This window comes from Macaca nemestrina, chromosome 16 (genome assembly GCF_043159975.1).
Source record: "Macaca nemestrina isolate mMacNem1 chromosome 16, mMacNem.hap1, whole genome shotgun sequence".
NCBI lineage: Eukaryota > Metazoa > Chordata > Mammalia > Primates > Cercopithecidae > Macaca > Macaca nemestrina.
The window spans coordinates 31,362,790-31,506,968 of NC_092140.1; the positions used below are offsets into that span (position 1 = coordinate 31,362,790).

Sequence of the window (144,179 nt, forward strand, 5' to 3'; positions counted from 1 at the left end):
AAGTAGATAGAATCGTTGAACTTAAACAATTGGGGCCAAGTGAAACAAGCAGGTAATTCATAACAAATTATATTTCAGAGGCAGTAAGAGATTTCATGTTCATTCAAGTATCCAGTTTTCCCATTTCCCTACATTTCACTGTCACAAAGTTACCTAAACTTCAACTTCATTCCTGATTCTGTTTTGGAGAGGAATGAGGAGAGATGGTAAGTCACTGAAGAACCATATTTTAGCTCCGTCACCCAAGTAGAGACTGTTACCTGAAAAGACCTACTGGATCATTGAAACTTTTCTAATTTAGATGAATTATTCTTCTATACAGTGGATTTGGATTCCTTAGGAAGAGGGTATCAGTTAGAAAGAAATATAGTCACTTCATAATAATGAAAGGAACTTTTAATCTTATGGTCCGGCAACATTTTTTTAAAGTTTTGTTTAATTTTGCAACACATCACTGTATATAGTTCATCCTCACACTGCCAATAAAGACATACCGAAGACTGAGTAATTTATAAAGGAAAGAGGTTTAATTAACTCACAGTTCAGCATGGCTAGGGAGGCCTTAGGAAACTTGCAATCATGGCAGAGGAGGAAGCAAACATATTCTTCTTCACATGGCTGCAGAAAGGAGAAGTGAGTGTGCAGTTAAAACGGAAGCCCCCTATAAAACCATCAGATCACATGAGAACCAACTTAGCATCATGAGAACAGGATGGGGGAAAGTGCCCCATGACCCACTTATTTCCATCTGGTCCCTCTTACAACACCTGGGGATTCAGGGAACTACAATTCAAGATGAGATTTGGGTAGGGACACAGCCAAACGATATCAGTTGCATATAAAACCAAAAGCTGTAACCTTCTAAATAATTTTAAGCTTTAGATTAACAATCAATTACTCTGAACATTGATATTATAAAACAGTACTTTCAGTAAACTTTAGTTTCATATTATATTTTAAAATTCATATCTATAGGGGTTAAATATTGATAAATTTATTAAAGCCTGAAGATTATTACATCATGTGAACTTTTATTTTCATAGTTTTTATGAAACTCTGCTTTTTTGACATTATTTTAATTAATTACTATGCAAATTTACTTTATTCAATGAAATGTTTGTTAAAATACATTTAAACACATTTTTATTACCTAAAATGTCTAGATATATGACTTTAATTTTGCTACATTTCTTCTTCACTATATAGTTTGATATCAACTTGAATTAAACTACTCCCCAAAGTGTATAAGAATATTTTATATAGCAAAACAAAATAATTGCTAACCCATTTATTTTTCTCTATAAGTTTGATATTTTTTCTGAAATTATTCTTTATTACCCAACCAACCTGTATTACACATTGTGCAATCAGTGACACTTATTTAATTCCTTCTCTCCAACTTCTTTTAAAGCTTTTTCCAAGCCTCTTGTTTTTAACATTTCAGGGTCTGAGGCTGCAAAGCTTATGTGATTCTGGGTAATTATAATATATTTCTCTATGTCTTATTATCTGAAAAATGAGAAAATTAATAGACTCCACAACATAAAGTTGAAATAAAAAATAAATTAAGTAAAATTATATACTTTGAAAAATGCATGAAACAAGTAAGTACTTAATACATTTTGTTATCATTATCATTTTCTACCATAATTTAGCATTCCAACTAAAAGATTAAAATATGTTTTTGTAAAATTTTGTAAAGCTAAGTAAATGCAATAAATATATCACATGGTTAATACTAGTAAACATAATGCTAAATTTAGATGAAAATGAGTTTCACTAAAAGCACCAGTGTTTAAACAATTTCAGACAAAAAAAGATTATTATCAATGAAGCTTCATTGAAAATTTCCACAATTATCTAACTAAAGCTGATTTCTAGATTTTGAAAAACAGGTACCACTAGAAATAATTTAACTAATTCAGCGTCTTCATTGAGGTATGAGGGAAATAAAATATATGCACTCTTGCTAGAATATATTACATTGCCCAGACCTGAATAAAGAAGTAACACAAATTTTAGAGTACACTGAACACAACCTTTATGAAAGGATCAATATACTTTTGCTTACCACCTTAGGTTAAAATTTGTAAATGGTCTTTAATAATAGCATCTGAATATGGAATATTACCAAGAATCTGGCAAAGTTATAAGGAAAGCAGAGAGGTTATATTTTTGTGTGTACCCTGCTGGTTGTTTTTTTCTTTTTTTCTTTTTTTTTTTGAGATGGAGTCTTGCTCTGTCACCCAGGCTGGAGTGCAGTGGCGCAATCTCAGGTCACTGCACCCTCTGCCTCCTGGGTTCAAACAATGCTCCTGCCTCAGCCACCCAAGTAGCTGGGACTACAGGCACGCAACACCATGCCTGACACATTTTTTGTACTTTTAGTAGAGACAAGGTTTCACTATGTTAGCCAGGCTGGTCTTGAACTCCTAACCTCGTAATCCGCCTTCCTCAGCCTCCTGAAGTGCTGGGATTACAGGCATGAGCTACCATGCCTGAACACCCTCCTGGTTCTTTAGTGGCACTAAGTTGGCCATGATGAAATGATGCATGAAAAATATACCCTAAAATAAAGTTAATCCAAGCTAAACATTTTCATAAAGTGTAGGACAAATGTGCAAATATTTATGGACCCCCTCCCTCCACTGCTCCTTTGTATTTGCCTTCTCCTTAAGGCCCCTTATATACCAGCAATAGCCTCTAAGATTTATTTGATGTCTTCTTTCTCTCCAGACTATCTGTGCTATGTTTTTGCACGGCTTCTGAGCATCTCTTCTGTGGCTGAAGAGTTAGATGTCTTTCATTTTATAATAAATATATCAGCTTTATATAACATTGTGGAAACTAGCATATGGCATATTGACCATTTGTCAAGCATGTTGCTAATTCTATTTTATATATTTTTTATTTGGTTATTACAAGAGTGTAAAGCATATAAAATTGCTATTTCCTAAGCAAAAAGAAAACATTGGCAATTTGTCTGTTTCAACTTAAAATTCTTATGATGATTTCAAAGATATGAAAGCAGATGTTGATGAATTCTAAGTTACTCACCCACAGCCATTCAGCTGGGGTAGCTGGGTTTCCTTTCTTCCTAAATATGGATTTAAAAGCTTTGGTCTCTAGATCATTATGACTGGTGCTCAACTATTCCTAGTTTAATCCTATGAAATATTTTATTATCCAGAATATTTAAGTGTTTAGTAAACTTATATAGGGATATTTATTGAAGCAGAGTATCTGTGAGTGATAGAATAATGGCCCTGATAAGATAACTAATTCCTAAGCCCCAGAACCTCTGAATATGTCACTTTACATGGCCAAGGGCACAATGGAAATGTGACTAAGCTAAGGATTTTGAGATGAGTAGATACCTGGATTATTTGAGTCAGCCCAAGGTGAATACAAGGATGTTTGTAAGAGGGAGGTAAGAGCATGAGAGTTAGTGAAAATGCAACACAGCAATGAAAACCACACACACACACACACACAAACACACATGGAAGGAAAGATGCTACACTGCTGTCTTCAAAAATGGAGGATGTGACCACCAGCCAAGGAATGCAGGTATCCATCTAGAAGTAGAAAGAGCATGGAAACTAATTCTATTTACAGCCTCCAGAAGGAAGAGTTCTGACTTCCAGAATTATAAGAGACTACATTTGTGTATGTTTAAGCCACTAAATTTACTGTCATTTATTACAGCTGCAATAGAAAATATATATATATATAAACACCTTCTTAGCATAAATTTATGTGATGCTTTGTAGGTACACAAGATATTACATTTCATCACTTGAATTAAATAGCTCATTACTGATACCATGATGCAGGTTTCTGTAAATGTATGTGACAAATTTTAAAGTTAAGCTAAATTTTCAAATTAATAATATGATTACTGTTAGTTTAGCTTATTCTTTTGATATATTTATAATTAAAGGAAGCAAACACATCTTTCATTTTTAAACCACCATCTTCAGGCTTCAATGTAAACCAGCTTTCTTCTTTCTATGTATTATTTTATTCAATATTTATAATTAGCTTCAAAAATTAATAGTAATTTTTCCTTTTTAATATTTCTTATATTATTTGAGTTTTTTTTTCCTCTCACCAGGGGAGAATGCAGGTGTCCTAAATTCTCTTTTCCTTGCTATTTTATTAAAACCACACAGGCCTTTTGGATTATGCCAGTCCTTTCCCTAGCTTCCTCCTCGCTTTTTTTCTTTCTTTCTCATTTTTAGAGTATAGTGGCTTAAAACACACAAATATACTGTAAAAGTAGCAAGAACCATAAAATATAAATTTTACTACTGGTATTTTTTGTTGTTGTTTCTCAATAAATATTTTTTGAATAATTTCTATGTACCAGGGAATTTTCTAGGTACTAGGTCAATTTTCTCTCAAGGCTCATACTCTCTAATGAAAAATAGAGATACTCAAAGTTTTTTGGAACTGGGATTGCTGATGAAGTTATCACAAGAAAATTAGAAGAAAAATGTTGCATATATTAGATGACTAATAACTACCTAAGGGAGTATATTTAATGAATATATGATTATAATTAAAACAGAATCAAGGCATGATAGAGAACAGGGGTTTTAATGTAATACATTTAGTCTTCACATGCACACACCAAACATGTGGTTATATAATTTTATATTTTGCTTTTTGCACAATTAATTTTATAACATGAAGATAAATTTTGAGCTAAGGTTCTTCAAAGAAATAAAAGAAAAATGAAATGAGTAAATTTAGAAATTTTTTATAGCAATATGGAGTTTTTATACCACCTACTACAAAAGCGACCACGGAATATTTACTGATGAATGTATAATGAACCACTTTAAAACTTGGTATCTAAAAACAACAGTTATTTTAATTGCTCGTGACTTTTTCTGGGTCAACACGTGGGCCTATGCTCAGATGTGGAATTACTCTTCTAGCCTCACCTGACGTATCTATGTGGCTGTGGTCATTTAATGGTCAATAAAGCTGGGTGTGCTGGTTTGTGCCCAGAGTACTAACTGCTTGGGAGGAGCCTGAGGTGGGAGGATTGCTTAAGCCCAGAAGTTTGAGGGTGCAGAGAGCTGGGATCATGCCGCTGCACTCCAGCCTTGGCAAGAAGTGAGACCCCATCTCTTAAAAAAAAAAAGAGGGTGGATGGTCTAAGACAGGGTCTCCCGCTGGGCCTTGTGCCTCTAGCAGGCTAGTCTTGCCTTTATCACACAGTGGCAGAAAAGTCTGTTTTTTAAAATGTTTTTCTCTTTAGCATATCTTCCCATCAGCCAAAGCAAGCCAAATGGTGAAGTCCAAAATTAATAAAAGAGGGACCTCCACAAACACTTGAAATCAGAAAGGCATGATTATTTGAGACATATTATGTAACAATCTACTACAGAGCCTGAAGTAGTTATGGAGACATTATTAAGGCCTACATTCCTATTAATGGTCTTTAATGTAGTTTGCAGTGAAATAAATTATGAGACTAAAAAGTAGAAAAATTGAATCATGATAACTATCTATTGCTATCCAAATGAGTTCTATAATTACAAATTTGAGATGTTTTAAAATATATAGTGCAAAGAAACATTTTCTTTTTGATGGTACCTATTGAACATCCTTTAAAGAAATGTCAAAAACCAGCATCAGAGAGATTGGTGCAACTCTAGATAAGTTAGAAATATTATGTGGGAAAAAGTTGAAGTGGGAAGATGACAAGTTACATTGTTCCATATTGCCAAATTTACCATTTTGAATAATAGTGATTTATCTTTTGTTTCTCTTAATTTAAAACATTCTTATTTCCTAATTTAAAACCTACATATGACAGTAATGGAATTAGGATTTTAATAAGACTGAAATAAAGTTTTATTACCATGCTTATTTAATTTAGTAAAACACAGATACACTCCATCTCAATGTTAACTGCAGGATTTGTTCAATTCTCATTGAATGACAATACATTTTAATATGAAAAAATATGGAGCCCAATTTGTAAAAAGGAAACATGTATTCTTTCTTGTTTTCCTTTCCTTTGTCTTTTATTAACACTGTAAAATTAATCTACTGAGACAAAACATACTTGGAGATAGAACCAGAAATTCTAAGAAATGAGTTTTGTAAGCATTACAATTTTATAATTGTATACACCTTAAATTACTAATTTGAAATGACTGCTACTAATAATGATATATTAGTTTATGTGAATCCAAACCAGAGTTAATAGAATCATCTATCTTTTATTTAGGGTAAACATAGTATTTTAAAAATTGAAATAAATAAAGCAGTCATTGTTAAGGCCATAACTGGGGTCACATGACATAAAAGTCTCAGAAAAAAAGATTATATTAAGATATATTTTAAACAGTGTGGCTTTTCTTAAATTTTTATTTAATATTTGTCTACAAATCTATTTTATAAGCCTTTAGTATTTTAAAATACCTTTTTTATAGATATTTTACTAAATAGACCTTCTTGAAAGAGAAACATATTTCTTAGTGATGCTATTTCATTGAATTGTATATTTTTACATAAGACCTCAGTAAAATAGTACTGTGCCTATGGTAAGAAATTCTAACACATAGAACAACAATCCAAAACCTGATTGGAAATAATCTTATTGGCCAATTACTAAAACTGTGAAGTTACTAAAACAAAGGGTTCCCTGCACCTTTGTTTATGCTTTGTTCCATTCAGGAGTCTTCATCAGTCATCCCTCCGCTCTTACTCTCAGAATCAACTCCTTGTACACCATGTACTTTTCATGACTGATCTCTGAAAGCAAAGAAATGAAGAATTAATGTACCAGCAACAGTCAGTAAACAGATGACCAGAAGAAAACACACACAAACTTTTTTTTTCCAGCAGCAAAAGGCTGTGTGGTCCATGCATAGTATCAAAGAGGGCAGTACCATTCCCAGGTTCTAGACCTTGCCAGCAAGAGTTGTCTACCTATCTCACACAGCAGGTGGAAATCCTTGCTGTTGGGAGAATTGAGAATATGGCAAAAGTCTGCATAAATAGACAGACATTTTTATGTATGATAGACTTTAATAAACCTGAGTAATGGGGAAGCGTTGCAGTCCTAAGGAAGTGGGTTGGCAAGAAATAGTAAAATTTGCAGACACCAGCTAACATGTTGGTCTCATGATTGTGTGTGTGTGTGTGTGTGTGTGTGTGTGTGCGTGCATGCATGTGTGTGTGTGTTTGTGTGTGTGTTTTATGTGGGGGGAGGGAGATGACGTGGGGAATACTTGGAGCTCAGAATTTTAAAAATAGGCAAGTCATGATAGGAATTATTACAAATTTATGCTTACACAGTCACCTCTGTTTATTATGGGTTACTGTTATTATCAGTGATTGGTACTGAAAGATTCAGAAAGGAAGAGAGCACAGGATAAATCATTCATTCACTTTTATTTTTAATTTTTATCATTGCATAATATTTTTACATATTTATGGGGTATGTGTGATTTCTTTGATATGAGCATACAATGTGTAATGATCAAATCTGGGTAATCAAATATCCATCACTGCAAACATTTATCATTTATTTGTATTGGAAACATTTCAAATCCTCTCTTCCAGCTCTTTTGAAATATACAATAAATTGTTTTTAATTACAGTCACCCTATTGTGCTACCAAACACTACATCTTATTCTTACTAACTGTATTTTTGTTCCTATTAACTAAAACTCCTCCCTACTACTTTTCTCAGCCTCTGTAACCATTCTGTTTACTAGCTCCAGAGATCATAAATTAAGTGAGAATATGTGATATTTGTCTTTCTGTGCCTTTATTTTACTTAACATAATATCCTCCAGTTCTATCCATGTTGCTGCAAATGGTAGCATTTTATTTTCTTTTATGGCTGAAAATATTCCGTGTGTATATGTATCATGTTTTTTTTATCCATTCATCTGTTGATAAGCACTTAGTTTCATTCCACGTGTTTCCTATTTTGAATAGTGCTGCGGTAAACATGGAGATATAGATATCTCTTTGATACACTGATTTCCCTTCTTTTGGATGTACACTCAGCAATAGGGTCGCTGGATCACATGGTAGTCCTATTTTTGCTTTTGTGAGGAATCACCGTACTATTTTTCATAGTGGCTGTTGGTCCTCTTACCGGCTGGAGAAGTATAAAGCCACTAGTGTATTTACTGCCCATTCGGTAGTGGGCTAGGAATTTAATTTGGCCTGTTCTTACAGGCCAAGGTCATCACTGGATTCAAATTTCAGGTGAAAAGACTGAGGGAAAAGGCGTGGAGTTCATGTGAACACACACACGCACATATACATAGTTGATTTTCTAATCTTCGGTGACTTAAAATACCATCATTTGTGTAAGTGAATAGATAAATTACACTTGATTTACTTTAGGTTATGAAGCTATATTTTGTCAGTTACAAATGAAACTATATTTAAACAATGTAGGCTGATTTTTAATGTGTGAAATTGTCTTTATGGAATGTAAAAAATATTCCATACGAGGCATTGTAATAAGAATCATGTGTTTTACGGATTAGAATTCAAGATGGCATTTTCCCTCATCTGGTAATACTGGGAAATAAAAAGCTATATTATAAAACAACTATTTTTCATGATTGTTATGATCAAGAACTATGTGGATATACTGCTCAACAAGTTTAGGAAGGGATTTGAATAAAAGTAAGCAAGAGAATATCCATGCAACATAAGTGGGGTGGTACAGTTCATGTTTTTGTATTTGAAGGCTTATACTGGAAAGTGGAATATCCGGGCCTGATAAATGGCTTGAGTACGTCATGGAAACAAATTCCGGTGAGAAAGAATTAATCTCCTACAGATTGACATAACCTTAGATGCTGGTGTTAATTCCCTTATTATATGCAAATTAAATATTTCACTTGATTTTTATTTATTCATTTATTTGTCTTTAATTAGAAAAAATATATTAGATATTTCTTAGATATCAAATTGGTATTTCTTCTGTTATAAGTTGATATTTGAATAAGAGAAGAGAAACATATTCCATGTATTGATTTTAATACTGATCTATAGGTATCTCTAATGTAGAAATTTTCTCAGAACAAAAGTTTTACTGTTTAATAAATTATCTCAAATTCTTCTTGGACATCTCAAAATCCTGGCACTGTATTAGTCAAACTCAGTCTTCTGTTACATACTCTTTGTATCATCAAATGCATTTTCTTCCTCTACTGTATTTCTCACTTTAACGCCCTTGACATATGGTGAAATTGTGAGATGTTTTTAGATTTTTTTCATAGATATCTGTTCATCTGCCTTTTTAGGCATTTTCTGAATAAAAAGCATTTCCGTGGCACATATGCTCATGATGAATTTAGAAAACCACTAAAGCTCTAATAGGAAATACAATGGAAACAGTGTAAATATTCTTGAGAGAAAATATATGGATTACAGATACCACGAACCTAATATAAAGCAGAATTCAAAACCTTGCTAATGAGAAAGTATAGGTTTCTGGGAGCATAATTTATTTGAAAAGTTGTAAATCCTGGTGAGGTTTGGATTCAAAATAAACTAATTATTGGAATGCAAAAGAAAAATCAGAGAATATCCCCATGGGAACCCTGAATCCATATTGTTGCATTTGAAAGACTTAGCTTTGATCCATAACTGTATACATATTTGGAACAAGATTATCTCACCCGCATCCTCTCCAGTATGTTCAGAAAAGTCAATTCTGAAATAATTCCCATGAATTATATCCGTGAAGTGTTGCTTTAAAACATACACACACACACACACACATTGAAGATGCTGCTAATGTAAAGGAAGTTCTTACTCCAGGTGCATCTTCATATTCATGGCACATATTTTCCTCAGGCTCACTTTGTATATAAAAATACATCGATGTGTCCATGTACTTGAAGATTATGCATATAAATGTGTTCTGTTACTTTTTCTGTGAACTTTATCCAAGTTAATATTTCCCAGATATGATATGCTCACCAATTCTACTCCAGACTGCCACACTGCCTTACTGCTTTTAATTCCTGTTAAGTTTTCCCAGGTGTTTGTTTTTGTTTGTTTTTGTTTTTGTTTTCATGAAACCATTAAAAAGCCAGAGAAATCTACCTAGTTTTTTAAAAATATTTTTTTCAGCACTCAGTTCCCAAACAACTTAAAATCAGTTAATCAAAAATAAAACACAGGAAAGTAAAACCACACAATTCAAATATATTATAAGGCAACTATCACTAGGTCAAGGAAAAGAGTTTTGTGAGCCACTTATGAGGTCCTTTCCTAAAAGCCACACAAATCACAGATTTCTCCCTTTTCCAGCAAGTGACAATTATCTGGACTTTTTAGCACTCTCTAGTATTTTTCTTGTCGCATAAATTTGCTTCTTTAGACATTAGAGTTTAGTCATGCTCATTAAAAATATTAATATAACTTTATATCACTTTCAATCTATAGGCTTTCCTTTTATCCTTCCTATATTCTTAAAATGTATATCTGGAAAAGTGTGGCAATTTTGTTCAACCTGTAAAGTTTGCCAAACTCTGGGCTTTGCTGATTTTATAATATTTGTGTAATTCTACATGTATTTCTACACTCTGAATTTCTTGCAACTTGGCAGATGTATACAAAGATTAGATCAGACTCTGATTTGATCCTTTTGGCGAGACTATGGATGGTGTTGGCAAGCATATATAGGGAACATAATGGCTGGTTTCCTCTCATTTTGATTTTAGCAGTCATTGATGCTTAATGCCTATAAGCTATCCATTTCTGGGATTTGCAAAAGTGGTAATACTCTAATCCCATCATTATTTTTCATTTATTGTTTGGATTGCCTTTATAAAAGGACACATCCTCATCTACTATTTGCTAATTCAGTGGTGTAGTACAACTAGAAAAACAAGCATAATGCTTGATTATTTTGCTTTACCACATAATGAATTTACCACATAATGAATGACTTCTTGTTATCCTCTAAAAAAGACAATTTATTTTGTTTCATCATAACAAAATCATAAATACAACCATTATTGATTGGTTTCATTGAAATAAATAATTTTTTTTTTTGAAGCTGAAATCATTCTATCTTATGCCAGTAGGAGCCTCTAGGTTGAATCCTGAGCCCATGACTCTTATAATGTTTGACAGTTTTATGCTATCTATTTTTACAAGATATTCCAGGTCAATCTCATATATTTCCTGTCTCTGATATACAGTCACTGAAAGTCATAAATGGTATTATTTTAAGTATATAACTTTAGGGTTAGGGATCATTATTGCTACTGAATTGATCATTGTTTTTAAATCTTTTCAGAGGAAAAAGCTATGAAATATTTTATATGTATAAGTATATATTGTATAGAAATATATATATAATTCATAGTACAGATACACTTGTATTTATTATGCTAATAGATAAGAAAAAATATCTCAAATATCATATTAATGCCTCCACCAATGTAATTATCATAAATATTAAAATGTTGGCATATGATGACCTAATTTCTTCTTTCATTTTTGAATAGCGACACTATACTTGTATTGGCAACACATATAGCTATTATATTATATACTGTCTCCCTCTTAGTACACTGTGTTGTTCCTACAGAAAGCTAAATTTTATTGTCACCTATAGTCCTTATACAGATATCTTTCCCATCATTTTGATTGTCTGGAGCTCATTCCTTGCAATTTTGGTAGAAATGGAAAATGAAGAAGTATTTGCTGAGCTTCTTTATGCTGATATCATTTTGTTTATACCTATTATATATTGATATTTAGTTTTGCTGTCTACAAAATACTCGACTCACACTGTTTTCCTTGAGCATCTTAAATGTGTTACCCTACTTTTGTGATAAAGCAAGGCTGTAAAAAGATCTGATAAACTAATTCATCCTCCTTATAAACAATACATTTTTTCTTTAGCTGTTAATTATATTTTCTTTCTTTGACACATAGCATGGATTTTCAAAATGCAATTATAACTTTTTTTTAACTTTAGCAAGCTGTTCTTAAATTATAGATTTTAGAGTTTTTTCACCCTTTACTCAGTTTACTTTCTTTAGTTTTCTTTTTCGGGAACTCTTATTATTCATGTGTATTACTTTTGTCTCTGATTAATGTTTGCCACTTTGTACTCAATCCTCATTTTATCTATTTCTTCATTTATTTTTACGTTTATTTTTAATTATTCTTTTTATCTCATATTTAAAGTGTTAACTTTAAGGCATTATTATATTTTCTCTCAGTACTTACAATCTAGTTTATATTTTAAAATATTATATTTTGTTGCTTCTATTTATATTTTCATTTATCACCTCATTTCAATGCTTCTCTAATTCTTATTAATATTTGTTTTTGCATTTATTAATAATTTTATTATAATATTATTTTAACTTTTTTCTTCTTTTTGCTATAAAGCATTTATATGGAAATGGACTTTGCTATTTTCCTTTTTTTATTTGATAATAACCATGAATGATATTTGACTTGTTCTTTTCTTTTTCTTTCTGTTATGTGAAATCATCTTTAATGAACTTTTAATGAGGGACAGAGTTCAGAAATATTAATATTACAGTTTTCTCATTGTCAAATCTAAAATAATAGACTTACATGGACATTTAAAAGTTAAACGAATGGTAATATGAAACATTTTGAAAACTATGGAATATATGTCTATAAATTATGCCCACCATGTGAGTATAAACCTTGTTTCTTTTTTCATTGTTGTATATCCAGTGTCTAAAATATAATTTATTTATAAATGGACTGACACTCACAGAAAAGGCTGTAAAGCAAGGGGAATACTTTTTACTTTTTCTTTGTTATTGATCATACTAAAACGCCTATTAGTATATAAATGATAATTCACAAAATGTGTGAATAATTGAATAATAGCAAAATAGTGTTATTTCTAATAATGATGTGTAATTTTCAGATAAATCACATAAGCTTTATACTACTCTACTTTTCAGAAATAAATTAGTTAGATTACCTGGATAATTCAAATGAATGTTGTGGCTTAACTGTGCTAGTAAAGCATTGCAAGAACAACATTGTAACATTTGAAGAGTTATGTAAAATCAAAGTCTGGTCACATTTGACTAAATTTTGGGGGAAAATGTTTACTAAAACGTTTAAATTGTCTTAAACACATGAGTCATACAATGCTTAATAAGTTTTGCTTTAAGAATCTGTTTCCTTTGTAATTAACATTACATCATAATAATATCCACCTCATTAATAGTCTATCCTTTATCTTTTCAATGTATTTAGAAATGTGTCAAGTTTTCCGCAGTTACATATAATTAGAGATAGAAACTTCAAATATAACAACTTAAACATGGGCCAAGTGACAGCTTGTTACAGAAACAAAATGTATCTGAAAATTCAAAGGAATAAGAGAGCCAAAGGAGTGGGAAAAAAAAGCTAACATAGAACTCATTAGGAAATATTCCAGAAATGTGGATGTTGAACAAAATGAAATATAAGATGCAATTAATGAAAAGTAAACTGTTTTTTCTCTCTCTCTATCTCTCTCTGTCTCTGTCTCTCTTTCTCTCTCTGTATAATTAAACAGCTTTATTGAAGTTTAATTGCCACACAATTGGCACGTACTTACAGTATAAAATTGGAAAAATGTGAATGAATAAGATCTATTGTTGGCTAGCACAACAGGGTGACGATAGCCAAAATGATTTAATTGTATGTTTAAAAATAAGTGTGTAATTGCTTGTAACACAAAGGATAAATGCTTGAGGTGATGGATAAAAAAATTGCAAAGTCTCAACCTTAACACGTATGAATTGTTAATACAATCCCGATAATAAACCTATGCCTCTATCTCAGAAGTTTACAACTCCTTTGTAATCGCCCTTCCATCTCCTCCCTTTAGCTTGAGCTTTGACCTAGTGACTTGTTTCTAATGAATAGAGTGCAGCAACAGTAATGATCATCTAACTTTTAACATCTATGCTCAATAGTTGTAGTCTCCAAATATGAGTTGGGTTGTATCTACCTATTTAGGGTATTTATTATATACTATAGGTAATTTTTCTCTTATCTCCCCTTTCATTTCTTCATTGACTCAAATTATTCTTTGGTTATAAAATACTTTCCTGAGGTTAGAAATTTTCTGGAATTACAAAATATAATAAAACTGATTACTTTATTGATATTTGATTTAAAAACTGTGCTTGCAGAAAAATATTTGTGGCCAGTGTGTAAGCTCATATTCTACACGTGATTCTAGAAAAGATGATATGTGAATACAGAGAATGAAGAATTTCTAATAATAAGTTTGAAATGAAAACTATTTCAGCCTCGGTTTCAATACTGGTATCTTTTTAACAATATTGGGTTAAGTAAAATAACCTATGTATACATATATAGAGAAATTTTATTACCTCAGTTAGTCTTCAGTAAAGAATACTTTTTTCCTTATAAATTTCTTTATAAATTAAATATTGTTTTAAGAATGTAGCCATTATAGGGGCTGTGAGCAAGGTGGCTGAATAGGAACAGCTCCAGCCTCCAGCTCCCAGTGCGAGTGAAACAGAAGACACGTGATTTCTGCATTTTCAACGGAGGTACTGGTTCATCTCACTGGGGAGTGCTGGACAAGCGGTGCTGGTCAGCTGGTGCAGCCCGATCAGTGATAGCTGAAGCACAGTGAGGCATCACCTCACCAGGGTAGTGCAAGGGGGAAGGGAATCCCTTTAGAAACTGAGACACACAACACCTGGAAAATCGGGTAACTCCCACCCTAATACTGCGCTTTACCAAGGGTCTTAGCAAACAGCACACCAAGAGATTATATCCCACACCTGGCCTGGAGGGTCCCACGCCCACGGAGTCTCCCTCATCGCTAGCACAGCAGTCTGAGATCTAAATGCAAGACAGCAGTGAGGCTGGGGGAAGGGCGCCTGCCATTGCTGAGACTTAAGTAGGTAAAGAAAGTCTCTGGGAAGCTCGAACTGGGTGGAGCCCAACACAGCTCAAGGAGGCCTGCCTGTCTCTGTAGACTCCACCTCTGGGGACAGAGCATAGCAAAAAAAAAAAAAAGGAGCAGAAACCTCTGCAGATGTTAATGACCCTGTCTGACAGCTTTGAAGAGAGCAGTGGATCTCCCAGCATGGAGGCTGAGATCTGAGAACGGACAGTCTGCCTGCTCAAGCGGGTCCCTGACCCCTGAGTAGCCTAACTGGGGGACATCCCCCACTAGGTGCAGATCGACGCCTCACACCTCACACGGCAGGGTACACCCCTGAGACGAAGCTTCCAGAGCAAGAATCAGACAGCAGCACTCGCTGTTCAGCAATATTCTATCCTCTGCAGCCTCCGCAGCAGATACCCAGGCAAACAGGGTCTGGAGTGGACCTCAAGAAATCTCCAACAGACCTACAGCTGAGGGTCCTGACTGTTAGAAGGAAAACTAACAAACAGAAAGGACACCCACACCAAAACCCCATCAGTACATCACCATCATCAAAGACCAAAGGCAGATAAAACCACAAAGATGGTGAAAAAGCAGGGCAGAAAAGCTGGAAATTCAAAAAATTCAAAAAATCAGAGCGCATCTCCCGCTCCAAAGGAACGCAGCTCATCACCAGCAACGGATCAAAGCTGGATGGAGAATGACTTTGAAGAGTTGAGAGAAGAAGGCGTCAGTCAATCCAACTTCTCAGAGCTAAAGGAGGAACTACGCACCCAGCGCAAAGAAACTATAAATCTTGAAAAGAGAATGGAAGAATGGATAACTAGAATAATCAATGCAGAGAAGGCCATAAACGAACTGACAGAGATAAAAACCATGACACGAGAAATACATGACAAATGCACAAGCTTCAGTAACTGACTCGATCAACTGGAAGAAAGAGTATCAATGATTGAAGATCAAATGAATGAAATGAAGTGAGAAGAGAAGTCTAGAGGAAAAAAAAAGGAAAAAGAAATGAACAAAGCCTCCAAGAAATATGGGATTATGTGAAAAGACCAAATCTACGTCTGATTGGGGTGCCTGAAAGTGAGGGGGAAGATGGAACCAAATTGGAAAACACTCTTCAGGATATCATCCAGGAGAACTTCCCCAACCTAGTAGGGCAGGCCAACATTCAAATCCAGGAAATACAGAGAATGCCACAAAGATACTCCTCGAGAAGAGCAACTCCGAGACACATAGTTGTCAGATTCACCAAAGTTGAAATGAAGGAAAAAATGTTAAGGTCAGCTAGAGAGAAAGGTTGGGTTACCCACAAAGGGAAGCCCATCAGACTAACAGCATATCTCTCCGCAGAAACTCTACAAGCCTGAAGAGAGTGGGGGCCAATATTCAACATTCTGAAAGAAAAGAATTTGCAACCCAGAATTTCATATCCAGCCAAACTAAGTTTCATCAGTGAAGGAGAAATAAAATCCTTTAGAGACAAGCAAATGCTTAGAGATATTGTCACCACCAGGCCTGCCCTACAAGAGATCCTGAAGGAAGCACTAAACATGGAAAGGAACAACCGGTACCAGCCTTTGCAAAAACATGCCAAAATGTAAACACCGTTGATGCTAGGAAGAAACTGCATCGACTAATGAACAAAATAACCACCTAATATCACAATGACAGGATCAGATTCACACATAACAATATTAACCTTAAATGTAAATGGACTAAATGGTCCAATTAAAAGATACAGACTGGCAAACTGGATAAAGAGTCAAGACCCATCAGTTTGCTGTATTCAGGAGACCCATCTCACATGCAGAGACACACATAGGCTCAAAATAAAGGGATGGAGGAAGATCTACCAAGCAAATGGAGAACAACAAAAAAAGCAGGAGTTGCAATACTAGTCTCTGTATAAATAGTGTATGTGTGTGTGTATATATATATTCACACACACATATAGTGTATTTTCCAATACTTTAAATATAATTATGTTCCATTATTGCATTATATATATTTCTGCTAAAATATTTGTTTATATGAAGTTCAAATTTAACTGAGCATCTAGTATTTTTATTTGCTAAATCTGGCAGCCTTATATTTGAGGGACAATGATATATACAACTTTTATGCCATTTCCTTCAAGGGAACAGAGTATCTTTTCTCTCTTTATTTAATTCAGATGCCTGGAAAATGATCAGTGTAGCTGCATTTTGCAAAATTCATCGGTGGACATCACACTAAAATGATGCAGCAACAAGACAGAAGGAGCCAAAGTATTAGATTACATTTTGGAACAGAACTTGCTGACAAACCTTAAAAAGGCTATTACAGGTTAAATTTAGGCTACTACATTGGAGTAAATAAATTTCACGTAACTAAAATAAATTATGTTTACGTTTTAAGTCACTGTCAAAGTTTGGTCTCTATTATGTATTGCAGTTATATCCTATTACAAGAATGTACTATAGGAAAAGTCATCCAGATCACAAATAATTAGTCCTACATAATTTTTTCCCTATCTCACTGTTTCTCTTTCATCTGATAATTTGAGGTAAATTGTACTGTTTGTCTCAACTGCTAATTGCCTAATTATGATTAATTTCTTGCCTTCTATGTTCATTAATTGTCCTTAATAAACTGAAAGCAATTTAAACTGTGTCTTGCCCTGAAGACCCACTATCATAATTATTTAGGTACACAAAGACTGAATATTTGGTAAGGATATTTCAGAATAATAAAATAGATTTTATACTAGGAGAGTTTTCATTAACATAGGTGTACTCCTGATATTCTCAAACTGTATCTTTCAATTTCAATTGTTTGGATACATCTTTACATGGTACAATAAAAAGGATTTATTTTAAAAGTATCCTTCCATTTAGAATAGCTAGAGCCTAGTAACAAATTATTTTTAAAATCCGAGGGTGTCATATTAATAGCCAGTGGTCTTAGAAAGCACTCATCTTGGGTTTGAAGGGATGAGATATAGGCTGCAAACAGGAAGTAATTTACTCCATGTGAGGATCATTATAACATGATTTATCTAAGCTGTACCCCTGTCTAGTTAATTTCTACCTGTAGTTTATACCTTATGGTATTCACAGAGACTCAAGTTAGGACAGGTTTCTAGTATTCTGGTCATGCACTAGGGAAGTCTGATTTACTTCTCCACATTTCCCAGCTGTGGGAACTTGAGATCATTGCTTTTCTTCCTCCCTTTTTTTAAATATTTAACTAAGATGGAATCACATATTCTAGTCCCAGGATCCATGTCTCAATATCATTGGCCCTTTGGGTTTGGGGATAATAAAGGTTAAAGAAAATTATTTGATTTGTCAAATTTTAGATTTAATTGTCACATGCAATAACCTATGGCATAAAAGAAAAATAATGTCTAGTTAAGCTTAGGGAACAGTACTGAATATCGCACAGATTTAAAAGCAATATAACAATACAAATCTTCTCATATTTCCTTCCAGTTATTTCTCCTCCCAACAGAACATGTTAACTTCTAATATGTAAACCCCCTAAATGCATGTGATAGGAGAAAAAGAATATTTATGGCCTATGAAAGGAAAGGCAGGATAATTTAGCTTAGTGTAGCCTCTTTCTTCAATTGTTCTAGAAAGTCCTTCAGAATGTTCTATTCTGAAATTCCAGGATCTTATTTATGCAGCATTTACCTATACATATGGATTATCTGTGCTTGAGGATGTAAATTTTTTTCTTGTGATATGCCAGCAGGTCAAATGTCTTAAATAGAGCAAGTAAAGAAAGAAAACAAAATCTTACATCATTTGAAGGTTGTAATCTCTAGGTGGTGTTATCTGGATAACTGTGATCAACAGATAGAGAAATATCTACCAGTCAGTTCTTAGACTGCTGAGTGCATAAGAAGTTTAATCTTGGAGGAAGATAAATTACATGGACGTGTGTGTATGCACACACATACACCTACACAAACACACACACATATATAACTTATACATATATATTTCTTACGTCCTGCAGAACAAATGACTGGCTTATCTCATATTTTTTCTATCCCAACTTTGAAGTCATCTATTTCACAAAAGTCCCCCTATTTCTTTTCATGAGAAATATTACTTAGAAATTAAGACCTGAGTTCTATAGCTGTTCATCGCTAATGGAATATCATTGTTTCTAGGTTATTTCGGCAGACAGAACAGGAACAATGGCAATTTCACATGCTTCAACTTTTAAAATCTTTTAAATCATAAATTTATATAAATTGTTGTAATCCTACTGCAAGGCAGTAGGGTTCTTCCTTGCTCTTCCTCATGGAACATTTTCTCAACACAAAAAAATTCTGGAACCTCACACTATAAATACATATTTTTTTCTATTAGCCTAATCCTATAATACACACAAATAGTTTCAGAATTTCTAAAACCCTCTAAATAGTAGTGTGTGTGTGTGTGTGTGTGTGTGTGTGTGTGTGTCTCACACTGCCAATTTGAGATAAATGAAACAAAAATTGTGAGTGGCAAGAAATGTTGTGTTATCAAATGACTGCATGACATTTCTGGCTGTTCTTTCCTCATCCTTAAGTTCACTTTTCAGAATTCTTTTAGAGGTCTAAATATTTATTTTATTTTCCTGCTTCTAATTATCAAATTGAAAGAAATCAGGCACATTCCTCAGCCCCGGGCTCAACACAAACAGGCCCAGTACAAACACATCCCACCATATATCTCTCAATTTCCTGAGCCCAGTACAAACACCATATATCTCTCAATTTCCTGAGCCCAGTACAAACACCATATATCTCTCAACTTCCTGAGCCCAGTACAAACACATCCCACCATATATCTCTCAACTTCCTGAGCCCAGTACAAACACCACCTGGAAAATCCCCGATAAGGACACAGTCGTTTGTAGTTTTACTGAAAGCGCGGGAACCAATAGAAAAACTAGTAAATGTATAACTTAAAATGTAAACCAATTGTAATGCTGTAACCAAAAGAATTCCCTTGTTCCTCTGTAACTTTACTATCCTATTTACCTCAGGCTATAAAAGGCAAGCACTCGCATTGTTCGGGGCCCTCTTGTATGCTGTGGAATGGAGGGACCAAGTTCGAACTTGCAGTAAAAGATCCTTGCCGCTTGGCTTTGACTCTGGACTCTGGTGGTCTTCTTTGGGGAACAAACGGTCTGGGCATTACAAAATAATTTTAATAGACAAAAAAATAAATATTAAAAGTACATAAACTGGCATGTGATTTCTGTATTAGTCCATTCTCACACTGCTATAAAGAACTAACTGAGACTGGGTAATTTATGAAGAAAAGAGGTTTAATTGACTCACAGTTCCACAGGCTGTACAGGAAGGATGGCTAGGAGGCCTCGGGAAACTATCATGACACAAGGTTAAGGTGAAGCAAGTCTATCCTACCATGGCAGAGAAGGAGGGAGGTAGCGGGGAGGTGCCACACACTTAAATGATCAAATTTCATGAGAACTTACTATCACAAGAACAGAAAGGGGAAAATCCACCCCATGATCCAATCACCTTCCACCAGGCCCCTCCTCCAATCAGACGTGAGATCTGGGTGGGGACACAAATCCAAACCAAATCAATTTTAATCTTACATTTCATATCTACTTTGATACACTTTCCCATTTCATCTTACCATTTAGCTATGTCACATTTGCCACTGTTTTTTACAAAGGCCCTATTTCTCACTTGAGTTTTTATTTAGAATACGTATTTTTAAAAAATTATATTTGACTTCAGAATTAAAAGCTACTCAATATTTAAACATTAATCCAATCTTTTCAAGACTATTTTCTTTTCCAACAACTTCCTTTTCCAAATAATTTTCCAAAATATTTTAGAACACTTACAAAACCATCTATCCAGTTTTGGAACAATATTTCAAGCTAGTATTTATTGGGGTCCTAAAATGGACCATTATGAATGCTCCTTTGAGGCAACACATAACACAGGTTTGTGCATTAATATTGTTTTTGCACATGGAATATGTTTTAACTTCACAGGACTGAGACTGGCTTGATCAACACTGAATAATAAGATTGATGTGCTATAAAAGCTTTCACTGAAAATTTCTCAGCAAGTGGCAGTTAAAAATACCAGAACAACTTATTTGCATTGTTATATAATTGACATTGTTACACATAATTTTATATAAAATGTGATTTGGTCATAATGACATCTTGATTCACACTTGTTTGTAAGTCCATACCATGCATAATTTCCAAAACTAACAAATTTTAAAAGATCATATTTTAACACGTTTTAATTCATTGGGAATAAGAAATAATAGTCATTTTACAAAGCCACCATACTGGGGTGGATGGATTAGCAGTCAAACCAGTAAAATCAACATTGTATAGCCACTTGAAAAAAACATTGGCCTTGTTGATAAATACCATTATCTTAGTGATTGAAGGTAAATAGTGAATTAAGTATAATTCATTATTTGACAAAACTATTATTACAATTGGTTATTTAATTTAATTTAAATGAGCCTTCTCATAACACAACCAAGTAGTTACAGTTTGCTTACTTAGCTTTCCAATCTTCTTTTTGATTATTATTATTTTTAACTTGTGACTTGTTTATTTCTGAAATTTTCCATTTGATCTTTTTGGACTGCAGTTGACATCAAATAACAAACAACAAAAAGCAAAACCAAGCATAAGGGAGTACCCCTGTATACGAATGGGTACACAGTTTAATACCAGTTACTAAATAGATTGGATTAGAAGCAGGTGAAAAAACTTAGGTTATCTACTGGGAAGAAAAAAAAAAAAAACTTCATACCTCTGTATTAACCACAAAGCTATTTTGTCAACCTTCTTCATCTAACACGGTGTAAATTTCTTTGTAAGTAACTCAGACCCCCCTCTCTCACTGAAACTTTTTGCTATTTTCAGCTCCCAATCATTGTTCCCTTTCTTCTGTCTGTTTTTCTTTCAACACGCCTTCTTCATTGAACTTAATAATTTCTAGCTTTTTATTTAAAGGGAGAAAAGTATGATTATTTCTTTCACTTAAAAACAGTTGTAGCATTATAAACTGGCCAATTTTCAATATTTTTGTATCTCAGGAAATAGGGAGGACCAAGAAGAGAGACAAAGATGAGGAAAAGTGGGTTGATGGAACAGTCAGAATACACACATTTATCAATTAAGTTAGCCATCTTATTGGGAGAGGTTTGTGTCACTCTTAGACAATTACAATGGTAACATCAAAGATTACCAATCACAGATATAATATTATATAACAAAAATATAATAATAATGAAAAAGTTTGAAACATTGCAAGAATAACCAAAATGTTTCAATGATTCATGAAATAAGCACATGCTATTGCAAAAATCCTGCCCACAGATTTGCTTGACAGGGTTTTCACAAACCTGCAATTTGTAAAAAACACAATGTGTGTGAAGCATACCAAACCAAAGCAAAATAAAGTAAGGTAAACTTTTATTTGATTTTTTTGCCCAAAACATATACGGGAAAAATCAAGATAACTATGATTGCAGGATTTTTCTTTGCATGAGAAAGAACTTATCAGCTTTGCTTTCAAAATAATTCTATTATTGTCACAGAATCCTTGGAATATCACTGTGCCAGCCAGAAACCTCTGTGGCCAGTGGTGCCTTTGCCTGAGTTTCACTCAGGTTTGCTGGGCTCATTCTACTCACTCATCCTGGTAGCCTGCCCTTGGCTTGCATTAGCAGCCGGGATCCCATGCCTGCCAAGGGTGAGCCAGGCATGGAGGGTCGAGGGGACCACAAGCATCTTCCACAGCTGGTGCTAGGGAAGGCAGTAGTGCCCGGAAGCTTGGAGATGCCAGGAACCACAGAGCCCCAAAAAGGGTGTCACAGCACTGACTTGAGAAACTCCTAGGTCTGGGGTCCCTGAAGAGGCAAAGTTCTTCTGTCCTCCTTTTTTACCTCCTTCTAGTTGCCTGCAATGTGATGAGCAAGGGGTGTGTTTCAGCCCTGTTTGTGTTACAGCTCTTTTAACCCCAGCATTTGGTGGGCCCCAAGTTCTTGTCCTGCATACAGGAAGAATGAGGTACATGGATAAGTGGATGGTAAGCAAGGCAAAGAGGAGCTTTATTGTGTGATAGAACAATTCAGAGGAGACCCACATTGGCTAGCTCCTCTGTGCAGGCAGGGTGTCCTGACAAATGTTCAGTTTTCAGCAGAGAGGAGACTCTGGAATGGGTGGCTTCTCTCCTTAGGCAGGTCATCCCATCAAGTGTTCGGCTCTCTGCAGAGAGGAGATCCTGGAGTGGGTAGCTCCTCTCCGCAGCTGGATATCCCATCATCTCAAGTCTGGCTGAGTCCAGGGCTTTTATGAGCCTCACAGTGTAGGAGGTGAGCACTGATTGGTCTATGAGCAGCCATGGGTGGGCCTGAGAAAAGAACCACAGGTCCCCATTCTGGTCTGTGGGACTGACAGCCCAGGCCAAAGGCTTCAGGCCCTCCCCAGCTTGAAGGTTGAACTTCACCAGGGACCCAACCCTGTCCACCCAGAAGCCCGTCTGCATCCCGCTGCTATTCATGGTGCCCAGGCTATTCATGCCAAGGGGCACCTGTAGGCCAGTGCTGAGCTGCCTTCAGGTTCCCCTCATCCTCCCTCCTGTGCTCATTGAAACCCAAAGTCTGGAGAGAGCAGAGATGGCAGGGGCCTAATGTGTCAGTACTGCTTGAGCATGTGCAGACTGGGCTCAGCCCCAACCTTGCTCCAAGATCAGAGTGGGCTCTGCAAGCTGGAAGAGCAGACACCTCCAAGCCTGAACAGAAAGGCAGTGGGACCAGATACCTCCAAGCCTGCACAGGAAGGTGGGGCCTATCCAGAACCCCGAGAGTGCAGAAATGCCTGTGTTTGCAGCTGCAGCCTGGACGGCTGCAGCTGTGCCTGGGCAGGCAGGTCTCCTGCCTGCTCCTGGACCCCAAGAGCACAGGAAGGCCTGGATCCACAGCCATGACATGGGTGGTTACAGCTGTGCCCAGGAAGGCAGGGCTCCTCTCTGTTCCTGGCTCCTGCTGGCTCCATGAGGTGTGGAGCCCAGCCTGAGCCTGCCCCACTGCAACTGGCATCTTGGCAGTGGCTGATCCAGGTGGGCCACTGTTGCCATCACTATTTCACTTACATTAAATACTATAGCCATAAATAGGAATAAACACTTCAATTTTCTCTACTTTCAGTTTCTTAGATCACACTCTTACTATCTTTTACTAAATAATACTGTTAACTCCTCAGAGCTAGCTTATGTACTCCCCTCCACTTCAAATCATCTCCTAATTCTTTTAATTTTTGGTTGAATACTTATCATCATTTTCCACAGTTCCTATATTTTTAAACTAATGGCCCAATTATGCTTTGATTGTTCACACACATATTGTGGATACTATTACTATCTATGAGATATCAGAGTTTATTACCTTTGGTAGCAAAGTTACACGCTGCATACAAAGCTGTCTCTTTCTAAGGATACATGCAAAAGTAAAGAGTAATTAATATATAATTTACATGATTGAATCAAGCCATGTCTACATAATGCTATGTATATTGTATGAGTAAAATTTTAGCAGATATTTGGATAAAGAGAAATGTTAGCAGAATTGTGGATTTTAGCTTTTTAGGAGCTTGACATAACTTTTTAAATAAACATCGGTAATATTTGTGCTGGGATGCAATTGAGAGTTTGACTTTTTCAGGTTTATTATGATTTTATAATTTTTTAGGTGAGTGTAGATTAGAGCTCAGTATGGGGGGCCAACAATGGAGGCAAGACATTCCTGAATATTCTATCTAATACTGTCTTATTCTGATCAGGCTTCTATAAAAAAAAATACCATAAACTGGGTATTTTATAAACAACAGGAATTTATTTCTCACAGTTCTGGAGGCAGGGATTTCCAAGGTGAAGATGTCTTCAGATTCAGGGTCTAGTGAGGGCACAATTTCAGTTTACATACACTGTCTTCTTGCTGTGTCGTTGCACGGTTAAAAGGGCAAAGCAGTTCTCTAGGATCCCTTTTTATCAGAGTCACTAATTTCATTGAGGGTTCCACCCTCATGACCTAATCACTTCCCAAAGTCATCATTTCCTTACACCATCACCTCGGGGGTTAGAATTTAACATTTGATTTTTCAGGAGACACAGTCATTCAAACCAGCAAATATTATACAAATCATTAGGTTTTAATAGTTTGACTGATAGAAATAGGCATTTTCTCCAGTTTGTATGAACACTGGTTTTGTTTGTTAATATTTTTAGATTTGTTTGTTTGTTCATTGTTTTTACTTAGTCGTGGGCAACTACCAAGAAACTCTTCAAATAGTTGTGTCGATCAGTATTCAAACCCCTTTTAGATATGCCAGGTTATCTCTTTGTGAAGCCTCTCCAGTATTCTGTGTTGTAATTTTTAACTTTTTCTCACTGAACTTTCAGCTCTGTCTCCTCAATTTATTTTTACTCAAAGAAGCAATGTTTATCAAGAAAACATTTCTTCTGCTAGAATAAATAAATGGTAATTCAAATATTGGCATCAGATTTTCAGCTATGCATTTAAGTCAATTCGTGTTTGCTTTGAGATTGAAAAACTTTTATCATGAATAGTAAACAGTATTAAAACTTTTTCAGGGGAAATAAAGATGTAAGTGTTTATGCATAACCATTCAATGATAAAACTTTTATTGAATGTCTTCAATCAAAAACATACTAAAAATGAATAGGTCAGCTTTTTAAAAGTTAAATAATTACAGCTGGAAAACATTTAAAACTATTTCCAAACCTCATATTTTTAACTTGCTGTGTAGGCATTGTTTGTTCAATTGTTGTTTTGTTTTTATAAATTCCATAGTTAATGCAGGCAGCAAATGTAACAAGGAATTCCATTTTATAAACAAAGAAAGTAGGTTTATTTTATCTTCTCTGACCAACCTAAATGTTTGTGAGTGGATATTTAGCTAACAATAGATTCATATCCAGGAAAACAGTTTTCAAACTTTTAGAAAAACATAAAAATGCCTTTTGCTGTGTTTTATTTCATATTGTATTTTAACCATACACTCTATCTAATGGAATAATAACTAGAAGTGTATATATATATATATATGTGCGTGTGTGATTTTGGTTACATACACATACATGCATTTGAGTAATTTATGTTTTATAATGTTATAAAGATGTCGGTAAATAGGCAAGAATTGTGGGAATTTCCTATTTCTTCAACTTCCCATATCTTTATAACAAAGAGAGTCTGCCCATTGATGTGTATTTTGTGAAGACTAATGAGTAATTATATGCTGAGCATTATAAAAGATGATAAAGACTTTAAGGCTATAACTGATATATCCCAATAGATCATTTTCAAACTGGCATACACAGTTCCACGATAACTTTCACTATATGGCATTGTATGTGTTTGCTGATGTGTCTATCTCCTATACATTTTCTCCTCAAGGCAAGAGTCTATTTCTCTATTTAGGCTTGTATCCATAGCAACCAATTCAGAATCTGTCTTAGGGCTTATGCTGAATAAATGCTTATTTCATGTGGAATTATAATTAAATGATTAGATATTTCACTCAAAAAATTAGAGTTTAGTTGGGAAGATAAGACTTACCTGTTTGAATCGATCTAAGGCAGTATAGATAAAGTGCTTAATAAACAACACATAATATAAAGAGTTCAGTAAATGGAATGATTTTGTTAAATTTATAGATATAATTTGTGAATTGCACAAAATGTAATTATGTAAAATTGATGTTTTAGCAGTCCTCTTCCTAAAATAATCAAATATTAAATCCATTAAAAATTTAAAATAACTTCCTATAATGATGAAAATAAGTCAATTACAAATAGAAAGCAGGCATCTGCAGTTTCTACAGTTTAGCACACAGCACTATTAATTTCAAAGGTACATTTACCTGTCTTCATTTGAGATTGGCTCCAATTGACTAAAAATGCAGCATCCTTTTTATAGTTCAATATTTGAGGTTTAAAGGAAATTCTCCATTTTAAAAACTGGGTTAAGTCATACCTGATTTAAAATTCTGTAATTTGTAATGCACTCAGACATGAACATGCTTCTGTAATAGCATGGCTACAAGAGGCACTTTGAAAAATTCCATTCTGATATCATAATGTGGACTTATTTTTTAAAGTAGAATTTATTTAGTTTAGTGTTGAGTGTGTGTGTATATATATATATATGTTCATAAGAATTATCATGATCACAATGTTTAGAAATAAATTGCATCAATATTTATATGCATTAATTTACATAATGCAATATAGTAAGATTTTTCAACTTGTAGTTTCTGCTTAACACGTAAATGTTTTGTATACTAAGTTATATAAAAAATAATACTCTTTCCTTTTACCATTTGAATTCATCTTCCCCTTGTGTTGAATACTAATAGTATCAATCATTCTAAGGTGCTCATACATTATTTTTTAAGATTAATGACCCTGTTAACTTTATTGTCTCTGCATATTCAAAAGCCTGAAAATCTTTTTGGTGAACAGGCTTGTCTGGTTGCTTTTAGTCAAGATTTTTCTTTCTTCTGATGCACTCTGTTACTGCTGACTCCTTGCTTTATGTATTATTCTAGAAAGTAGCACACTCCTATTTGAAAATGTGGACTCATTGTACAGCAGCTATATCTGCCATAATTAATGATACTCAACGAGGTAAATTTGTCTGTGTTGTCAATACATAGACAATATAACATCCCACTGAAGAAAGGCCTGAAAGTAGTTTGAATAGAGAACACAATGGATTTTTACATTCACGTAGTCTGAATACAATGAATGATATCTTTAATACGTTATTAAATACCTTTGCTAATCATGGGAAAACATCCTAAATGTGCTTGTGGAAATGTAAATGCTTTTAAAATTATTTTATTGAAAATCTTTCTATGAGTTGGCAGTTAAAATTTTTGTCATTAATTCTGAAAATAAAGTCCCTTTTCCTCAACAAAATATAAAGAGATTATCACTTAATCTCTTGATTTTTCACTTCCTTATATTTCCAAATTCAAACAAATATGTATTTGAGGAAGTTAAAGCAGCCAACACAAGTATTCCTTTGCTGACTGGTGCCTGGATAGTCTATTATGCACTATGTCATTGTATGGAGGTCCTTTTACATAGGGGTATTTATTACCCAACCACAGATTCTGAATATTTGAAATGTGTACTACAAATATCTAATGTACTTTAATATGCTTCACAGTTGCTAGTAAGTCTGATATATACCTAAGTTTTGATACCACTGATATATAATGCATTTTTAAAGAAAATAGAAGTCAAATTTAAAATATTTCATGTTTGTCTTGTTTTCTTATAATTATTTCTTCTAATTGTTGATTTTTCTATCTGTGCTGCTTGCATTTGAATTATACTTCTGTGACTTTCCTTCTATAATAGTATATGACTAGCAGTATTTATCAGTATCTCCAACTTCCCACAAAAATATTAATAAAGGTTCATCTAAAAGCGAAAGTAGCTGACTAAAAGTCAACTTATATTATGAAGAGAAAAATCAATTGCCAGATTTGTAGGATGATAACTGAAATAACAATAGTCAGATAATCTACTCATTCCTTGATAGAGAGCAAATCAATCAGCCTCTGGGTTACAAAGGGGCTGAACTGCCTCTGTTGTAATCATTGTCCCTGATTCAGAAGACCAGAGCCAGATTGGGAAACTATATCCCTCCTCCACCAGGGAGTCTGTTATAAACTGTAAAGTATACCTCTCTCTGAATAGGATAGACTTTCTTCAACTCAAGTTCATTTTGTCATTTATGAACACTGGTTCTGTTACATATTTTTATTTTATTTTATTTTTTTATTTTTTTGAGTCAGAGTCTCACACTGTCCCTCAGGCTGGAGTGCAGTGGCGCAATCTTGACTCACTCTGCCTTCCTGATTCAACTGATTCTCCTGCCTCAGCCTCCTGAGTAGCTGGGATTACAGGTGCCTGCCACCACACCTGGCTAATTGTTTGTACTTTTAGTAGAGACAGGTTTCACTATGTTGGTCAGGCTGGTCTTCAACTCCTGACCTTGTGACCCTCCTGCCTCGGCCTCTCAAAGTGCTGGGATTACAGGCATGAGCCACCACGCCCAGTCACATATTTTTATTTAAAAAAAAAAAAAAAATCCCAAATTGAGATTGCTAAATAAAAATAGTAACAACTATTAATATTTCAAGCCCCACTTCACTCAACTCTGGTTTTTCCATTTGTGATTTTGTTCAGGACAATTGTATACACAAATTTCTGCTTTGAGCACAATGAGATAATGCAGGGCGGGGTTGTACTGGGATAGGAGATAGTGAAGCAGTAGGTTAAGAGAACTATTTTAACGTTTTTGCTGAAAATTGGAACAGAGAAATAACGTAGTAGTTATATAAAGGTACATCATCAAGGTAAATGTTTGTTACTTTTTAAATGTGATATATTAGGGCACCTGTTTAAGCTTAAAAAAATGATCCAGTAAAGGGTATAAAGTATAATCCAGAAAACTGAAAAATAAATCACAACATAGGACAGAGAGAGAATAAATGCAGCACAAAATTCCCTGAGTAGTGCATGAAAGTAAAAAGTTTTACTGAGGAAAGAATTGGATGTAGATGGGTGGAACAGTTTTAAAAATTAGCACCATAGAAGACACATGATGTGAAAGTAGACAGATTATATAGATTGTATACATTGGAAAACATGACTTTGATCTCACATGATTACATCTGTTTTCTTGGTGAAATGAATAGCAAGTAAATGGCTGAAATTGAGAAGACAATGAATATTATAGAAAAAAAAGAGTAGAATCTGAAAACTGTGAGTGAATTAACTGACAAATATATTTTTAATGGAGAAATTAGAGATTAGAATATCCAGTTTGAGAAAATGTTGCTTGTGTTTCTCTTTGGGTTCACTGTTAACTGACACAAGTTATTTAACACCAACCTCATTTTTCTCTCTGTAAATTTGTGGCAATAGTAGTAATACAGCATAACATTTTTGTAATGAGTAAATTTGTTTATATATTTAAAGTGCTTAGAAAAGTTTCTGTTCTATAAATTCGTGGTGATATTTAAAATTTTTTAAAACTTTCAATGTTCCTTGTTGCTGTTGTTCAATAAAAAATGCAGCTCCTCTTTTGCAGAAATAACATAGGTGAGGTTTTCTAGGAGAGTTCAGTGGAGAGGCTGAGTGGTACAATAATTGAATGATACTTTTGGTTTGCTTCATGGAATGCAAGTTGGGTAAGAGGTTACAGTGAATGATCTGGACATTTAGATGGGATAAATGATTGCTGAGATGTCTGCTAGATATGTAAGCTTTAAGAGAGGAGATTGAGGTATGAGTAAAGAACACTTAAAATCAAGATTGTAGAAGTGATGCAATTATTAGAAATAAAAAAGATCTTCCATATTTACCCATTAGGGGTGTGGCTAAGTTAGGATGAAATGATTATGAGGAATTAGAAGATAAAGAAAGTAAGAGACTAGAGTCTAGCCTCAAAGGTGTCAAGCAATTTTATTCAGTAAAGTTGCTCATGGATCAACTGTTTATTATAATTTTGGTTTACATAGTAAGATTTCATTGCTGGCTTCTGTGAAAATTTGAGTAGCCATGAAAGCTGCTTTGTTCAATAAAGAAGCAAAAAATAACATTTTATTTCAAAGTGAAAGTTTTGTAATCAATATACAGTTTACCATCCTCCATCTTCTATTATAATAACCTAATATCCCAAGCAAATATATTCTCTTTTGGCCTGGGCCCCTGAATGATTAACATGAGAAAAACCCTCTAATAAGACATTCTGGATACATGTCACAAATAAGAAACATATTTTTATTACTTAAGCCACTGAGATTTAAGGCACATTGTTGGTTTAACAGAAACCAGCTTGAGTGACACAAATGGATTACTAATGTAGCTGGTGAAATAATGCCTGTATTAGTAATGAAGAGAAAAATGTATCCTTAATGAATGGGTCCAAAAAAAAATCTGGACATTAGTATAGGAAGTGAATACAATGGTTCATCTCGAAGATCCTTCCTTTTCAGGCCTGAAACATTTTTTTTTTTTTTTTTTCCAGGTTCTGGACTCTCAGATATGTCCCTTTCTGGGAATTACATTTAGCGTAAGAAAGCTGCCTCTTCCATAGTCGAAGTCTCTAATAACCGATATTCCTGTGGGTGTAAATGCCAGGTTTTTTTGCCTTTAGGAAGGACAATTCAGAAGTATTATTCCAGCTCCAAAGCTTCTTGTGGGATTGGTTGTGTTTTTTGCTGTAACTGCATTGCAGTTCAACACATTTGGCCCTATTCTGCTTTTTTTCTACTCATATACATGTATTGATCCTGAGGGCACTCTTCAGTAAAATTCCTGCTCACAAATCTCTATGCCAGCATCTGTTTCCTATGGAATTGGCCTATTATAATTGTTTCCAGGTGTGGCTCAAAACAGCCGACTCTCAGATGGAAATTTGGAGTTGGATTGCCCACCAGCATGCTGACAATGTAGACTTCATTAATTGTAGCCAGTAAATCAGTAAAAGTTTCTAATGCAGAAGAGCAATATGATTGTTAAAAATTTTGCAGATGGTAACCTGGTATAGTGTGCTAATGGAAGATGGAAGAAAATACATGGTGGTAGGTGCACTGTGCATGAGGCCAATGACATAAAATGGCTGTTGCTGAGTGCCATGAACGCATTGAAGAAAAAATAGTGAAAGATTGAGAATGAGTATTAACCAATTGAAATTAATATTAAATTTAGAAAGTTACCGTGGCATCTTATAAAGATAGTTATCTCCTGTGGCTGTGGCATAGAAAAACCTGAGTTTCTCAGGCACAATACTTATTTATAAGATTAGCACAACTCCAGAGAATGATACATTCTTACCACTCAAGCCAGTTATATCAGGTCTTGGCACTGTAGGTCTTGACCCTAGTTAGGAAGGAGTGGGTCCATAGGACTTAGAGTTGAGAAATATTGGTTGAATATATTTAAAAATCTTAAGATCTTTCTAAACCATACACTCTCACAGAAGTAACCCACTCTTCCCTACTAAAGCCTATTTCTCCTATCTTACAAATGCCTATGCCGCTGGGCGCGGTGGCTCACATCTGTAATCCCAGCACTTCGGAAGGCCGAGGCAGGCGGATCACGAGGTCAGGCAATCGAGACCATCCTGGGTAACACGGTGAAACCCTGTCTCTACTAAAAATACAAAAATTAGCCAGGCGTGGTGGTGGTGGGCACCTGTAGTCCCAGCTACTCTGGAGGCTGAGGCAGGAGAATGCTGGGAACCCGGGAGGCGGAGCTTGCAATGAGCCGAGATCGCGCCACTGTACTCCAGCCTGGGCTACAGAGCAAGACTCCCTCTCACCAAAAAAAAAAAAAAAAAAAAAAAAAACCCAAATGCCTAGGCCTTGACAGGTGATAGAAACTTCTTCCAGATCTATTTCCACATCCCTTTCTGACAGATAACTGTGGTAAGGTCATACTAAAAGACTGCAGAAGTATTGTGGCTAGCAAAAGAGAAAAAGGACTATAAACTGATGAAGCTGCAAGGCATAGGCAGCATATTGTCAGGAACTGGGGAATCATGTGCAGAACTTGATTCTGAAAGTCAGTCGAGGTGGACCATAAGGTTAGATGATTAAGTATTTATGTGGCAGAATTCTTCCCTAAAACGGTTATCAACATTCTGTAAAGGATAAGGAATCAATCCATAGTAATAACAGTACCTAAAACCTTTTTTAAAGAGATGACTGGCACCAAATGAAGTAGAAATACCAGTACTGTCGTGGCAAATGGTGCAAGAAGTAAACACATTGTTCAGAGAAGTGGAAAAGCTGTATTATTAGAAAGAGCATATTTTGTCTCAGCAGAATCCTAGCATTCATTCCTTGATCTATAGGTTAACAGCTATTTTAATGACAAATGCTATGTAGAACACTTTGAAATTACTTTTGACCCCAGCCAAGGATTTAATTTGAAATAATAATATATCTCAAAGGGAATGGCAGAAAGTTGTGTCATCCTAAAAGATGGATAGCGCCATATATCACATCCTTAGTTAATTCACTAGTTTTACCCCTATGAAAACTAGATGGATCCAGTTTATGTATATATTATATATCCAGTTATAGCTCACTTGCATCTCTTGCAGATTAACATAATATTAGAAACATGGTATGTGGCCACTGATCAGGGCATTGTGTTATCAAATACTATACATTATTCTTTCAATACAACTATGTTTTTGTACTCACATACCATTCCCACTTCCCTGCATCCCAATACCCTTCCCAGACTCAGTTAACCATCATTCTACTCTCTATTTCAATGAGTTCAATTGTTTCAATGTTTAGCTCCCACAAATACGTGAGAACATGTGAAGATGGTCTTTCTGTGCCTGGCTGATTTCACTTAACATAATGACCTTCAGTTCCATGTATGTTGTTGCAAATGACAGGATCTCATTCTGTTTTACGGTTGAATAGTTCTCAGGAGAAGGAAACAGGAAATCCAATGAGGATCTAGAGAATGTTAGACTTTGCTCCACACTGGGGCATTTGTGGGCCACTGATCCACCTGCAGTAACAGTAGCAGCAGCAAGAGCAGGCATAAGAAAAGGAGCATAGCTCCCTATGCTCCACACAGTGGCATTAGGCCACACTCTGCAACCTCACCTGCACCCCTTGGCCACAACATGCATATTTATGGCAGTAGGTGGGCAGTGACACCACATTTATTTAATCCATTTGTTGCATTATCTATGTGTCTGTTTTTGTGCCAGTACCATTTGTTAATGGACACTTAAAGATTGCTTCTGAATCTTGGCTATTGTGATGGTCTGAATAAACATGGGAGTTCAGATAGCTCTTTCATATACTGATTTCCTTTCTTTTGTGTATATACCTAGTAGCAATGAGATTGCTGGATCATATGGTAGTTCTATTTTTAGTATTTGGTGGAATCTCCAACCTGTTCTTCAGAGTGGCTGAACTAATTGACATTCCCACTAATAGTGTACAAGTATTCCCTTTTCTTCACATTCTTTCTAGCATTTGTTATTGCCCGTCTTTTGGATAAAGGACATTTTAACTGGGATGAGATGATATCTCATTGTAGTTTTGATTTGCCTTTCTCTGATGATCAATGATGTTGAGCACTGTTTCATATGCCTGTTTGCCATTTGTATGTCTTCTTCAAGAAATGTCTATTCAGGTAGTTTGCCAATTTTTAATAACATTATTAGATTTTTTTTACAGACTTGTTTGTTACTTATATATTCTGGTTATTAATCCCTTGTCAGATGGAGAGTTTGCAAATATTTTATCCCATTGTATGGGTTGGCTCTTCAAAGAGTTGATTGTTTCTTTGCTGTGCAAAAACTTTTTAACTTTATGTCATCTTATTCATTTTTTCTTTTAATGCCCATGCTTGTGCAGTACTACTCAAGAAATCTTTGCATAGTCCAATGTTCTGGAGAGTTTGCCCAAAGTTTTATTTTAGTACTTTTAGAGTTTGAGGTCTTAGATTTTGCTGAGACCAGCTCAGTCGGGCTTCCCTAACTCAGCGGCACTAGTGGAATTAAAGACACACACACAGAAATATAGAGGTGTGAAGCGGGAAATCAGGGGTCTCACAGCCTTCAGATCTGAGAATCCCGAACAGAGATTTACCCAAGTATTTATTAACAGCAAACCAGTCAAGCATTGTTTCTATAGATATTAAATTAACTAAAAGTATCCCTTATGGGAAAAGAAGGGATGGGCCAAATTAAAGCAATAGGTTGGGCTAGTTAACTGCAGCAGGAACATGCCCTTAAGGCATAAATCGCTTATGCTATTGTTTGTGGCTTAAGAATGCCTTTAAGTGTTTTTCCGCCCTGAGTGGGCCAGGTGTTCCTTACCCTCATTCCAGTAAACCCACAACCTTCCAGCACAGGAGTTAGAGCCATTATGAACATGTCACAGTGCTGCAGGGATTTTGTTTATGGCCAGTCTTGGGGCCAGTTTATGGCCAGATTTTGGGGGGCTTGCTCGCAACCTGTATCCCTTCTTTGATTTTCAAAGAGATAAAAGCAAGGTCAGCTTTGTCACTGTGAGCTACTTCTCACAGGAGCCAGGATCCTCATTTTCAGACTATGCAAAGACAAACAACATAGATTCAAAGCACAATCATCATTGAAATCACAATGCTTCCAAATGTTGTTATCCATTTTAATGGGTTACTAGCTGCTAATTTGTCCACAGCTCCTTTAAGAACTCTAGTTCCTGGCATTAAGGTCAGGTGTGCCTGGGATGCTTTAAATATTTGTTCTTTTAATTTTGCTATGTCCAAAAACAAGTTTGTAGAGTGTCCTTCTAGATGCTTTTTTTATTCTTTCCTAAATTTTGATCTTATTAAGAGCATTAAATAGTTTCCACAAATCCTTATGTTTAGCTCCTAGAGCAGGCTATATCATTTGAGGTTGAGGTGCCACTATACCGCCATGGTTCCAGATAATAGGAACTTTTGCCGTACTTCTTAACATTTCTACCATCTGACCATTTGTTCAGATCATCTGAACATAGTGTGGCCATGGCATGCAGACTGAGAGATATTATGGCAAATGCTGTGATCAGAAAGCATGTGTAAATGTGTCATAGAGTGATTGCATCCAGACATTATTACCAGCCCTTATTGAAGGAATACTCACTGCAGTGGTGATAACTGCTATCATAGCTACCATTAAATTATCCATTGTGGCTGGTTGTCCCGTTTTCATTAGGTTTTCTTCTGCCATCTGTGACAGCTTCTTGATCTGTCCCCTGTGGCTGTGTTCAACAGGTGTTGCTCGTGACCCTTGGGGTCCTTCTCAGGGTCAGTCTCAACATGGCTGCAACCGGGGGGTCCTCAAGATCCTCCCTGAGTCTCTTCCTCAGCATCCGGCTCATGATAAGTTTTCAGGTGTCTTGATGGTATCCAAATAGGCTGTTGATTTTGGTCTAGAGAAATACAAGCATAACCTCTACCCCAAGTTATTATTTTACCTATTTCCCAACTTTTTGTTATTGGATCTTTTCACCAAATAATGCTAGACTCAATTGTGTATGGGCTGTCCTGTAATCCCTATTTTTCCTCCTTTTTTGTTTTTGTCAGCAGTTGTTCATCTGTATGAAATTGTAACTGAGCATTTTCAATTAACTGTGTGGAATGAACCACGTATAAAGAATCAGAAATCACATTAATAGGCATATCAAAAGCGGTCAACACCTCAATTACAGCTACAAGCTCCGCTTTTTGAGCTGAAGTATAGGACATCTGGAAAACTTTACTTTTTGATCCAGAATAAGAAGCTTTACCATTACTAGACCCATCTGCAAAACAATGAAAACGCTTAGCAGGCTGCAGGTTGTTTACTGCAGGAATTGTAAATGCAAAACGTTCACAGTCTTGCTCAGCTAAACAGATAGTAAAGAAACAGTCTTTTAAATCTGTGACTTTTAAAGGCCAATTTTTTGGAATCATAGCAGGAGAAGGCAATCCTGGCTGTAATGCTCCCATAGGTTGTGTAACTGAATTGATGGCTCTTAAGTCAGTCAACATTCTCCATTTACCAGATTTTTTCTTAATTATGAAAAATGGAGAATTCCAAGGAGAAAATGTTGGAGGTATGTGCCCATTTTCTAATTGGTCAGTAGCTAATTTCTCTAAAGCCTCCAGTTTCTCTTTACTTAGAGGCCATTGTTCTATCCAAATTGGCTTATCTGTTAACCATTTTAATGGTATAGGTTCTGGAGGCTTAACAATGGCGCCATCAAAAATTTTTTCCTAATCTTTGGTGGGAACTTTGTTTTTCCACTTGAAGCGGTTCTTTCAAACCTTGCAAACTTTTTTCTAGTCCTGTACCAGCAACATACCCCATTTCATGCATTGTATATTGACTTTCAGGGCTATATATTTCTTTTGGAATTAGAACTTGTGCTCCCCATTGTTGTAATAAATCTCTTCCCCATAAATTTATAGGTACAGAAGTTATAATTGGTTGAATAGTCCCAGGTTGTCCATCGGGCCCTTCACAGTGCAAAATGTGACTACTTTGATATACTTCAGCAGCTTTACCAACTCCAGCTATGTTAAATTGAGCAGTTGAATTGGCCACGAGGACGGCCAGTGCTGTAGAGAAATGATTGAAATGTCTGCTCCTGTATCTACCAAACCTTTAAATTTCTTTCCTTGAATAGTTATTTCACACATAGGATGTTTATCAGTAATTTGATTTACCCATTAAACTGCTTTGCCTTGTTTATTTGTGCCTCCATATCCTCCTGTTCATTTTATTTCACTTTTTCCCATTCCCACATATGGCACAATCAGGAGCTGTGCTGTGCTCTGCTCGCCAGGGAACAGAAGTAGATATAACAATGTGAATTTCCCCGTTGTAATCTGAATCAATGACTCCTGTATGTATTTGTATGCCTTTTAAATTTACACTAGACCTTACTAAAAGTAATCCTATTGTCCCTGCTGGCAAAGGTCCACAGACTCCTGTTGGGACCTTTTGCCGGGGTTCCCCAAGCAGAAGGCTCACAGCTTTTGTGCAGCATAAATCTACTGTGGCACTACCAGCTGTGGTGGGGGACAGACATTGTACAGGGGTGAAGGAATGGCCTGAGCTGGAAACGCCCCGGTTTAGAACAGGGCCCAGCACGGGCCCTTCATGGCATTTCCCAAAATCAGTTTCCCTTCTTTATCAAACTTAGAGTGATACTGACTAGCCCAGTGTTTTCCTTTTTTACATTTTGTACATATTTCAGGCTCAACAGTTTTCCTTTTTCCCCTATCTGGCGGCCTGACTTGGTAATTTTTTTCTACATTATTTTTTAGTATGACCATGCTTCCCATAGTTAAAACAAGCTGCAGGAAATGGAGTATTTCCTTTATCCACTCTCAGTCCTGCCATTGCCTGTGCCAACAAGGTAGCTTTATGCAGATTACCTCTGATACCATCACAGGCCTTGATATAATCAACTAAATGTGCTTTCCCTCTGATAGGTTGCAGAGCAGCCTGACAATCAGGATTAGCATTGTCAAAAGCTAATAACCACAATACTGTATCCTGAGCAGCCGAATCTGCAATCATCTTTTTAAGAGACTCCCGTAACTGAGCTATTAAATCAATGTATGGTTCTCTGGGTCCCTGTTTTATAGCACTAAAGGAAGGATATTATTCCCCACCTGAAGTGATTTTTTCCCAAGCTCTGATGCACACTCCTCTAAGCTGTTCCATGGCATCATCCTGAATGTCCACTTGTGCATCTAAAACAGCCCAGCCGCCAACCCCCAAAAGTTGGTCTGCAGTTATATTAAATTGAGGTTGGGCCTGGGCATCGCGAGCAGCCTGAATGGAAGCTTCATCTGCCCATGAAGTTTTAAATTGTAGGAACTGAGCAGGAGTTAGACAAGCTCAAGTAAGAGCGTCCCAGTAAGTAAGTAGGAATCATCTGACTAGAAACAGTAACATTCTTTAACAGTCTCATTACAAAAGGAGAACCTGATCCATACTGACTTATTGCTTGTTTTAATTCTTTGAGTAATATAAAAGGAAATGCTCAAATGTAGCTGTAATATTTCCCTGTTGATCTGGGGGGTTGTATTCTAACAGGGAACTGCCAAGCCTCTAAATCACCCTCTTGTCTATCTTGCTGAATTCCTGTCTAAATAGAACTAAGAGCCGTTGCTTGAGGCGCTGCTCAAACAGTCACTGGGGCAACTACTTTTTGCCCAGTGTCCTCCAGAAAAGAAAGATCTGCAGGGTCATTTTCTTCAAAATAATATGGAGGGGGTGCAGAAGGGTAGGGATGAACCTCTCCTTCCTTTGCCACTTTAGCTTTAGCTGGCACATAAACATGCTCTGTAACCTCTTCTGTAACTTCGCTATACTCTTGTTCCTCCTTGTCATCAGTGTGAAAAAGTTCCAAGGTGAAATGAACCAGACCCCAAACCTGTCCCATTGCTACCCTGATGCTTCCGAGCTCCCCTTCTTACTCATCACGGGGATTCCTTTAAGAGTACTCAGGTGTCCTCCAGCTAGTTTTCCATTCCAACTGTCCCTCCCGCGACCCTTCGATCTGGATTCGAGCCCCCACGAATGGACACCACTTGCTGAGACCAGCTCGGTCGGAGAGATCCTAACCCAGCGGCACTAGAGGAATTATAGATACACACACAGAAATATAGAGGTGTGAAGTGGGAAATCAGGGGTCTCACAGTCTTCAGAGCTGAGAGCCCCGAACAGGGACTTACCCATATATTTATTAACAGCAAACCAGTTATTAGCATTGTTTCTATAGATATTAAATTAACTAAAAGTATCCCTTATGGAAAACGAAAGGATGGGCCTAATTAAAGCAATAGGTTGGGCTAGTTAACTGTAGCAGGAACCTGCCCTTAAGGCATAAATCCTCATGCTATTGTTGTTTGTGGCTTAAGAATGCCTTTAAGCGGTTTTCCGGTTTTCCGCCCTGGTTGGGCCAGATGTTCCTTGCCCTCATTTCCATTAACCCACAACCTTCCAGCGTGGGCATTAGGGCCATTATGAACTTGTTACAGTGCTGCAGAGATTTTGTTTATGGCCAGTCTTGGGGCCAGTTTATGACCAGATTTTGGGGAGCTTGCTCCCAACAAGATTTAAGTCTTTAGTCCATTTTTGAATTAATTATTGCAAATGGCAAGAGATAGGGGCCTAGTTTCATTCTTCTGCTTATAGATATTTACTTTCCCCAGCACCATTTATTGAAGAAACAGTCTTTTCCCAAATGTATGTTGTTGGCACCTTTGTCAAAAATGACTTTACAGGAGATATATAGATTTGTTACTTATTCTGTTCCATTTGTCCATGTGTCTATTTTTATGCCAGCACTATGCTGTTTTGGTTATTACAGCTTTGTAGCATAATTTGAAGTCATATAATATGATTGCAAGTTTTGTTTTGTTTACTCAGGATAGCTTTGGCTATTTTGGTATTTTGTAGTTCCCTATTTTGGTATTTTGTAGTTCCATATACGTTGTAGGATTTTTTTTTTTCATTTATGTAAAGAATATCATTGGTAGTTTGATAGGGATTGCACTGAATCTGTAGATTACTTTAGGTAGTATGAACATTTCTTCCAACCCATGAACATGGAATATCTTAGTTTTTTTTGTCCTGTTCAATTTCTTTCATCAGTGTTTTATAATTTTCATTGTAGAGATTGTTCACATCTTTGGTTAATTCCTAGGTATTCTATTTTATTTGTAGTTATTGTAAATGAGATTACAATGTGTTATTTTCCTAGACTTGACAACAATATCATGATTCATAAAGTAAATAAGCTAGATCTTATGAAAATAGAAACATTTCTTCCACAAAAGAGACTCTGCAAAAGATGAAAATACAAGTCACAGAATAAAAATGTAATTTGAAAACCACATACATGACAAAGGACTGGTATTTAAATTGTATAAAGAGATCTCACATCTTAACATTAGATGAATAACAGTTAAATCAGAAAATGGGCTGAAGACAAACACAGCATTTTGCAGAAGAGTGTATGCGTTTGGCTAACGTGCACATAAAACGTATTCAACAATATTAGCCATTTTTTCAAACTCAATTTTAAAACCTTGAAGTTATCCTTTATTTTTTTCTCACCTCACAATTCACATCTCATTAGCTAGTGATCAGCTCTATTAAATATATTTCTTTAACTGCTGCATCACCCCCTCCAATACCAAACCCATTCCCAAGACATCAACATCCCTGACCCTAACCAATCTCTTTACCTTTTATCTACATTTCTGTTAACACTCATTACCTGTTGTGACTTTACCTTTGTTATAGTCTATTCTCCAAAACAACTTGTGTGATGTTATGTTGTGCATATCATGTCAGTGTCTTGCTCTAGATCCTTCAATGGCTCCTTATAACATTAGATTAATGCTTTGTAAAACCACACACACACACACACACACACACACACACAAATATACCATTAAAAAAACCTGCCAGGCTGGGTGCAGTGGCTCACACCTGTAATCCCAGCACTTTGGGAGGCTGAGGCGGGAGGATCATGAGGTCAGGAGATCGAGACCATCTTGGCTAACATGGTAAAACCCTGTCTCTACCAAAAATACAAAAAATTAGCCGGGCGTGGTGGCACGTGCCTGTAGTCCCAGCTACTTGGGAAGCTGAGGCAGGAGAATCCCTTGAACCCAGGAGGTAGAGGTTGCAATGAGCCAAGATTGTGCCACTGCACTCCAGCCTGGGTGACAGAGCGAGACTCCGTCTCCAAAAAAAAAAAAAAAAAAGAAACCTGCCAAAGTTATTGCTAGAGTCTTCCTCTTCATAAGGATCTCTTCTCTATGCTAGTCACCATAGGTGTGCTACTTCTATTTCTTCCTTGAAATTGCCTATATAAACCAAGGTCAGTAGGTACTTTAAAGACTTTAGCAAGGTAATTATATGTTATAAATGTGAACGCACTAATTTTTTCTCCTCTTCGTACAGTAAAGGTTGTTGATTCTCTCTACCTGTTACCTTCAATGTTTTCGGTTCTCAATATTAGTTTATTGGTGCCTTAGGCCAGTCCACTATGTTTGGTGACTGGTTTACTTTAATAAATACATATACACACAAACACACACACACATGCACACACATGCACACACACAAAGAAAATGCCAAATTTACTTTCACCTCAAAGTTTTTGAGCTTGCTGCCAATTATCATGAAGTGCTTTCCCCATAGATATGCACAGATTAATTTTTAAACATCACTTTCTCAAAAAACATAGTATGTTTTATTAGAAACACATGGCCTTCTGCAGACATTCCTTACTGGCTCTTTATTCTGATTGTTTTTCTCCACAGCACCGACTGTTACTTGAAATTGCACTGTTTACTTTTCCCTCTCTCTTTTTTTTTTTTTTTTTTTTTGAGATAGGGCCCTGCCCTGTCATCAAGGCTGGAATGCAGTGGTTCAATTACAGCTCACTGCAACCTTGAACTCCTCGACTAAAGCAATCCTCCCAACTCAGTCCCTCAAGTAGCTGGGACTACAAGCGTGGGCCACCATGCTCACCTAATGTTTTTATTTTTTATAGAGATATGGTGTCAGTATGTTGCCCAGGATGGTCTCAAATTCCTGGCCCCAAGTCAGCCTTCTATCTCAGCTGCCCAAAGTACTGGGATTACAGGCGTGAGCCACCATGACCAGCCCCTATTTTTTCCCTTTTATTTTATTCTCTTAGTCCAAGAATTTAAGCTACAAAAGTCAAACCCATGTAACTCTAAAATAAAAACTGTGACTGATATAGCAGGTAATCAGCAAACATATTTGAATTAATATATAAATCCATAATCTAGTTTAATAAAAATATTAATATTCAAATATATAATACATATGATCAAAAATAAACCACACACAAAAGACTAAAATGTAAACATGAATTTTTAAAATATAAAACATCATGTGATAATACTATATACCAATGTAAGCTGAATTTTTAAAAACACAGTTTTATATTGGACAAACTGCATTGCAGCAACTGCCTATTCTCTTTTGAAATAATGTAATTAAATTATTAGTCTCTACATCATGCCATAAATTATTAGTCTCTACATCGTGCCATAGACAATATCAAATTTAAGTTCAATAATTTTTCAGAAACAGTGGAAATAAAATTGGAAAATCTTTTTTAGTCACATATGTACTACATTCTGAAGATGTTGCTTTACTCTAAAAGAGCAATCTTCTAAAAGAGCAGTCAGCATTAGAGACTCTACTTGATTAAGTTACTATAATCTGGAGTCATTTTTTTAAAACCTATCAGTTTTTCACACTTGCCAAAGTGGTAATTGAAAGGAGATGGAGTAGAAATCAACCCACACAATTCTCACTTATGTACTTATTTTTTTATGATGACACCGATTAATCAGATTTTTCTGGAGAGTCAGTATTGCTTTTGAATACTCCAAACTAATGTGAGAATTAGATCCATTGTTAAAGTGTGTATGACAAATATAAAACCAAAATTTTTCTAAATAACTTTGGATCATTTCAGGGATTTATTTAATATAAGCTAAAGTTAAATTTGATCCAAATTCATGTTTTCATATGATTCTATATATTCTCTAGTCTCAATGAGAGACTGTAGTTTTAACTGTCCAGAAATCATTAGCTTGATTGAACTGCACAGTACTCCATGATGTTTTTCCATTTCCATTTGCCTGGACACAGTGTAGCAACAAAATATTTCTGTATACACCTTAGTTGAATACTAGGGGAAGGTTCAGAGGGTTTCCATGTATTTCAATGATATACAATTTTTGTGCCCGGCGAGATTATCCACAGGTGTTTTAATTTTAAGGATAATTTTATTTTTATTTTTATTTTATTTTTTGAGATGGAGTCTCTCTCTTTGGTCCAGGTTGCAGTGCAGTGGTGCAATCTCGGCTCACTGCAACCTCCACCTCCCAAGTTCAAGTGATTCTCCTGCCTCAGCCTCCCAAATAGCTGGGCTTACAGGTGTGCACCATCACGCCCAACTAATATTTGTACTTTTAGTAGAGACAGGGTTTTGCCATATTGGCCAGGCTGGTCTCAAACTCCTGATCTCAGGTGATCCTCCTACCTCGGCCTTCCAAAGTGCTGGGATTACAGGCATGAGCCACTGCAACCGGCCAAAAGATAATTTTATTCAATTAAAAAATCTGTTAAAGTGTTTAAATATTTCAGTGTTGACCCAAATTTGATAAAATTTTCTTAACTTACATTAAAACTAAATAATATTAATCTATACATTTGAATATTTCTAAAGTTTTGTCTTGCAATATAAATGTGACAAAAATATTAACACTTCAAAATTATTACTATGGCTACACCTCAAATAGTTATAAAAATACCAAGTATATCTGCATTTATTTTTAATATTTACCTGGAGTTATTTCTTTACTCCTATCTGGCTTAATGAAAGTAAGTTAAAAAGAAAAATAAATTACCATCTCATGCGTAGGCAACACTGCTAACGTAATCTAACTGAGACCTGATTATGCTAGAGGGCTTGGTGACTGCTCTCAGGTTATTTTAAGTCTTGATCACTGCATGTAAGTACGAACATCAACTAATAAGGTAAAAAGAACTTGTTATATAAGTAAACATTTTCAGTCTACCGCTGATAATTATTCTGATTTATTTTTGCTTATGCAATTCAAGTAAGACATTGTCAGACTGTCTACAAATTTTGTTTCTTGGAACTACATGATTAGTTATTTACAGTGGAAAAGATCTGTGTTTTAAGGCTACTCTCTAAAATCAAATTACATTCCATGGTTGCTGTCTATTTTAATGACTTTATTTCTTGCCATAAGTACTAGCACTATTTATCTAAACTTGACCCCTTTCAACCCCATTGAGAATATGGATATTATTTCCATTTTTAGTTCTTTATGTCATAATTCTCCCTGTACCAAAAATAAGTGGTTGGTTTGTTTGTCTGTTTGTTTGAAGATTCCCGTGCCATTATAATCAATTAATTTCATAGTCATTAACTTTGGACCTTGTTTAGTAAAGCAAGGTAGAGGTAAAGTAGCATTTTTTTTTTTCATTTTTATTTCAAGTTTCAGGGTACATATGCAGCATGTGCAGGTTTGTTACATAGGTAAATTGCCATGGTGGTTTGCTGCACCTATTATCCCATCAACTAGGTATTAAGCCCAGCATGCATTAGCTATTTTTCTTAATGTTCTCTCTCCCCTGTCTTCACCCCTGCAACAGGCCCCAGTGTGTTTCATTTCCTTCCCTGTGTCCATGTGTACTCATTGTTCAACTCCCACTTATAAGTGAGAACATGTGTTTGATTTTCTATTCTTGCGTCAGTTTGCTAAGGATAAGGGCTTCCAGTTTCATCAATGTCACCGCAAAAGACATGATCTCATTCATTTTTATGGCTGCATAGTATTCCATGGTGTATAAGGTAGCATTTTCATCTCATGGTGTCTTTGAATTAATTCCACTACATTATGTCAAGATTTTCCTATTATTTTTATATTTTCCATCAGAAACTAGCACTTGATGCATGGTTTTACTAGCCACATCATTAAAGAATTAAAACCAAAATTAGATGTCAATATAGTACAATGCACTTCAAATGCAGTTCAAGATTATATTCTGATATTCTGTACTCTTAGTTTGAGAATCCCCTCAAAAGCCATGCATATATATTTCCAAAAAATATTAATTATTTTAGTTTTTCTCTTCATTACTTTTTCCCTGGAATGTATTTGCCACATACTTAGTTACTAAGATGAAAAAAAGTAGTCTGGAGAAAAGAGTTTACTGCATTCCGCTTCAAATTTACCTCAGATTTCTCAAGAAAGGTACCTCAGATTTCTCAAGAATGGAAATCACAACAGAAAACATTCTGTTGTGATTTATATGTTTTCATGTATTTCAAATCCTTCCAAATATCATTATTCCAAATGTTGAAATTTCACCTTTATTGTTGATTTTTTTTTTTTTTTTTTTTTTTTTTTTGAGACAGGGTCTTGCTCTGTTGCTCAGGATGGAGTGCAGTGGCATGATCATAGCTCTCTGCAGCCTCAACCTTCCAGGCTCAAGACGTCCTCCCACTTTAGCCTTCCGAGTAGCGGGTCTACAGGCTTATGCCACACATGCAGCTAATTCCTTTTTTAATTTTCTGTAGAGATGAGGTCTGACCATGTTGCCCATGCTGGTCTCAAATTCCTGGGCTCAAGCAATCCTCCTGCCTAGGCCTCTCAAAGTGATGGGATCACAAGTATGAGCCACCACTCCCAGCCTAGTGTTGAATGTCTTAACCTTCACATATAAATCCAGAAACAATGATAATCCAAATAGTGTGGCAATTATGAAACAGAATTATTTTCCCATTTTGCTTTCCAAACTTATATCCAATTGTTTTCTTCCCCCCCTTTTTTTTTGTTTTCAAAAAAGTGACGCATATAGGCCCAGTTTTAAGTATACGCTTCAGTAAAAAATTCTGCAATATAAATGTGTTTTTAAATATTTGTGAGGTACACAAAGCTAGAAATATCAATATGCCAAAATAATCAAACGAATATTTGGACCCTCATCTCTGCAGCTATGTTTAAGGTCATTTTCATACTGTGAAAGGAATTGTCTTGCAGAAAATTTATATTTTACTTTATTTGATAATGTGGAAAGAGTCTTTAATATTTTACCTCAATTACTATTCTTCTCTCATTAAGTTATGGCATGGAATGCAACTATCTCAAAAAACTGAAAGGAAATGTAACACATTCATAGGTAGCTACAGCGTTTGCTTGAAGAATTGAAGCAATTGATAAATGGCTACAATAGTTTAAAAAAATAAGATTGGGCTATAAAATATTGTAATCAGACTGTGAACATTAAAGTCTGGAAAACCTGTAGGTTGAATCATAATTAATGTACTAATCTCTATGTAAATGTATTATTTATACATCATGAATTAACTTAAACATAGGTTAGTGAGGCATTTGGATTGGCATATGATTCAGGAAGTCAAAGGCAAATAAGGATCAGTGTCCTTAAAGAAGACCAGAGACAGATTTGTGAAGCAGAACATTTGAACTTTAACTTTACACCAGTAATTTAAAACAATGTTTTACTTAGAATTTGGATTACCTATGCTTTGATATATTCATCAATCTAAACAACAGTTTAGTAAATTGAATATCTATTTATCAGTGCAGGTTTAAATCTTATTATCTAAATCCATTTGTTAAAATAGCCTTTCTAGTGACATTAAAGAAAGGCATCTGAATAAATTGAACCTGAATGTCAGTAATTGTCCACATATTGATGAAACATATTATTCGTATTAGGTAAACATTTTCTTTACACAATTTTATCTGGCAAAATAATATCACAATGAGAAACAATTAACTTTTTTTTCCTTTAACTTACTTGAATCATGAAAAATGGTTATTTACATTACAATTTCAACCTTTCAAAATATACAGGTTATAAATGTCAACTTCATATAGATAATTATTTCTCCTGTGGATGTGAGTGAATGATTGTTTCCATTTTTGATGTCTTGATATTTCAGTTTTGAGGCATGTGTGACTGATAATCATCTTCAATATAGGGGACAGTGATTTAATGTATGCATGCAATAACGATATGATCTAAAACCAAAGTAAAATGCTTGAAACACGGTAGCAGTTAGGAAAAACATTTATTGAGTACAGAGGGCAACATAGAAATTCTGTTAGAAAAGGCTCTCTTTATGAAGAGTAGAGGTTTTTCTTACCAGAATAGCAGATGGGTTTATTGTTAAAGTGTATCAAAATGTGAGACCTGGGACAGGAGAAACAAGTATTACAGTGATGATGAACTAGAAAACACGTACTATTTGGAATTTAGACACTAAGTGTTTTCTTTATAATATTCTTGATTGTTGTTAAAATCAGCTCAAAAATATGTAATCATGATTAAGTTTTATTACATATTTTAGCAGGTTTAACAAGCACTACTATATGTGTTTTGTCAAGAGCCACATCAATAATTTTTAATCAATGCATAACAACTTGACATTTTCTAAAGCTCTCAGAGTTCCTATCCAATTTTGTAATATATTTTAATTCAACATCTCTAGTATCTCTTTAGATTGTTAAATACAAGAGTTTTTATTTTACATATGCACCGTTTCAACATAACTAAGTTAAAATGCACATGCTGCATCAACACGAACGTACAAATTGTAAATTCAGTGTTGATTACAGTATGTGTTTAATAGTTAATTACATCTGAAATTAGAGCCTTCACTATCTCTGTCCTACTGAAGGACAGATTGATAATGTTTCCATTAAATATATAAATGCATATGTGTATATGATAATCACAGCAACATTATAACAGGTAGCATAGATGCTCTCCCAATAATTTTACTTAAAATAAACTATTTAGTCCTATGATGTTGGTAATTATTTCCACTTTAAGGATAAGACACCTGAGGTACTGACAGCTTGCATAACATACTTGTATTTTGTTGAATTGTGTCCACCAAAAAGATATGTTGAAGCCCTCACACCCAGTACCTCAGAATGTAAACTTATTTGGAAATAGAGTCATTGCAAATGTAATTCACTCAGTTCTAATGAGGTCACGTTGAAGTAGGTGGGCCTTTAATTCAATATGACTGATATCCTTATATGAAGAGGGGGATTTGAACAGAGCCACATGGGGAAAATGCAATTTGATGCAGAGACAAAAATTGGATTGATGCTGCTGCAAACCAAGAAATGCCAAAGATTCATGGCCATCACCAGAAGCTAGGAAGAGCCAAGGAAAGATTCTGCTCAGAATCTCAGAGCAAGTATTTCCTTATGGAAACCTTGGTTTCAGAATTCTAGCCTCCAGAACAATGAGAAAATAAATTTCTATTTTTTTAAGCAACTCCATTTATGGTACTTTGTTATAGTAGTCCTAGGAAATAAATAGTGTCCCATGTCACAGAGCTAGTGCATGTCAAGAAATGTGAAAGGTCTGATACTTTAGCCCACTTGCAAGCTAATAAGTTAGTCTAACAGTTTTATAATGTCAATAAAAAACATTACACTTCTGGGTCAGAGACAAAGAAGTTTACTTATGGCAAAGTATACCATGTGAAACTCAGTGGGTGTTTTAAAATTCCTCTTTCCTGTGAGTCCAGTGGGGGAAACATGTATGGGCCGACATGGATGCTGCACATGCATAGTTTGTATAACAGGAGATGATCCCTATGCTTAGGCAACCCAAATATTACAGGGAGTAAGTATGTTTGCCCTTTGCTCCTGCAGGAGACAATATCTCCAATGTTTCAAGGCAGTTTGCAAATCTGCCCTTTATTTTGAAAGAAGACAAGAACTGGGGTTTTAACCTAGAGTATCTGGTTCTTGAATATATGCTTTAGTTATTATGATTACTGTATATTCATATGTTTTACTTATATGAGAAAATACAAGCAGTGAGAAGTCTCTCTGTCCCTCTCTCTCTTTTTCTATCTCCCAATCACATGCACAGACATATGTATAGTATACCTATATATATACACATGTGATATATACATATACATTATATATGAATGTGTTTTTACATACACATACATGTATAATATATACATTATGTAACTGTATGTATATATGTATGTGTATGCTCATGTGTGTATGTATTTATCAGCTTTGAACATACATAAAATAAGAGGTGACAGTATAAAATTCTCTGGAGCATCTTTAAATGGCTATTTTGGGGTCTCTCTCTCTCTTTCTCTCTTCCATACTCCATGGGTGTATGTGTTTCTGTTTGTGTTTACATGTGTGTATGTATATGCATAAATCAATAGTCATGGCATATTTAAGACATAAATTTAAAACAGCACAATGTATGTGTGTGTATTGCTTTTTTCTCTCAAAACAATGCACTTCAAAGGGTTAACCTGTTAAAAAGCAAAACAAACAAACAAACAAAAACTCATGAAAATACTAGTCATTGTTTTCCAAAGTGTCTGCACTACTTAACACCCTCACCAGCAATGTATAAGAAATCTAGTGGTTCCACATCCTCTGCAACATTTAGCATTGTCAATCTTTGAACGTTAGTGGCCTCACTTGTGAAGTTAAATTTTAAAAGATTGACAATGCTAGCAATATGTATATGTATGTAACCTATAATCACAGACTTTGAAAACTATTTAAACATGTTATTTTCCTGAAAACCACTTTTCAGTATTCCTCTTTATGACTGGAACTTCCCATCATAGTCCAGATGTTTTGCATTTTCATATTGGTTCTCAACAGGGTTTTTGGGGAGGGTTTGTTACTTTAGGAGACATTAAACAATATCTGGAGATAGTATGGCCTGTAACAAAGTGGGGGTTATGCTTCTGGCATCTACTACTTAGAAGCTAAGAATGATTTTTCTCTAACATATAGTCAAAAATACTACTTGAATGATTATTTGTATTGAATGTTAAATTATTGAATTTAATGTTAAGTTGTCGTGCAAAACAGAAACGCTGTTAAAGAAAAATATTGTCTCCATTTTTCATTTTATGTCTCCTGTACTTACCCTTATGCTGAGACCTAAGAGTGGTGCATAGCTGACAATGCCTATATATCAAATTAATTAATCCATTATAAATATACTCTGCAGTTCAACTGCTAATACAGAACAAGAAATTATCAGAAGTTTTATTTAAGGGAGTTAATTTGTGCTGACTAGATGTAAAGCCTTAAAGAATTCATTGTGAAGGTGAAGGAAAAGACATACGATTTTCTTATTTTAAAAATCAGGTTGTTTGTTTTATTATTCTTGAGTTATTTGGGTTGACTGATTATTAACCCCTTATCAGATGTATAGCTTCCAGGTATTTCTGCTCATTTTATAGATTGTCTCTTCACTCTGTTAGTTGTTTCTTTTTCTGTGCAGAAGCTTTTTGGTTTGAAGTAATCCCATTTGTCTATTTTTTGCTTATCCAGAAAATCCTTGCTCAAACAAATGTCATGGAGCCTTTCTCCTATCTTTTCTTCTTGTAGTTTTATAGTTTCTGGTCTTATATTTAAGTCTTTGATTCATTTTGAGTTAAGTTTTAGATATAAGTATGGTAAGTATAAGGGACTTATTTCACTATTCTGAATGTGAATGTCTATTTTTCTCTACAACCAGTTTGAAGAGGATGTTCTTTCCTCAGTGTGTTCTTAACATACTTGTTGAAATTCAGTTGGCTGTGAAAAGACATTAATATATATTTTTTCAAAAGAAGACTTACAAATACATACAAATGGTTAACAGGTATATGAAAACATGCTCAATGTCACTAACGTCAGGAAAATGCAAATCAAAACCACGGTGGGATATCACCTCATTCCAGTTATAATGGCTATTACCAGAGACAAAAGATAGCAAGTGTAAACGAGAAGGATGTCGGGAAAAGGTAACACACAGTGCTCGTAGGAATGTACATTAGTGCAGCTACTACAGAAAACAGTATGGAAGTTCCTCAAAATATTAGAGATAGAACTAACCTATGATCCATATCATATCTCACTCCTGGGTATATATCCAAAGGAAATAAAACCAGTATTTCAAAGAGATATCTGTACTCCCATGTTTATTGCAGAAATTTTTGCAATATCCAAGATATGGAATCAACCTAAATATTTATCAGCTAAAATGTAGGATAAATAGAAAATGAAATACTATATAGCCATTTAAAAAGAATAAGATTCTGTCTTTTGCAACAACATGGATGAATCTGGAGGACATTATGTTAGATGAAATAAACCGGGCCAATAAAATAAAACAAAACAAAAAGACAAATGTCGTATGATTTCATTCACATGTGGAATCTATAAAAGTCGATCTCCTAGAAATAGAAAGCAGAATAGTGGTTGCCAGGAGCACATGAAGAGAAAGTGGCCAATGAAAACATAATTTCAGTTAGGAGAAATAAGTTCAAGAGAGCTATTGCTCAGTAGGGTGACAATAGTTAATAGGTATATATCGTATTCTCTAAAAATGCAAAATGGATGCTGAGTGCTCTCACTACAAAAATATTAACTGTGGGTAATGCATTTGTTATTTAGTTAGAGGTAACCATTCCACAATGTGCATGTACTTGGAAACATAATGCTTTACTTAATAAGCATATGAAATGTTATTTGTCAAATTTTTTAAAAAGAGAAAGGTGAAGAAAAACAATGCTCAGTATACTATTAATATAAATGTTATGCTAGTGCCTTCACTTACATTATCACTTATATTTTGAAAATTATTTCTTGTTCTCTGTGAAAGCCATTATAACCAGAAACTTTCAGATGACAAAACTGGAGTTTAGAGATATTAAATAATTTTTAAAAGCTAATAACTTATATAACTTAGTTAAATATAAATGAAACTAATAACTTTTGTAACTTATTAGTTATACATGTTATTAGTTATTAACTTGTAGTGAACAACTAACTTGTAATAACTAAAGTTATGGCGCTAGAGGCAGTGCAGCGACAATTTAACAAAAGATAATGTAAACTAAAATATAGTATTAATATTTAAGAATATCATGTTTGATGTAGGAGACACAAAGTATAAATTTGAAAGGGAGTAATTTTTCCATAGTTAATAATGAAAATTTATATATTCACCAACTTCTGTCAAATAATTTTGAATTTACATAATAAAAATATATAATAACATTTAGTAAGAAAAAGACAAATAGTATTAAATATTTAGCAGACTTGTATAGCTGGGATAGTTTATACTCAGTAATGATAAAAATAAAAATGACTAGTTTCTATAATTTGAATAACTTTATTAAAAATTTTGTATAGGTCTCTAAACCTCATTAACAAAGAAGAAAAATAGATTCAGAAACATATTTGAGCCACAGTTTGTTTATACATAGACATAATTTTGCCATAAGTGGCAAACATTAATATTTTCACTTAATAATTTAATGAATTTGTGACATGACAGTATTAAAACTTTAATAGAGTAATGTAAGTAGGTAAAATAAAAATTAACAAAAGATGTTGTCTACTAGGTAGATAAAAAAACTCTTAAAAATGTAAATGTATATTATAAAATGTATGTTTGTCATGTTATGAATAATAAATACAGATTTTTAAACTAGAATATTAATTGCCAAATTTGAGACAATATCGTTTGTCCTTGTTTTGCAAAAAAAATTATCAAAATATTTGGACACATTTTCAAGATATTAATATAAATACATATTCTAAAAAAGATAAAAAATAAAAAGCTCTTTGAAGTTAGATTCATCCCATACTCTGACAATTCCCTATTTGACAATGGCATTCTAAGTAAGTGTAATCTTTGATTTGATAAGCACTGACATTTACCATTAATAAGTTTTGAGCAAAGGCAGAATAAGCTATAATTTCTGTCACTCTATTTGTCTGTCTGCCTCTCTCAGGCCCACTATATTGCTTTTAGCAATTTATTAATTTATTTTTATTTATTTGTTTATTATCTATTTATTTATTTATTTTGAGACAGAATCTCACTTTATTGTTCAGGCTGGAGTGTAGTGGTGTGATCTTGGCTCACTGCAACATCTGCCTCCCAGTTTCAAGGGATTCTCCTGACTCAGCCTCCTGAGTAGCTGGGATTACAGGTGCCCACCACCATACCTGGCTAATTTTTGTGTTTTTAGTAGAGGTGGGGTTTTACCATGTTGGCCAGGATTGTCTTGAACTCCTGACCTAAAGTGATTCACCCAACTCAGCCTCCTGAAGTGCTGGGATTACAGGCATAAGCCACCACACCTGGCCTATTTTTAGCAATTAACTTTTTAATGCCATATGGAAGATACCTTTAAATCACTCAAAAATTATATTAGTGTCATCCCTCCTCCGCTCCCCCCACTGTAACAAACCTGCACATTGTGCACATGTACCCTAGAACATAAAGTATAATACAAAAAAATTATATTAGTGTCTTAGACTCTGAGCTTATTTATGTAAAGTTTTCACAACTTTTACTGAACAGAACAAAGCTGGAATAACAGACCTGTCTGACTTCCAAGCTTGCATTCTTGGGAAGTGTGATAATGTCTTCCTAACAGATAAATTGTATATGTCAATGATGAAACACAGAGATAATTTAAATATTAGCTATAGGAAGATGAACCAAAGCAAAATCTTATACACCTTGTGGAACTTCTAGGGAGATGTGGATCATCTTTTTGTGCAATTTCATAAATGTAACTATAGACTGCATAGTTGATATCTACTCTCATTTTTCTATCTATCTCTCTTTCATAATTAACTCTTGAACACGTTTGACCATGATCAAGCAATCACAGTTGCCAACCACTTACCCACTCAGTGGGCTTGAACAAATACAGTCAGGCTTCTATCCTTAGAGGAAATAGGCTTTGGATTTCAACAAGTTTAGAAAAGCACTAGGGTCTTTGCTGTTTTGTCTTATGGTGTTGAACATATTAATGCTTCTATTACATTGACTGGTATTGTTTTTAACAAAGCATCAGTGGGCTCAAAATCTTACATTTTAATTTCTAATTATAAAAATCCAGATTAATCCAGAAAACATAAACCACATGTAACTGAGGTAGGTTTTTTAACCTTAAGAATACATTGTTTCTACCATAATTTTAAAAACTTAAAAATTATTAAGGCAGGCCAGGTGTGGTGGCTCACACCTGTTATCCTAGCATTTTGGGAGGCCAAGGCGGGTGGATCACCTGTGATCAGGAATTCGAGACCAGCCTGGTCAACATGGTGAAACCCCATCTCTACTAAAAATACAAAAATTAGCCGGGCGTGGTGGTGGGTGCCTGTAATCCCAGCTACTCAGGAGGCTGAGGCAAGAGAATCGCTTGAACCCAGGGGGCGGAGGCTGCAGTGAGCAGAGATGGCACCACTGCACTCCAGCCTGGGCAACATGGCGAGACTGTGTCTCAAAAAATAAAAATTATTAAGGCAAAAGAAAGATTATATAGTTTCATGTACCTGCCTAATACTTAATTTTCTACCCTAATACTTAATTTTCTACATTTTAAGCTATTGGAACAAATGTGACACTGTTCATCTACTATGTTTAGTAAATCCCTTGGGTTATTTAGAAATACATATGTCAAAGCCTTTCCCTTCCTCTGTAATGGTAACATTTGTTGTTCTATTAAACTAAAAGCATAATACGAATAATCATTTAAAATGCACTAAGGTGTAAAACATTCCCAGTTAACAGCTTATTCTGAGAATAAGCCATTATGGAGAAATACATTTCCTGTTGAAAAGACCTGATTTTGCCACTGCCCAGGCCACCTGCTTTTCCTGCATTCCGCAATATACCTGCTAGTCTGGCTCTCTTCTCCCTGTTTAAAACAAATCTTTTTATTTTTGATTTAAAGATTCCTGCAGATCGTGAGGTTAGAGCATTCTCCCTATTGCAATGATCTTTTGTTAAAACATATTTTTATATTTATTTTATTTTTACTTGATGAATAATAATTGCATATATTCATACTGTGATGCTTGATGTATGCCTGCATTGTGGGATGATTAAATCAAGCCAATTAACATATGCATCTATATATTGCAATGGTCTTTTTGAAAAATTCTGTTTATATTAAGTCCAGATTTGTTTATATTTGACAAAAATTTGGACTTTTCATAAATGTCAAGCATTTTTCCAAGCATTATCCTCTTTCTTTTTACACTTTACAGAGAACCATAAAATGCAGGTCTTTATAAATTGCAGAAAAAATATTTTTATAGATGAATGTATTTATAGATGTATATGTGGGTATGTTTGTGTATAGATAGCAATAGAGATAGAGATATAGAGATAAAGATAGTTTCTGAAAATACCTAACTAAAAGATGAAGTCAATATCCCTTATTTTATTCATCTATTTATTTTACCTTGCAAAGCATCAGTGACTTTCTCAAGCTCCAAAGCAGTGTAGGAAATACAAAAACACTAGTCTAGTGAGAAATACATTACTTCAAAACAACTTGACATTTTCCAAAGCTCTCAATACTCTTAGCTTCATTTTAACTCAAGATTCCTGTACTTTTTCAGAGTGGATAATGGGATAGTCATATAACAGAAATTTAAAGATGTAGAAACACACATTTTTTATGTCAGTCATGTATATAACTATTAGAATATTACAGCAAATGGCAATTTCTGGGAAGAAACATAACTTGCTCAAATAAAAATATAAAGTAAAAATAATCCTTATACATCAAAAACAAATTTTCTAAATATAAACATATTCAAATGCATAGTTAGATAACAGCAAGTGCAAATTTAAGACTGAAAAGTATTTAAGTTTAAAGCATTACTTTTCTATGAAAATAGCTTGATATATTTGTGTATAATACATTATATCATTCACAAAATTGTCTTATTAAGAGCATACTTACTGAGATATAATTCACATGTCATAGAAGTCAATATTTACAGTTTACTCTTCAGTTGTTTTTAGTATCTTCATAGAGTTGTACAATCATTACCACTTCCTAATTTTAGAATATCTTCCTGGACCCAAATAGAAATTCTATAATTTAGTAATCACTTCCTTGCCCCGCTTCTTTACAACCACTTTCAGTTATTATGGATTTGCCTATCAGTTGCATTTATGTAAATTTCATTTAGCATTTTTGTTGTTGTTGTAACTTACTTTCAATTATTATAGTTTTAAAATTTATTTGTGTTTTAACAACTGATTTTTGTACATTCATCTTGTACACTGCAAACTTTTTAACTCATTTATTACTTGTAATAATATATTTTAATAGGCTTCATAATATTTTCTCTATCCAAAACATGTCATCTACAAATAGAGACTGATTTACTTCTTTCTTTTTCATCTGCATGCCTTTATCTCTTTCTCTTCCCTAACTGTCGTTACTGCCAGTACAATGTTGATTAGAAATAGTGGAAGTCAACCTTCTTACCTTGTTTCTAGTTTATGGGGAAAGTTTTAAGTCTTTCACCATTAAGTATGACGTTAGTTAATAGATTTTTCAAACATGCTCTTTCTTGCGTTGAAAAATTTCTCTTCCATTCCTAGCTTGTTATTGTTCTTATGATTAAAATAATAAGATGTGCTTTGTCAAGTGTTGTTCTTGGTCTATTGTGACAATCGTGTGTTTTTTAAATTTAATTATATATATGCATTATGTGACATCAATTAATTTTCATAGGTTGAACCAGCCTTGAATTGAAAAGATAAATCCCAATTAATCATAATGTATGTTTTTCTTTTTGTATTACTTTAGTTTGTTGATATTGTCTTGATGACTTTTTGTCTCCATATTCATTAGAGATTTCAATCTGTAGTTTTTCTTCTTGTGATATCTTAGTTTAGGTTTGTACCAGGGTAATGTGTCCTCATAAGGTGAGAAGTGTTCCCTCCATTTCCATCTTTTGAAAATTTTTGAGAATGATGCTAATATTTCTTTCAATATTTGGTAGGACTCACAAGCAAATCCATCTGGACCTGAACTTTTCTTTCTGATAATTTATTATCATTACTACTATTTCAACATCTTTACTATAATAAATCTATTGTGGTTTTCTATTTCTTCTTTTTTATTTTTTGATACATAATATCTGTACATATTTATGGGGTACATGCAATATTTTGTTGCATTCAGAGTGTGTAATTATCAAGTCAGATTACTTAGAATAAACATTACCTCGAGTATTTATCATTTCTATATGTTGGGAATATTTCAAGTCCTCTCTTCTAAGTATTTTGAAATATTCAATGTAGTGTTGTTAAATATAATTACCCTACTTTGCTATCAAACATTGGAACTTATTCCTCCCATCTATATTGTACCCATTAACCAACCTCTCTTTATCCCTCATCCCCATTCCCACACCCTTCTCTGTCTCTGCTATCCATCATTCTACTCTACATCTCCATGAGATTAACTTTTTAAACTTCCAACCATGAATAAAAAGATAAAACGTTTGTCTTATGTGCCTGGCTTAATTCAATGAACATAATGGCCTCAAGTTTCATTCATATTGCAGCAAAATGCATTATTACATTCTTTTTATGGCTAAATAGTTTTCCTTGCATGCATATACTTCATCTTCTCTATCCATCTGTCCACTGGCAGACACTTGGGTTGATTCCAAATCATTTCTGCTATGAATAGTGCTGCATTAAACATAGAAATCAAGTCTCTTTTGATATACTAATTTATTTTACTTTGAGTAAATATCTAGCAGTAGGATTGCTGAATCATAATAGCTCTAGTTGTAGTTTTTTTACAAATCTCCATACTATTTTCCATAGTGGCTGTACTAATTCACGTTCTCACCAACAGTATGAGAGTTTAAGAATTCCCCTTTCTCTGTATCTTGCCAGTATCTGTTACTTTTTGTCTTTCAATGAGAGTTATTCTAACCGGAGTACAATGATATGTCATTGTGATTTTGATTTATTTGCAATTTGCTGATGATTAGTAATGTCAAACTTTTTTTTCATATGTTGGCCATTTGTGTGTATCCTTTTGATAAATGACTATTCATAATTTTTCCCACTTTATAATGGTATTATATATTTTATTCTGCTGAGTTGAGTTCCTTGTATATTCTAGATATTTGCCTTTGTCAGATGAATAGTTTGCAAATAGTTTATCCTATTCACTAGGTTGTCTCTTCACTCTGTTGATTGTTTCCTTTGCTGTGCGGCTTTTTAGTTTAATACAGTCCTATTTGTCTACTTTTGTTTTTTTGCATATACTTGAGAGGTCTTAGTCATAAAAATCTTTGCTCAGACCAGTGTTCTGAAGTGTTTTCCCTAGGTTTTCTTCTAATAGTTTTACAGTTTCAGGTTTTATATTGAAGTATTTAATTCATTCTGAGATGATTTTTTGTATATAGTGAGAAGGTATATAGGGGTTTGTTTACTATATAGGGGTTTGGTTTTATTCTTCTGCCTATTCATATTCAATTTTTTCAGCAGCATTTATTGAAGAAATTTAGCGAAGTATGTTCTTGGAACCATTGTCAAAAATAGGTTGGCTGTAAATATGTAGATTTACTTCTGGTTTCTTCATTTTATTTTCCAGGTCGATGTGACTGTTTCTATATTAATGTTATGATTACTATAGAGTTTTAATATAGTTTTAAGTCTGGTAATGTGATGCCTCTAGCTTTGCTCTTTTTCCTCAGTATTTCTTTGGCTATTCAATCTCACTATACTAAATAGAAGTGGTGAAAGTTGACATCTTTGTCTTGACCCAATTCCTAGATGAAAAGCTTTTAGCTTTTCTCCATTCAGTATGATGTTAGTTGTTGGTTTATCATAAGTGGTCTTTATTATGTTGAAGTGTATTCCTTCTATGCCTAGCTATTGATAGTTTTTTTCTCATGAAGGAATGTTGAATTTTATTTTGCTTTATTATTTGTTTTCTTCAAAGTTTTATTTTAAGTTCAGAGAGTAAATTTGCCGGTTTGTTGCATGGGTAAATTGTGTGTTGCTGGAGTTTGATGTCCAAATGATTTAATCATCCAGGTAGTAAGCATAGAATCTGATGGTAGTTTTTCCATCCTCATCTTCCTCCCTCCACCCTCAAGTAGGCCTCAGTGTCTATTGTTCCCCTCCTTGTGTCCATGTGAATTCAAAGTTTAGCACCCACCTATAAGTGAGAACATTCCATATTTGGTGGTGTGTTCCACTATCAATTCATTTAGGATAACGCCCTCCAGCTGTACCCATGTTGCTGCATAGGGCTTGATTTCATTTTTTTATGGTTGCGTAGTATTCCATGGTGTATATGTATCACATTTACTTTATCTAGTCCACCACTGATGGGGATGTAGGTTCATTACATGTCTTTACTATTGTGAAAAGTGCTGCAATGAACATACACATGCATGTGTCTTTATGGTAGAATAATTTATTTATTTTGAGTATATACCTAGTAATAGGATAGCAGGGATGAATGGTAGTTCTGTTTTAAGGTATCTGACAAATCTTCAAACTGCTTCCAACGGTAGCTGAACTAATTTACATTCCCACCAACAGTGTATAAGCCTTCCCTTTTCTCTGCAACTTCACCAACATCTGTTTTTTTTTTTTTTTTACTCTTTAATAATAGCCATTCTGACTCGTTTAAGATGGTATCTCATTGTGGTTTCAATTTGCATTTCTCTGATGATTAGTGATGTGGAGCATCTTTTCATATGTTTGTTGGCTCCTTGTAAGTTTTCCTTTAAGAAGTGTCTGTTCATGTCCCTTGTCCATTTTTTAAGGGGGTTATTTGGTTTTTGCTTCCGGATATGTTTAAGTTTCTTATAGATTCTGGATATTAGACCTTTGTTGGGTAGTTTGCATTTTCTCCCATTCTGTAAGTTGTCAGTTTACTCTGTGACAGTTTCAGCTATACAGAAACCCTTTAGTTTAATTAGGTCTTGCTTGTCAGTTTTTGCTTCTGTTGCAATTGCTTTTGGAATCTTTGTTATGAAATCTTTACTAATGCCCCTGTCCAGAATGGAATTACTCAGGTTTTCTTCCAGGGTTTTTTATAGTTTTAAGTTTAAGTGTTTAATCCATCTTGAGTTGATTTTGTATGTGGTGAATGGAAGGGGTCTGGTTTCAATCTTCTGCATATGGCTAGTCAGTTATCCCAGCACCATTTATTGAACAGCGTTAAATCAAGGTTAATCTAAACCTGCCTCCTTAAATATTTTAAGTTCAGCCTAAAAGTTTCTCTGTACATAATAAAGCATAATCTAAACGGAGGTATAAATAGAATGTAACTCACTCTTGTGCCAATCACCAAGTTTTGGCCAATCAAAGGGGGCAAACTGTTCAAACCATGTTTAAATAAGGTAAACACTGATTTTTTTTGTAACCAATATAGCTGATTTTGTATCTCACTTCTATTTTTTGTATGTCACTTTCCTTTTTCTGTCTATAAATCTTATTCAACCATGTGGCTGCCCTGGAGTCTCTCTGAGCCTATTCTGGCTCAAGTTGTAACATTGTTTGCGCAATTCAACTATGTTAAATTTAATTTGGCTAAGGTTTTTCTTTTAATAATACAGAGTCCTTTACTGATTGCTTGTTTTTGTTAATGTTGTCGAAGATCAGATGACTGTAGGTTTGTGACTTTATTTCTGAATTCTCTAACCTGTTCCTTTGGTCCATGAGTCTGTTTTGTTTGTTTTGTTTTGTTTTGGTGGTTGTTTTTTTTTGTTTGTTTGTTTGCTTTTACTACCAAAATACTATTTGGATACTGTAGTCTTGTAGTATAGTTTGAAGTCAGGTAGTGTGATGTCTCTGGCTTGTTTGTTTTGTTTGTTTTGCTTAGAACTGCTTTGGCTATTTGGGCTTCTTTTTGATTCCATATGAATTTTAGAGAATTTTTTTTTTTTTTTTCTAATTCTGTGAAAAATGACATTGGTAGTTTGATAGCAATAGCAATGAATCTGTACATTGCTTTAGACATATGGCCATTTTAGCAATACTGTTTCTTCCTATCCATGAGTGTGGAATGTTTTTTCATTTGTTTGTGGTGTCATCTCTGATTTCTTTCAGCAGTGTTTTGTAAATCGCATTGTAGAAATCTTTCACCTCTCCTGTTAGCTGTATTTGTAGGTATTTTATTTCTGTTGTGGCTGTTGTGAATGGAATTGCATTCTTGATATGGCTCTCAGCTTGCCATTACTGTATAGAAATGCTACTGATTTCTTACACTGATTTTGTACTCTGAAACTTTACTAAAGTTGTTTACCCTTTCTAGGAGCAGAAACAATGGTTTTACGGATATAGAATCATATCATCTGTGAAGAGAGATAGTCTAACTTCCTTTCTTCCTATTTAGATGCCCTTTATTTCTTTCTCTTGCCTGATTGCTTTGGCCAGGACTTCCAGTACTGTGCTGAATAGGAGTGATGAGAGTTGGCATCCTTGTCTTCTGGTTCTGGAGGGGAATGTTTCCAGCTTTTGCCTATTCAGTATGAGATTGGCTGTGGGTTTCTCATAGATAGCTCTTACTATTTTGAGGTATGTTCTTTCAGTGCCTAGTTTGGTGAGGGTTTTTAATGGGAAGGGATGTTGAATTTTATCAAAAGTCATTTCTGCATCTATTGAGATGATCATTTGGGTTTTGTTTCTAGCTCTGTTTATTTATTTGCATATGTTGGAATAATCTTGCATCCCAGGGATAAAGCCTGCTTGATCATGTTGCATTCACTTTTTGATATGCTGCTGGATTTGATTTGCTAGTGTTGAGGATTTTTGCATCTATATTTATCAGTGATATTGACCTGAAGTTTTCTTTTTGCATTGCCTTCCTCCTCAATTGTTTTGGCATAGTTTCAATGGATTGGTGCCAACTCTTCTTTATACGTCTGGTAGAATTCACCTGTGAATCAGTCTGGTACAGGGCTTTAAATTTTATCAAGTGATTTTTCTGCATCTATTGAGTTAATCCTAGGGTTATGGTCCTTCATTCTGTGGATCTGAACTATCACATTTACTGATTTGTGCATCCCTTCATCCTTGCACCCCTGGTATAAATCTCATTTTCTCATGCTGAATTATCTTTTTGATAAGCTGTTGGGTTCAGTTTGCTAGTATTTTTTTGAGGATATTTGCATCTATGTTCATTAAGGATATTGGCATGTAGTTGCCTTTTTTTGTTGCTGCATCCTTGTGCAATTTGGTATCAGGGTAATGCTTGCTTTGTAATATGAGTTAGGAAGAATTCCCCCCTTTTCGATGTTTTGGAATAATTTAAGGAGAGTTGGTGTTTGTTCTCTACAATTTTGTTAAATTTTGGCACGGAAGCCCTAAGGTCTTGGACTTCTTTTTTGTTGGGAGAATTTTTATTACTGATTCAATTTCATTACTTGTTAATGGTTGTTAAGATTTTCTGTTTCTTCCTGATTCAAACTTGGTAATTTGTATGTGTCTAGGAATTTATCCATGTCTTCTATATTTTCCAGTTTGTTATTGTATAATTATTCACAATAGTATCTAGTGATCTTTAACATTTCTGTGGTATCAGATGTAATATTTTCTCTTTCATTTTTAATTTTGTTTTGTCTTTTTTCTTTTTTTTTAGTTAGCTTTGTTTATGTTTTTAAAAATAACTTTTCATTGGTGCTTTGCATTTACTTTATACTCTCAATTGCATTGAGTTACGCTCTGATCTTTCTTCTGTTTAAACTTTTTTTTTAAATTTTTATAGATTTAGGGTGTACAAATGCCATTTTGTAACACAGATATATTGCATAGTGGTGAATTCTGGGTTTTTTGTCTAACCATCGCATGAATGGTGTACTTTGTACTCATTAAAATATTTTTCAGCTCACAGACCTGCCAACCTTCCCACCTTTCCAAGTCTCCAACGTCTATTATTCCACCTTCAATGTACAGGTGTACACATTATATAACTCCCACTGATACGTGAGAATATGTGGCATTTGACTTCCTGTTTCTGAGTTGTTTCACCTAAGACAATGGCCTTCAGTTAATCCATGTTGCTGCAAAAGACATGATTCCATTCATTTTTATGGCTGAAAAGTATCTCATGGTGTGTGTGTGTGTTTGTGCACATGCACACAGACACGCACATATAAACAAAATATTTTAATTGAATTTTCTGTTGATGGATACTCAGCTGAATTCCGTATCTTTGCTCTTGCGAACAGTGCTGTTGTGAATACATAGGCACATGTGTCTTTTTGATAAAGTGATTTATTTTCCTTCGAGTAATATATCTGGCAGGGGTATTGCTAAATCAAATGTTGTATTGATTTTTTATTTTTTAAGAAATCTGCATATTATTTTTCATAAAGATGGTACTAATTTCCATTCCCACCAACAATGTATAAGCATTTCCTTTTTTTTCACATCCTCATAAATGTCTGGTTTTTTTTGTCTTTTTAGTAGCAAAACATTCTGACTGGTGTGAGATGGTATTTCAGTGGGGTTTTAATTTGCATTGCTCTGATGATTAGTGATGCTGGGCATTTTAAATAAGCTTGTTGGTCATTTGTATGTTATCTTTTGTAAAATGTCTGTTCATATCCTTTTTTCCACTTTTTAGTAGGGTCATTTGTTTTTTTTTTTTGTTGTTGAGTTGTTTGAGTTCCCTGTAGATTCTCAATATTAGTCTCCTGTCAGATTCATAGTTTGCAATTTTTTTCTCTCATTCTGCAGTTTGTATGATCACTCTGTTGATTATTTCTTTTACTGTTCAGAAGCTTTTTAGTTTAGCCAAGTCTCATTTGTCTATTTTGGTTTGTATTGCATTTGTTTACAAGGTCTTAGTCATGAATTATTTGCCTAGGCCAATGTACGGAAAAGTTTTTCCTAGGTCTTCTTATAGTATTCTTATAGTTTCAAGTTGTACATTTAAGTGTTTAATGCATTCTGTGTTAATTTTTGTATATAGTGACAGATAGGTGTGTAGTTTCATTCATCTGCATATGGCAATAGAATTTTTCCAGCGCCATTTATTGAATAGCACCTTCTTTCCCCATTGTATATTTTTGCTGACTTCATTAAAGATCAGTTTGCTGTAGGTATGTAGCTCTATTTCTGGGTTCTCTATTCTGTTCCATTCATCAATGTGTCTATTTTCGTACCAGTACCATTAGGTTTTGGTTACTAAAGGTTTGTAGCATAATTTGAAATCAGGTAATGTGATGCCTCCAGCTTTGTTTTTTTTGCTTGGGATTCCTTTGATTTTTATTACTTTTTTTCTTCTTCTAATTTTCAGTTTGGTTGATTCTTGCTTTTCTAGTTCTTTGAGGTGCATAGTTAGATTGTTTATTTGGAATTATTCTACCTTTTTGATATAGGTGTTTATTGTTATAAACTTTCCTCTAGGTACTACTTTTGCTTTATTCCATAGGTTTTGCTATGTTCTGCTTTGTATTTAAACTATTTCACAAAATTTTTAAATTTTCTCCTTAGTCTCTTTCTAGACCCAGCGGTCATTCAGGAGCATGTTGTTCGATTTTCATATATTTGTACAGTTTTCAAAGTTCTTTTAAATATTGATTTCTACTTTTATTCAATTGTGTCGATAAAATTTCAATTTTTACAATTTGTTGAGACATGTCCCAACATATGGTCTATCTGGGATAAAAATATGTATTCTGTAGCTGTTGGATGAAATGTTCTGTAAAAGTCTGTTGGGTCCATTTTGTTCTGAAGTGCAGTTTAAATCTACTGCTTCTTCCATTGTTGGGCTCCTTTGTGGGAATTTAGACCACTGGTTCTTACTCACTCTTTTCCTGCATTGGGAAGCCTCTCTAGGCTCCCAGGCTTTCCTGGCCAATCAGGCAGCCTACTTCCTCTCTTTTTCCCCTGTTGCCTTAGATGTTTTCTGTGATTTTTCTGTTGAATTCCAGCATTCTCTCTTAGGCAATCTATTTGTAGTATGATTATCTACTCACTATTTTGATTCTTCTTTGTGAAGGAGGGGAGTAGCAGATGCCTCTAGTTAGCCACGTTCTATTTCTTCTTGAGTCCATTTAGTTAGCTTGTGTCTTCCTAGGAATTTGTTCATTTCATCTAGCTTATCTAATTTGTTGGCAAACACTTGTTAATAGTATTAGCTTATAATTTTTTTTTTGTAAGACTGGAAGTAATGTTCACCCTCTCATTCCTAATTTTTGTGATTTGAGTTATTGACCTCCTTTCTCTTTCTCTCTCTCTTCTTTCTTGGTAAATATAGCTAAGGCTTGTGAATTTTGTTAATATTGCTAACAAATGTTGATTTATTTAATTTGTTCCCTTTGTTTTTCTATTATATGTTTTATTTCCTCTCTAATCTTTATTATTTTTCTCCTACTTTCTGTGGGTTTAGTTTTTATTTCTTATATTAGTTTTTTTAAGGTGGAAAATTTGACTATTGGTTTAGTATCTTTCTTCTTATTTAACATGGGTGCTTCCAACCACAAGCTTTTCTCTAAGTACTGCTATAGTTGCATCCCATAATTTTGAAATATAGTGTTTTTTGTTTTGCTTTCATTAATCTTAAACTATATATGATTTTCCTTATGCATTCTTCTTTATTTGTTATTTAGGAGTGTGCTGTGTAATTTCACATATCTGCACATTTCCCTAATTCAATTTTTATTAATTTCTAATGTTTCTATTATTATTTATTCTGCCATATACAGAAAAATAAAACTGGACCTCCTATCTCTCATCAAATACAAAAATCAACTCAAGATGAACCAAATGCTTAAATATAAGGCTTTAAACTTTAAAAATACTAGAAGAACACCTAGAGAAAACTCTTCTCAACATTGGCCTAGGCAAATAATTCATGACTAAGATCTCAAAAGCATAAGCAATAAAACAAAAAATAGACAAATGCGAGTTAATTAAACTAGAACGTTTCTAAACAGTAAATAATAAAAATAATAATCAACAGAGTGAACAGACAACTTGCAGAATGGGAGAAAATGTTTGCAAACTGATGAATTCAACTGGGGACTAATACCCAGAATTTACAAGGAATGTAAACAACTCATCAAGAACGATAACAAAAACAAGTAACTCCAGTAAAAGTGGGCAAGGAACACGAACATACTTTTTGCAAAAGAAAACATGCATGCGGCAAAAGAAACGTGAAAAAAAGTTCAACATCATTAATCATCAGAGAAATGCAAATTAAAACCACAATGAAATAGCATCTCACACCAGTCAGAATGGCTATTACTAAAAAGTTGAAAAATAAGAGATGTTGAGGATGCCAAGAAAAGGGAATGCTTGTACACTATTGGTAGAAATGTAAATTAGTAAAACCTCTGTGAAAAACAGTATGGAGATTATTCTAAGGATTAAAAATAGAACTACCGTTTGATGTAGCAATCCCACTACTAATTATACATACAAAAGAAAATAAATCATTATAACAAAAAGATACCTGCACACATATGTTTATCACAGCACTATCTACAATAGCCAAGATAGAGAATCCACCTAAGTGCCCACCAACAGATGATTGTATTAAAAATGTGGTGTGTGTAAATATACATATATATATAATGGAATATATGTATGTGTGTATATATACACATAATGGAATATATGTGTGTGTGTGTATATATATATAATGGAATGTGTGTGTGTGTGTATATATATATAATGGAATACTATTCATCCATAAAAATAATGGAATCATGTCTTTTCTAGCAGCATAAATGGAACTGGAATCCAGCATATTAAGTAAAACAATGCAGAAAGAGTAAGTCCAAACTCACATGTTCTTACTTATAAGATGGAGCTAAATGATGTGTACACCTGACAGTAGAATAACAGTTATTGGAGACTGGGAAGGGTAGGAGGATGAAAGGGGGTGAGGGATGAGAAATTACTTAATGGGCATGATATACGCTATTTGGGTGATATTTATACTAAAAACCCTAGTTTTCACAATCACATATTATATCTATATAACAAAACTTCACTTTTACCTCTTGCATTCATAGAAATGTTGAGATTTTGCTTCAATAATATGCAACATTGCCTTGTCATATTTTCCAAACCAGATCATATATCTAGATTCCAAGATTTCTTTTCAAATTATATGGAAGGTAGGACTCATTATATTTTGTAATACATAGTGTTAGTTAGTCATCTATACCTTTCCAGTCAACAATATAACTTGATCTCATTGCATTCCCTTTTATTATATACAAATGTAAATTTATCTACTTCAATCTTTTAAAAATCTATATAAATACCTTTCTGCAGAAGCTTTATAATTTATCAAAACTGCCCTTCAAAAATATGACACAATAATAGTCATGTGACAATTCTAATCTTAATGTAGTTTACTGGAGTCAAAACATGATTTTTTTTCCTACAACTATTTGATAGTCAGTAGGATGCCTATTCTCTTCTTCATTTCTCAGTTTTTTTGACTCTCGAACATGTTAGAAAACATTTTTACTTTTATCCTTGGACTGCCTCAAAAAGAAACCAATCCAGCATTCTCATATAAACCTCACATTTACTAAAGTTGCCAACTGATGGTGAATGAGTTCCAAACATAAATATTGAGAGAACATTTAATAGATAATCTTTCACAATTAACCTTGAACTTGTAGGTCACTAATAAATTATTTGAAATACATGTATCTCACATGTACCAAGAGATTTCTGAGAATTGATACATCCCGCAACACTATAATAGAAAATACTGTTTTCCTAGGACTAGCTTTGCCATTAGGGAGAGTGCTTTATTTTTTTCAGTCATTTTACACAGAAAAGAGAGAATTATCACTCCATTTCTGTGAAATATTGGCAGTGTATTACTTAGGATTAGTTCAGCTGCAAGTAAAAAGCAGAAAACAAAACAAATAGCAACACGAAAGCAAAAAGAAACAAAGCCAAAACAAAACTGCATAAGAATAACACGAATAAAATGTGGTATTTTCTTAGGTTGTTTAACTCAAATAGCATCAAATAGCCTGTTCAGTGGACTGATCCACATCTTCACATTTTTGTTCCCTTAAGTGTTCTGATTGGTCATTCTGCTTTTCCCTTTCTTCTTAGCCTAGGTTTTAGGTATTTCTGATTTGATCACTTGTCTCAGCATCCTAAAACTTGCAGTAATCTTCTATATTTAGAACATGTGTGTGTGTGTGTGTGTGTGTGTGCAAGTCAGAAACATTTATAAAACTATTTGCCTTCACTATCCATGCAGGATTTTGAGCTCGGTTTATATGAATTGATTCCATCATAAGTTCAGAGACACTAACCGTAAACAGTCACTGAACAATGCTCTGAAACACTGCAACATTTTCCTATCCCATTCATCTCTCTACAATCGTTTTTAAAATCAATTTCAGTCTTGATAAAACTTGGTAACCCCAATTTCTTCCTTATTTTCAGCCAAAGAAATTGCATCCTACTTCATAATCAAATAAAAAACATTGGATTGACAGCCACTTCTGTTTTATGTCCCAAATACCTGGAAGCTGGGTTCATCATGGTTTTGTGGGGTTTGTTGTTGTTGTTGTTGTTGGGTTTGTTGTTGTTGTTGTTGCTGCTGCTGCTGCTTTCTTTTACTTCTTTTATATTGATGACAGTGGCTGCTGCCATCACGCTGCATGGCTGGGGCTCCACACAAATGGAACCTGTGGAAGGCCCTCCCTTCCGAGTTGGGATGGGAGCTACAAACCGCAGCTGCAGACCCAGGCCTCCAGCGCTACGCAGCAGACGGAAGCCCTAACGTCCTGCGCGGGGCTACAGCGACCCAAACTGCAGCTTTGGATCGCAGTCTCCTTGTGCTCTTGGGGGAGGCAGGAACAGGCACGATCTGCCCTCCCGGTACCTGGGCCTCTCGCTCACTAGGAGCTGGGGACAAGCGGGAATCCCGCCCCTTCCGGTTTGGCAGGGCGGGAACTCCTACCTGCAGCTGCAGCCCTTTAATCTCAGAGCAGGGTTGGAGCCAAGCCTCGGGGCCATGAATGGCAGCGGGAGGCAAAGTCCCAGGTGGAAGGGGGCGGGGTCCCCTTAAGGTCCCACCCTTAGGCCAGGGAGCGCCTGAAGGCTGAGAGTTGGGCTACCAGTCCCTCCGACCCAGAGTGGGGATCGCGGTGCCTCTTCCGGGCCCGCCCATGGCCACCCATGCACCAATCAGCATGCACTTCCTCCCCTCTGAGTTTCATAAATGTCCTGGGATCAGCCAGTGCAGGGCAGACGATGGACAGAGGGCAGAGAGGGTCGAGAGGTGTCGGGATATGATGACCAGCTGCAGAGAAGAATACCCTCTCAGCCTAGAGCGGCAGAGAGGACCGGTAGAGCGGAACTACCCTCTTTGCTGAGAGCTTCAGAGACATGCAGAGAGGTGGGAATGACTTGTCTGCAGAGAGGAGACACTCTTTCTAGGGCCTCCTCTTTGCTTATAACTGAACTGTAGACAAGATGACCTGTCAATAGAGAGGAGCTACCCACTTCTCTGAGCTAATGAAACTCTTCTTCACCCTTCAGTTGGCTGTGTACCTCATTCTTCCCGGATGCAGAACAAGAATTTGGGCAAAGGCACCATGGCCACAGAGGTTTCTGGCCAGAAAAATCGACACCCCAGAGATTCAGTAATAAAATCATTGAAGAGGTAAACCACTTTCTGCATATTCTCATGTTATTCACTCGCGATTTTATAGGTTTTTCATTTTTTCTTTTCTTTTTTTTTTTTTGTATTTTCAACAACTCGCTGTTTTTTCCTTCCTGTTCAACCTTTTTCAGTAGATGAAATACAAACGTAAGCCCTTCTCAAGTGTCATCGTAGTCTCCCAACATCTTTATATATTTAATTCTTTTCATGATACATCAAAAGAGCTACTGATCTGGCTGCATTTCTACACCCACCACTTGCACCTTACTGAACTCATTTATGGTTTCAAAGCATGCTGCATATTAAAACTATTTCTGTCTCTAATGTCTTGCTATGTCAGAAAATTCCATGTCCTTTTAAAAAAATTCCTGATTATTTTGGAGAAAACTGTTGACACTGCTGAGCACCCTTCTCTGCAAAATAGCCTTACCCCTAACTTTCTAAAAACACCGTCTATTAGATTCCATTTTTATTTGCTGGCTGTTTCTCATTTAGCATTGCTTCCTTCTCCTCTACCAAATCCACAAATTAGGGAAATTACCAGGGTTGCATCTCATATGCTCTCGTCTCCTTACATCCTAGTTGATTTCAGTGATTCTAGTGGTTTAAATTATATTGATGATTCCCAAATATATATTATAACCATTGTCATTTCTCCTAATTTTTGGGAAAATGCAAGTATTTGCAAGATGATTTCACTTTTATACCTCTTAGGCACCTCAAATCTGCCACACTAAACAGAGCTCAGAATTAATCTTCATTGCACCAAAAAGAAAGTTAAAACAACAGAAAAAACTTTCATTTTTGTCTCACTGCTCATTATATTTCTAAATAGCATTACCTCTCAAGTTACTCAAGTCAAAAATCTGAAATAATTTACTGCCATGAACCTTTATTCTTTATATTCAGTCAATCACCACATCTTCCCAATACATTTTAATTACCTACACTGTACACTTCTTTACATTTACAGTAACTATTTTTCCTTTGTCCCTGTACACTATTGCTTAAGCTCAGTCTTCTTTAAACACTTAGCGTATTCTGCGTAGTCTTATTTAAGCACTTAGTATATTCTGACAGTCTTCTTTCTTGGGCCAGGGCGTCTGATAAACTCACTCATTTGTCAGACCTCAGATCAAGTATCACTTCTTCAAGTTCTTCTGTCGTAGGGGATAGTCCCATGTCATATCATCAAGAGTACTCTATACTTTGTTTTTTACAACATATGTTCCATTTTTTTGTTGTTGTTATAAATTTCTTAAAAAAATTCCGTAAGTCCATAAACTGCCGCATATTTTTGCACACAAAACACACCAAAATAAGGATTCAATTAATATAGATTTCTTGATTGTTTTGCAATAAATCCTTTCAAGACAAATTCAGAAGTTTGGTTCCTACAACCAATGCTGCATCAAGCATCTTGTTCATATCTTGTTCCACACATGTTGAGAAAATATTTTTGGGCATTTTTTCTCATTTTGACACATCATAAATATTGCAAAATAAAAGATGTATACATTTCCATTAAGAACTGTATGAGAATGCTTGGGTTACCAAACTGTAGGCATTATTTTGTAAATCTGATAGAAGAAAATGAACTTTCATCATTGTCTTAGTTGGAATGTCTACTACTCACTATAAGTAGTCTCAAAATAGTTTGTTAATTGAACATAAATACTTCTTGGTAAATTTTTCTTCCTGGAAATTTTCTCATTGCATTTTTAGCATTGTTGAATTAATGGGATTTATTATTGTTTCAATAATAACTGTAATTGCTGATTTGAAAGTGGTGCCGTGGTCAAAAATGCCATGTGTCTCAGTTAATTTGAAGAATTATTTCAGAAAAAATGGACAGTGTGTAAATAAAAACTGAAATATATTTTAGCTATAATTATTTATAAATAGTGCCTGTTAACAAATTTAATAATGCATGCAACCATTACGGTTTACAAAGTAATAAGTATTATAAATTCCATTTACAAATCCTAATTATATTACCAAATAAATTAATGAGGTTTTAATTGCATAATTATGTGAATGAAAACCCATTATATGCCCCAAACCAGTACAAAAATGAACATTTTTTATTAACATTAATGTAATTCCAAAGAAATTCATAATTTTAAATTAATCTGATAGTTTTTGGACTATATCTAACTTCAAATGGAAAAAAAATGTAAAAAACACAACAAAAATGAAGCAGCATGATTTGTTGTCTCACATAATAATATCCGAGAACTGAAACTCTATGAAGATTGATTTACCCTTTATCTTTTATGTGTACAAAACTTTCAAATCTGGATAGCTGTCACTACTGTGATTAGGATTGAACACTGGCTCTTTTCACAGAACATTGGGCAGATTAGAAAGTAAAACAGAAATTTCTGACAGCCGTGACTTGGATGTAGCCATCCTGTTCATTTTTTTCCATTATTTACTCTTGTTATATTTATTAATTGATGTTAAAAACAAATACAAATTTGTGATTTTCTTTACAGGGTGGTTGACGTATTATTTTTTTTGCAATAATGGAGTAATTTATCTTCACACTGATATGAAAATCTATACAAAATATAAATAATAATAACCCTGTCCCACGTGACTTTAAAGTATAAGGTATTTCTATGTCATTAGTTACTATAACATGAGAAATATCCTGGGTAAGATATTGGCTAAATACATAAATATAATTTAAAAAGTGATTCTATTTTTGTAATATATTTTAGGTTATTATAAATTATTAGGTTTACATCTTGTGCCACTAACTGTTGAATATGCCATTTAAAAATATTTTCTATGTTAATTTAAAAACATGTTAATATCTGCTGCTCTACAACTAGGCATGCATATGAGATATACCTTAGAAGTAATTGGCAATCTAAACTCAAATTTCAAGGATTAGATTGTTTCAAATTGAATTAATAGAATACATAAAAAGCAGGAACTAATATATATAATTTTTTATATAAAATAGGGACTTATTTATAGCCAGTGCAGCAAAAATATATTGAAGTAAATTGAATATATTTGGGTGGAAAGAATAGGAATTTTGACATATTTGCTTCACTGTACAGTACGTATATACATTCTCATTCAGTTTTTTCCTTGTTTGTATGTGCATGTTAGACACATGCACATTTTATCCTTCTTGGCAAGTACTATATTTCATGTCACTTTTTACTTATTTATTTTTGAGACAAGGTCTCACTTTGTTGTCCAGACTGAGTGCAGTGGCATGATCACGCCACACTGCCACCTCAACCTCCCGGGCTCAAGTGAGCCTCACACCTCCACCTCCCAAGTAGCTGGAACTACAGGCATGTGTCACCACACCCAGTGAAATTTTTATTTCTTGTAGAGATAAGATCTTGCTCTGTTATGCAGGCTCATCTCGAACTCCTGGATTCAAGGGGTCCACCTGCCTCAGCCTCCCAAAATGCTGGGATTACAGGTATGAGTCACCACACCTGGGCCACTTATTATTTTTGAAAGCAATTAGCACAAGGTATAAAGTATGCATCAGATGTCTGTATGTCTAACTTCCAAAGACAAATATGTCACTGTTACAGATCTTATTACAAATTGTGTGTGCATTCATAGAGATTGCAATGAATAATAAGTAACATTTATTTGCTATTAAGTAGTGTCTTTTGTTTCCACATGGTGGGATAATCTACACACCTATGTAATCTTAAAATGGTATAATATTTAAAGAAATTGATAAATGCTTATAATAAAATTTGTGTAAAAATTTTGTACTACAGCAGGTGTACATACAGATTTATACATTAGGAGAAATATAAGTATATAATATTATAGAAACATAAGAACTGATTGGAATGTCCCTGTTGAACTAGTGAATCTGACAAGAAAATAAATAAAACTAGTAAATGCTTGAATAACTTTTGTGGGTATAATCAGTGTGCTCTCCTTTATTTTCATAAGTTGAAATATAATTGAAAGTATTAGTATGAGTGACAATAATGTGTTAATAAAAGTACAAATATTATCGTGGGATGAAGCACTCTGCTATTGATTTTGATTCAGAGGTAAAAAGTTGGCATGTTTGTCGTGTGCATATCTTGGATAAAATATGTCTATCTTTCGTCATTCCATCTATCAATCACTCCACTGAATTCTCAGATATCAGTCGATCCAACCAAATACAATAAAGACTTCATTAAAAAAGAGAGACATATCCACATATATATGTCAAATAACATATTCCTTTGGCCTTTTTCATATAATATTTCTATCCGTGTACAAATCTATTTTTCTGTCTGCCTTTCTGTCCTTATTATCTTTCCCAATGGACCCCTCAGAGCTATGCAGCAACCTTTATTAATGAAGCATCTTTTGGAGGCAAACTAAGTAATATGTTGAAGATCCCTTTATGTTTGCCCAGAGTGGGCAGGGAGGCAAATGCAAAATAATGTTTTAGAAAGATTATTTGGGCACTGACGAAAAAAGACGACTAAGAGGTGAGAGATTACTAAATGTGAGGTATGGGGCTGATTATAAATGGAGTAATATGGTTTTCTCATGTGGAAAGTAAAAAAAAATCTCAATGAGTAAATATGATTATGCATTTGACATAAAATAAAAATATAACAAACAAACAACTATGATTTCATACAGATTGTGCCTTTTATTAGAATCATATTGTAATCACGGATCATTTACTTAAATAATTTGTACATCAATTTTTAAAATGTTAAATTCAAGGATCTTTATTTATGTGAAAATAGCTCATCTGGTTTGGAAGATAGTTTTCTATACTCACCTGTACTCTTGCTATAGCCTCTAAATATATCTTCTTTAGTATTCCTTTTCCCACAAGCATTCTTAGAATTTAAAACGTACACTGAATCTTGTCTCATCACCACATAAAACTTGCTTCATGTTTTCTAAAAGATAATGTAACAATCATGAGCATAGGAATATAAAAATAATAAGAAAAATAATTATGCTAAAATTACTACAAATAAATAAATAAATGCCTTTTGGCTCTTTCTCTGGGTGAGACACTTTACAAAGTCATTTACACATGACAGGAAACTTAATCCACTAAACCACAGTTCACTAAGTAGTCGCTTCTAGTTAGCAAGGAAGGAACAGAAGTTAATTCCCAAAGATAGTATTTGAGAAGTTCAAAGGAATATTTGGATTATCTGATGTCAAAGTGGAGTGTGAGATGAGAAATTACCTAGTGAGTACAATGTACACCATTTGAGTGACGGATAAACTAATAGCCCAGACTTCACCATTACACAACATATCCATGTAACCTTTATTAAAGTTAGTCATTCTGAAATGTCCTTTGACCTTTTATTTTCCTCATGACTCTCTACTTATTTCCTTCATGCTGTAACTGTACACTGAAAGCATAGAATAAAAATACTATCTTCTGGTGACGAGAGGCACTGGGGAGTACTAGAGTCAAGAGGAAGAGATGAGGGCAAGAGTGGAAAAACTGTTGGCTACAATGCTCAGTAGGGAGAAGATCATTTGTACCCAAAATCTCAGCATCACACAATTTTTTTATCCAGGCAAAAAAAAAAAAAAAAATTGCACATGTACTCCCCAAATCTAGAGTAAAAGTTGAAAAAGAAAAAAAATCCTATCTTTTGTTATTATTGTGTGTGCCCATATGTGTGTGTGCCTTCTCTTCTCAAGTAAGTTAACTTACCACTAAACATATGGTTGTTTGTCCAATGTCTGGCAGAGTTTACAGATGAAGAAGGTATTTAATAAACCTTTTCTGAATTAACTCAAATTTTAAAGATTTATATTCAAAGGCATTATTAGCTAATCACTATGGAAGTCACTGAAAAATCCAAATGTGAAAAAAGACACAGTTAATTACTTACAAAGAGTATGTAATCATATAATATGTATTACCATTCTCAATGCTAATGTTTCCCCACTGATAGTTTACAAATATCAAAACACCATGGAAGTTGTCTTTTGTCAATCAATGAAATGCATATTTCAGCCTTTTAGTAGTAAGTCAGAACAGTTGGAGGGCCAACCAGCATGTGAAAAATAAGCAAGTAGAGAAATTAACAGAGAAATGCATTCAATAATTCATTCAATTATTTTATCTTACTGCAAAGCATCACTAGGCATTATGCTGGCTTTGACATTTTTCCTCTACATGGTATTTTATTAAATATAAAATGTATAAATCAACAAGTATTAAAATAATAACTGTGCTATTCCCCTAAATGTTTCTCTGGTGTCTCAAGTTACTTGTGTGTTTATATATCTATATCTACATATTAGTATTTATACCATTACATAAAAAATGTATAGGAGAGTGTAAATTTTAAATATCAGTTTGGTTAGGCCATATGATGCCCAGATATCTAGTTAAACATTATTTCTGAATGTTTCTGAGAGGGTATTTCTGGACAAGGTTAGCATTTGAATGTGTGGATGGAGGAAACAGATGGTCTCCCCACTACAGATAGATATCATTCAATCCCTTGAGGGTCTGAATAGAACAAAAAGGTGGAGGAAGGTTGAATTTACTCTCTACCTTAAATCTTGAGCTAAGATATAGATCTTTTTTTGCCCTTGGTGCTCCTGGTTCTTTGGCCTGTGAATTGGAATCTACACCATCAGTTCTCGGCCTCTCAGGCCTTAGAAGTACATCACTGGCTTTCCTGGGCTCCCAAGGGGCAGACAGCAGAATGTAAGAATTCTCAGTCTCCAAAATTACATAAGCTAGTATCTTATAATAAACTATTTTCTAGAATACACACACACACATATATATTCTAGTGTTGTAGAATATATATTCTAGTGGTCTATAAATTCACATGATAGATGTAAACCTGTTAGCAATATGTTAATTTTCACATATGTATATTTTTTAATTTAACTAGTATCATGAAATAAAACATAAGTGAAATTAGTTGACATTGATACACATGGATGGAAAATTCTTGTTGCTGTTTCCTCAAGCCAAATACTTTTTCGTCTTAAGTATGTATCCCAGTTTCATTAATTCTGTTTCCCAATATCCTCACTTGAAATGAGGTATAATGCCTAAAATAATGACAGGCATTAAGATTGAATACTATGAGCCTTAAAAGCTTTTTTGTCTTCAGAGAATTTCTATTTGCAAGCAAACGTTCTTAGGAGAGTGACTCTGAAACACTCCTGTTTGACGGATTCCTCAGGGTTATGTGGTGTACTTACATCAAGCCCTCCTTCCTCCCAAAATTACTATATATTTTATACCATTTGTTTATGTGTTGAGCAATGTAAGTGTGTTTGAGAAACTAAAGTATACCTTTATTATATGCATATAGTAAAGTTGTGGACTTAACAATGACTGTCATTCTTAAGAAGGGACTATGGTGTTAAACCATAATTAAATAGTAGTCAGGCAGGCAAAAATTATTGCTTTCCAAACTTTGCCTGACCATATGGACAATCATATATAATCAACAAAGGGAATTTATAAATTATAAAAAGAGACACCAGTGGTTTCATTTATTTTAGAAATGAGAAATGTAGAAATGATCGTTTTGTAGGCATGTGCTAATCTACAGTATTGTGACCGCCATTTAGGAAAACTCATTGATTTACAAAATTGAACAGTGGACATCATATATGGGACAACTGAGACTCTCAGATTACATTGTAACAGATCCTCTCAAGCATGCAAGTTAAGTACAAAAAGAATGTGCTGTGCTCATAGGCCTTTTTTATTTGTGACAAGGAATTTTTATGATCCTAGTTTGATTGCTGCCTTTGAGAGTCAACTATCCTACAAATAACTCTCTTGGGAAATAAGATATTGGAGAACTGGAAACAACATCCTCTCCCTCATAGACAATTGCTTGTGTGATCAGTGACTCTGAACACTCCAGTTTACGGCTTCCTCAGGGTTATGTGGTGTACTTACATCAAGCCCTCCTTCCTCCCAAAATTACTATATATTTTTATACCGTTTGTTTATATGTTAAGCAATGTAAATGTGTTTGAAAAACTAAAGTTAACTAAATTTAGGAACTGAATGGAAAGTTACATTTTGATTATAAACTGACACAAACATCAAAAGAGAAATATGCTGCTATGTCACCTGTGTGTGCATGACTTGTAAACAGGCATTTTATAAGATTATAGCATACTTGGCCAACTTACTAGGAAGTACTATCTTTTCTACTTTTCATCTTCAAGTAGGCATTCCTTTGGTAATTTAGAAGCTTACATTTTACAACTGGAAGATTAACATGTAGTTGAGTAGTAAGTGAGTACCTTGCTACTCTCAGTGTAATCCATGAACCAGCAACATTGACATCCCATTGGAATTAGCGAGAAATGCAGAATCCTAAGCACCACCTCAGGTCCACTGAATTAAAGTCTACATTTTAACAAAATTCTTAGGTAATCTATGTGTTCACTAATGTTTGATAAACATTATTCTAGTAAGAAGAGTGGGAATTAGGAATAACTGCTATCTCCTTTGTGATTTTAGTGAGGCTCCTTCAGCTGCCTCTTGAAAAACAAAACAAAACATTTCCCTCCACAAAGAACAAAAACAAAACTAAAGCAGCAAAGAAACGAAAGGCAATCTTGCTACTTTGAAACTATACAGCATTTATTTCTGGCTATAACTGGCTGGAATTAAACAGTACCAGCTTCCTTTAGATGGAGAATTTTCTGCTGAATTCATTTATGCTGTGTGTCTTGTTATGTCACCTGCATTTAAATTTGAGGTTGCTGATTTATAGAAAAGCAAGGCTAATTTAATGATTACCATTTACTCATGAATTTTGGCATGCTCTTTAAGCCATAACTTAATTGATGATATCTTGAATCCAATCCTGGTCAGATATATTTTACACATCCTCCTAACTCCTTTGGGAGGAATCAGAGACAGGGTTTCTGACCACTACCATGGAGAATCAAGATAAAATATCCTGTGACTGTTAGAAGCTCAATTAGGTATTTATATTGGATTTAGGAACATGAAATCAATGCCACTGAAAGCTCGAAGAACTCTTATGCTTATTAACAAGCAGCTCTTTATCTTGTCTATCTCCCCAGCATGCTCAGGCAGAGAATATAGAAGAGGTAACTTGGAGTTAGGCATAAGAGAGGCATAGACAGTGGATGAACCATATTTTCACTGATCCTTGGTTGTCATAGTTGCATTAGTAAGCTCCCGAGAAGGTGGCTCTTGCAGAAATTAGTCAGACCTAAATGTTTCTTCCTGATAAACAACATCACAGAAAAGATACACCAAGATCTCCTGTTGGGCTTAGGTTTCAGATGTGCTACAGATGAAACATTAAGACCTGATTTCTATCTCTTCTTGATATTCAAGTTATAATATGAAGCCATTTATATTTTCTCAATTTCTAGTATCAAAGGCAGCCAGTACATTGATTTAATTCTACTTAAGGAAGACTAGCCTTCTCTTGCCCTTTCCTATATGCACAAAGATGATGAGTGCATGTTTTATTATTAAGCATAGATTCCTTTATTGGTAATGACTTAACAAAATGTAAAGCTTTGAACATTAAATGTAGCTTAAATAAAGTAACATGAAATAAAATCTAAATACAAATAGGGAATGATACTTCTACATTTGCCCAACTAGTCATCAATCATAATGGTCACCATTATATCACCTGTTTAATTAAGAATGTGTACTTTCAGTTGAATTTTGTATTTGATGTTTAGGGTGTATACATTTTTAGAAAAAGTTAATATGATCCCTTTGTAAAATAAATATTCTATAATGTGTATATAATAATTATTTTGGCTTTTTCTCCTCTGATGCAGGGTCATGTCAGCTTCCTTTTCAGAGTTACAAACTACTAATGGATGGTGTATCCTTCTAGATAAAGCGCACAGACACCGCCACACTCCAATACATGCCTAAATTTCGTTTTAAAATAAAGGTTAGCATGAAACCTATACTCTTTTGTACATTATTTTTTGCTATATATTTATGTGTATGCACGAATGTGAACATTTGTGTCTAATTAATTCAGTAAGCTATTATTTTTAGTGATGAATAACACCATATTTTCTGTGTGCCACAAGAGCAGTTAAATACAGTAACTGAAAGCGTGAGTTCAAGAGCCAGGATGAATGGACGTTTTTTTTTTTTAACAATATCTTATTTCAGTCTTTAAGTAAGCTTTCTAATCTCTTGGTGTCTTGGTTTTCTAATCCACAATGGAATATTACTTTGGAATGCTACAAAGATGAGTCAGATATAGTTGTTGTAAAAATAATAATAATAATAATAACAATAAAAAGCTTAGAAAAGCATCTAATAATCAAGAAATTGCTAAAAACATTAATTTTTGGACCTTGTTTTTTTTCTCACATTTTCTATTTTATTTGGGCCAGATAGGAATGTAAATATTTTACTTATTTGTGCTTTCATTTACTAAAAATAGCTACTTTATAAAAAGAATGCCTGAAAACAAAGAAGAAATCAAACTTATCCATGTATTTGGTTTCGCAGGAATTCCAGAACAGATGTAAATGCAGGCCTCTTACACATAGGAGTTCAATTTTAGGATGGGGAAGTCTCACAGGTTCCAACATAGGACAGATGTTCAATTTATCTTGCTATTCACTTAGCACTTGAAATCTGTCAAACCTAATTCCATCTCACTCAGCTTTATACTTCAATCTGCTTTAACTATTTGTGCTTTTCAAGGTCTTCTTAAACTATCAGCTTTTGTCTTTTTGTGTGCCCTGTATGCATGCAAACTGCCTAAGGAAGAATCTTTGTCTTCTCATTGTGTATCAAAGGGTAGACCTCTTAACGGGTAACCTATGTAATGGGAGAAAATACATGCAAACCATGTGATACGGGGTTAATATCCAAAATATATAAGGCACTCCTACAACTTAATAGCTGAAATAATAATGATACCCCGATCAAAAATATTAAAGAACTTGAATGAACATATCTCTATAGAAAACATACAAATGACCCACAGGTGTATGAAAATATGTTCAACAACATAACTATCAGGGAATTCCAAATCAAAATCATAATGATATATCATCTCACATCACATACAATGACTATTATTTTTCAAAAGATAAGTGTCAGCAGGATGTGAAGAAATTGTAACCATTGTACAGTGTTGGAAATATAGTGTTGGTGGAAACATAGTTTGGTGTAGCCACTATAAAGCATAGTTAGAAAGTTTCTTAAAAATAAAAAAATAGAATTAGGAATCCAGCTAGTGGGTATATATTTAAAAAAAAATTGAAATCAAGAATTTAAGATATGTTTGCACTTCTATGCACTTCCAGGTTTATTTTGGCATTATTCACAATAGCCAATATGTAGAAATAACCTAAATGTCCATCAATGGATGAATAATAAGGAAAATATGAATACATGTGTGATGAAATATTATTTAGAGTTAATAAGGAAATTCTGTCATATGCAACATCTATGAACCTAGAGAACACTGTGATAACTGAAAGAAGCCAAGAAAAGAAGTGCAAATAGTGCATGATTCCACTTATAGGAGGACGCTAAAATAGTCAAAATCATATAAAGAGTAATATATATTGCCACCAACATTGTACGTGTCCCCTTTTCTCCACAGCCTCACCAACATCTGTTATTTTTGTTTTTGAAACTTTAACAACAGTCATTCTGACTCATGTGATATAGTATCTCATTGTGATTTGGATTTACATTGCTCTGATGATTCATGTAGATTAACATGTTTTCATATAGTTGGTTGGTCACTTGTATGTCATCTTTTGGAATGTGTCTGTTCATGTCCTTTGCCCATTTTTTAATGAGGTCATTTGTTTTTGTTCATGAATTTGTTTAAGTTTCTCATACATTCTTGATGTTAGACTTTTGTTGGATGCATAGTTTGAGAATATTTTATCACCTGCTGAAGGTTGTCTATTTACTCTGTTAGTTTTTCTTGCTGTTCATAAACTCCTTAGTTGAATTAGGTACTGCGTATCAATTTTTGCTTTTGTTGCCTTTGCTTATGTGGACTTAGCCATAAATTATTTGCCAAGGCTGATGGTGAGAAGGGTATTTCCTAGGGTTTCTTCTAAGACTTTTATAGTTTTAGGTCTTACCTTAAAGTCTTTAAGTCATCTTAAGTTAATTTTTATATGGTTATAGAGAGGGGTACAGTTTCATTCTTCTGCATATGAATAATCAGTTATCCCAGCACCATTTATTGAATATGGAGTCATTTCCTCATTGCTTGTTTTTGTTGACTTTGTCGAAGATCAGATAGCTGTAGGTGTGTGGCTATATTTCTGAGTTCTCCATTCTGTTCCATTTGTTTATGTATATATTTTTGTACCAGTACCATGCTGTTTTTGCCACTGCAGCCCCTTGTAGTATAGTTTCAAGTCAGGTAATGTAATGCCTCTGGCTTTGTTCTTTTTGCTTAGAGCTGCTTTGACTACTTGGGCTCTTTTTTGAATATTAGAATACTTTTTCCTAATTCTGTGAAAAATGACAATGGTAGTTTGACATGAATAGCATTGAATTTAAGAATTGCTGTGTGCAGTATGGCCATTTTAATGCAATTGATTCTTCCTATCCATGAATATGCAATGTTTTTGCATTTATTTGTATCATCTCTGATTTTTATTTTACCATTGTTTTATAGTTGTTCTTGTAAATATCTTTCACCTCCTTTGTTAGATGTATTCCTAGGTATTCAACTTTTTTTCTGGTTAGTGTAAACGGAATTGTGGGGATTTTTGTTTGTTTGAATCTCAGCTAGAATATTACTGGTGTATAGAAATACTACTGATTTTTGCACATTCATTTTGTATCCTAAAACTTTACTGAAGTTGTTTATCAGTTCTAGGAGTCTTTTGGCAGAACCTTTAGGGTTTTGCAGTTATAGAACCATATCATTAGTGAATAGAGATAGTTTGACTTCTTCTTTTCCTATTTGGGTACCTTTTATTTATTTATCTTGCCTAATTGCTCTGGCTTGTATTTCCAGTACTATGTTAATAGGAGTGGTGAGAGTGGACATCCTTGTCTTGTTCCAGTTCTCAAGGGGAATGGTTCCAACTTTAGCTTGTTTAGTGTGATGTTGGCTGTGGGTTTATCATAGATAGCTCTTATTATTTTGAGGTATGTTCTTCAATTCCTTGTCTGTTGAGGGTTTTTATCATCAAGGGATGTTAAATTTTATCGAAAGCTTTTTCTGTGTCTATTTGAGGTAATCATATGATTTTTGCAGTTTGGATATTTCTCAGAGAACTAACAGTTGAACTATTTGACCCAGAAATCTCACTACTGGGCGTATAACCAAAAGGACACATGTGCCTGTATGTTCAGCTCAGCACTATTCACAATGGCAAATACATTGAATCAACCCAGGTGTCCATCAACAGTTAACTGGATAAAGAAAATGTGGTAATATACACCATGGAATAATATCCTTTGCAGCAACACAAATACAGCTGGAGGCCATTATCCTGAGTGAACTAATGTAGAAACAGAAAACCAAATACCACATGTTCCCACTTACAAGTGAGAGCTAAACATTGATACACATGAAAATGAAGGTGAGGATAATAGACACTGGGGACTAGAAGAGGGGGCATATAAGCAGGAGAACAAGGGCTAAAAAAACTACCTGTTGGTTTCTATGCTCACTCCCTGAGTGACGGGTTCAGTCACACCCCAAATCTCATCATCATGCAATATACCTCTATAACAAACTTGCCTTGCACATATACCCACTGATTGTGAAATAAAAGATGAAAAAGAAAAAATAAATTTATAAAAGAGAGAGGAGAATGTTGGTTGCTGGGGACTGGGAAAAGAGAGAAATGGAGAGTTGCTGTTCAATAGGTATGAAGTTTGAGTTATGCAAGATGAATACATTCTAGAGATCTCAGTGCAACATTGTACCCACAGTTGATAGTGCTGTGTTGTGCCCTTAATATTTTCTCAGAAGGAAGATCTCATGTTACCTGTTCTTGACACAGTAACAAAATACTTTGATTAATTGACTAAACAAAAATATATTTTATAGTCAGGTAATATTACAATCAAATGTGTTCACAGTAGGAAAATCACCTCGTTAATGAGGAAAAATGAAGTCATATATTCAATTAGCAAGGGATACTCTCCATCTCTAGATAAGCACTTTGTATAACTCATATTCAAAGAAAGGATAAAAAATAGTCTGGATAATCCAGATCAAATTAATTATCACTAAAGAAGGCATTATCTTTGGCTAAAAGTTAAGAGCAGCACTAGATTTACAGAGAGAAAAATCCACAGTTTATATAAGAAGGCTGTTTGAATAAAATTTGTTCATATAATTGTTTTAATGTGCTTAATTAACAAAAGCTTATGAAAATCTCATTAACTATTCTTGCTTCAAGAAATACAATATGCCATTCTATGTACATAATATTATGAAACTCCATAGTTATTTTCACATGCAAAAATATAATGTACTGTTAGCTTGTTGTTTTCTAATATTCAATTTTTGGAAAGCATTAGAATAGTTAATGTTTGATTTTTTTCATGAATATCATCCAGTGTTTAGAATACAGTGTCATGAGGTTGAATCAACAGGCACATGTGCTAGAATAGGTTTTCCTTTATTTGTCAATCAAACAAAATACGTAGGGATGTATCAGTTATTAGAGAATATGGCATTACAAAGTATGACACAGTCAACATAGGGGAGGGTTAACATTAGGGCTCTGGTTGGTAAAATACTGTCATAGATACTGCAACAGAGTAAGATTTTAAGCAAGGGAATTTGAAAAGGAGACAATAGTTAGAGTTTCAAACCGTGGTAATGGGTATTCTGACACTAAAACAATAGGAAGTACATGTACTGTTAGAAGTACTAGCAAGGAATGTAGGTATGGTGTAAAGTAGGAAGGCGCAAGGCTTGTATTCAATAAAGTAATTACTGTATTTGCTTTCCATATATGAAATACAACATTGAGTAGATTGAGCCGGTAACGCTTATCTAAAACCAAGCTGCCACTTTTTTTCATGACAACTAATAAAGCTTAATTTTTGAATAGACTGTGTTAATCTTAACTTTAGGTTTGGAATTAAGTTACAGGATTAATTACGAATAAGTCATAGAGGAGGTCATTTTAACATTTTATGTTAATCAATTTAATAATACCATAATATTTTAAGAAAGTAAACAGGCATTCAAAAAGGCGTATGAAGTTATAATAAGAAATACATGCTCTGTATCTCTCCTTTAAACATACATGTTATTTCATCTTTTTAAACATGTATATTTGGTATTGGATCAAGGTGAACTACTGTTCATTTTCTCAGGTTCTCTTCCCATGTCCTAGCTATCAAATCTGCAACAAAAATGTATTTTGAATGTAGTAACTCCATACAAATTCAAGGGAAATAAAAGACTGCTATTAAGCATGCTGAAAATTTCAATGAATAGCCTTAGATCAAGTAGAGTTTGGTATAAGGAAATTTTTAAAAATATAACAATAACTGAATAATTCCTCTTCCCAAAATATACTCAGAAATAAAAGGATGCTATTATTTAGGTAGGAAAAATAGTGGAGGAGTTTTAACTCACAGATAACAATCTAAAAGTACAGATGGGGAAATTCAGACATTCATTAATGTACATTATTTTCAAAAAATATTCAGAGAGTTTGAATTGTTAGTCAAATCTCTTCCTTCAACTTGGGTTGAGCCATAGGCAGCCCAAACAGACAGACAGAAAGATAGATAGATGATTGATAGATAGATAGATAGATAGATAGATAGATAGATAGATAGATAGATAGACAGACAGACAGATAGATAGAGACATAGATAGATAGAGACATAGATAGATATATAAAGTATTTGTAAATACAGATAGGTGTTAGATGGGTTAGATTCCAGAGAGTCACGGATGCCCACTAAAGAAATGAACTCTCCTCCACATCCCAGATTTCTGTGATACCATGTCCAGCAACCCATCCCAATATTCATGTTGACTGTAGGCAGAATTACCATTTGTTCATGTAAAATACTTATTGATCATGTATTTTATGCTAGAAATGTATCTAGGTGCTTGCAATACATCAACAAATAACGCCTGAATAGTCTTACTATGGCAGCTTTCCAAGGAGTCAGCCTGGTACTGGTGTTAGGTACTGTGAGCTTGGAGTTACAGAATTATGCTTAGAGCTCTGTAGAAGTTTCTCAGTTTCTCTCTCTCTCTCTCTTTCTCTCTGTAAAGATTGAATTCATATTATACCACTTCACATATATATAGAAATATATATTTCTCTATATATAGATATTTCCTTCCATTTTACTATATATTTGATCTCATCTATTTCCTGTTATTTAAAGAATTACTTATTGTAGCATTTTATTTTCTCACAGCATTTTTTAGACCTATACTGCTTTGTGTTATTTTTAGTGGTTGCCACCCCCATGGATTACAGTATGCCTCCTAAAATTAACACAATATATATTGAGTTAATATTATACCACTGTTGACCTTGAATAATATATTTTTCGAACTTTAAATTGACATTAAATAACGTATTAAAAGAAAGAAACGTAGCCTTTATACATTCAAATACATTATCCACATGTGTAAAATGGAAATAATGAATACCTCATGGTAGGTTATGAAGTTTAAATAGTGATAGGCAAATGATTGTTTATTTGTCACAGAAGTAGTCCTCAATCAAAGATAGCAATTACTAATATATTTTCTATTTATACTAAAATAATTAGCTTGTCTTAAATAGCTACATTGTTCCTGCAAAGATAGTTACAAGCATTATGTTAAACATTTGCAGCTATAATGTAGATTCTATCTAGTTTAGTAATTCTATTAATCCTATAAATACCTTATAATGCGGCGAAAAGTAGATACTAGATACTTTCTGAAGATGATTTTTTATCAAAAAAAATCTTATTCATCATTCCTGTTAATTAGCATCCCTTTTATCTCATCACTACATTTGGAAATTTTCCCTGACTTCTAGCTAATATGTATCTATCTCAATAAGGTTTCTTCATAATGATTCCAATTATAATAAATATTCATATTCAGGTTAGCTCCATAATATCACTTAAAGAAGCAGTGAAAAACTCAGGAAAGGTCTTTACAGGACCTGTATTATCAAGCTCCCTTCCAAAAATTCCAAAATAAATTGATTGGCATGGGAGAGGTAGGTTTTATATCTCTGAATCTTTATTTCAGAAATAGAAAACACCTGTTATGAGTCAATTTATTCTTCTTTTTCAAAAGATGTTTATTAATCATATTTTGTGTCATTTTTGTGGTTTTAATATTTTAGTTTCAATTTTTCCTAAATGCTATATATTCAACCTATGTAGAATTTTAGGCCCTATCTTATATACTTGGAAATGATCAAACATGTAATAGGGGAATTTTAAAGCCTGGTATTTAGTAAGAATAGATAATTATTTACTACTAGTGACTTGATATTATATACAAAATAGTTTAATCATTCAACTTTATAGAAATTTATCAATAAAAACGCATATGATACACAGGGAAACATATTTGATAAAACTGTTTAATTTGCAACAATTTTAAAAATAATGTTAAGAAGGATAATCATAGAATTACTGTCCAAATATGCCAATATTTAGACAATTCAAAGATCCCTACTAATTGTTCTAATTTATTGGAAATTATATATTTCAAGTGCAAGTATTTATAATATTTAGCAACATAGGATAGAAAGGAGGCAGGAAGGGATTAATGTCTAATACAAATTTAATAATTCTCCGTAAAGTGATTGAGTAAAATCTGAACTTATACAATAGTTGAATAACAAGGACCTTTATTTAAAGGAGCTTCTGAAACATAAACAGCATCCACCAATTATTTTGGCCTCAAGAAGTTTAGAGTTTGGAGAGAAAAATGCAGATAGGTAAACAAGCAAATTCAATTCCTGATGGCAGGCTCAGCTCTTACTACATGCAGAGACACCAGTTAAAAAGATTTGCCAATTATGTCATTGATATGTTAAAAATTAAGTCATTGTTTTTGCAGTTGTGTGTGGCCAAAACCCCTTCCTCTCAATATCAACGTCTCATTTCCTCTAAAGTCTTGTGTAAATTTCGTATCAGTGAATCCTTTTCTACCCACATTGTCTGTAAATTATAGAATCTCCTTATGCAGATGTCTGTATCCTCCTCCTCTGTTTTACTTTTCTCCAGTGCAATGATAACCATTGACAATCATACCTAGTTAGCCAATTCATTTATGTATTTTCTGTTTCTACTTATTAATTCCATAAAAACAATAAGTTTTTCATTTTTTTTTCCTGCAGCCACTGAGAAAAATGCATTATGAACTAGGAGGTCAGTAAAATAATTAATTGCTGCTGCTTAGTGAATATGAATGGTTAGCAATTTAGAATACTTAATTCCATAATTCCTAGAGTATGATGTAGTACCTAGTCTTCAGAGGATAGCAATAATTTTGATTTTGATTTTTTCATTTTATCTTGTGATTTGATAAAATCTTAAAAATGTAGGCATAAAAGACTTTATTGCTTTTAGTTCTAAGAATAGCCATTTTCTCTTGTTGCACAGTCAGTCCCAGTTAACTGAACTTGCAATTTAAAATACAGATAGTCCCCAACTTACAACAATTTGACTTACAATTTTTTGACTTTACAATTGTTTTATTGGGGGCATTAAAAGTATTTTTGGCTTATGATATTCTCAATTTATGATGAGTTTATTGGTACATATCCCCACTGTAAGTTGAGGACCATCTACACTGCAAAGCTTCAAAATACACCAACCATAAAAATCCAGTCATGTTGAATTTATATAAAGTTTAGAAGACACTAGAGAAAATATATTTCTAAAATGTTCTCTAGTGAAGAAATAATAAGTTCTAAGACAGTCTGACAGTCAGATAGAGAGATGATGAGTTTTACATGGCTTCCCTCAATGTTACATAAGTGGTCAGGCTTTCCCATCCCATTCCCTTGGATACAGTAATTGATGAAAAAAAAAAAAAAAAAAGGTGTCTGCAGAAATTATTCACTTCCTGAAGCAGATGTAAGGGCCTATATCTCATTCTGCACTCAAGAGTTCAATATTCTTCTTTAAAAAAATGCTGCGAGTACAGTTTTCTTCACTGATGTTATTGAAATCTTCTCTCAATCCAAAAAGCACAGTAATGGCTGGGATCTCATGTTGGGCCTATACGATAACATCCTATCAAACACCACCAGCAACTACTCTCCTGCACCTCAGAGAATCTCTTTAGGTTCTGTGTTTCAAATGAGCTTGCATTTTGCTTTCTCTTTCTAATCAGCTTGCTTTTTCTACAGCCTTTGACAATTTATGTGTGTTTTTTATCTGCTGTCTGCATAACTGCCTAATCTATTATTATCAAGATTTGAATTGCATTGTATGTTTGATTATTGATCTCTATAGATTTATTCCTGAAAACTGTCTTTGAGATCTTATTTGAATTCATGTTTCTAAATAGAGTCCATGGGTCAACTCCATGTGACTCTGCTCTATCAACTTCTTTTTGAAAACAAAACGATGCTGGTACTTATGCTCTTACTTGTTCAAAATGGAAGTTCAGATATTAGATATACATTCAGTTCATTTTCTCTGCCTTAATGTCCAGACATAGCATTTATTACATTCCTATAAATAAGATCATAAGATATTTTGAAAACATCATTGGTTTTTTTTTTTTGTCTTATTTAACCAATCTTGAAGTCTTGTGTACCTTATTATTTTAGTGATTAAATAATATTCATATTCGTTGTTGATATTTGCTACTTAGATTTAGAACAATTTAATAAAAACATATATGTAGTTTTAATCTCAGTAAGTCTTTGAGACAACATAATCTCCATTTTATAGAAAAATAACATCCTAGATATTTCACATAAAATAGCTAGTAATTAGCAGAATGTAGGGCCTTCACATCTCTTACAAAACAAATGAAATCTTTTTATCATTTATAATGTTCTCGAGATTGATTTCAAGGATTCTGCCATTTATGGATGTCTTCCTTAGCTAATCCAAGCAAATAAAATATGTTTATTTTTAAATTTTCTAGCAATGTTTTGATTTTCTTATCCAGCCTTTTAATATGGTCCAACTATGTGAGTTTCATATTTTCTCAGAATTAATATTAGATGATTTTCCCAAATAAAATAATTTTAACTAGTATTAATGTAAAATTAATTATATTAATTTTTCTCATCACATCTTGTGTTTGAATCCCTCTTAGTAACATTGTCATTTTTCTTTAAAAATTATTTTTTTTTCTCAGAGGAGAAAAAAATGAAAGATTACTATAATGCATCCCCCCATGCCACATGGAAAACAAAAATGGTAATTCTGTTTTAACGACTCACTTGGATGTTTAATTTCCTTCTTAATATGTGCAAGCCAATAAAATAAACATCCCTTAGTATATTGACTTGTAAACATAGATGATTAAGCAAAATAATTACTATGGTCTCGGATCAGAAGATTTTTCATTCAGTCAGTTATTTTTATTCTGTCAGTGAATAACAAATTACCACAAATTTAGCAGTTGACTATTTGTTTGCTATTTGTCTTGCTATTTGTTTATTTACGTTTCATAGTTCTGTAAGTTACAAGTCAAAGCAGATTCAAATAGATTCTCTGCTTATGATACTTCAAGTCCAAAATCAAGATGCTGGCCAGGCTGGGCTCTTATCTGAAGGCTTTGGGAAATAATTCTCTTTTAATCTGATTAAAATGGTTGACTTAATTATGGTCAGTTGTGTCAGATGAAAGTGGTTAAATTCAGGTCCCCATTGCATTTCTGGCTGCCAGGCATAATCTATTTTCTTCCTTGAAAGGCTACTTGCTTTCATTTACATGCCCCCTTTCATCTTAAAGCCAATGGTCACTGTTAAATCACCATCATGCTACTGCTTCTCTGATTTCCCTTTCTGCTACCAGTCAGAAAAAGGTAACTGCATCTGCTTAAGTAATAGCCTTACTAATATACAATTCATGTAGAATAATTCACAAATTTAAAGTGCAAAAATTGATGGTTTTAGTATATCCATACAGTTGTACAATCATCACTACGGTAAATTTTAGAACATTTTTATTACCACGGCATTGTTAAACTTCTTTATTGAATCTCTGGATATATCTGTCTGGCTAACCACTTTCAAAATAATAAAAGTAAGTGTCTCTTTAACATTTCAAATATATTGCCCCATCCATAATTGGGTTATAAAATATATTTTAACTTAACTTTTTGTTTTTTTTTTTTTTAAGACAGAGTTTCACTCTTGTTTCCCAGGCTGGAGTGCAATGGTATAGTCTCAACTCACTGCATCCTCTACATCCCTGGTTCAAGTGATCCTCCTGCCTCAGCCTCCCCAAGTACCTGGGATTATAGGTGCTGGCCACCACGCCAGGCTAATTTTTGTATTTTTAGTAGAGACAGGGTTTCACCATGTTGACCCGGCTAGTCTCGAACTCCTGACCTCAGGTGATCTGCCACCCTTGGTCTCCCAATGTGCTGAGATTACGGGGATAAGGCACAATGCCCGGGCTGAACTAAATTTTATAAACAGAAGTAAAGAGGACATACCATGTATTGAGTGAATTTTTTTTCCGTGAGCGTCATGGACCAATATTACTTCATAGAACTTTAATATTTTATCTTTCTGATCATTTCCTTGCCTAGCATTTGTACCATTATTGATAATGTTGAGCCTTAATTCACTATCACTTGCTAAGCCATTTATTCCTCTCGCTCAATGTGTGCTTTATAATCACAAATCCTTCAGATTTCTACCGTAGACAGATTATTATTTCATGATGCTAGAAAAATTGTGAACAAATCCAGCCCTTTAAATTAAAACCAAAAATAATAATGCAAGAAATCATAAATATCTCTACATATAAGTTTTTCTGTGAAACATTAAACTTGTTATGTATAAAAATACCTAAAACCCATGTTTCTGGAAATATTTACCAATTAAAATATGTTTCATATTTAATTCTCAGTAACAATAAGTACACTAGCAAAGAGATAATGTTACAGTAGTCAGCCCGGGACTCCACTTTGTTCCTTTCCACATCATTCTCTCGAAAAAGCTGCTTGGGTTTCTTCACAGAATAGAAATTGTTTTTTAAGAATAAACAAACAGAACCAGAAGAAGCTTTCAGGGATCTGAGTTGGGAAACTGATACATCATTCCTACTGTATTTTATTGGTCATATCAGTTACAGAGTCAAAACAGATGTGGGGACAGGTAGGAGTCTACCTCTTGGTACTCTGTAATTGTATTTGTGACACACGCTCTAAATGTACGATGAAATGCTAAATATTTTATAAAACATTCTTAAACAATACTTCATATTATCTAGTTTTCCAGAGGAATATTTGAAAATGAATACATCATTGAATCTTGAAGAAAATTGCTTCTGGCTATGGGAAAATATTTCTAAACATTCTTACATAAAGAAACAAGTTTGATTTTCTATAATGACTTAATTTGTCATTCTCAGTAGGATTGTTGAGATATTGCACAAGAGCTAAAGTTTTATGTTGTTTTTAATTTCAATTTATTAATATTTTACTTCATTTTCTGTGAGCATATTGTTTCCTCAGGTCAGATATTAACTCTGTCCAGATTTCTTGATAGTTGGAAACCAATAAAGATTTAATAGAAGGAGCCTGAGGGAAAGTATGCATTTACATCAGGTGGTGTTATTTTAATATTCTAATAACTTTCATCTATGTGGCAGTAAAATTCAATTTCAAAAGTTTTAATAAAAGGAACACATGATTTATTTTGCTGGATGTTCATGAATCTCTTAAGTCTTTGTTTCATAAAATAAACTGTCTAGTGTTGCTTTTCTTATAGTGTGTTTCTGAAATACTGACTCTACAGAATGTTAATAGAACATAATACACATGAGAAAATTAATAAAATGTTATGTTTAAAATTAGAGGGGTTTTCTCAGAGCTGAAAATCATGTATTTTACATTCTAAATCTTCAAAATGTATGATATACATTTAAAATAAATAAATAAATAAATATGTATTCAAGGTGTGTCACTGATGATTGCTGATTCTATTTACACTCTTAGGAAAACAATGATTTCTATGATCATTGAAGAGATTGAATAAAGTGTTTAATTTTTGCAAATATATTGTAAAGACTGGCAGAGCAGGTTCTTGGACTACATCTAAGAATGACTTGCAGCATGAAAAATAAGTCATGTTTCACGAAACTTTAACTCAGGACACTGTCAAAACACTGAGTTGAGTAACATACTGCAAATGCTGGAACCATTGAATCAGTAAGCTAGTCCCAAGAAGCTGCCATCTTTACTACGGTCACTTACATAATTGAAAAACAGAAACTAATTCTGGGCCCTACTGCTTTCATGATTGGGTTTTGATGGCTACAGGGCTGAAGACTTGACATTGATGCCTAATGACTTCTCTTCCTTTTTAGTTCAATTATAAGTGTCTCTAATCGAACCTGATTCCAACACACACAAAAAAAAAACAGCCACAACTATTGCTATGTTTTTATTATTTTCTTATGTTTTGGATTTGGTTTACTGTTCTTTTTTTAATGCCTTGAGATAGGTCTCAGATCATTGATTTTTCACTTTCTTATATTTAAAATACTCATACAAGGCAATACATCCCTAACTCCATCTTATCTACATTCTCCAAGTTTTATGATATATCTTTATTAACAATTACTTCAAAATGCTTAATTTTAACATGACTTCTCTTTTTTTTATCTTTTGGAATGGATTTATTTGACTATGTTGGTAGATATGTCAACAGGTGTTCTCATGGTTGAATCAATTCACTGATTTAATTATAAGTAAGTCATTCAATGGTCATTCAGTCAGTAGATATTTTAATCTCTGGACTAGCCAACAATATTAAAAGTAGCCTGAAAAATATGAGAGCTAAGAAAATAGTTCTGTAGTACTGTTATTTATTTTTACGTGCTAAATTATAGAATATATCTTTTTTTATGATACTTTAATTTCTAGGGTACAAGTGCACAACGTGCAGGTTTGTTACATATGTATACATGTGCCATGTTGGTGTGCTGCACCCATCAACTTGTCAGCACCCATCAACTAGTCATTTACATCAGGTATAACTCCCAATGCCATCCCTCCCCCCGCCCCCTCCCTACAATAGGCCCCAATGTGTGATGTTTCCCTTCCCGTGTCCAAGTGATCTCACTGTTCAATTCCCACCTATGAGTGAGAACATGCGGTGTTTGGTTTTCTGGTCTTGTGATAGTTTGCTGAGAATGATGGTTTCCAGCTGCATCTGTGTCCCTACAAAGGACACGAACTCATCCTTTCTTATGGCTGCATAGTATTCCATGGTGTATATGTGCCACATTTTCTTGACCTACTCTGTCACTGATGGACATTTGGGTTAATTCCAAGTCTTTGCTATTGTGAATAGTGCCGCAATAAACATACGTGTGCATGTGTCTTTATAACAGCATGATTTATAAACCTTTGGGTATATTCCCAGTAATGGGATGGCTGGGTTAAATGGTATTTCTAGTTCTGGATCCTTGAGGAATCGCCATACTGTTTTCCACAATGGTTGAACTAGTTTACAATCCCACCAACAGTGTAAAAGTGTTCCTATTTCTCCACATCCTCTCCAGCACCTGTTGTTTCCTGACTTTTTAATGATTGCCATTCTAACTGGTGTGAGATGGTATCTCATTGTGGTTTTGATTTGCATCTCTCTGATGGCCAGTGATGATGAGCATTTTTTCATGTGTCTGTTGGCTGTATGAATGTCTTCTTTTGTGAAATGTCTGTTCATAGCTTTTGCCCACTTTTTGATGGGATTGTTTGTTTTTTTTTGTAAATTTGTTTGAGTTCTTTGTAGGTTCTTGATATTAGCCCTTTGTCAGATGAGTAGATTGCAAAAATTTTCTCCCATTCTGTAGGTTGCGTGTTCACTCTGACGGTAGTTTCTTTTGCTGTGCAGAAATTCTTTAGTTTAATGAGATCCCATTTGTCAATTTTGGCTTTTGTTGCCGTTGCTTTTGGTGTTTTAGACATGAAGTCCTTGCCCATGCCTATGTCCTGAATGGTATTTCCTAGGTTTTCTTCTAAGGTTCTTATGGTATCAGGTCTAACATTTAAGTCTTTAATCCATCTTGAATTTCTGATCTTTGACAAACCTGACAAAAACAAGAAATGGGGAAAGGATTCCCTATTTAATAAATGGTGCTGGGAAAATTGGCTAGCCATAAGTAGAAAGCTGAAACTGGATCCTTTCCTTACTCCTTATATGACATGACTTCTTAATTGATTTATGGATTATTTAAAAGTATATATCTTTATTTCAACATACATCAGCTTGTGAGTGGTACTGTCAAATTTTTGAATTAATTTTACTGTGGCAAGAGAGTGTAATAATTATTTCAATCCTTTGTGATCTGGTGAGACTTGATTTGTAGCATAGTGTTTTAGTTTGTTTTGTGCTGTCATAACAGAATACTTGAGACTGCATAATTTATATTAAATAACAATTTGTTGGCTCACAAATCTGGAGACTGGGGAGTTCAAGATTCCTGAGGAGGGACCATCTGGCAAAAACCTTCTTACTAAATCATCCCATGGTGGAGGACAAGAAGAGGGCAAGAAAGAGAAAGAGAGAGGGAATCAAACTTATCCCTTTATAAAGAAACCTCAGTAACTGACCCACACAGGAAATAACAATATTAATCTGTTAATAAAGTTAGAGACTTAGTGACCTAATCAACTCTTAAGTGTCCCACTCTTATTACTGCTGCAGTGGTGATTAACTTTCCAACACATGCTTTATGGGGGACACATTGAAACCATAGAACCCAGTGCAGAGCCATTTTGAGGATCAATGTTAAACTATATATATGTAGTTATAAATAGTGTAAATACATGTGATCACCTCATGTGGGACAAGTGTATCAGCCAGGGATCTCCAGAAAAACAGAACAAAAGATTTATTATAAAAATTGGCTCAGGAGATTGTGTGATTACGGTAATTCAGCCAAAATCCAGTGATTTAGTAACAGGGGTTTCCATATCCAAAAAGGTGGACATAGGAGAGGAGAATGAAAATTTGTCTCTTATCCATCTTTTTGTACTAACAGGGGAATCAACAGATTGAATAATGCCACCCACATTGATGAGGTTGATTTTTACTCAGTCTGCTCATTCAAACATTATTATCTTCAAGAAACACCCTCACTGACACATCCAGAAATAATGTTTTACATCCCTTAGCCTAGTCAAGTAGACACATAAAGTAAACAATAACAACTCCACGCCTTGTAAACTCGGCACCTATACAAATCTCCTTAAACCATACTTGATCTCCAAATAAAGACAATAAATAGTATGGTAATAATTTCATGTAATATGATACAACTATTCTGTGTACAACTAAAATTGCACTAATCCCTACCAAGAAAGAGGAAGTAAAGTCCTTGAGTAATGTTCACGATTATAATATCCCATAACTTAAATACTATGATGTAAAATTAGCAATACTTATTAAGGGATAATAAAGTCAGTACATCTTATGTTATATGATAAGGAAATAAGATAGGAGTATAAACAAAGATACTTGCTTAATATATGTATACATACACACATGAGGGTGTACAACATAGGAACAAAATACTCATGACAATTATAGTGTTCATTTCTGTAACTGGTCACATGGTTGTTACTAGAATTTATAACCACCTTCTTCTTCTATCCAGTCTGTATTCCCTTTGCCTTCAGCAGGAAGCTCAGCTGGTCATGGTTTCTTACTTGATGTAGTTACACAAACTTTTATACCCGAAGGATCATGGCTGTTGGTAGTCCTGCCGGGATTAGGTTGTACTTTTACATAGGCCTTAATTACTAGGGATGGTAACACTAAGAGACGCCCTGGGAAACCTCCTAAATTTCACACATTCTTTCTTTACTTCCATTGTAGAATAGTAGTTCAACTTTCCCTTAGTATTGAAAATCAATAATCCCAGCGAACACTATAACTGCCTTCTTGGTCTATAGACTCAGAGCATGAGAAGCCCAAAGTAGCCGAGTGGCTGTCTTAACTTTGAATTAATGGAATCATTGTGTCTACTGGTAGAAACATTCCTTCCTCTGGGACTAAGACTTCTTAGGCTGGCAGAGCATAAAGTCACAGGAATAAGAAAAAAAAAATTTGTTAGTAAGTCAGTAGGGTATACGGTGAATGGTGACACTCCCATTTCCTCCCATTTATTTCAGGACCTGTGAGACCTGGCTAGTGGAGAACCAGTATCACATACTGGGCACTGATTGACAGCATACACAGACTTATGGAAAATCCTAGCTCACAATGTATTGCAACCTAGTTGGTGCTATAAATGAGTCTTCACAAAGCCATTCCACCATTCTATTAATCCATCTGCTTTGGGACAGGGAGGTGGGGAAACAGGGCAATAACAGTGAATCCTGAGTATGTGCCCATTCCCCCCGTTTCTTTGGCTATGAAGTAATATCCTTCCTTTACATTAAACCAAGGTAGATTGGGCATTTCCAATTTGCTCATGTTAGGCCATATTTTGATTCTAATTTGCTCATGTTAGGCCATATTTTGACCCTTCCATGTTACAGTTTTATTTCTGTTCTCCATTACATAGTTTAAATTTTATTCAACATTTTTCTTTTAAAGCAGTAAGTGGAGATTTGGTATTATTGTACTTTAAGGAAATCAACATTATTTTATTTGCTGTAGATGTTGAAACCTGGTATTTTATGTTAATTGTAGGCACTTTTCATAAAGAATATTTTCTTAGTGTATAAGTTCATTCTCACGAACGAACTAATGGGTATGCTATAAGGACATACCCAAGATTGGATAATTTATAAAAGAAAGAGATTTAATTAACTCACAGTTCAGCATGGCTGGGAAGGCCTCAGGAAACTTACAACTGTGGCAGAAGGGGAAGCCAGTCGTTCTTCACCTGGCAGCAGGGAGAAGAAGAATGATAACCGAGTAAAGGGGGAAATCCCTTATAAAACCATCAGATCTCATGAGAACTTACTCACTATCACGAGAAGAGCAAGGGGGAAACTGCCCCCATGATTGAATTACCTCCCACCAGGTCTTTCCCATGACACATGGGGACTGTGTGAACTATAATTCAAGATGAGATCTGGGTGGGAACACGGACAAACCATATTACTTAGTAAATAAGTTTTCTAAAATGTTAGACAAAATATTATTTAAAAACTTTAAAAAGTAAATAAAAATTATCTAATGCATGCAATATTGTAATATATTATACATTGATGTTTACTTTTTGAACATAAAATTAAATGTCTTACTTTTAAAATATTACACACATGAATTATTTTATCAAAATATCCAAATCTAATGTGCTAGAATTGATCATTTGGTAAGACTATTATACACTCTGTAATATAATTTCAATTGGCATTGAAATATTTTTAAAAATTTAAAATGTGCTTTCCAGCTTATGTCTAGTATATGTGAAGATTTATTTATTTATTTTTTAAATTGTTATTAACATTTAATTGACATAGAACAAAATTCACCTATTTAAAGTGTACAGTTTAATGTTTTTGAATATGCAGTCATCTCCACAGTCAATTGTAAAAGTTTCCTGAAGAAAAAAGTAGCAATTAGCTGCCACTTTTTATTTACCACCACCATTGTCATCTGGCTTTATGTAACAACTTAATTTCTGTAAGTATATATTACCTTATTCTGGACGTTTCATGCATGTTCAATCATGTAATATGTATTTTTCTGTGAATGACATTTTTACTTAAAGTGTTGAAGGTTCATTTCTGTATTAATATTCATCAGAACTTCATTTCTCTTTATGGACAAATAGTATTACATTGTATTGATACACCACATTTTATCCATTCTCCTGTTGATGAATATGTGAATCATTTTTACATTTTGGCTATTATGAATAATGGGTTATTCACGTAAGGTTAAAAATTTTGTGTGGCTATATGTCTCCTTTTTTAACAAAAGAAAATTTTTGCTTCTATTTTAGATACAGGGGTACATGTATAGGATGGTTAGTTACATGGGTGTGTAGGACCCAGCTAGTGAGCTATAGAACCCAATAGGTCTTTTTTCAACACATAATCCCCCACTATATTATTTGGTACTGTCTATTGCTTCCATGTTTGTGTCCATATGTGATCAATGTTTAGCTCTGACTTACAAGCAAGAATATGCTGAATTTTCTTTTGCTGTTTTTGTGTTAATTTGCTTAAAATAATGGCCTCCAGATCCATTCATGTGGCTGCATACGTCATTATTTTGTTTCTTTTTATGGTTGCATAGTATTCCATGGTGTATATGTATCACATTTTCTTTATCCAATCCACCAATGATGGATACCTAGGTTTATTCTATGTCTTTGCCGTTGTGAATCATGTAGTGTTGAACATACAAGTGCATGTTGTTTTGGTAAAATAATCTATGTTCCTTTGGGTATATACCCAGTGATAGGATTTTTGTGGTCAAATGATAGTTTTGTTTTTAGTCCTTTGAGAAATACCCAAATTGCCTTTCACAGTGTCTGAGCTAATTTACATTCCCGCCAACAGTGTATGAGCATTTCCTTTTCTTTGCAGCCTTGCCAGCATCTGTTGTTTTTTGAGTTTTTAATAATAGCCTTTCTGACTTCTGTGAGATGGTGTCTCATTGTGGTTTGAATTTGCCTTCTCTGATGACTAGTGATGATGAGCATTCTTTCATAAGTTTATTGGCCATATATATGTCTTCTTTTGAAAAATGTCTGTTCATGCTCTTTCCCCACTTTTCAATGGGGTTATAATTTGCCGGCTGATTTGTTTAAGTTAATTCTGGCTTTTAGGCCTTTGTTGGATGCGTAGCTCACCAAGATTTTTTTTCATTCTGTAGATTATCTGTTTACTTTATTGATTTGTTGTTGTTGTTGTTGTTGTTGTTTTGGCTAAGCAGAAGTTCTTCTGTTTAATTAGATCTCACTTATCAATCTTTGTTTTTGTTGCAATTCCTTTTGGCCACTTGGCCATGAATTCTTTGACAAAGTAGGTTTCAGAAGGGTATTTCCTAGGTTTTCCTCTAGAACTTTTGCAGTTTTACATCTTACATTTAAATCTTTAATTCATCTTAAGTTAATTTTTCTATACAGTAGAAAATAGGGATCCAGTTTCTTTCTTCTGCATATAGCTAACCAGCTATACCAGCTTTATTTATTTAATAGGAAGTCCTTTCCCCATTGCTTATTTTCATCAGTCTTATTGAAGATCAGATGATGATAGGTGTGAGTCTTTATTTCTTAGTTTTCCAATCTGTTCCATTGGTCTTGTGTCTGTTTTTGTACTAGTACTCTGCCATTTTGTTTACTGTAGCCTCATAGTATAGTTTGAAGTCAGGTAATATGATTTCCCAGGACTTATTCTTTTTACATAGGATCATTTTGGTTATTTGAGCTCGTTTTTGGTTCCATATGGATTTTGTGGACCATGGTGCAATAAAAATATAAATCAATATTAAGAATACCTCTCAAAACTGCACAAATATATAAAAATGAAACAGCTTGCCGCTGAACAACTCTTGGGTGACCACTGAAATTAAAGCAGAAATCAAAGCAGTATTTAAAATTAATGAAAATAGAGACACAACTTCCCAGAATCTCTGGGACACAATCAGCGAATTAAGAGGAAATCTGTAGCCCTAAACAGTTTTATCAAGAAGTTAGAAAGATCTCAAATTAATAATTTAACTTCCAACCTAAAGGAACTAGAAAATAAGAACAAACCAACTGCAAAGCTAGTGGAAGAAAGGAAATAACTAAAATTAGAGAAGAAATTAATAAAACTGAGATGCAAAAACCTATACAAAAAAAATGAAACCAAGAGATTGTCCTTTGAAAATATAAATAAAATTGATAGACCACTAGATAAAGTAAGAAGAGAAAAGAGAATATCCAAATAAGTGCGATCAGAAATAACAAAGTTGACGTTACAACTGATCCCACAGAAATAAAAATGATCCTTAGAGAATACTATGAACTCTATATACATGAATTAGACAATCTAAAGGAATGGGTGAATTCCTGGAAGTACACAATCTGCAAAGATTGAATCAGGAGGAGACTGAAGTCCTAAATAGACCAATATTGAGCTCTGAAATAAAACCAGTATTAAAGAGTTCACCAACAAAAAAAAGCCATGGGACAGACAGATTCACAGCCAGATTCTACCAGATGTACAAAGAAGAGCTGGTCACAATCCTACTGAAGCTCCTCCCTAACTCATTCTATGAAGCCAACATCAGCCTAATACCAAAATCTGGCAGAAACATGACAGAAAAAGAAAACTTCAGGCCAATATCCCTGGTGAACATAGATGCAAAAATCCTCAACAAAATACTATTAAATCAAATCCAGCAGCACATCAAACAGGTAATTTATCATATCAAGTAGGCTTTTTCAAGGTTGGTTTCACATATGCAAATCAATAAATGTGATTCACCACAGAGACAGAATTAGAAGCAAAAACCATATGATCATCTCAATAGATGTAGAAAAGTCTTTTGATAAAATCCAAGGTACCTTCATGATAATAACCCTTAACAGCCTAGGTGTCAAAGAAACATACCTGAACACAATAAAAGCAATAAAAGCTGTCTGTGAAAAACCCAGAGCCAACATTATACTGAACAGGTGAAAGCTGCAATTATTTGACTTGAGAACTGGGAAAAGGCAAGGATGTCCACTCTCACCATTCCTACTGAATAGAGTACTGGAAGCTCTAGCCAGAGCATCATCCCAGAGAAAAACATAAAATGTATCCAAATAGGAAAAGAAGAAAAACTCTCTCCCTTTGCTGACAATACGATTCTGTACTTAAAAACCCTAAAGACACCACCCAAAAGGCTTCTAGAACTGATAAATAATTTTGGCCATGTTTCATCATACAAAATCAATATACAAAAATCAGTAACAATTTTTATATAACAGTAATGGCCAGGCTAAGAGTTAAATCAAGAACATATCCCATTTACAATAGCCACACAAAAAATAAATTACCTACAAATACAACCAACCAAGGGGGTGAAAGATTTATAAAAAGACAGCTATAAAACACTGCTGAAAGAAATCAGAGATGATACAAATAAATGGAAAAACATTCCATGCTCATGGATTGGAAGAATTAATGTTATTAAAATGGCCATACTGCCCAAAGCAATTTTCAGATTCAATGCTATGCCTATCAAACTACCAATGTCATGTTTTCAAGAATTTGAATACATTTTTATAAAATTATTTGATCGTTACTGATTTTTATTTCTTGGTATTTTAATAATTGTTGGCACAAATGCGATAAAAAGCATTTGTTCTACCCGTGGTGTGCATTTGAAATTTTTCCTCCTTTTATTAACTTACATGTCAATAATATTAAATAATTAGTAACAGTGCCTCAAAATAAGTTTACATGTTTTCATTTAAATGTCTGAGTTTATTAGTTCCAAATATGGTATATCTTTTATGATATCTGACATAAAACTATACAGTATATATTTTATGATTTCTGATATTACACAAAATCTAAGATTTAGAAATATGATTACATAAATCCACTAAGTTTAAAGAATAGAGATTTTTAAGGAAAAAGGTCTCAGTTTTATCGTTACATGGTCACATAAGGGCCATCATATTTTCTTTATTTTCTAAACATCTTCTGACTCCTTCAGACTTCATTACAATACCTTTAATATAAACCAGTTTGTGTGTGTGTGTGTGTGTGTGTGTGTGTGTGAGAGAAAAATCAGTAGGCCACAATATATTTATACATTGAAAAAGTATTGCCATGACAAAGTCGTGGGATTCAGCATGGAACTTAAAAACTATGGAATTGAGATGCAGGCACAATCTAGCTCACAGTCTCACAGTAGTTAACTATTGAAGGTAGCACTGAGATTCCAAATGAACTAATAATCCCGCTAGTCAGGAAGTTAGTGATTGATAGAATCAAAATCAGTAAGCAGTTCCACAGTAGGGGATAAAAGATTATAAGGTAATCACTTGGCAATAATGCTTGGGCAGGCACTGCTCTTTTATGTAATTTGCCAAAGGTTTTCTTGAGAATGCTTGAGCACAGGAGTTCAGATGAAGATTTGGGACTGAAGGCATTCTGAGGCCCCACTCTCCCAGTGAAATGAAGAAAGCCCCATGAATCCTTGAAGCTGTCCCAAATTTAAATGGCTGAAGGACAATTGCTCTAAGGATCTTAATTCCTTGAACTGATATTATCACCGTGGGAAGTATTCATGCCATATTAATACAATGCAATTAATTTTAGAATAGAAAATGTACTTTATTTCAAAGAAATTGATAAGAAACTTTGGAAGTCTTCTGAATGACTATGGAAAAATAAAATCTGTGATATGCAATGCTAAACTGGCACAAACATACATCATGTGTTTACCACTTTAAAAACCATTATTTTTAGTCATATTAATCACATTTTCAAATTGAAGAACCAAGTTCCTTAATACAATGGCAGACACTTTGCTCTTCTGCAAATTTGGTTTGAATTAATTTATGAATAAATAAAATATTTTTTATATATTCTCTCCTTAAATGTTTTGGATATCCCAGAATTTTTCCTGCAATAAATAATGAAGTGGATCAATTATTCTATAATACAGAGAACATCACAGTTGGTACCACTTTCAACTGTAAAAAATATTAGCACTTTGTGTAAGTTGTCTAATATTGAAATAAGCGAAGTTATCAAAAAATAAGGTACATTCTAATTTTATCAGACCTTGTAAAATTAGTAATTTGGAGGTAATTTACATGCCTGTGTCTTATGAAAATAATTTCTAAATAGTATACAAACCTTCCTTGAATATTTTTGTAAAACTAAACAAACACCAATAATTACATAATTAAGGCATTGATTTAGTGAAAATAGTTGTAACATAATTTTATATGACAGTTATAAGAATATAATTATTATAATATCATAATTGACCTTTTCTTACTTTATTATCAAATATTTTAGGGCCAGATATGCTGGTTTACATCTGTTAACCTAGTGCTCTGAGAGGCTTAGGTGGGAGGATCACTCGAGGCCAGGAGTTTGACTCCAGCCTGGGCTACATAGTGAGACCCTGTCTCAACGCAAAAAGAAAAGATTTTATTTCTCAAATGTCAAATAATTTAAAAATTCTTGGTCGATTAACTTCTGCTATGGGTCTTTGGCTAGGTGATTAGCTCTGCATGGACATCTTTACCTCTTGATACATCCTTGGCTAATTATCTTACATCTATTAAGTCTCTGTTTCATCATCACTGTTTCAATCAGGCCTTATACTATCAATCCTTTTCTATCCAGCACTCCTGGATTACCTCTACATTTTTCTTTGTCATCTTTCTATATTATCTCTTAGCATTCTGTATAATTAACCTATTTATTAAGTTCCTTGTTTATTGTCTGTCTTCCCCTATTAGAAGCCAAGGTCTACAGGGCATAAATTTTTTTCTTACTTGATTTACTGATGACTTTCAAATGCTAATTCATTATATAGCACATAGCAGGGGCACAATATATATTAGCTAATTATACATATAAGTTGATAGCCTTGTTTTTCACAAATAACTTCTAGATACAGTCCTTTCTATTACTTTTTAAAAACTATAAATTAGCCTGTTTATTCCCTTTCAAATATTTTAAAATTGTTCCATATTATTTTTCCCATTGAAGTTGAAATTGAGCATCACATTCTTCATATGACCTACAAATCTTTCATAATCTGATTCAGGGCTCTCTGTCTCTCCAACTCCTTGTGAGTCATTTAAAATACTCGACATAAACTCTACTAAAATTGTATGTAACTCGTTCATACTCTCAAACCCTTTGTTTTCACTTCCCCATCCCCTTCCACTTCCCATTGGGTGCATTCTCTCTTTCTTTCCATACACACACACAAAACTACCTACTTCACTAAATTGTAAGTTTATTCAGTAAAGTAAATAATTCATTTTATGACAATGAATTCAACATTCAGCATGGTGACTGGTGGTACATAGTAAATATTAACTAAGTATTTGATGAACACATAATATTAGCCCTTTTTATAACTGAAAACTCCTACATGAAGTTATCTCATAACAGGTCATATAAAACTTTAAAAAAAGTTTTTATAAAAATAACTGAAATCACAATTTTCCCTAAGAAAGTATAACTTATGTTGTAAAAGAAAATGACAAAAATGGTGAAGATGTTTCAATTTTCATATTGTCTTCTGTGAGTATTTGGTGACAACCCTGAATGAAATTCTGCCTTTGTCTGTACTATAATATCAATCTTTATTCAGAGTGCACTGACCACAAAATCCCCAGGTAACTGGAAACTGATTGTCTCAGGCAATATTTACTGAAACTAGACTTTCTGGTACCTACAAAATTTTTGTGACTCTCACTGAGAAGATTGCTCATACACTCAGTCTATAAAACAGAAGGAAATAAATTCACAGAGTGCCTATATTGGAATCCAATCCCACACCATGTGTTACACAAATTGCCCTAGACTTAATCCTGGCATGCTTCTTTGTGAGAAGAATGAATAAAAGCCAAATCCTTCTATTCTTTTGCTAGCCATGGCCTTATATGCTTTCTTTTTCAAAATAAATCCACCTTGCCATATGACATTGATAAATTTCTCCCAAGTCCTAGTGCATATGGGACCAGCCTTGCATGACATTGGAACAATGGGAACTCATATATATTGCTTGTGGGAATGTAAAATAGAAAAGCAATTTATAGTGTAATTTTTTGGAATCTGGTAAAACTGAAGCTGTGCATACACTTTAATTAAGCAATGACTCCCCTAGATCTGTACCCTAGAGAAAATTCTTTGCAGCTTTGTCTGAATGACATAAATTAAAGAATTTCAAAATATCCTTGAAATGTTGAATTAACACATATTCTAAGGTATAACCATATTGATCTGAAAATAGATAAAATATACATAAAATATATATTACATGTATAAATAAATGAAATATAAATGTAAATGTATTTATAAACATATAATATACAATTATATTATATATATATGGTAGGCAGCCTATGCCTTAAAATGGGTGGCATCTCAGATATAAGAAAAATACAAAAACAATGAAAATTTATTATAATCTAAAATGCTGCTCCCTTGATGAAGTATCTGTGATGATTCCTCTTATGCTCAGGAAACAAAGCCCTTAAAAATTCATATGCACCTAAAGCAATGGGTGGAGATGGGGCATATGATCCAAACTTCGCTAGTTAGAATCACCAGGCAAATTCTGCTGTATCTACAAGAGAAATTTCTAACAAAATGGGGTTGGTAATCTGGGAACAGATAATTTCGGTACTATTTATGTCAATCATACTTAATACGTGAGAAGAACTTGCCAGATACAGAGATGGGTTCATTTTGGTTTTGACATTTTCTACAGTTTGCAAATACTAAGCAGTATTTTCTTTTTTTATGCCTTCTTTCAGCATATTTTATATTTTCAATGGCTGAAGCCAATTAAAAATTATTTCAAGTTATTAATATTAGGATCATGACATTTAAATTAGAGATATTAAAATTCATAATAAATGTAAAATTCATAAACAAGTATTGTATCAGTGAAAAATTAAGAGGAAAATTAAGCAAAAGATTATAGAACCCCATAATATGTTGAAAATTTATTTAATATTTTCTGTCAAAAAAATAAAATATCTATCCAAATCATTTAAAATAAATACCATTTAATTAACTCAATTAAAAAGTTAAGCCATAAATAAGTAGTAAACATAGGCATTTATTAATCTGAAATGAGAAGGAGTTATAAATGGACAAAAAGCAATTTAAAAAATATTTACATCACAAATTCAATGAATGCTGATAAAAACACCTTGATACTAATTTCTCTATAAATTTGTAAAATAATAAATAATTTATGGCACTAGATATCACGGAGGTTGTGATTAAATACACATTCTAATTCATTTTATAAGAATACATCTAATTTAAAAATCTTCTTAAGGAAAATTTGCTACTTACGTCCAATAATTTGCAATTGTGTATATAATTTGACTCACTAATTTCACTCATATTTTTCAAGATAATTATCACTGAAACACAGGCATTATTACATACAGTTATGTTATAACAGTGTTATTTTAATTAAAAATACTAGGTATTCACTTACAGTGATGACTAAATAAATTATAATGCAGGCCATGGGTGGATTACTATGCATTCATTAACAGTTTCATTTAAAATACATAATGAAGTATGCTTGAAATTTTTAGTGATAATTATAAGATACAAAATGCTATAACAATAATGTATATATTCTGAAGGTAAGTAATGATTCTTTTTAAATTTAATTTTATTTGTTCATGTACATATTATCTTTCCAAAATTGATCATTTATCATGTAATTTATAGTTAATTAAACAATAAATCCCTTAAGAAAAATTCTCCTATACATTCATATTTTTCTTTAACTGACTCCACAAGAAAGTACACTCAATTAACATGGAAGTTATTCACTGGAAAATGAACAAGCCACTCAAATTTCTGAAATAGTATTTCCATGTTGTTTGCAAAAGTAACTGTAGAAAACAATTTTTTACATCATAATTATAATTATAATTTATAATTGAAATACAGTCATAAATGTTATTGTAGCAAAGAAAGTGTTTTATGCTTTGTATTAAGTTTCTATTGCTGCTATAAACAGTTTCCACACACTTGGTGGCTTAATACTATGCAAGTTTATTATCTTGGAGTTTTGGAGGTCAGAGCTCCAAATGAGTTTCACTAGACTAAATTAATTTGTCAGCAGACCTGTGTTCTTTCTGGAAGCTCTGAGATCTGTTTCCTTGCCTTTCCCAGTTTCTAAAAACTGTCTGAGTTCCTTGACTCCTGGCCCTGTATTATTGTGATTTCTGCTTCTGTTGTAACTTACACACCATCTTTTTGCTCCTGTTATCACATTGCTTTCTCTCTTTGCTTCCTTTGTGACATAATACTCTTTGGTTCTCTGACTCTACTACCTGTCTTTTATAGGGTCCTATATAATGCAATATAATCTCCTTATCTCAAGATACTTAATGTAATCACATCTGCAAAGTCCCTTCTGCCATGTAAGATAACATTCACAGGTTCCAGAAATTAGGGTATGGACACATTTGGGCAGCCATTACAAGACCGACCACAAACTCATGGAAGAATAATACTACATTGGAAGATCAATTAAAATAGCTCTGTTTTGGTTAAACAGCCAGTTTAATGCCTTAATATGTCTCATCAAATGTTTTTCTACATATGATACATGGGTAATTTCTGGTTAAATTCATAATAATTTTAGATGGTGATTTTAAGCAAGTAGATTGACTCTACTGAATGGATTAGTTGAGAGTAAATAGTTTTTATATTTTTGACAAATTGTATGATATCAGCCCAATGTCCACACAAGTTTTTTTTGTTTGTTTGTTTGTTTTGAGATGGACTCTCGCTCTGTGCCCAGACTGGAGTGCAGTGGCACAATCTCAGCTCACTGCAAGTTCTGCCTCCTGGGTTCATGACATTCTCCTGCCTCAGCCTCCCAAGTAGCTGGAACTACAGGCACCCGCCACCACACCCGGCTAATTTTTTGTATTTTCAGTAGAGACGGGGTTTCACTGTGTTAGCCAGGATGGTCTCGATCTCTTGACCTCATGATAGGCCCGCCTCGGCCTCCCAAAGTGCTAGAATTGCAGGCGTGAGTCACCGTGCCTGGCTGATACAAGTTGTAATCACAGATCAGAAAACGAAGTAAGACATATCAAATTTTATTAGATATGATCATCTTAAACATCATCTTGAAGATCTGTAAGTTATAAGATGCAGAACATATAAGATATGTATCATTCTTTTTTTATTATTAGTTAAAAATTCGTTTATATAATTTAATATCCAATCAAAAGTTTTTAGAATTAAATAAAAATGTGTTCTTTAGAGTCAATGAAATTAAAAATCTAGCAATCAGTCAATCTCAGTGGCTAATACAGTCTCCTCTGAATAGGCAAAGATCAGTTAATGTGAATTACATACCGTCATACCTTTGCTCTTTCAGATTTTGAACCCCATAGCATGGTCAGTTATTAAAATAAATTTTTGTACATTAATCAGAGCTGGGATGAGAATCATTTTTAATGCCCACCTGTTGTAAATAGTCTTAATTTACTAAAATGGTCATTATTCTCTTTATGTGCAAGTGTGTTTAACCCTGGGCTACTTAAAAATCTAATAAAGTTAATTAAACTGAGCCTGTGTACAAGCAATATGAGTTAATTTTCTTGGTAAGAGAATAGGAATAAAAACTTCAAGAACAAAGTTAAGGAATTAGAAACCAGTATAATCACATTTTATTAGCATGTATTGATATGTAATTGGTGTTTATACTAAGAAGAAAAACACTTATGTTATATTGTATATATTTAAAATAATTTTTAAAGTTTTATTCATAAGGTAATTTGAAATTGTTACTACTTCAAGATGTTTTGTGAAAACATTGAATTCAATTCCTAGTTCAGGTAATAGTTGTATATTTTATTATTTTGACATTTTAAACATACAAACATTTATATTTTTCAATCAAAACAATACCTGGAAAACCAAATGTAATAATGTTTAAAATACGAAACATTAATTTGACAGTTTGTTTGAAGTACTCATTTCTTTGGTAATGTCAAAATAATTTGTTTAAACAGAACTAAACCTTAAATATATTTGTTGAGATATATGCTTTGCCTTTCATTCATAGCAAGGAACAATGCTTCCAGCAACTTACTTCCATTGTGATATGTAATAGACAATTTGTAGTTGGGTTAGGCAAGTAACAGTTATATATTGTCATAAGTTGGTCCAATTTACTTTGGTCTTGGAAACTATAAATAAATATTTATCAATCATTATAAAAATATATGGTTGCCAAAATGCACGTTGATAGGAAATGACTCTTAGCAAGTTTACTCTATATATATTTTAAAATGATTATTATTACATGTATACATTTATTAAACTAAATAGGCTTGAATTTAGCATAGCATATATTGCTTGATATAACAGGAAATAAGGCAATAAGCTATAATATAATATTTTTCTTATATTTTTTGTCAAAGAACAAATACCGTTAGTATTTACTCAGGTACGTATATACAATGGAGTACTAGTCAATCATAAAAAAATAAAGAGATCCTGTCATTTTCAACAACATGTATTGAACTGGAAGTCATTATGCAAAGTAAAATAAGCAAACATGAGAAGATAAGCATCACATGTTCTCACTTGTTGTGGGATCTAAAACTCAGAACAATTGAACTCATGAAGACAGAGAGTAGAAGGAAGGTTACCAAAGGCTGGGAAGAGTAATGGGAGGCTGGAAGGAAATGGGGACGATTAATGGGCATAAAAAAAATAGAAGAATGGACAAGACCTAGTATATGATAACACAACATGGTGATTATAGTCCCTAGTAATTTAATTGTACATTTTAAAATAACTAAAAAGTTATAACTGAATTGTTTGTAACACAAAGGATAAATGCTTGAGGGGGTGGATACCCTATTTTTCATGATATGATTATTATGCATCGAGTGCCTGTATCAAAACATGTCCTGTACCCCATAAATATGTATACCTAGTGTGTAACCACAAAAATTAACATAAAAAATGTTTAAAAAGAGAAACTTCAGCAACAGTTTATTATTTATTATCAAATATTTAAGATAATTATCATCTTAATTTTTGAGACAATTATCATCTCCATTATTATATTATAGATATGTAGTTGGTATTTATACTAAGAAGAAAAACACTTGTTATATTTTATATATTTAAAATAATTTTTAAACTTTATCAATATAAAAAGTAAGAGTACAAAAATAACATAAAAATTATATCCAAGATTATTCCTTATTTTGATTATTTATGTGAATTTAATGAAAGAGAAAGTTTAACTATTTGCAGATACTGAAAAATAAATTCATATATGTTACTATCTTCCTGCAAGCATATTTGTTTAATTTGTTTTATTTCATCGCTATGCGATTATGCTGATTTCATTCATTTATCACATACATAATGAATGTCTACTATGTCCCAAGCCCTTTCCTTAATTCTGGTTATTCAGGTTTGAGCAATTATGAAATATTTCTTAGAGATACTCCTTAAATGAGTGGAATAATTTAATAATAGATAAATAAGGGGAGAGGAAAATTATGGAAGAAATTGAAGGAGAATTATTTGAGTGCTTGTCTGAGTGACTACTTTGGTTTGAGTGACAAAGGATTAAGTGTTGAGGGGAAGACAGGTGTCTGAATGACCCAAAGAAGGTTATTGCGTGAATATTTGGATGAGGAGGGACTTAAGGGTAATGAAAACATCTAGTGCAAAATAGTGTAAAACAGGAATGATCTTTATGAAGCAAAGAAAAAGTGGGCGGCTAGAACATAGCGAGTCAAAAAATAATAATGTATATAGCAATGACATAAACAAGAGCAGGAAGATTTGATTTCTTTGAAAGTATAATTGCAAACCATTAGACTATTTTAAGCAAGTAAGAGATATTAACCACCATTTTTTTAAGTGATTTATCTGGATTTGCTGAAGGGGTGAAGAACGAAAGGGGAACTCCAGGAATCCCTGGATTTTTGGCTTCAGCAACTTAATGGGTATTGCTGTTCATACATCTAAAATCAGTGAGAAAGAATCCGTTGAAGTATGGATAAAGAATTCTATTCTGCCCAAATTACTTTAAGATGACATCGAATGGAAATAATAGGAAGGCCAATATATAGGCAAGACTGGTGTTTCAAGTACAAAACAACAAAACACTCAGTTGTAAATAGCTAACCAAAACAAAACTTCACCACATTATATAAAAATCACAGGTTGACTTGGTGTTTGCTGTGTAGGTTGGGCTCAGCTGGCCTCAGCAGGATTCTAATGTGTAGTACTTGCTGGGGCCAAGGCTAAGTGAGTGCTTGGTATTTAAGTAAAGATTCTTTGTTCTAGCAAATCACAAAATCTCCAAGAGATAATGGACAAACTGCAAAATTACATCCAAATCTTATGCTCAGAAATGGCGTATGTTACGTTTTCCTCATATTTCATTGGCCCAAGAAAATAAGTCAATGAAATGATGAGGTATAATTTTACTACTCAAAATGATGGCAAGGCTGGAGAGAGAACAATCAATTGTTAAGATTTAACACATTAAGATGCATTATACTTTCCCTGTATTATTGAGATATATGATATTTATTTATAATAACATTTACCATTTTAAATGCAATTTTTCCCTGAATAATAGAAATATGGTTATAATGCTGCTGCAGAAGAAAGAAATTGCTGTCTGTCAAGAGCTTTTAAAACCCTATAGCCATTTATCTTATTAATTCATCATTACCATGTTCATAACTCTCATTTTGGCAGATTCAGAAAATGGAAAATTAAAATGTATCTGACACAACTGGGAGGTGCTACCTTCCACAAAATATCACACTTACTGCATTTAACTTAGATTTTCCTGTTAGTCCATGCTTGAAAAGCATAAGCAGAAAGCATGATAAATTTGTTGTATGATGTTAGAGCTTTTAGTAGCTATTATCCTGGGAGACACAGATGTGTACCCTGTAATACATTCTTGGTGTATATCATTCCCTTTGTGATTCTGTCTACCCTTCCAATGGGACCAAACCTTTTTCTCAACTGAAATATATCTTTATTCATCTATTTATAGTTTATATTATCGTACAAGGCCTGGTTGGGCCTGTGGGCCATTTAGACTCCTCAGTATTATTCTGTACATCTCTTTGGATCCATTACAAGTTCATTCAGTCCTTATTATCTTCTTAATTTTGATTTTCTGTCAGGTGTAATGTTTGTTGCTTGAGACACAATAAGAGTGGTGCAGATGTGATTCGGATTTGTCCTGATATATCAGTTAGAGATAACAATTTAATACTATCAGTATACCCATGCCCTAAAGCATTCCTGGAAAGGAGAGGAATGTAATGTTCCAAAAGGGTTTATTATTAATAACCAAAGAAATAAGGTTGTAAAAATGCACATTCAGTACTTAGGTCATTCTTGATTTATGCATCTCAACTTATTTTAGAGTATATAAAGGGACTGGAAAGTAGCTTTTGGTTCCATTATAATAATATAATCTTCCACAGTTATGTTCACTAATGGATAACTTCTGTTTTTAAACTTTGGGAGTTGTTGCAAACCTTTTATTCTTTTCAGAGAAAGATTTTCCACTTGGATCTTCCATCTCTTTTTTATTCATTGACACCTTAAACTTTTTGTCAATCACTCATTTTTCTTTCATCAAAATCTTATCTCTTATGTTAACTGATTGTTTTTTAATATCAGCCAGGGCCAGATTCAGATTTTTGTAAGGGCCTAACAATTATGCAATTTAGGGTATAATTTTGAAGACAAACAATATAAGACAACAAACGTAAAATTAGTTTCAAAATAAATTATTCTTGAATACAAATAAATCAACAATGACAAATTTCATAAAGAAGAAATTGTTTTTAATTGCCTACTTTTAGGTTCAAGCAGTGCGTGTGCAGGTTTGTTACATGAGTAAATTATATGTCACAGGGGTTTGGTGTACAGATAATTTTCTTACCCAACTAATCAGCATAATACCTGATAGGTAGTTTCTTAGTTCTCAACTTCCTTGTACTTCAAACAGGCCATGATGTCTATAGCTCTCTCCTTTTTGCCCATGTGTACTCAATGGTTAGCTCCCACTTCTAAGTGAGAACATGCCATATTTGGTTTTCTATTCCTGCATTAATTTGCTTAGGATAATGACTTCCAGCTCCATCCCAATTGCTGCAAAGAACATAATCTCATTATTTTTTTGGATGCATAGTAACCCATGGTGTATATGTACCACATTTCTGTATCCAGTCCACCACTGATAGGCACCAATGTTGATTCCATGCCTTTGGTATTGTGAGTAATGCTGTGGTGAATACACGCATGTATGTGTCTTTATGGTAGAATAATTTCTATTTCTCTGGGTATATACCCAGAAATGGGATTGCTGGGTTAAATGGCAGTTCTGTTTTACATTATTTAAGAAATCTCCCAAGTGATTTCCACAGTGACTGAACAAATTTTCATTTCCATCAGCAGTATACAGGCATTTCCTTTTATCTGACACCTTGCCAGCCTCTCTTTTGACTTTTTAGTAATAGCCATTTTGATTGGTGTGAGATGGTATATCATTGTTTTAATTTGCATTTCCCTAGTGATTAGTGATATTGAACATTTTTCTCTTAAAACAGATAATACAGAAAAATATCAATGTTCCTTCCAAGTAACTCCTTCATATTCTCTATATTTTAAAAATTGTCCCTACATTTTGGTTTCATATGTATTGCAAAAAGCCATAACGAGGGTCCATGACAGTTTTCAAAACAATACATTTATCTAACTGAATTTGTTATTGACTATAAAAGTTGTGTTTTTCTTTACTTTTACTTTCACATTACTTTTGTTTTGTTGTTTATCTCTTGTTATTCTGCTGATTTTCTTTAACATTTTACTCCTTTGGTTTTAATGTCTTCATTATCTGTCTTTTTTGACTAATATAAGCATCTATAGAAGTGAGAATGAATCAGTAAGTATATTTCCTAAAGCCCATACTAAATATCTTCAGCCCAACTTTCTCTTAGCTATGTGCCCAAATTCTTGCAATCAGTTCAGTGCTACTCAAAACAAGAGAAACTGTGACAGTAGAGAAATTGGAGTAGAAAGAGGTAAAACTGTTGTGTCTCTGCCAGGCTTTGGTATCAGGATGATGTTGGCCTCATAAAATGAGTTAGGGAGGATTCCCTCTTTTTCTATTGATTGGAATAGTTTCAGAAGGAATGGTACCAACTCCTCCTTGTACCTCTGGTAGAATTCAGCTGTGAATCCATCTGGTCCTGGACTTTTTTTGGTTGGTAGGCTATTAATTATTGCCTCAATTTCAGAGCCTGCTATTGGTCTATTCAGGGATTCAACTTCTTCCTGGTTTAGTCTTGGAAGAGTGTAAGTGTCCAGGAAATTATCCATTTCTTCTAGATTTTCCAGTTTATTTGCGTAGAGGTGTTTATAGTATTCTCTGATGGTAGTTTTTATTTCTGTGGGGTCGGTGGTGATATCCCCTTTATCATTTTTAATTGCGTCAATTTGATTCTTCTCTCTTTTCTTCTTTATTAATCTTGCTAGGGGTCTGTCAATTTTGTTGATCTTTTCAAAAAAACGAACTCCTGGATTCATTGATTTTTTGGAGGGTTTTTTGTGTCTCTATCTCCTTCAGTTCTGCTCTGATCTTAGTTATTTCTTGCCTTCTGCTAGCTTTCGAATGTGTTTGCTCTTTCTTCTCTAGTTCTTTTAATTGCGATGTTAGAGTGTCAATTTTAGATCTTTCCTGCTTTCTCTTGTGGGTATTTAGTGCTATAAATTTCCCTCTACACACTGCTTTAAATGTGTCCCAGAGATTCTGGTATGTTGTATCTTTGTTCTCATTGGTTTCAAAGAACATCTTTATTTCTGCCTTCATTTCGTTATGTACCCAGTAGTCATTCAGGAGCAGGTTGTTCAGTTTCCATGTAGTTGAGCGGTTTTGATTGAGTTTCTTAGTCCTGAGTTCTAGTTTGATTGCACTGTGGTCTGAGAGACAGTTAGAATTTTAGACCAATATCCCTGATGAACATCGATGCAAAAATCCTCAATAAAATTCTGGCAAACCTGATTCAGCAACACATCAAAAAGCTTATCCACCATGATCAAGTGGGCTTCATCCCTGGGATGCAAGGCTGGTTCAACATTCGCAAATCAATAAACATAATCCAGCATATAAACAGAACCAAAGACAAGAACCACATGATTATCTCAATAGATGCAGAAAAGGCTTTTGACAAAATTCAACAGCCCTTCATGCTAAAAACGCTCTATAAATTCGGTATTGATGGAACATACCTCAAAATAATAAGAGCTATTTATGACAAACCCACAGCCAATATCATACTGAGTGGGCAAAAACTGGAAAAATTCCCTTTGAAAACTGGCACAAGACAGGGATGCCCTCTCTCACCACTCCCATTCAACATAGTGTTGGAAGTTCTGGCTAGGGCAATTAGGCAAGAGAAAGAAATCAAGGGTATTCAGTTAGGAAAAGAAGAAGTCAAATTGTCCCTGTTTGCAGAGGACATGATTGTATATTTAGAAAACCCCATTGTCTCAGCCCAAAATCTCCTTAAGCTGATAAGCAACTTCAGCAAAGTCTCAGGATACAAAATTAATGTGCAAAAATCACAAGCATTCTTATACACCAGTAACAGACAAACAGAGAGCCAAATCAGGAATGAACTTCCATTCACAATTGCTTCAAAGAGAATAAAATACCTAGGAATCCAACTTACAAGGGATGTAAAGGACCTCTTCAAGGAGAACTACAAACCACTGCTCAGTGAAATAAAAGAGGACACAAACAAATGGAAGAACATACCATGCTCATGGATAGGAAGAATCAATATTGTGAAAATGGCCATACTGCCCAAGGTAATTTATAGATTCAATGCCATCCCCATCAAGCTACCAATGAGTTTCTTCACAGAATTGGAAAAAACTGCTTTAAAGTTCATATGGAACCAAAAAAGAGCCCGCATCTCCAAGACAATCCTAAGTCAAAAGAACAAAGCTGGAGGCATCACGCTACCTGACTTCAAACTATACTACAAGGCTACAGTAACCAAAACAGCATGGTACTGGTACCAAAACAGAGATATAGACCAATGGAACAGAACAGAGTCCTCAGAAATAATACCACACATCTACAGCCATCTGATCTTTGACAAACCTGAGAGAAACAAGAAATGGGGAAAGGATTCCCTATTTAATAAATGGTGCTGGGAAAATTGGCTAGCCATAAGTAGAAAGCTGAAACTGGATCCTTTCCTTACTCCTTATACGAAAATTAATTCAAGATGGATTAGAGACTTAAATGTTAGACCTAATACCATAAAAATCCTAGAGGAAAACCTAGGTAGTACCATTCAGGACATAGGCATGGGCAAGAACTTCATGTCTAAAACACCAAAAGCAACGGCAGCAAAAGCCAAAATTGACAAATGGGATCTCATTAAACTAAAGAGCTTCTGCACAGCAAAAGAAACTACCATCAGAGTGAACAGGCAACCTACAGAATGGGAGAAAATTTTTGCAATCTACTCATCTGACAAAGGGCTAATATCCAGAACCTACAAAGAACTCAAACAAATTTACAAGAAAAAAACAAACAACCCCATCAAAAAGTGGGCAAAGTATATGAACAGACATTTCTCAAAAGAAGACATTCATACAGCCAACAGACACATGAAAAAATGCTCATCATCACTGGCCATCAGAGAAATGCAAATCAAAACCACAATGAGATACCATCTCACACCAGTTAGAATGGCAATCATTAAAAAGTCAGGAAACAACAGGTGCTGGAGAGGATGTGGAGAAATAGGAACACTTTTACACTGTTGGTGGGATTGTAAACTAGTTCAACCATTGTGGAAAACAGTATGGCGATTCCTCAAGGATCTAGAACTAGATGTACCATATGACCCAGCCATCCCATTACTGGGTATATACCCAAAGGATTATAAATTATGCTGCTATAAAGACACATGCACACGTATGTTTATTGCAGCACTATTCACAATAGCAAAGACTTGGAATCAACCCAAATGTCCATCAGTGACAGATTGGATTAAGAAAATGTGGCACATATACACCATGGAATACTATGCAGCCATAAAAAAGGATGAGTGTGTGTCCTTTGTAGGTACATGGATGCAGCTGGAAACCACCATTCTCAGCAAACTATCACAAGAACAGAAAACCAAACACTGCATGTTCTCACTCATAGGTGGGAACTGAACAATGAGATCACTTGGACTCAGGAAGGGGAACATCACACACCAGGGCCTATCATGGGGAGGGGGGAGGGGGGAGGGAATGCACTGGGAGTTATACCTGATGTAAATGACGAGTTGATGGGTGCAGCACAGCAACATGGCACAAGTATACATATGTAACAAACCTGCACGTTATGCACATGTACCCTACAACTTAAAGTATAATAATAATAAATAAATTAAAAAAAAAAAAAAAAGAGGTAAAACTCTTTTTTTTTTTTTTTTTGAAATGGAGTCTTGCTCATCGCCCAGGCTGGAGTGCAGTGGCACGATCTCGATTCACTGCAAGCTCCGCCTCCCAGGTTCACGCCATTCTCCTGCCTCCGCCTCCCCAGTAGGTGGGACTATAGGCGCCCGCCACTACACCCCACTAATTTTTTTTTGTATTTTTAGTAGAGACGGGGTTTCACCGTGGTAGCCAGGATGGTCTCGATCTCCTGACCTAGTGATCCACCTTGGCCTCCCAAAGTGCTGGGATTACAGATGTAAGCCACCGCACCTGGCCGTAAAAATCTTTTTTTTTTTAGAGGAGTAGAAAGAGGTAAAAATCTCCAGGTCATTGTGGAGTCAGGTAATTGCGGTTAAAATATTCTACTTTCTCAAAACTCACAAAGCCTTAAGGCTATATAAGCACATTGCTAAGATCCCTTCATAGGCTTTTTAAATGGCTATAAAATAAGCGATTGTGTATCTTATATATTATGCTGAATATTATCATATAGCCATTTCTATGTGGCAAGGATGAGAAAGTAAACCAAACGAGAACGTTACAGCTTTCTATTCTTGGACTGTGATATCTTTTAAATAATCAAGCTTTTCACAGGACCTCAAATTAACAAAACGTGGGCACCTAATGTAAATCACAATGTTATTTCATTGACTTTTATTGTTATTCTACCCATTTGTGGTACAGAAATCAATGTTAAATAGCATTACTTATTTACATAGAGAAGAGTTCTTTCCTGTAATACTGTCAATGGTGAATGTATATTTTTAAATGATCATAAATGTGATTAGATGAGTGAGTGTCCCTCAGATGTACTTTAAAAAGAATGTTATCTGACCTGGCACTGTGGCTCACGCTTGTAATCCCAGCACGTTGGGAAGCCTAGGCAAGAGGATCACCCGAAGTCAGGAGTTTGAGACCAGCCTGGCCAACATGGTGAAACCCTGTCTCTACTAAAAATACAAAAATTAGCCGGGTGTGGTGGCGGGCACCTGTAATTTTAGCTGCTCTGAAGGCTGAGACAGGAGAATGGCTTTAACTTGGGAGGCAGAGACTGAAGTGAGCCAAGATCCCGCCACTGCACTCCAGCCTGGGCGACAGAACAAGGTTCTGTCGCATAAAAAAAATAAAAACATGTTATCAATTTAGACAATTGTTATAAACTGTATATTTCTGCATAAATAAGGTCTTGAAAAGTAGATAGATAGATAGATAGATAGATAGATAGATAGATAGATAGAGATATGGACAAATATTCCTAGGAATTAAGCAGTTTATGTTCAGTGGTAGGAAGACTTTTATTCAATTTATAGCTCTTTTAACATTTTTAAAATATTCTATCCCTTATTATTGGTTAAAAAAACATACATTTTTAAACTGGCAAGTGAAAAGATAAACTGTAATTATAATCTTTTATCTAAAACATTCTCAGTAGAATTTATTGTATTTGTTTCTCATTATTAGTATAACAAATTACTACAAAATTAGTGGCTTAAACAACGCTGAAATTAGTGGCTTAAAACAACACTGCTGTTTTACTATTCTGGATGTTTAGAAATCTAAAATGGGTGTCTTGGGTGGAAATTACGGTGGTGGCCTGTTTCCTCCTGAAGACTCTAGAACACTGCAGACTCCTCTTTCCTTATCCAGCTTCTAGAGGCCGTCTACACTTCTTAGCTTGTGGTCCCTGCCTGCTAGAGTCCTCACAGGACATCATTCTGAAACTAGTCTCCTGCCATTCTACTTTGCAATTACGATGACCTACCCACATAATCCAGGATAACCCTTTATCTCTGGATCATTAATTTTATTAAATATGCAAAGTCCTTTTTTCATGTAAAGTAACATATTTAGAGGTTCCATGGCTCAGGAGATGGCTATCTTGGGCAGGGTTCATTATTCTGTCTATACCATCTGTCTTCTAAAAGACTATCATGAATAGAAGACACAACTGAAATGCAGCACCCAAATATATTTTATTTGATTCAGTAGGATTGTATGTAGTTCAACTCCCCCAGTATCTTGAGTATTGTATTATACCAGGCCCAGCTATAAGTATCAATAATTTTATATATTAATAAGAAAAAAGACAAAATTCGTTCTGACACACTGCAAAGAGTATTTCAGATTCTGAATATTCTAAGATAAATTCTAATTCCCGAGTAGGAAGTCCAGATAGACTGAAATTATATGCCACTATATGCAATTTCTGTTATTATTTTATTTAAGGCCCACATTTGGTTCTTCCATGAGGTCTTAGCTAATCACCCATGCTCTTCTAGGTTGTCTTCTCTCTTTTGATTTCACAGTTCACTTTCTTTTATATCCTCCAGTGCATTGCATTTATTTGTTGATTTAAGTAGTCATTGCTCCCACTGACTGACAGGCCCTGGAAGCAGAATCAACATTCTATTTATCTTTGCTTTGCCTGTGACTTGCACAGACACTAGAAGCAAATGAAATGTGCTCAATAAATAGGTATAGTTCATTAAGCAAATAACTAAATAGAGTTGATTGAATTACTAAATGAATAATTAAGGACAAATATATATTACAATGCTTATTTTAAACATACTCAGCAAATAAATATGAACATCATACTTCTGCCTTTTTTTTTTCAATTTCTCTGCTTTACTATGAAGATAGTCACAGCAGGAATGTTGCATTTGCTACTTTAGTCTCTCCAGGTGATCATAAATGTAGTAGCTTTATGGAAAAGCAGTTGGCTCTGTATTTCCTGGAGTCAGTCTCAGAACTTTTACCCAGGGATATATTCTTAAAGAGCGATTTTCATGTCAGCTATTATATTCTACAGCACTTTGCAGTAAGTAACTCTGGGCTGATTCCCTTTGTTCTCTAAAAATCAAGTCTAAAAGAATCCATTATAAACAGACAGCATTTGTGTTATTTAAATATCTGCAGACAGTCAAAAACTATTTCTATTCTATCAAGCTATTTTTGTTCATTCAATGATTGCCAAAATTTCTCTGACATCCCTGGGGGAAAGTAATTTAAAAATTTTCTCTCAGTCTTTGCTACTGAATAAGAAATAAAAGATTTTTAAATGATATAAATTAAACATAGAAGTCAATTTGTAATTTAACAGTAAGCATGCAATATTAAAATGTGCAATTTCAAGATAAACATATATTTATAAATTATGGCATTTTCTGGTTGCCAATGAAACCAGCTTTCCTTTTACGTGGTTATATCATCTCTCTTATCTTCTTACCTAGTTGGCTTCTGATATTAAGGATCATACAGCTGTCAAACAGGAAAGTTAATTTCCTGTATCTCATCATGGCTTGACAGTAGTTTTAGTTACTCACAGACAGTCAGAAATGGGAGTGCAAAAGAAAGAGAAAATTGTTTAGACTTTATGCATTGTATTTAAATAAATAAACACCTAATTAATGGTAAAAAAAAAAAAATAGGAAGAGCTGCCTATTTAGTTTTTTTTCCCACTCTAGGGTATTTATAAACATATATCAGCAAGAGGATTGTCTGTTTCTCACAAACTTTACATGGAGGGAATTATTAGTTTAGTTTAATCAGATTATTTACACAAATAATAGTCACATGGTAAGAATATGTAAAATTATGTGAGTGCCACCAAAGGTCCTCTAGAAAATGGTTCCTTTTATTATTAATGATTCACCACTTTCTGACTTATATTGTGCATATCCCCTCTGAGTCCCCAATATGTTGCATTTCAAGACAAACCAAGACATCATTCAAATTATTTTTTCTTAATGAACCTAAAATAGGGCATGGTTATTCTTTGCTTTGGCTTAAAAACTGGACTTATAATGGCCTCACAGGGCCACTTCATGCATAACTTCAGTGAGCACATCCTTTTAGTGCTGAATTGGCATAAAACCAAGTTGGGCCCTTTTCAGCATGTCAACACTGCTGACACATGGCTCACATTAAAGGACTTATTTAAGATTAAGGGACTCCTTCAGGAAAATCCAGGCTCAGTTTACAAATTTTGCTATTACACCAACCTTAACTTTCAAGTGACTCCAAGAAATTTCGCAGCCACCAGTTTTGCTGTATATTAATTTCTCAGAGTTCTAGAAGCATAATGAATTTGGATTCTTAAGCCTTGGATTATTTATGTTCTACTAAATTTAAATAATCAGAAAACAAATAGCATGCCCCTATATTGTTATGACAAGGCATTGGTTTTCTGTAAGTCTAGCACGTTTGTGATTAGAGATGGAGGATGATGTCATAGATGCCTAGATACCAGGATCCTTATATGATACTCCTTTATATGACTTAGGAAACCCCTGAGTGCTATCGCCTCCTACTTGATCCCATTACTTTTATTGCTTTCTTGAAGTTTCTTAGTTATTTTCACCTGCATACATTTCCAGAAAACCTGCAATTTAAAATGCTGTCTCTAAGCAGAGTTGGTCAGCATCAACCACTCCCTGAGTTATGCTGTTTTGATTTGGATTATATTTAATTCATGGAATAATTGAGAAATAATTGATATTATGGAGTTATCCAATTTATTGACTTTTCATACGGATTTCATAATTCAAATTTCCCCTCTGTAAATTAGTTTTTAAAATTTATCTATTTTTGTTCATTTGCCTATTTTCTAAATTTCTCTTAGAAACCATTTGATAGGTATATCTCTTGATATATATTGTGTTGGGATTGAAAATATGATTTAACTACACTAATTGGTATATAGGTATATCATTAACTTTTAAAGTCAGCCTGCAAAATAGCTTTTTAAAAAAATAAATGCATGTATTTTACATTTGCTTTTGTTTGGTTTTCTGCGTGCATAGTAGCATCACCAACAAATTATGTAGCCCTATTTTTAAATTTTGTTTTTCTCATAAACTTTAAAAACATTTTTTCACTAAAAATTATTATATATGATATTCTGCAATAAAATAAACAATTTTCAACTATAAATTTTCATTTTATTTATTAATGTTATTACCTTTATCTGATATTGGAGATTAAAATATGCATATGCATGCTTTAGAACTTCTTTCTTCTCCCTTTGATTGTTAAATAGTTAATAATTTTTTCTAGAAGTTGTTAAAAAGGAAAATATCTTGTATTTGCTGTTGCAATTGCCCTTGCAGTGGGTTGGATTGAGTCGCCATTACTGCTGAAGAAGGATTCCAAAATCTGTAAATGAGGGGAATACTTAAAAATTCAATTTCAGCTACACATCTAAGTTATGCTTTCTACTCCACATGTACTATTAGAACCAGAATTTAATTCTTATCTAACACCTATATTTATTTTTCCCATACATTGGAATGCATAGAAGAAAAGTTATGATAGCAACCTCGTAGAGGCCCATATTCTACTATGATGTAGATAGGACCCCTTGTGAATTGACTAAGTCCTTTGCAGAAAATACATTTAGGTACAAATGCAACAAGTAGGAAGACTGAAGCTTCTTCTTTTATGATCAATGTGGAAAGATCTACCTTGTATGTGAACAATAAACCATTGTAGTTTTCATCTTGACCAATCAATCACTGATACAGGAAAGCAGGTGACAAGTTTATGGCTGTTTCTAAGGAGCACAAAATGCCTGAGTTTTTTTTCATGAAGTCCCTCTATATTTATTTTGAGCCACCTGAGCATGATTGCAATAGATACCATCTTTATGCTAGATTACCAGCAAAATGGAGTCAATGAGTCCCAGAAAAATAGACTCCAAATGATCTGACTTTCAGGTTAACAGTTTGTTAGGATTTGGTGAGTGAAATAACACTCTTCTACTTACCTATGATCCACAACAAGGTGTCCAGACTTGGGAACCATGGAAGAGCAAATATTCAATATTCTATACAGGACTTGCTTTTAAGTCCAACTATAGTATTTAACCACCCCGTTTTTTTGTATTGTATTGTTTTGTTTTGTTTTCTAGATGGAATTTCACTCTTGTTGCCCAGTCAGGAGTGCGATGGCACGATCTCAGCTCACCACAACCTCTGCCTCTGGGTTCAAGCAATTCTCCTGCCTCAGCCTCCCTAGTATCTGGGATTACAGGCATGCAGCACCACGCCCAGCTAATTTTGTACTTTTAGGAGAGACAGGGTTTCTCCAGCCACCCTGTTTTTTAAATCTTATTTTGCATGTATTCAAACTCTAAAACCATAAAAAGAACTATAGAAAAGACTAGCCTCCTGAATGTATGTGCGTTTTACAAAAGCTTCCAGACTTACTCCTTAACACACAGTCTAATAAGACTCTGTTTTTGTTAATCATATTAGTAATGATCATGACTTAGGTATTCATATGCCAGGATCCTGGCTATAATTATAAATAAATGCCTCCCATTTAAAAAATTATAGCTAATATATAATCTATAAGTATTAAGGACATCAATACTAAAACTAAAACTACTGTCTTAAAAATGTTTTCAATGTCCCTTTCTGATCAACTGGATTACCTTGTTTTATTGGACTTTGCTTTATTGAACTTTTCAGATATTGTGTTTTTTACAAATTGAAGGTTTGTGGCAACCCTGTGTTTGGCCAATCTATTGGAACTATTTTTCCCACATAATGTGCTCACTTCATGTTTTTGTGTCACATTTTGGTAATTCTCACAATATTTCAAACTTTTTCATTATTGTGATATGTTTATGGTGTTCTGTGATCACTGATCTTTGGTGGCATTGTTGTGATTGTTTGGGGAGCTACAAACCTCCACCCATATGACTGTGAACTTCAGCAATAAATGTGGTGTGTGTTCTCACTGCTCTACTGGCCAGCCATTCCCCCACCTCTCTCCCTGTTCTTGAGCCTTTCTATTTCCTGAGATAAACAATATTAAAATTGGGCCAATTTATAATCTTACAGCACCCTCTAAGTCTTCGAGTGAAAAAATACACAACAATATTGAAGTTGGACCAGCTAATAACCCTACGATGGTCTCTACCTCTTCAAGTGAAAAGTCACATGCTTCTCACTTTAAATCAAAAGCTAGAAATGATTAAGTTCAGTGAGGAAGACATGCAGAAAACAGGCAGGCTGAAAGCTAGGTCTCTTGTAACAAAACACCCAGCTGTTAATGCCAAAAGAAAGTTCTTGAAAACAAACAAACAAAAAAGTGTTACACCAGGGAACAGATAATGAAAAGAAAGAGAAACAGCATTATTGCTGATATAGAGAAAGATTTAGTGGGTCTGGATAAAATATCATACGAGCCACATCATTCCCTTAAGCCAAATCCTAACCCAGACAAAAGCCCTAACTTTAATTCTAGACAGAGAGAAAGCTGAGGAATCTGCAGAAGAAAAGTTTTAATCTAGCAGATGTTTGCTCATAAAGTTTCAAAAGAGAAACCATCACCATAACATAAAAGTGTAATGTGAAGCAGCAAGTGCTGATGTAGAAGCTACAGCAAGTTTTGCAGAAGATCTAGCGAAGACAATTGATGAAAGTGGCTATGCTAAATAGCAGATTTGCAGTGTAGACAAGACAGCCTTCTATTGGAAAATGATGTCTTCTAATGCCCTTATATCTAGAGAGAAGAAGTCAATGACTGGCTACAAAACTTCAAAAACTAGGATGACTCTCTTGCTAGGGGATAATGTAGCTGGTGACTTTCAGTTGAAGACAATACTCATTATCCTGAAAATTCTAGGGCCTTTAAGAATTATGCTAAATCTGCTCTGCCTGTGCTCTATAAATGGAACAATAATGGCCCAAATGGAAGAAAAATGGCCCAGATCATGCCACATCTGTTTATAGCATGGTTTACTGAACATTTTAAGCCCACTGTTGAGACCTACTGCTCAGGAAATGAAAAGATCCCATTCAAAATATTACTGACCAATGACTATGTACTTAGCAACCCAAGAACTCAAATTAAAATGTTCAAGAGGTTACATTAAGAACATTCATGATTCATGAAAGAAGGCCAAAATATGAACAGGAATTTGCAGAGTGGATGACTGTAGAGTTCAAAACTTCAGTGAATGAAGAAACTCCAGATGTAATGGAAATAACAAGAGAACTAGAATTAGAAGTAGAGCCTGAAGATGTGACTAGATTGCTGTGATTTTCTGATAAAACTTTAACACATAAGGATTTGCTTTTTGTAAGTTAGTAAAAATGTGGTTTCTTGAGACGGGAGCTACTTTTGGTGAAGATACTGTTAACACTGTGGAAATTACAACAAAAGATTGAGGACATTACATAAACTTAATTGATCAACCTGGTTTGAGAAGACAGATTCCAATTTTGAAAGAAGTTATGTGGGTAAAATGCTATGCTAGATAAATCTTTAATGAAAGGAAGAGTCAACTGCTGTCATGAATATTACTTCCTTATATTCAGAAATTGCAACAGTCATCCTTTCCTTCAGCACCACCACCCTTATCAGTCAGCAGCCATCATCCTCAAGGCAAGACACTCCACCAGCAGAATGATTAGGTTAAATGAAGACTCAGATTATTCTTAGCCTTTTTTAGCAAAAAAGTATTTTTTAATTAAGGCATGTACATCATTTTAGACACTATGCTATTGCTCACTTAATATACTTCAGAATACCATAAAGACACATTTGTACACATTAGAAAACTGAAAAATTTGTGTACTTACTTTATTGCAATCTTCACTTTATTATAGTTGTCTGAAATTGAACTCTCAGCATCTCCGAGATATGTCTGTACTGTGATAGCTAGTTAAGAATCTTCACATTTAAATTTCCTAAGTTTAAATTTTATATCACTTAATTTCATGTTTTTGGTATATACTTGTTTTATTCTTTCATTAAGATAGAAACTGTTCTTATAGACTAAAACTTTAAAATAATATTTTTCTATTAATATTTATCTAGGAAGTAAAGTAAAACACTTGCTAGCAGACTAAAAATTAATTCTTAACCTTGTAAGTTCAGTTTTATCACTAAGGAGTACTGCTATTTAAAAGATATGAAAAATTATTCCAATTAACAGAGAATTGCTCTTATCATTTATCCCAGTCTTAAGAGTTTTCATGATGACAAGCTTAGGAAAGAAATCTATATATTTAGTATAAATGGTGTGTCACTTGGTCTTTCTGCTAGAAAATGTTAAACTGTGTGATTACTGCATCATGCATATTCAAACTCTGAAAATTTTTAGATTAAATGATGTTTCAGAAGACAGGACAGAATGAAAATTAAACATTTATAAAGCAGGAATCAAGACAAGAAGATGCATATTATGCTGAAGCTTAATGTTTAACTATACCACTAGTGGAAGGACTAACATAGAAAAAGCAACAGGAAGAAAAAATCTAGGGAAAATATTTTTAAATAAACATGGTTCAACTATGTAGTAAGTGGCACTTTCATGTTAAAGTACATGATACTTTCAAATGAATAACTTAAATGTGAGCTGTACAGATAGAAAGCAAATTTGTATTCTTCCCTTAGTTGATTCAAATGAACACTAACAAAAACACTTTAAACAATATTTAGCAGGATCCATGACTCGTAACTTCTTCTTATTTTATCTATGTGAGGCAAATCTACTGTGTCATTTGGCCTGCAATGATATTTAAGCTCTGATTGCATTGACTGTCACATGACAAATTGTATTGATTGTCACATGACAAAATAATAAATGAAGTCCGGTCTTTTGACACAAGTTGTATTTTTTTATGTGTGTTTGTCTGTAATCTCTTGTATAGGTAAATAATATTTATTTAACTACATCAAGGCCATTGGACTTTTTCAGACATATGGACACAGCAGCAATATGCAGTAAACCATGGTTGATTTAAGATACTTTCAAATATATATGGAGAATGCTTTAGCTACTGCTCTGTCAACTGTTATCTTTCCTGACAGTTGAAGTGGGAGAAGAGCTGCTCTTGGGTATTAGTTTCTTGATTCATAGAAGGATAGTTTGAAGTTTCTCAAGACTGGTAGCATAGAAAAAGACAGAAGATGTGTTTGTGTGATAGATCAGGGATTTGATTTTAAAAAGAGAGAATCTAACACTTTTCTATCCACTGAAATGGTGACATGATGAATAATTGAATAACATCATGACTAAGACACCAATAGTGAGTGAGTTACCTATTTTCTCCTTAAATTTGACAGTTCCATGCAAGTGAAAATGTAAAATACTTGCTATAAATTCATTTTGTAACCAGTATAAATATTAGGACCTTATCTACATCTATTTTAGAATATCTTAATTATGCTAAGTAATGTCATTGCCTTAATTGTCACATACACAATCAGAAACTTTATATTACTTTGGAAAGCAAGAAAATCTGAATGCAATAATTTGAAGCAGGACTAGATATTTTTGGCCTTTTTCAAGATGCCCTTTTTAATTCTACAATTTCTCCCTTTATCATCATGATGGAGACACCTCTTCTGCCTCAAAGGTTAAATACATTTCATCCATACAGTATATTTATTTTAAAAAAAACTGGTAATTATTTTTCTGTATAAAGTAACTAAATTTTAATGATGGAAATATACAGTTAGATGTTACATTAGTTATTTATTTTAACTATCATAGCAAAGTACCAGAAACTAGATACTTTAAAAGAACAAAAATTTCTTCTCTCACAGTTAAGGAAGCTAGATTTTTAAATTTCAATGTAAGGTGTTGTCAGGACCACATTCCCTCTAAAATCATGAGAGCTGGATTCTTCCTAGACTCTTTTAGCTGCTAGTAGACCCAGACATTCTTTGACATCTGCAGTACAAGTCCGCTCTCTACCTCTATCTTCTGCGGTCCTCTTCCCTATGTCTGTCTGTGTTCAAATTTCTCTTCTTACAAGGACAAGCCATATTAGACTAAGTAACTACCTTACTCCAGTTATTACCCCATCTTAACTAATTACATCTATCATGACCCTATTTCTCCAGTTATTACCCCATCTTAACTAATTACATCTACAAAGACAATGACCCTATTTCCAAATAAGGTCAAATTCTGAGTCACTGGATGTTTGGCCTTTGAGATATCTTTTGGTGGAGATACAATTCACTCTGAAACAAATGTCCTTCGAATGAAAGAAAAAGATAAAATGAGAATAAAGAAGCACATTTTGCCATTTTGCCAAAGATACTTTCCTAAATTTTAAATGGAAGTTTAAATTATAGCCATTTCTTATCATAAGGTTGAACAAATGTGAATTTAAAAAGATCACACTGTTTCTACGTTTTTTTGAAAGCTAAAATATTTCTATTTTAAAAGGGTCATCAGTGAAAGCAATTTAGCCATGTCAATATCAGAAAACCTATGGTTGGGGAAATGTGTTCACATGGCATAATTCTAACTCATAGGCATCATTCTAAAGTCTAGAGAGGCACCTCACATTTAACATACTGGTTTAGGTCTTATTTTCCTCTCTTTTAGACCTTAAATTATCTTAATATTTTGTACATTGCTTTAAACAAAATTGGTCTGTGTTGTCTGTAGTTAGAGAAAAACAGAAAATGTTCTGTACAACATTCTAAGTTAAGCAGCCTCAGGGGATCTGCAGCAGTTTTGGAAAGCAGGAACAGGATAAGGCAATGGACAGTGGTAGCTATGCAAAGAGATTTCATCCCACATTTTGAACTAATAGTACTAGTCATTTTTCCCTAGTAAACAAAGTGGCTGAATAACTAAAGCCTGGGCAATAATACCCGATACTTGGCTACAGATAAGTTCAAGCAGTGAAATGCAACATGATCAAATCTTAAAGTAAGTGTTGTCTTGATTTTAGAATGAAATTGTGGACATACCCTTTGGTCAACAACTTACTGTTTTCTCCCTCCACCTCAAAAAGATACAAAGTTTCAGTTATGCAAGATGAATAAGTTCTAGAGATCTAATGTATGACATGAGAACTATGGTTAATAATAATTTTATTGCATACTTGACATTTGCTAAGAGTACATCTTAAGTGTTCCTACTGAAACAACAACAACAAAAAAGAATTGGCTGGGTGTGGTGGCTCATGCCTGTAATCCCAGCATTTTGGAAGGCCGAGGCGGGTGAATCACCTGAGGTCAGGAGTTTGAGAACAGCCTGGCCAATGTGGTGAAACCCCGTCTCTACTAAAAATACAAAAATTAGCTGGGCATGGTGGCGGGCACCTGTCATCCCAGCTACTCAGTAGGCTGAGGCAGGAGAATCACTTGAACCCAGGAGGCAGAGGTTGCAGTGAGCCGAGATCGCACCACTGTACTCTGGCCTGGGTGACAAGAGCAAGACTCCATCTCAAAAAAAAAAAAAAAAAAAAAAAAAAGAAAGATATACTAAGAGGGAAGCTTATTGTGATAAATGCCTACATTTAAAAAGGAGAAAGACCTCAACCAACCAACCTAACTTTATACCTCAAGGTATAAACAACAACAACAAAAAAAACCCCAACTTAGTCCAAAGTTAGCACAAGGAACAAAATAACAACCATAAGACTATAAAGAAAGTAGAAGAGAAAGCTAAAGACTTAGGTAATATAGACTATATATATTCCTATATACAATAGATTTTATCTATAATATAGACTTAGATAATATATTTGCATACCACCTTTCTGACAAATAACTAGTATTTAGAGAGTATTTAAAATCTCTCAAAATTAGAGAATAAGCTAGGTGCAGTGGCTCACACCTGTAATCCCAGCACTTTGGGAGGCTGAGCCAGGTGGATCACGAGGCCAGGAGTTAGAGACCAGCCTGGCCACTATGGTGAAACCCTGTCTCTACTAAAAATACAAAAAAATTAGCCAGGCATGGTGGTGCACACATGTAGTCCCAGCTACTTGGGAGGCTGAGCCAGAAGAATCGCTTGAACCTAGAAGGCGGAGATTGCAGAGAGCTGAGATTGCACCACTGCACTCTAGCCTGGGCAACAGAGAGAGACTCTGTCTCAAAAAAAAAAAAAAGAAAATGGGCAAGAGACATAAACAGTCATTTCAAAATAGAGGATATATAGTTGGCAAGTAAGAACATGAAATATTTTTAAACATTATTGCTCATTAGAGAAATACAAATTAAAATCAGAACAACTAAAATAAAAGTAATAAAAAACATCAAATGTTGGTTAGGAAACAGAGACATTGGACCATGTTATTGGTAAAGTAAAATAGTGCTGTCACCCTGCAATAGTTTCGGAGTTTCTTATAAAATTTCCCAAGTAGCCTAGAAATTACACTCTTAGAGAGTCATACCGAATGAATGAAATTTATGTTCACACAAAACCTATATGCAAATTCTTCTAGCAGCTTGATTGTTAGTAGTACCAAACTGTAAACAATCCAGATGTTGTTTGAACGGTGAATGGCAAAGGAAACTGTGGTACTTCACACCATGGAATATTACTAAGCAATAAGAAGGAACAAACTATTGCTAACACACAGGAACTAGGATGAATCTGAATAATTTACGCTGAGTGGGAAAAAAAGTCAAAAAATTACATACAAAAATTACATGTTACACTCACATAATATTTTTGAGATAACAAAATTATAGAAATGGAGAACAGATCAGTGGTTGTTGAGTTAGGTATGAGATATGGGAGGGTATTAGAAGGAGGCAGTAGGGTGATAAGTATTAATAGTAGGAATCTGAATAATGACAGTACTGTTCTTTCTTGACTGCTGTGGTGGATACAGAAACAACACATGTGCTCCAATAGCATAGAAATGAATACACAATAATACATACCTCGTACACAAATGAATACAAGTAAAACTGGCAAATCAGAATAATGAATTGAATCAATATCAATATCCCAGTTGTGACAATGTACTATAATTTTGCAAAAGGTTACCATTGTTGGTAACTGGATAAAGCTTATAAAAGATCTCTTATTTCTGACAATGTCATGTGAATCTACAAATACATCTAAAATTACAATAACAAAATATAAAAATTATGTTTGTAGAAATATTTTGAGGCTTAATTTGATGCTATTTTCTTTCATAGAAGACTTTAAATCTTTTCTCAGCTATTTGCCAATTTCCACTAGACATCTGGGAACACTTCAAACCCGTAAGGCATTAGGTGATTTGGAATGGAGCAAACTCTCTAAAACTGCTGTGAATTTTTAGTTTCCCTGTCTCTTAGGTGCAACCCTTTGACTTTCCATACTGAAACAGGAAGATTATCCTAGTGACCCTTCTTTTGGTGGGCTCTGGATTTCAACAACTGTTCCTCTTGCCCAGTGGCTGGAATAAGCAGGAGATGGGGAAGCTGGGGCCAGAGTGGGTGGGAGTTGGATGTGAGGGCTGAGGGGTTTTCACACTTTTCCTGTACAACCCCAAGAAAATTTTGGCTATGCCTGGAGACAATTTGGTTGGTTGTCACAACTGGGAGAATGCTACTGGAATCTAATGGGTAAAGGCTAGGAGTACTGCTAATCTTCATACAAATCACAGGACATACCCCCCAATCAACAAAGAATTATCTAGTCCAAAATGTAAATAGTACTGAGACTTAGAAATCCTGCACTGGCCTCAGAATGCTGATCTAAGTGACCTCACTTTTCAGCCATATACTGCATAATTTGACAAAGTTGTGAGGGTATAAACCACTCCCAAATTTTGCCTCATCTGCCTATATTCCATCATCTCCTAACTCCTGGTTAGATAATTTCCCACTGTCTTATTAACTCTCTCTGATGCCCCCAAGCAGATGAGACCTGTCTACTTTTGTTTTCCTTTTAGTCCAGTTTCTAGTTTTTCTCTTTCCTTGTTAATCCTACATAAACAATTGTGCCATCATGAGAAGTCTAATTCCTTTAATACATTTTTTAAATTTTTAGGTCAATTTAATACTTTATCAAGCATACTCATTCAGGATGCTCATTTTTATACAGTTCTTTTCACTAAAAATATTTTAAAGCTTGCCTTTAAAAAAATACAAATATATAATATATGGTGTTTATGTCCAGTACCTTTGGAACTATAACCCTAGTTAATGTTACAATATTTTCATTTTTTCTGCTGATCCCCACCTACTGCTACTTTTTCTTTGATTGAGTACATTTTTTATTGAAAACTGCTTACTTAACTTACTTATTATTTATGAAAACCCCTAAGGTTCAAAAATAATTTTTTCCAATAATTATTACAAGATTTAATTGAAGGCTATGGACTTTACTCCTCTACAGCATTGTAAGTAAAATGTTAGAAGGGAGTTCAGAAAGATGTTACATAGATTTTAGGCTGAACACAGTGACCTTTTAATTGCTATAACATGGTCCGAGTGCAATAAAGAACCACATATATGTATAGATATGTACACGTACATGCATGCATAATATACACATATGTAAAAGGTACAACTGATCACATTGCTTTTAACATTTTGGGATATTTTATTTACATAATTTAATATCAACTAGAGATACATTTGAGATTGTACCTTCCTAAAAACAGTTCTTTAGAGACTCCAAGAAATGGAAAAATAAGAATGACAAATAAATTATGGTCAGGAGTTTATCTTCTTTCAAATGCAGCAATTCTGCCTTTAAAAAAAATTGCATCAAGGCGTATACATCATATAATGTCACTCTGTAAAAATTGGAAAATTCTGTTGGAAAATCGATCACAGCATCATTTCCTTTTGAGCCTGGACACAACCCGAAAATCATTCAAAACATAGCAAAAAAGGCCATTACCCACAGATCATAATTCACATATAAAATGAAACCTATTTCCTTTGTTTAAAGTATTTTCAATATTTCTGTTTAAACTGACTGATAAAGAATGTTTCAGAAAAGAGTAAAACAAAAAGACCATAATGTTATAAAAATAGTTCATGAAAATAAAATTACTATTTGGTACCATCTTTTGATTTGTTTTAAATAATTAGGAAACATCTCAATATTGTTTTATTTAACAAAAAAGAACATACAAATAATAAAATCATATATAAACATGTATGCTTATATTTGCTATTTATATTTTTAACAAATATTAGATATTTTGAATTAACTCTCCCTAGAAAATTATATTGTTTTAAAAACATAACTTAAGGTTTGATGAAAGTAGAGTTTTTAATCTTATGGGAATTATGAATATTTTTATGTTGCCTTTGTGGTTGAGAAATCTTGATGATAATATTACTTGTGAAAAACAATGAATACTCTTTTAGTCTTTTGTGTTTATAAACATGTACATATTAAATAATTTCACTAATAAATAACATAAATGAGTACATGGATTAATAGAAAAGTAGAACAGTATGCCTGAGTCAATTTAGGAGATAATTTTATATACTAGTATCATAAATCTTTGTATAAAGTAGCACAGGTTCTCTGTGAGTGCAGATAGCCCTTCAATATGCTGATTTCATTTCCTTTGGATGTATGTATTCAGGAGTGGGACTGCTGGATCATAATTTTTTAATTAAAAAATTAAAAGTTCTTTAATTTTTTGAGGAGCCTCCATATTGTTTTTCAGAATGGCCATACTAACTTAGATTCCCACCAACAGTCCTGTTTTCTCCACATCCTTAGCAACACTTGTTATATTTCATCATTAAATAATAGTCATTCTACCAGGTGTGAGGTAATACCTCACTGTGGTTTTAATTTCCATTTCTCTGATGATTAGTGGTATTGAGCATTTTTATTTAACATACACCTGTTGGCCATTAGTATGTCCTTTTTTGAGAAATGTTTACTCAGGTAATGTGTCCATTTTTAAATCAGATTGTTTTTCTACCATTGACTTGTTTGAGTTTTTATATATTTTGTATCTTAACCCCTTATTGAATGGATGGATGGATAGATAGATAGATAGATAGATAGATAGATAGATAGATAGATAGATAGAGACATATTTGTAAATATATTCTCCCAACCAAAGATTCTATCATTTGCTTTGTAGAAGCTTTTAGTTTGCTGTAACCTCGATCTCTTTTTCTCTTACAGTGGAAGTTGTAGCTGAGAGGATCCCTCTTGGCATTTGGTCTGGATTGCAGCCTGATCAAGGTGGTGCTGGTAATGTTGTCTAATGAGTGGTACCCATGGAGTGGTCAAACTGGTGATGCCTGAGCAGAGGCTTATGTAGAGGGACTTGCACTCTGGGATCTGGGCAAAAATAGCACTGGTCCCTGGGGAGCAGGCATACCACTGCCCCACTGGTAGCTTGTGAAACAGCCAGGAGGCCAAGAACAGGAGTACATGCTTGCACAGATTTACAGTGGCTCTGGGGCTGGGGCAGGGCCCAGCTCTCTGTGACAGCTAAGCTGGTGTCTGGAGCACAGTAATGAATTTGGCTCTGGGGCTCAGAATGTGAAACAGCTCATTGTGATGAGGATTCTGGTGTCTGAGACATAGTGCAGCCACAAAGCCCAGGTGTGAAGTGTGAGCACTCAGGAAGTGGCCACAGCTTGGGTGTTGGGGCCCATGTATGGTTGGAAGAGACAGTGGATCCATTTCCCTAGCAGTTCAATAGCAGCTGCTTCTTGCAGGGAAGGGAGCATTTAGTCACATCTTCTGTGGGGCTCTCCAGCAGGAATTTGGCCATTACCTCATTGGAAAAAGATCCCAGTGTCCTGGGCAGAGCAGTTTGCCTGGAACCAGGGTGGTTTCAACTTTCAGCTAATACCAATAAATTCTGCCTTTCTTCTTTGTTCCTACCTCTCTCCTGGAGTATCAGGTATGCGGATCTCACCAGTGATCCTTTCTATATGGATAGTCTCCATTTTTTTTGCTTCATTATATTGCTGCAGATTCTTTAATGGGCCCTTTATCCCTCTCTGCATTGTTTTGATTTCTGGATAGCTGTTTCTATTTATTTTATTTATTTTTTTACTTATTTATTTTTGAGACGGAGTCTCGCTCTGTCACCCAGGCTGGAGTGCAGTGGCGCAATCTGGGCTCACCGCAAGTTCCACCTCCCGGGTTCACACCATTCTCCTGCCTCAGCCTCCAGAGTAGCTGGGACTACAGGCGCCCACCACCACGCCCGGCTAATTTTTTGTATTTTCAGTAGAGACGGGGTTTCACCGTGTTAGCCAGGATGGTCTCGATCTCCTGACCTCATGATCCACCTGCCTCGGCCTCCTAAAGTGATGAGATTACAGGAGTGAGCCACCGCGCCCAGCCAGCGGTTTCTATTTTTAATGGCGGGGCTGAAGGATGGTATCTCCTAGTCTGCTCTGTTGGTAGCATCACTCTCGTGATGTTTTGATATACATATATATAGTGAAATAACGAAATCAAGCTAATTATTATATACTTAATTAACAGATCTTTATATACATATTATGTACTGGTATGGTGAGAATATGTAAGTAATTTTCATGTAAGTAATATTTTATTATGACTATAGCCACGATGCTGTTCAATAGATCTCCAAAACTTTAAATAATAAAGTTCTCAAAGCTTTATACGCATATGTTTCTTTCCCATGTTCGTACTCAGAACATTTATTGTTTCACAATAAATTGGTCTGTGTAATTTTACCTGAATGAAATGTTTTGCTTCTGAAAATATAAAATGACCACTATTTTTCAGTTATCAAAAATCAGTCCGTGTTTGACAAAAAAAATTGCGATTTTGGATAATAAATCTGTATATGACAAAACTTTTTGAAATTAAGAAAAAAATTCAGCTTTCCTTATCAGTTATTTAAAACATACACAATCATTAATGTCCCTTGTTAAATTTTTAAAATTCATTAATAATGTAATGTGACTAATATTAAAATATTTTGTCCAGCCATCAAATATAATGTCCAGAAGAAACATCAGTTTTGACAAATCAAACATATTATCACATAGGCCCAACATTTTGTACTTCCTTTGTTTAACTAATATTACCATAAAAAGAAATATGTTTTAGATGATTGATTTGTTTTGTTACTATTTTGAATTAATATACTATTAAATTGTAATTTCCAAAAGACTAATAATTTTAATATGTACAGTCATGCACCACATACCCACGTTTTTATCGATGATGCACCACATGTAAATCTCTGATCCCATAAGATTATAATGGAACTGAAAAATTTCTATTGCCTGGTGACATTGTGGCTGTCATATGTTATAGTGCAACACATTACTCCTGTGTTTGTGGTAATAATGATGTAAATGAACCTACTGTGCCACCAGTCTTATAAAGGTATAGCACATACAATTATGTGCAGTATGTAATATTTAATAACAATAACAACTATGTTACTGGTTTATGTATTTATTATACTGTACATTTTATTGTTATTTTCAGTATGCTCCTTCTACTTATAGATGTTAACAATAAAACATCCTCAGGCATGTCCTTCAAGAGGTATTCCAGAAGTCTTTGTTGTCATAGAGATGACTACTCCATGTGCGGTATTGCCTCTGGAGATGTTGAGATAGAAGACAGGGATATTGATGACGCTAACACTGTGTAGGCCTAACGTAATGTGTGTGTTTCTGTCTTACTTTTTAACCAAATTTTTAAAAAGGAAAATATTAACATTTTTAAAAAATTTAAAAAGTAAAATAAGTTAATTAATTAATTAAAGTATAGAAAAAAGTCAATACAGTGAGAATATAAAGAAAGAAAATACATTTGTAATACAGCACCACAATGTGTGCTTTAAGCTAAGTGTTATTACAAAGGAATAAAATAGTAAAAAAAAAATATAGGGAGAGAGTAAAAAAGTTGTAGTAAGATTAATGTACTACTGAAAAGAGAAAAAATATTTTTAAAAATCTAGTTTAAGGGCACAATGTTTTTATTTTTTAATTTTTATTTTAGGTTTAGGGCACATGTGCAAGATTGTTATATAGATAAAGTATGTGTCATGGGGATTTGGTGTATAGATATTTCAGTCACCCTGATAACAAGCATAGCACCCAATAGGTATTTTTAAAACCTTCTTTCGGCCGGCCGTGGTGGCTCAAGCCTGTAATCCCAGCACTTTTGGGAGGCCGAGACGGGCGGATCACGAGGTCAGGAGATCGAGACCATCCTGGCTAACACGGTGAAACCCCGTCTCTGCTAAAAAATACAAAAAACTAGCCGGGCGCGGTGGCGGGCGCCTGTAGCCCCTCCCGAGTCCCAACTCGGGAGGCTGAGGCAGAAGAATGGCGTGAACCCGGGAGGCGGAGCTTGCAGTGAGCTGAGATCTGGCCACTGCACTCCAGCCTGGGCGGCAGAGCCAGACTCTGTCTCAAAAAAAAAAAATAAAAAATAAATAAAAAAAATAAAAAAAATAAAACCTTCTTTCTCCTCCCATTCTCCACCCTCAAGTAGGCCCCAGTGTCTGTTGTTCTTCTCTTCGTATTCATGTGTTTCCATTGTTTAGCTTCCATTTATAAGTAAGAAAATATGAAATTTGGTTTTTCATTTTTGCCTTAGATTGCTTAGGATAATAGTCTATATAGTTCCATCCATGTTGCTGGAAAGGACATGCTCTCATTCTTTTTAATGACTACATAGTATCATGGTGTATATGTACCAGATTTTTAAAATTTAGTCTGCCATTGATGAGCATTTAGGTTGATTCTATGTGTTTACTGTTATGAATAGTGCTGCAATAAACATATACATGCATATGTCTTTATGGTAGAAATATGTATATTCATTTGGATATATACTCAATACCAGTATTGCTGGGTCAAAAGGTAATTCTAAGTTCTTTGAGAAATCATCACACTGCTTTCCACAATGGCTGAACTAATTTACACTCCCACCAGCAGTATAAAAGCATTCCCTCTCTTCTGCAACCACTCCAACATTTATCAGTGTTTGACTTTTTAATAACGGCCATTCTAACTGGTATGAGATGGTATCTCATTGTGGTTTTGATTTGCATTTCTCTGATTATTGGTGATATTGAGCTTTTTTTTTTTTTTTTCCATATACTTGTTGGTCACATGTATGTCTTCTTCTGAAAAGTGTCTGTTTTTTAATGGGTTTTTTGTTTTTTTGTTTGTTTGTAAATTTAAGTCCCTTATAGATTCAGATAACTAAACCTTCATCAGATGTATAGTTTGCAAATATTTTCTCCCATTCTCTGGATTGTCTGTTTACTCTGCTAATGTTTTCTTTTTTCTTTTTTTCTTTTTTTTTCCCATGCAGAAACTCTTTAGTTTAATGAGGCCCCAGGAGTCAATTTTTTTTGTTGTTGTTGCAATTGTTTTGGGCGTCATCATGACATTTTTGCAAGGTCCTATGTCCAGAATGGTATTTCCTAGGTTTTCTTTCAGGGTTTTAATAGTTCTGTATTTATTTTATATTTAAGTATTTAATCCATCTTGGGTTGATTTTTGTGTACGGTATAACAAAAGGGTTCAGGTTCAATCTTCTGCATATGATTAGCCAGATATCCCAGCACCATTTATTGAATAGGGAGTCCTTTCCCCATTGCTCGTTTTTGTTGGCTTTGTTGAAGATCTGATGGTTGTAGGTGCGTGGCATTATTTCTGGACTCTCTATTCTGTTTCGTAGCATGGAAGTAGCACCACAGGACTAAGGTCATGTGGGCCAAAATCCTGCCTGCCACAGGCACTTTTTTTTTTTTTTTTTTTTCTTTCTGATGAGTCTGGCTCTTGTCGCCCAGGCTGGAGGGCAATGGCGCGATCTCGGCTCACTGCAACCTCCGCCTCCGGGGTTCAAATGATTCTCTTGCCTCAGCTTCTCGAGTAGCTGGGATTACAGGTGCCCACCACCATGCCTGACTAATTTTTGTATTTTTAGTAGAGATGAGGTTTCACAAACTTAGCCAGGCTTGTGTTGAACTCCTGACTTCCTGATCCACCCGCCTCAGCCCCTCAAAGTGCTGGAATTACGGGCGTGAGCCACCATGCTCAGCCAGAAATATTTAGATACCAGAAAGCTTGTAGTTGTGTTTAGAGTAGAAAAATTTTAAAAGTTAAAAATTAAACTGTAAAAAAAGGTTAACATGGTTAACATTACAAAAGCATATATTGTATCATGGTTTTGTAATGAGCTAATTTAGCAAAGAGAATTTCCAAATTACATTTTTCCAGAATTTCTTTTTTTGTGTTTCTGGTTAGAGTGGGCCACAAAAGACATTCTTAAAAGATTTTGAAGAGTGGACAGGATGCAGTCATTTTGTAGTACACAATGTTTTGCTTATCATCTCTTTGTTGTAAAACAATACCTGAGACAGCAATTGCTTTGTTTTTTTTGGTATTAAAATTATTATTTCATGCTGGAGTCCTTCAAATCCATGTTGTGGCAAAATCAGGACACATGTAAAATATATTACAATACATAAAATTCTGCAAACTTAACCAAAATTGTGGTAAAATTAACATATCAATTACAGGCAATTTATCACACAAGTAATATAAAGTTAAAAGATGAGAAAAGGTAGCATTAGTCTTCTAAGATCCTGTTTACTGCATGCATCTAAAGTTCACAGGTCCAGGTTGCATAACTGCAGTTGGCAGTAGATCCTCCAGTTTGGTTTTGAATAATCTCAACCAAACAACCCAAAAATGCCACTCTGGTAACAAAACAGCTCGTAATACCCCTCTGACCTCTGATACAGCAGACACTGACCAAGATAACAAGAACTGAGGAAATAGTAAACGGAAGAATGATTTCTTACAGAGAGAGAGTGATTTTCAATAATATGCACATAGCACAGGTGTTGAAAAAACTATGACACTTGTTAAAGTGATAGATAGTCCTGATTACTCAGGACTATCATGATAGCTGCAGGAACTATTGCCATGGGATTTTGCAGTAAGGAAGAGAGATTAGACTCAACTCCGAATACATTACAGAAAAGTGGAAATTTGTATTCAGGGTAGGGTTAACTAAAAAATCAGTGCATTTCATGATATAACTGATCTTATAAAATGAACATGATTATATCAAGATGCAGAAAAAATATTTGACAATATTTGATATCCATTGATGGTAAAAACTGAGCAAACGAGAAAGCAAAATAAGCATTCAATTAGTGTGAAAAAAATCTATAAATAATCTATAGCTGATATAATATATAGTGGTGAAAGATAAAGTGTTTTTTTTCCCCTAACAGGCAAGGATTTCTCTCACCACCCTTATTTATTACTATACTGAAAGTTCTATCACAGGCAGTAAGTCAAGAAATAGAAATCAAAGTATTCCGATTGTAAAGGAATAAATAAAATGATGCCTATTCACAGAAAACATAATTGTCAATGTAGAAAATTTTAAGGCTTCTATTTAAGCAATATCTTGGAATAAACAACTGAATTGAGCAATGTTATAAGACATAAGATCAATATACACAATTCTGTCATCTTTCTGTTAACTAGTGATGAAGAATAAAAACAATAACATAACGTGTCATCATTTCATGATACGCATGAGCTCTGCTCCATGAGAAAGTAATCTTAAATTAAGTAAAGTATGTACAGAAAATATATGCTAAAATTTTTAAATTATTGGTGAAATATATGATAGAAATAATTGTAAAGACATATCATGTTAATGAATTTGGAAGACTCAAAATTATTAAGATGACAAATATACCAAACTGAGTGATAGACTTAATGTAACAGCAATCAAAGTCACAGTAGGATTCTTCATAGAAATAGACAAGTTGATTCTCAAATTCATATGAAGAAGTAAATGGAACTATACTTTCCAAAATAATTTTATAAAAGAACAGATTGAGAGTACTTATGATGTTATGGATGTGTTCCATCCACTTTCTCTCCTGGCTCACAAAATATTGAGAGTTGTAACTCCCAGTACATCAGAATATGGTCTTATTTGGAGACAAAGTCTTTATAGAGGTGGTCAAGTTAAAATTAGATGAGTAGTCTGGGCCCTGAACCAATATGACCGGCATCCTGATAAAAAAAGAACAGTTGGACACAGACAGAAATTCACAGAGGGAAGATGATATAGACAGATAACAGAAGCCAGTCATCTGCAAGTCAAAGAGAGAAACCTAGAACAGATCTTTTCCTCATAGCACACATAAGAAAACAACCCTGCTGACATTTTGATTTCAGATTTCTAGCCCCTAGAAGTGTGAGATAATAAATGTCTGTAACCTCAACCCAACCACTCAGTTTGTGGTATGATGTTACAGTAACCACAGCAAGCTAACACATATAGCCATTGATTTTAAGAGTTATTATTAATCTAAGTTAAGAAAGCCAGTTTAATATAATCGAACGACCAATGAAACAAAGACCAATGAAACAACAGAAAATCCATACATAGGCAAACACAAACAAAATTACCTTATTTTTTACAAAAATGCAAGAGCAACTTAATGTAGAAAATACAGTCTATCATCAAAAGATGTAGGACCAAGGGTATATCCATATTTTTTTAAAACACAAAGAAAAAGAGAGAGAGGGAGGGGAAGGTGGAGCGGAATGGAGACGAAGTAGTAGAAGCAGCAGTTAACCTTTTCTTCATGCCATATAAAACACTAATTCAATCTGTGTTACAGAAGTAAATATAAAACACGCAATCATAACACATTTAGGAGAAAATCTTTGTGATCTTGGATTAGACTAAGTGTTTTAGAACTGATATCATGTACATTAGACTTCATTAAAATTAAAAACATTTTTCTGTGAAGGACACAGTTAAGAGACTGAAAGAGACTACTTGCAGATGACATGGAAAACAAAGGATTTGTATTCAGAATGCATAAAGAATGATCAGAACTCAGTAGTAAGAAAACAATCATAAAAATTTGCAAATGATGTGAAGAGACACTTCACCAAAAAAATCCACAAATTACAAATAAACATATTAAAAGATGCTGAATATCACCAGTAATTGAAAAAATGAACATTAAAACCATGCTGAGAAACAACTAAACACCTATGAGATGGCTTAAACTCTTTAAGAAAAGAATAATAATAACAAAAGCAAGTGTTGACTGGCCCAGGGAGCAATGGGATTACTCAAGCATTGCTGCCAGGGATGCAAATTGCACAGCCACATAGCAAACAGTTTGGCAGCTTCCTACAAGGCTAAACATACACATACATTATGACCCAACAATCATGCTTCTAGTATTTATCCTAGATAAACAAAAACTGATAATTACACAAAAATCTGTATACAAATGTGTAGCAGCATTCAACACATTGCCCCAAAACAAAAACAACCCAAATGGCCTTTCAGGAGATAAACTGTGATGCATTCACATTCAGCAATAAAGTGATATGAACGAATGTTTTATGTAACAAGGACAGATCTCAAGTGAATTATGGTAAGTGGGCAAACTCAATCTTAAAATATTACATACCCTCTGATTTCATATTTTACAGCATTTAAGAAAAGTCAAAAATATCAGAACTAGAACAAACTAGTTGTTACCATGGTTTGGAAGATGAAATAAAATTTGAATACAACGGACCAGCATGAAAGAATTCTTTGGAACGTTAGAATTATTTTGTATACTTTTTGTTGTAACAATTGCAATAATATAATTATTACAATAATATAATTATGGATTAAAGCTCATAGAACTATATACCAAAGTAGCATGAATTTACTTTAAGAAACTTAAAATTTTTAATTTTTTACTGGTAAAAGAATTGAGGAAATCAAAAGCTTTAATACATTTTAATGTTGAATTTAACTTTAATTAAAAATAACTAAAATTTCAAGAATTTTAACATTTTATTCAATGGGTCTTTGTGCTCTCCATAGGTCAATGTATGTTAACAATTAAACCTTGCAGACTTTGTGTGGATAATTACTCATCCTTTCAGACATTTATTTGTAGTATCATTACATTTAACATGCTGAAAGGAATTATCTGTTGTCACTTTCCTGGAAAAAAAGTTTTGGTTTGATACAAAGTGCCATTTTTTATTTTCCTGTCAAAAGGTTAGACAATACTTTTAAGTGATTAAGAAATCACTTTCTAAAAATTAAATTTAAAATATTACAGTTCAAACACAAAAGAAGCATTTGTTCTTAAGGTACACTTTGTGAGGTCAAGTAACGTCCCTTCCTTTCACAAGAACTACATTCTAATCTTGAAACTCAGGTTAGGATAAATTATACTTATTTCCTCACAGTATGATGCTATGGTTAAACTATGAAATAATTTCAATACAGTGTTAAGCCCAGTGGAGTGATTTTTTTGCATTGTTAAATCTGAAACAGGGAACTATGGTCATGTATTTATTTGTTACTGGGATATAGTTTGCATATGGAAGTAAATAATACCAGATTGTCAAACAAAAATAAAATGCATTGTGTTGTTCATCTTCTAAATACTAATGAATGTCAACTTGTGTTCTAATTATCCCTCTAAGGGGAAGTCTA

The 144,179-nt window shown here is 34.1% G+C and overlaps 2 long non-coding RNA genes across 2 annotated transcripts; one reads left to right on the forward strand and one right to left on the reverse strand.

Moving 5' to 3' along the window:
• Window positions 1–544: 544 nt before the first annotated feature.
• On the reverse strand, window positions 545–68,959 carry LOC139359209 (uncharacterized). Its single transcript, XR_011615120.1, has 3 exons — window positions 68,487–68,959; window positions 6,674–6,777; window positions 545–618 (listed from the first exon to the last, which is right to left on the reverse strand). It is a non-coding gene; the product is annotated as an uncharacterized lncRNA (long non-coding RNA).
• A 319-nt stretch (window positions 68,960–69,278) lies between these two features.
• LOC139359208 (uncharacterized) lies at window positions 69,279–73,092 on the forward strand. Its single transcript, XR_011615119.1, has 3 exons — window positions 69,279–69,365; window positions 69,509–69,632; window positions 73,017–73,092. It is a non-coding gene; the product is annotated as an uncharacterized lncRNA (long non-coding RNA).
• Window positions 73,093–144,179: the final 71,087 nt, after the last annotated feature.